Raw genomic sequence first — 144179 nt, forward strand, 5'->3', positions numbered from 1 at the left:
TAGATGATCTCTAACCCAATCTTCCAACCCCAAACCTTTGCATCATTCTATGTGACGCTTAGGGACATGGTTTTGTGCTGGACGAGGCACAAACCCCAGTGCTGGGTTTACAGTTGGGCTTGATAACCTTAAAGGCCATTTCTGACCCAATGAATCCATGATTTTAAGATTCTGCATGTGCAAGCTACTTTTATCAACTAAACTCTTCAGTGGGTGAAATCAGGGCTGTCTTACACTAAATATTTTTCATGACTTGACACCACAAGGTCTTGACACCACCCATACATACCACATTGAATGTGACATTGGGTTAGATGGCCTACCATTATTTGAATCTTCTTCTGCATTCTGTTTAAATACTTTCAGATTTGGGATTTTCTCAAGTATACCATGACTTAGAGATACTGACAGAAGGCCATTGATCCTTTGTAGCTTTTTCTTTCTATGACTCCTGGAGGAGAGCTGTCAAGATCCAGGCTGTAATGCATATTTGGATGTTTAAAAATCCTACTTGAACCTTTTTAAAAAAAAGAGACTTAATTTTATTACTTTCTGGAAGATTTCGTTGATTGCAAAATTGTTGTGCTTTGTTGACAGAGCACTGGTTGTAGTTTAAAAATATTCACCCTAATTAGTTTCCTAAATTGAATTCAGTTATAGTAACATATTCCAAAGCAGGACCACTAAATCCATATCCATGACATAAAAAAAAAAAAAAAAAGTATTTGTGGGCAAGTGCTGCTTATTACTGCAACTTGTGACAAGGATAAGCTTTACAAGAGAGGAGCAGCCTAAGGAAACTGAGGGGGAAAGAACTCTTCCATTTTTAATAGCTTTACCATGCAAATCAATGCACTTAACTTACCCTTTAATACAGATAATGTGGTACCTAAATTCAGCACTGTAGCTGAAGACATGTAATCCTTCAGTTGCACCTCCATTAGAAGAAGATAAAACTTGTGAAACGTTGCATTTTAATTTGCTATGAGATTTGCACTGCTGGGAAGTCATGGCTCAAATTTGCAGTTGTGGATTCTTTGAATAAATGCTAGATAAAGGTAAATCTTAGGAATATTTCAGGAAATTTCAGGAATAGTCCTTAAAAATTATTCTGAGTTTACATTTCTCAAAAGAAGACTGTGAAAATGAGATCTAAGTGTAACTTCCCTTGTCTTCTTTCCTGTTGACACAATTATTTACTCACAACATGTGAATAACTGCTAGCAACTAAACTGCTCTGCGAATTTGATTGGTATTTGCTGCAGTACAGCTGAGTTTCTACTACTGTGTTCCTTTGCTAAACTCACCCATGTGCTGGCATTATTAGAGCTGGGCACAGAAACCATTTCCCTCACACTGCTTCTTGCTGTGCTTGCTCTCAGTGGCTGGCTGGCTCCAACTCCATCTTAAATATCCCCCTAGAATTTTTTTTTTTTTTTTTTTTTTTTTTTTACTTAGGAGACATTGACATAAATAGGAACGTGGAACTCCAGAAACTATGAAGTAATTTCATTTCCATGCAAACAGGCTCAACACAGGACATTTTTCCAACAGCAAATAGAATTCTGTCAGACTGATTGCTTGGGTGCCCAGATTGTATTTAATTTCCAGTCTTCACCATCACATAGGTTTATTGCAATGTCCATAGGAATAAACAGCAGAACTGGAGGTCCAGAAGGCAATTTTTCCTGTTCAAAGGGGACTCAAAGCACCTTTAATTCCTGCATGGAGGAAAAACCCTAAACCTTAAAGAGGATGAGATCCACACTGGAAGAGGCAGAAGCCAAATCCTGTAATGTTCTGTCTGTTCTGGTTAGTAAGATACTTTCTTGGTTAGATAAGTAAATGCTTTACTTGACAGACACCCTGAGGTGATATGGTTCATGCCAGAGGTTGATTTGTCTCCTGCGTATTTCAGCATGATGCATTGATGAGAGAAAGTGCTCCTTGGCAAACCAGAAGACAGCATCTGACATAGAGGCTGATTCTCTGTTCAGAAGAAGAGGGAAGTCTCATTTGCTAATTTTCTCATTACAAAAATTAGGCTAAATTCTCATTTAGCAATTTATTATAAGAGTTCATCAGAAAGCCTGTCTACTAGCTTGGAAAGTTATGCTCCATCCAATTTGACTTTCCACAATTGTCACTGAAGGTGAAGTCTGTTTTCTGGAATGTTCCTATAAGAAAAAATATTTCTTAATTGAAGAATGAAGCTTCCAGGACTAGGGGAACAGCTGGAGCTCATTGATTTTTAACTTATGACAAACACCCCTCGTTATGGTTTGCAGTATGAAGTCAGCTTTCGTTACTTCCTGAGGAGAGAAAATGTTATGTTTGCCTTCCTGGTTGGGCTGCAACAGTTTATTCATTTTCTAGGAATGCTACTTCTCTTTTTTTTTCCAAACCACTCAGGCAAAAATTTGGGAACATCCAAGGTTATTTTAAAGTAATTTGCACTCTGTATTTCATTATACTGTCTCCCTGAATTGCTCAGATTTCCAAGAGCATCCAAATGACACTGTCATGGAAGCATGTGTCCATTCTGTCAACCCATAAGCACAACAGTGCTCACATACCCACACATACATAGCACTTGTGGCTTTGTGGTTGTAAAGTCAGTGTGCTAATCTGAAGCAGGTTGTTTTGGCCTCTGCTTCTTTTCTGTAAAAACCCAGCACTACATCATGACATGGATGTGCTCTGGAGCACAGAGTTAGCACAAGGCACAGCTCTGCTGGCAAACCAAGTCTGCTGCCTGGAAAAGAATCCGAAATGGATGACTGGGATTTCCATTTTCTACCAAGGTGCTTAGATGCCATTAGAGTGATGAGAATAAAAACTTTTAAAAAAGAATTAAACCCAGTGAACCTGCAGGCACTTTGATTATCTGCCATGGCATAACGTTACTGTGGCTGGTTTCAGTGGTTTATTATTAATGCCAGAGGAAGCACTGTCAGGTGTAGAGCTGGGCAATCTGTTAAACCTTTTGCTGAACAAATAAATGGAAAGCTTAATGAAAAATAGTTTGCTTCAGAGCCCTTTTGAGAGGGATTGATTTGGCATGGGCCGGATTTTTTTTAACCAATACAATGCAAAACTTCATTATGCCCTATCTAGGCACAAAACCAGAGATTGTTTTACTAAGTTTTCCTTGGATTTTAGGCATTAGTTTCACACTATCCATCCCTTCTCCTCTTTCCTTCCCTGCCTCTCCCAACAAATGGTTTGAAGAGCAATCTCAGTCTTAATTCAACTGAACAAACCAAACATTTCAAGTAAATGCTGCCCTGTAAATAATCCAATTCTTCCCCCTTGTGGCATTTCTAGCAAGAATCACAATTTGAAATGTTTATGGTAAATATTTTGCAAAGCTGACAAGCACAAGTGCTTGTGTTACATTTGTAGCTACAGGCAGGGAGAGAGACGAGGACAGCAGAGGTCTGAGGCAGAATTTGAAGATGACTTGTGTCACTTTTGACATGAGTTCAGGGCACAGCAGTGCTGCACCTCCAGGTATGGTGGTGCCTGGCTACACCAGCTGCTTGGCAGTGATGGGCAGTGTCTAGCTCTGCTGAGTGGCTATTCTGATTCCAAGGGACTCGTGCTCTGCCAGTGACACCATTTAACTCCATGCTGCCCCAGAGATGGCTGGAGTCAGCCAAAGCAGCATGTCCCTGCAGAGAAGAGTCACTCCTCAGCACTGCCTGATAAACAACCTGCTCTTCTTACCCTCGACACTCATTTAAACAGAACCCACCGAGGACTTTTGCCATTTGATATGCTCTCAAAGCAGTGAAGGTTTGGCTCCCCACAGGAGATCATGAACTCCTGTGACTTGGAGCAGCAATGGCAGAGGATGATGCTTTCAATGTGCCATTGCAGAGCAGAGAGCAGGTTTCAGGATATAATACTATGTGAATTTCAGGATATAATACTATGTCATTCATTTTATGAAGTTATCAAAATATAACTTGGGGAAGGGTTTTGCTCATCACTGCTTTTCCTCTAGGGACTTGAACAATAAATCTGTATAGCAAATAGGTCTGCTTCTCTACATTTATCCTCATTGTTTAATGCCATGTCCCTGCCCCAATGTCTTGCTTTTGAGCAAGATTTGAGCGTTTTTTTTAGGTTTGTAATGAAAAAGAAAACAGACCTGTTGGAAAGAAAGGAGAGGAATTGCCCTTGGTTCATGTCACAGAAATTCCTGTTTGAAGCTCTGATCCTTCAGTTCCAGCACATCTTTGAGCCTTGTGATCCACTGTAAACCTCTGTTGTAGACTTCATTGTATCAGTGTGTAGCTGTCAGAGCAACTGACAGGTGTTACAAATGGGGCATCGAGTAATTTAACAGCAGGAAAGTACTCCTGCCATTAAAGTCTTTGCAGCACCTTTAACTAAGGCAGAGCTGAATAGCATCTGCACATTTTTCTTTCACTTCATACTGCAGACAAAGGTAAGGGGCACACATTTTGGCTACAATTTTTCCTTCTTAGAAAATCAGAGCCTAAGTCTACTTTTGATATGAAAAAAACCCCAAAAACAAAACAACAAACCATAAAGAAGACAAACAACAAACAAAAAACACAAAGCAAAACAACAAAAAAAAAACCCCACTTTTCAGTCTGTTTCAAAAGCCTGACCTGGAGAGTCCCTACAAATCTGTGCTGCAGCAAACAAGCATTTTATTTTTCATTCTGAGTCTTAAAATAGCAACAACCTCCTATTTAAGTTCCCTGGTAACTGTATGGAAGAGAGTAGAGTATTCCCTGGCATAGATCTGCAGAGGAATAACTGAATTTCATGATGAGCAATTTCAAAATATCATCTGTTTTCACCACTGCAGGATATTTTTTCCTTAATTCTCTCAAGAATCCCTGCCCATAATCAAGTCTTCTTACACTATCCTTCCATGGATAGTGATAAAAACACAGGTTTCCATGTCTTTGACTACCGTGTTGATCAGATGCATGTTGGTTTCCTGTTTTGCTGCACCACAGATACACAGTGTCCATAAGCCTAAAATGCATTTTGTAGCTGCTATGTGTTGGTGGAAGCCTCAGGTCATTGACTGAATACAGCTGAGGACACAGAGGAACTGGTCCCAACATTGCAGCTTGAAAAATCTCAGTTTAAAATGACAGACATATGGGTTCTACACAAAAATGTTAGAAAACTGGCATTTTTTGTCACCTTCTGTGGTCAAATCACTTAGGTATAATGAGGAGGTGGATCACAAAGGGAAAAGCCAAGGCTGGGATGAGGTAGTGCAGTTCAGGGTGGTGGAAGCAGCTGCTCATTTTGCAAATCCCTCACAAAAATTAACTTTTTCAGGGTTATACAGCACCAGTTTCCCTGATCAAAGTAGGCCACCTTGTCTACATATTACCTTGGAAAAGCAGTTCATGGCCAGCAAGCAGCTGATTCCTTCCCACAACTGGACTGGGAAATAGTCTCCTGTGAGACAGCTGAAAACCTATTTCATGGAACATGTGTTGGCATATCATGTCTCCAGTAAGATGGAGACATATCTGCATCCATCTGATGTCTGTGTCCATGCCTTTTCATAATTATGGTGATGTAGCTTCTGTTGCTGTCTGTGACGGTGTGAGTGGCGGCAGGCCAGCTGCGGGGGTGATACTGGATTATTGGATTACAGAGATACAGCTGGCAGGTGCTGCTCTGGCAGCTACAGCTGTACATAGGCTTTGTAGGGCAGTCACAGTTTGCAGTTTGGGACACCATTGACTGAAGTTTAGGATAGAGGATCACACATTCCTTGCTCACAGTGATATGCTTTCCAGTGCTTGGTTTTATCCTTCTGTAGCACAGCGTACTCAAGAAGGCACTTGGTACCAGACACCGACTTATAAACTCTGAGCCCAGGACAGAGCCTCATCTGACCACCTGACAAAACAAAGCTTGCATTTCACCCACTTATCCCCACAATGAGTGTAGTTATTTAACAACTTGATTGGAAGATGTTTGAATCAAATGTACATGAAGAAATAAAAACCCCACTGGTTCTCTTGGCATTTATTCCCATGGTTAATTCCCCACTCCACCCCAGTACTTTAAAAAATGATGTCTATTTTCTCACCTAAAAACACGAAGGATTTTTCACATGATATTAACTGGTTCATATTAGTTCACAGTATGACTTTTTCTCTGCAGGCACAAAGGAAGCTGGTACCTCCTCCTGGCACAGGCATGAGGATGACAGAACTGAGCCAAGGCATAGGTGATGCACAAGCCTCAGCCTGGCTTCTGTGTGACTTCCCTGGTGCAGGCACCTGCTGCATGGGCTGCCTGCCTCGCCTGCTCAGTACCATCTGTCCCTAGGGACCTGTCTGTCAGTGCAACTGCTCCGGCACCTCTGCTGCAGAAAGGCCACCCCCTACAGACAGGTGAAGGCAGCACTAAACGAGGAACTGGGGTCTCTTCCTATCAAGAAGCTGCAACTCCAAAAGTCTCCACTCTGAGGAAGTTTCAGGTACAAGTTTCAGGTACAAGTTTCATGCTATTTACTTCTTGAAGTAAAGCCTGTCCTGGGGAATACCAGGTCAAACTAAAATGCATATTGAACAATGTGTTGTCTTTCCTGAAGCTGCATCACAAACATCAACACAGTGCCAGCTAGGATATTCCTTCATCCTGCTGTAAAAATTTGGTTTCCCCATTTGTCTGACCCTACAGGGAACTTTTATGACTTATTATTGTAGAAATACTGTATTTCTGCTTGGTTTTGCTGAAGTATCACTCAGCCACTTTGGGAGTGCATATAACTACTAATAATGAACAACAGTATTGTTTAATCTGAAAAAAATGCTCCTCCATTATTTCTTTGAAAGCAAAACCCATGATTGCCCCAGATCCAGATCATGATAGTCCCAGATAACAGCAGGAGTATCAGAGCTTGCAGCCTCTGTTTCTGGCCCTCACGAGCCGTGGGTAGTCATGCTGGAAGCTCACACCCAGTCTGCCATGCTCTGCCATGCTGCAGTGGCTCTTGCTTGGAAAGAAAGGGCAATTTCACCTCTGTTCTGGAGCACATGTAGTCTGAATCACACAGAACGTGTTCCTGTGAATCACACTGTTCCTATGACTCTCAAGGTCCTGGGAACAAAAACAGACCCTCATTGCATTTTCCTCTAGAAAATCAGTGCAGAACCTGAATGTGAGGCTAAAGGATGTGCCTGAACAGTAATTCTGTGTCTACTCTCAGCACCCACCCTTAACTCAAGAGAGTCTCGGGCTAAGGCAGTCCTGCTGCTAAAGCCGCCATTCTTGTTTTATGCTGAGGCAAGGCTATGTAGAGTAGGTACCTCAAAATTATCAAAATATGCCAATAATTCAATGAGCATGGGAGGTCAAACTGGGCCAATAAAATTTGTTGGAACACACCTCTCCCTCTCTCTTTATCTATCTATCTATCTATCTATCTATCTATCTATCTATCTTTTCTTGCTTTCTTGATTTCCTTCTTGCTTTCTTGCTTTCTTTCTTGTCCAGCTGGGTCACTATGAAGTGTTACACGCTAGAGAAATTAATCTTGGTTTTCTCTCCCAAGCCTCAGTAAATGGATTATGACCTCTCTCAATAGCTGTCACAGACAGGATGACACTTGGGCATTGATATATGACATAACCAGTGTCTACCTATTAGCACAAGTCCTGCAGCTGAGACCACAAAAAGCATGGCCACAGCAAGGGATCCTTTTGTTTTGTGCCAAGTGTTGACCAGACAATACCATCTTTGCGAATAGATTTGATTGTCCGGTCTTGGTGAGACCAAGGAAGCAATCTGTGTGCAACACCTCATCCATCCTCTTCCCCTCATCTTCTTTTTTGTTTCTCTCCTGACACTTCCCTTCTGCTTTCACTGTATAAACTTGCCATTGTTATTAATGCCTTGCTCCTTGTTCCTTCCTGCTTTGACTTAATAAGGCAAGAAGAGAGGAGCAGCCCCCATGAAAGAAATAAATATTATTACTACATGGGACTTAAAACTGCACTCTTCCTGGGTTGTAGGCTACCATATTGTGTTTCTGGGAGAGCCAGAAAAGGCAGCTAAAGTCCTTAAACTATCCATATCATATAAGCTATAATATCCTGGAAAGTGTGCCAAGGAGCCCTGAATATCTTGTGCAGATGAACCTGTTCCAGTGATAAATTTCTTCTCTGAGCTCATCCTGCTTGCAAGGTGACAGGGATGTGTGCAGTCTTTTGATGCAGTGCAGGCCTGAAGTGTGTAAGTGTGGTGTCAGAGGACAGCTATATTTACCACAAATGTTGCCTGTGTAGGAAAAAGTGGAGGCTTTCCCTGATGTGAACTGCTGTGAGCTACGAGTCTCCATGTATCAGACTGAGTGCATCTGGGAAGGGTTCTCAGAGCACAGTGCAAATAAAATGTCAGAAATACTTTTATATACTAGAGAATAGGGAAAGCAGGAAATTCTTTATACACAGGAAATTTTGTCAGTTAAATTTCCAAATATAACTCAAATAATTGTGTAAGACTATAAATTTTTAATTTTTAAAGTTCAATTTATTCCTTTAGCACTCTTAAAAATGTGATCAAAATTCTTCCGATCTGAAGAATCCAGATAAAGATGTATATGCGTGAACATCCCATTTTTTTTACTATGATTTTTATCCTGAAAATTATGCTGTCTGCACAACAGCCACTTTCCTTACAGTTTCTGAACCCTTTGTTTTATGTCAGCCAAGTCTGATGGGGTCTCCAGGTCTCAAAGGCATTCAGATTCCTGAGAGTTTCAGATAAATCAGCTGAGTGGACTCAAATTCTCCTTCCAGGGGAAATTTAAGCAAAATAACTATTACTCCCTCTTTCCAGCATGGGTCACCCACTGCACCAGGAACCAGCCAGCATGTATGTTGGAGTTTGCTGCATCTGCCTTGGGGTGGCCAATGGGGAATGTTGTGCTGTTGCAAAGGAGTTAGAGGAGCCACCAGACAGGCATAAATCCATAGGAAATTACATCTCCTTGCTTTTCTAGCTCACAGGAAAAAATGTCCAGACAGTACTGAGTCTCCTGGGTTTGGAGGGTGTAATGAATGTTGGTCTTACTGTAGTCCATCATCCTTTCCCTCCATACAGCCCTAAATATAATTATGATTAAAAAATTAATGGATTTTTTTGTGCTGTTTGAACTAGTATTGATTCCACTCCAAAAGCAATATGAGGCACGGTAGTGTATCAGGGACCTGAAAAGTCCCAGGTTGTTATGTGTTGGTAGGGCACAATTGGAAGAGGAATGAGCTCACATGGCAGCTAATACAGAAAAAAATTTTGGAGAATCACTTCTAGTGTTTTCTGCTACAGCATGGAAAAAGCCTTTATCTCTTCTGAGAAGCCTTTGTGAGCAGCAATGGCTCAGCCAGCAGTCAGTCCTAGTTCTGAGTCAGGGCAGTAGCTGAAGCCAGGTGCTACTGCAGGGACCCACCAGTCAGCCAGCCACCACTGTATCTTTTTGATGGAATTTTTTTTCCCCCTTCCTCTCAAAGACCTGTTCTACATGCATTTCAGGTGGTATTTCAGCCTCTCTTCTACTTTGTAAAGGATTTTTTGTTGTAGCTGTTTGACAAACAGGTGAGATGCACCAGAGAGCAATACAGGAAGAGATCAAAGTGCTGTGGCGTGGCACAAATACTTGTGAGTGCTAATGCTGCTTAAGGAGGACTATGACTTTGCTGTGACCCAGCTGGTGACAGACAGAACGCGTCTCATGCACTGTATCCAGACAAATTTCCCTGTTCACTTTTTCTCTGGTTGCCTAATCCATCCTCAATGACACTGGGAGCACAGTAGTTGTTCTGAGACTCCCAAACAGGTGCAGACAGGTTGGGTGCCAGGGCCCCAGACAGGATTTTAAATACCTAGGGCTTGAGGTGAGGTTACTACACCACGCATGCAGGACCTTTGTGCCAAGTCTGTGGGAAGATTAATTTTGCTATTTTTGTTTGCAGTATGTTTTTGGTGGGTTTTTTTTGTTTGTTTGTTTTGTTTTGGGTTTTGTTTGTTTGTTTGTATTTTCATATGAGATTATGCTTCCTACCCATCTCTTCCTGCTTGGATGAGAAACAGCAAATTGAATACTGCACAGCACATCATGAGGCCACAAATGTCTGATCACATTCAATGAACAATAATACCAATATCTAGTGTTAGAAAACACATTATGGAGAATGTCTGTCTAGTCATCCATCCATCATTCTGCAAAGGGAAAGGCAGGAGACTCCCCTTTAATACACATGCACATATACACACACAACTTGCCAGCTGCCCTTCGCACTGATTGATGCTAATGAGTGTAAAGAGAAGACCAACAGAAATCCTAAGTACCTCTGGAAATGATGACATTGTACCTCATCACCAGCTTTATAGGAATAGAAAAATAAATTTGTCTGCATTAAATAAATTATTAACTGTGATTAATTCATTTGATTCAGCAGTTAAAAGCTTGTACCTTTGTTTTCTTCTGTATTGCTGGGAAGTACGTGTTGTTGAAGCACCAGAAAGCAGAAAGAAATTCTGTGATGACTCAGGCTTTTTGTTAATATTTCAAATCTTGTTTTATTCACATGTATCTGAAAGGTGGTAAGAGACATGATAAAATCAACAAAGCATTCATTTCTTTATGCTATTTCTTGTCAGGATAGGCTGGCCATATTTTCAGATGTACTCCACAGGAGTCCCAAAAAAAAGCTCTCTGATTGTACAACCACATTATGCTCAGCCAATGCAAGCATGAGCAGCCCTACCTCAGAGACACAGTGTAAACTTACACTTATGCTGACTCCAGACTGCCGTCCCCTGGTTACCTTGGATAGTCCAGGGATTTTGCACCCCCGTTTCTTCAGCCAGCTGGCAACATACAACTATCACAATCAAGTTAAAGAAAATAAGATTTGACTGATCTGTGAAAGAAAACATAGTGTGAACAACAGGGTGACTCAAAGACATCAACATTCCAGTGTTATTTATGTTAAGCTTGGATAGTCCAGGAATTTTGCACCCCCGTTTCTTCAGCCAGCTGGCAACATACACCTATCACAATCAAGTTGAAGAAAATAAGATTTGACTGATCTGCAAAGAAAATATAGTGTGAACAATAGGGTGACTCAAAGATATCAACATTCCAGTGTTATTTATGTTAAATGTTACTCCAGGCTGTATTTATTTATTTTTTAAAACCCCAACACTTAACTGATGGGTTTGTATGCTGTTTGTCCAGCCACCTTGTGTTGACAGAGGTAAATGGGCCAGGACAGGAAATATCAGTACACAACAAAAATCTCTAGAGTTTATTTCACTTCCAAATCTCTCTGTATTTGCTTTTAGCTTTGAACTAAACCGCAAAAGCAGTAAATTTTGAAACTGTAAAAAAGAGAAATGGATTAGAACTTTAGATCTGTACAGGGTTATACTTTCAATGAGGAAAAGTGCACGGCCTGGTTAATGTTTAAAGGCTCTAAGAATAGTAGAGATTCAATTTTTTTTTCTGTGAAAACAAAGAAAATATACCAAACCAGCTTTTTACAATAGTTAAAAAGCACTGGCATGTAGATATCAATTAACTCAGCCTAATTAACTACTTCAGAGACATTATCACAGTTATCAACTGTTCTTTAATATTATTAAAATATCCAGATTTAATACCATGAAATCTCAGGTGACAGTCAGTGAGAAGTTTCTTTTTTTAATAATCTCTTTTACCATTACAATATTTTCACATGCTTTGGGCTTTTATTTAACATTGGCTACTACAGGATGAGCTCTAAGCTGGTCCATTTTCCCATATAAAGTCCAGTAGCTCTGGTGAGCCCAGAGTCACAGGATTCAGCAGGCAGCTCTCCCCAACCCAGCTGACAACGTCATTATCCATCTTTTGAAATATTTCAGCTGTGGAAGTGATACACTTATGTAACATGTACTTGAGAAAAATAAAACCATCTCTGCTTTTAAAGAGGAATGCTCTGCACCTCCTGCCACCATTTAATTCTCACAATTTCTCCTTTCTCTATAACGTGTGAACTAGAAAAATATCATGAGTGAAAAACAGTGATGACCAGGAAAGATGCAGCAGGCAGCTCTCCCCAACCCAGCTGACAACCTCATTATCCATCTTTTGAAATATTTCAGCTGTGGAAGTGATACACTTATGTAACATGTACTTGAGAAAAATAAAACCATCTCTGCTTTTAAAGAGGAAGGCTCTGCACCTCCTGCCACCATTTAATTCTCAAAATATCATGAGTGAAAAATAGTGATGACCAGGAAAGACAAAATAGAAACAAAATGGCAGATGAGAACAGGTGATAATGCTACCATAAAGAGGAACCTAAAAGTTTTTCTCATTTAACAACAATCCTCACATCATGTCACAGCATTCTCTGTTTTACCTGGAACCACTATCTCTTCATGTGAAAAGGGGCATTAGAACAATTAGAAAAGGGGCATTAGAACAATGTAATAAACAAACATCAATGTAGTGTTTCCTTGTCCAGCAGCCATAGGAGTTGGAGCTGGGAATCTGGCAGTCAGTGTGTCACCCATCCATGCCCCAGTGCCCAAAATGGCCAGATGAGAACAGGTGATAATGCTACCACAAAGAGGAACCTAAAAGTTTTTCTCATTTAACAACAATCCTCACATCATGTCACAGCATTCTCTGTTTTACCTGGAACCACTATCTCTTCATGTGAAAAGGGGCATTAGAACAATGTAATAAACAAACATCAGTGTAGCGTTTCTGTGTCCAGCAGCCATAGGAGGTGGAGCTGGGAATCTGGCAGTGAGTGTGTCACCCTCCATGCCCCAGTGCTCAAAATGGCTGCAGGACTTGTGCCCCCACCAGCTCACGGTCTCCATGCACAACATTTGCTTCTCTGGCATGGCAGATAGAGGGGATTCTTTCCAATGGCCAGACTTGCAGAGGTCAGTCCTGAATCAAGGGTTTGTCTCTGCTACAGCTGCAGAGATGTAGCTGCTGTGAGGACGAAGATGTTGCTAAGGCTGGTGCCTGCAGCAGTGTGCTCAGCCATGTGCTTGGTGGAAACGCAGCAATGCTAAAGACTGATATCTGCAGCCAGATCTCTGCACAGTTTCTCACACGTGGACCTCCTGCAGAGGTATCTAGGCACAGAAGTGCCGATGTAGACTATGATTTTATGTTACAGCTACTGATAATAACTGGAACTGCTCTTTCAAAAGCTCTAATGCACTGGGAGGCAAGAAGGAATGTGATTTGGCAGGCAGAGTGGGCCTAATTCAACCAACTGCTTATGTGTCGCTGAAATCAATGGTGCTATTTAGGGGCTTAATTGCTTTGCTGAATCCAGGCCAAAGAAACAAAAAGCAAGATGGTTAAGTTGCAAAGCTTGGATATATATCTTAAATCTTGAACACTTACATCCTTTATCAATATTATGATTCTCCCCAACAATTCAGAGTTTTTCAGAAAAGTTTCAAAGGAAACACATGCCTTACTTTTTGGCCCTGACTTAACAAACATTTTGGTGTACCATTATTCATGCAGATGGTACCATTTTCTTACGAAAAGAAAGACACAAGTGAAGCGCCACAATAGGCTGTTTTTGCAGGTCAGAGCTGTATTTAATATCTACAGCATTTAAGCATTCCTACCAAGGTTATACAACTGCTAGAGACATCTGGACCTAATACTGAAATGTTCCTATTGCAATCTGTGTGTGTGTGAATATTCTTGTGCCAAAATATTTATTTAAAACTGTCTTTAAAAGAAAGAACAATAAGTTCAAGGAGTTATAGTTTTTTTCAGTTGTTTTTCTTTCAATAACAACACACCTCAGACAAATAAAAATTAACAGTTTCAATACCAGTGTTTAAATAATGCTTTTAGTCACTGCTTAGTCAGTATCCATAAAGAATGGCTACATTTGCCCTAATTAATGCCCCATTTCCAGGAAAGGCTTTAATTAACATCTGACATTTAAGCAGCACTACAGTGCGGTGTGCAATTATCACCTGGCCTACTTTGATGTGATTCAAATGCTCTTGGAGAAAAATATGCTGTTTTTTTTTTCTCTGAAAGTTTTACAGAATGGAGTAGCAAGAGAGACCTAAGGAAATGAAGGAAAGAAAACCAGATCTTCAAAGAGATTTGAAGGGTGGAGTTTTCCAGTACAGTTAGCCCATCCCAGGGGCTGGCTGACCCCTAAAAAGAGGGGGACCCACTCATGCACCTCACAGCTTTGCCCTGGGCCATCTACTTCTAACTCACTTCCTCTCCCCAGACTGGCAAAGCCCTGAGTGCCATTAGAAGAGTCAAGACTAATAATACAACTGAGCCCATTTCATAACTCAATGCTGCTAAAACAGGATGGTCTTCCTCCTCTAGTTTCCTTCATCTTCTTTCCCCTGCTTTTTGTCCCTCAGGCTCCACCAGCAGCAAGCCAAACTGGTTCAGTTCCTTAGCTCTGGAATCAAAAGAGAAACTCGTTGCTGTGCTAAAGCAGTCTCCTGACAGTTCAATGAGCTCAGCTGGCTCACCCTTAGTTCTTACTCCCAGGACTGAGAAGGGAAAAGTGTGGGACCACCACCTCCCAGTGGAAGTGGGCTGGTATTTTGTCTTGTGAAATCAGATCTTATCTTGTGCAGCACAGTACACCACAAACCAGCATGTTTTTGTACTGTATATATTTTCTATCAGAAAATTAGTGTCTAATCAAATGACAGTGTTGGTGAAGTAAAAAGTGAGAGCATGTGGCAGGGACCTGATGGGCCTTTTGGTTAGTCTGAGGCCACTCTTCCCACAGTGAGCTGTAACCAGAGAGAGGATTTTGCAGAGCAAGAACATACTTTACCCTACCTGTTCAAATTGCTTTATATGGCATGGAAACATGGAACAGTTTAGGTTGGAAAAGACCTTCAATGCCATAGACTCATACACTAACTTAAGTAGCTATTAATGTTTAAAGTCCCAGTATTTGTGGGGTCACTGAGAGTGTGAGCAAGTACCAAGCTGTGGCAGTGCTGAACCTCTCTCCTGCTCTCTGGCCTGATGAATATTTCATTATGCTGTGTCAAGAGAAACAGCTTTTGGCATGGGGGCCAGGGGTCCTTTCCCTCAACTTCCCAATGAGACACCACAGCCTCCTGATCAAAGCACCTTCCTCAGAGAAATGAGCTGGTTTGTTTTGGCAGAAGAGGGTCTGGGTGACACTTCTCATGCTGTGCTACAGAGGCGGGTGTTTCCTTACCTCATCTTCCAGCCATGCCTTGCTGGAGCTCAGAGTCAGCTCTGCAGGAGAAGATCCTTAAACAACATGGACAGAGAACATAAAATCAACACATTGGGATAGGATGGGTATGGAGCTACCTGGGAAGAGCTGAGCCCTTTTCAGACACATCCAGTGACCAAATACTGTGTGAGAAACTGGCAGCTTTGGCGCATGAAGTGGAGGATGGGCTGACATACAAGTACTGATACGGTTGCAGTTCTGAGGTACTCATGGTGACTGCCCTGTCCCCAGCCAGCCCCTGCCTAACAAAGTCAAACCAAATGTAACTTGGCACGTGGGGCTGCATTTAGAAAGCTGCAGCAGCTCTGGGTTATTTCAGATATCTGCAGTGAGGACGGGAGAGACAGCTGGGGTGGTAGTCTTGTTAGCTAATCTGATATAAATTGTCTCTTCCCATGAATCACAGCTGTCAGGCACCAATGGGACTGGGGAGCCTCTAGGGTGCGGCTGTAACGAGAAACTGAATACCATGATTTTGGATTCAGAAATCTAGATTTTAGAAATATTTCAGAAATTTAGGAATAGAATGCATGTGTCCACCTTTTTATGTGGGTTTACTCTTTGGAGTATATGTTACACCATCCTTTAGCCTGCCACGCTTCCACACAGAGCTGATGATATTTGCCTCCTAAAAATTATGGTCAAGGGACCCTTTATGAACTGACTGTGGGTTTATGTGTTGGTTAGTATCCAATAATTCCTGAGATCTAAGCCCAGATCTGTCATCTATCTGTTCCATTGCTCTGAAAGGAGTTCATAAAAATAGCACCCGGGAGCTCTGTATCTATTGGAATTCAATATTTCAGTCTGGCAGCCTTGAAACAGAGAGTGAAGCATTGCTCTTTTAGCCACTACATTGTCGCCAGCTTCTGGGTCGGCAACAGGGAATGGGCACATTCTATATAATTCAGGTGGTGACCTGACTCTCCTCAGTCAGTACTGCTTCAGCAATGCAAGGAGAAAGTGTTATTGAAGTCAGTGGAATTATGGGCAAGAATAAGTGACTTGCAGGATTGTACTTTTTTTTTTTTTTTCTCTTTCTTTTTCTCTCTTACTGACCAGTCAAACATCCAGGGGACTAGTCACCATCCTGCTGAAAGTTACAGCCTGTCTGGTCTTTATTGTCTGTTTTCGAAGATGATCCCATCCACCTGTTCATTTTCCTACAGTCCTCGTTCTTCACTCTGAGTGCACCCTAGTCTTTTCCTTATGTCCTGTAAGATGCAAGGCAATAAAACCAAAAATGAGGCAAACTGGTTTATGGATCTACCGCTCTGGTTTGTGCTACTTCCAGCAGGCGCTGCTAGGTGGCAATATGTTACCTGGAAAACCACGAGCTTCCAGCCGCCGTCGCCTTCCTCTGCTTCCGACCGAGCTGGGACGTGCCTGGGCATCGCTCTGCTCCCAAAGAGGACAGACCCCTAGCGCAGGACCTGGTCAGAGAGCAGCTTTACTCACACAGGTCTTTACTGAGGTTTTCCAGACACAACTGCAGGGCTGAATACTACTGGAAAAAATTCTTTGTGAACCCAAGAGGAAAAATAAGAGGCAAGCCTGCTTTTTGCAGAGTGTTGTAAAAAGGAAATGTATCCTTCTATTCTATAAAGATAACACTGCCTGGGACAGGACCATATCATATTCTCGATTCTCTGAACAATACAAAGTTGAAGGGACCTGTTCAGCATGAAAAGCTTTTGTTTTCTCCACATAAATGAATAATTAGAATCCCCTACATATTCTATCACAATCTTTAATTAACTAGGCCAATTTTGGAAGATTTGTATTGACAGTTGGCTTGAAAAACAGCTTTAATAAAGATGGAGAAGATGTATTTCCAGATACATATTTCAGCCATGCTACAAATACTTAAAACGAGTCATCTTATGTCTATTTCTCAATAAGGACACAGAAAGACTGGCTCATATTTGCATAATGTTTTGAATTTGCAAAGCGCTAAGTGATCTTCATTGAAACCATTTATTTCCCTTGATCTGGCTGCTGGCGAAAGCGAGGGCAGGGCTGTGTGTGACAGTGCCATTTTATGCCAACCTCAAGTTTACACAATTACAGTTTGATGCCAGGGTAGTTTGCGGCTTGCTCAGCACTTTGGCCCAGCTGCCAGAGCTGGGCACAGGTGAGCGGCACCTGGAGCCGGAGAGGCACAGCGGCCAGGAATAGGACAGCTGGAAAGAGCTCCCACTTAGGCTGACAGGTAAAATAGATGGGGGTGAAAATGGGGAGCACAAGTCTCTCCTTGTGGCGACGTGGACAGGGAGCTAACATCTCTGCTGCCTGCTGGGCACCCCCGGGCACAGCCAGTGCAGGCCCCGCTGCTCCAGGCTGGATGTTCCCGGCAGGGATTTGTATCCTCACCTGAGCCACCTGAGGCGAGACCTTGTCCTGAGCCAGAGGAGAAACGAGGATCATTAATTACTCTGACTTGGATAGAAACACGGGGCTTGGTTTTCAGAGATGGAGGCGATCGGTGCAGAAAACAACAATAATAACGACCTGCTTATGTAGTACTTAGCAACCTTGGAGCTCACGAGTATCGTCTGCTTCAAAATTGACTAAATTCAGGCAGAGCTCTCGGTGCTTAGAGATCTCGCCTCTATGGATGCGGTAGAAGACCTCTCCTGCCAGCCCCAAGTCAGGCCCAGCTCCCGGGGGCTCAGCCGGCTTTTAATGCGCTTTGCTCGGCGCGGGCTGCCCCGACACCGCTGGGCCCGGGGCGCGGGCAGCGGCTGTGGGCCCGGCCCGGCGGCCGCGGCAGCGGTTCCCGGCGGGGCCCTTTCCCCGCAGCACCGCCCGCCTCCGCTGCTCCGCCGGCGCCGGGGCCAGGTCAGTGCCCGCCGCGGCCCTCGGGGGGAACAGCGGCCTCTGCGGGGGAACGGGGCTGCCGAGGCGGCGCGGGGCCCTGCAGCACCCGGCGGCGGGGCAGGCGCGGAGCCTCCCGCTCCCCGCGAGGCCTCGGGGCGCCCGCGGCAGAGGCGAGCTGCCCTCGTCGGTACCAGAGGGGCCAGCGGTGCTTCTGCTCAGCCCTGACAGCTCGGGTGTCGCTTCGGGAACAGCCGATCACCGCCCACTTCGGCCCTGCTCGGCACTGAGCCCAGCCCTGACGGCTGATTTAACATAAGTCATTTTGTTTAAAAAAAAAAAAAAAAAAAAAAAAAAGGCCAGAAAAGCTCCCCTAGGTCAGACCGCGTGCAACAGCGCACTGCTGGGGATTTTGGCATGGCTGCTTAGCAGCAAGAAATGTCCGCTGGGGAAGCAGCCTCCACCCCTCGGTCCCTGAGTCTTGCCATCTTCCCGGGGTGATACCGCGCAGGGGGGTTGCCTTTGCTTCCCGGGATTCCTGTGTGGAGCCAAGGAAGCCGGTGACAGGCAGTCCTGGTGTGGTGCCGCTGGTTCCCACTGCTGTTACAGGGGGGCAGGAGAATCGTGGCTGCGTGGCCGGTTCAGAGCGCGGTGTCCATACACGCTGGGTGTTGCTGTCGGCAGGATCGTTTGTGGGCGGTGGTGATAAGGAGAGAATAGTAAAGAACAGTGAATTAAGTAGAATTCAGAATACTTCTTGACTGTAAAAGTTACACTTTTCAAGGCAACCATTGGGAAAGCATCAGTATTTGTGGTTACAGCTAGAATTGAATTCATGCTTTTGTGGTTCAGGATTTGGTGACTGAAAGGCAAATGATGAGTTAGTTGTGGTTGTTTCCATTCCTGTTAAGTTGTGCATCTGCTCTTCTTAAAGGTCTCTAAAACAAACCTAGTGAGCAATGAACTTAAAAGACTTTTCTGTCACTGTTAAAAAAGCTCCTTTGGTGACGCCTGTGAAGAGAATCTCTTTGGGTCAAAGCATTAAAAAATAAAGGGCCCGAGTGCTTTTTGCAGAAGGTAACAGATTCTTGCCCTCTGCTATGAAACTCAAAATCTTTTACTCACCATGGGACCAAATTCAAATGTTTTTAGATAGTGTCATCTGTATTTAAAGAAAGGCTCCCTTTGTCAGCTGTTTTGCATCCTTAAATACCATTATTTTTCTGTGGACTTCAGTATGTTTCTTTGTGATTTATTTACTATTTTTCAAAATAATTAAAATGTGATTAAAAGAGAATGTAATTGTTTAGGGATAGAAAGACAATTCACATCTAAACTCTAGCCTGCAGGGATCATTAAAAAATACAAACCTAGACAAAGAACACATAGTTTGGAAAGGCATAGCTTGCTATGTCTAGAATGGGGCTGCTGAAAAACAATGAAAATAACAAGAAAAAAAGAAAAGAGATAAAAGCAGAAATGAAGTGTAAATGGTCAGCCAGCTTGAAAGTGAAACTATGGACAAAGGTTTGTTTTTTACTTACAGTGTTAAAAGGTTTTTCTTCTCCCAGCTAATTTTTATTTCCCATGTACATTATTTGATGCCATTTCAGTTAGTTACTTTGGACATGTTCTCACTTCTTGTTCTCTCAGCTTCTGGATGGATAAAAATTTTGTTTCTAGTGCTGACATCTAGAAAGTAGCAGGCCCAAATCTTTTGTTCTCTCAACAGTAATACAGAGGTTAGAAAATTGTCCTTTAAAATACCAGCTACTTTTAAAGCCTGTTTTTAGAGGGGTCATAAGGGTTTTAAAGCAACTTGATGAACTGCAGGGACTGTTGATCCCATCTAATTTGTCTGCAGTGCAGGTACCAGAGACAATGTACTAAAAATTTGAACAGGGCTCAGCAAGTTTGAGAGCCATGACATTTTGAGAAAGGCATGAGGAATCCATCCCCTAGTTGGGGGGGGGGGGCAGAATCTCCTCAGCTCCCCAGCTTTGTTAAGTTTCTATATTTGCAAATTATGTTTTGTCAGTAGGTTTTCTGCTGCTGATCCCTTGGCAGGCTTATGATCTGCTTGCTTTCAGCAGTGAGAAAGCCAGCTGGAGAAGTGACTGCCCTCAGCTTGCTTCATCTGGTAATTATTAGAGTGGGAGAACCTGTTGTACAAGTTGTTTAAGTTAACCTAACCCACGCATCATGGAGGGAAAGTGGAGAGATGGATAAGTGGATGAGGTAGGTGGAGGTTACACCTTGGTAACCTTAAGGTGAGGGGTGGTGACAAGCAACTGGCAGCAGAGGAATCCTGCATGTGAATCCTCCCTACTACACCTTTCTTGTGTCTGAAGGCAGGGTCTATGGCTCGACTGGGAGACCAAGCTGGCCTCCTTTTGTTTTTGAATCTCTTCTCTTTGTCCAACACCATAATTTATTTTCTTTCTTTTTTTTTTTTTATTCCCTATAATCACCCACTAGCCCACTGCCCAAGGTTACAGTCGGTTGTTGTTATTTTCACTCATTTTCAACTTACTTTTATTTTCATGCTTTGTTTTCTCTATCACTTTGTTTTTCATCTGCTTTCGTGCTATAGGGTCAGTTGTTCCAACCCTCACTACTGGGCCACCACTTGCTTTCCATTCATTTGCCGCTGCAGGAACCCATTGAAGCATCTGCCAGTCATGGTCACTGCTCTCTAGTACAGGTGAATGCCTTTGAAAGTGGCTGGTAAGCCACCCACACAGGGTTGAGTTGTGAGTCATCTCATCATCATCCTCTGTTCACATCTTCTAAGCTTTCTTTTCTGTCTTTGCACTTCTGTGCTTGTTGCTGAAATTGCAGCTGCCAAAGGTCTTCATCAAGTCAGGTTTTCTTCTTGACCAAGTGCCCTTGATGCCTTTGGTAGTCTCACAAAAGTGCCTGATTGTTTTTTTTATTGCCTTTTGAATATTTTCTCCTCCCTGAGATTTATTTTGTGGATTTTGTCTGTTGAATCCCATTATTTCTGTTATGCTTAATCTCAGTATACCTTCATCCAAACCCAGAAATTCAGTTGAATGGTTTCTTTTTCCAGTGTCTATATCTGCATATCACACCTGTCACATCCTGTCCCAGATGAAAGGGCATGCTTATTTCTCTGATGTATTGAAAACCACATGCCTGGATCTTTTTTCCCCCATTTTCTTTTTCCAGGACTTGTGTCAATAATTCAGGCACCATTTTTGAACTGGAATTTTCCTTGCTCATGTATTTTAACTTGCTGATTTAGCTTGCTGTCTTGTTTGACATACAGCTGTAAGATTCTCTGGTTTGTCTTAGCTCTTCTACCCTTTCTACTAGAAAGTTGCTACCTACAACTCTTACCTCTTACTTTAGCCAGGTATCTTAATGTTCAGTGATGATTGCAGCATTGCTGGAGGTTGGTGTTTGATACATTGTGTGTTAGGAGACATTTGGGTTGCAACAGAGTCGTGGTAATGGCAAGGGCAAATACCCTTGTTAAGACATAATAATTTCCCAAGGAATCTACTCCGGGAATATTCATATTGGTGTTATCCCTATTATTACTATGTTCTATTAACATTGTAAGGTCTGAATTTTACTTAGACAGTTGCCAGAGGCTGTCAGAAGGCCTGTGATTATCTGCATGCACAAAAATACATAGATTGGTAGTGCCTGCATGTAGATACATGTACTTTGCTTGTAGATAGATGTGCTGCTCTTGCATAATGTGTGTCAGTCCTTGGTACTGGAGTGCTGGCACTCAATGTGTTTATATTAACCCACAGCCTGCTACCCCACGGGCAAGGGTGTTACAAAATCACTTGAGTGTCAGATAGGATTTAAACTGTTGTTTTATGTAAGAGGTACAATAACTATGGAATGAACAGCTACTGATGTCCATACTGTTGGCTTCTCTCTTAGTTGTCACCAGTGATATATAAAGCTGTAGCACTTAAAACATATGAAAGATGCTAATTGACCACTGTTATTCCTATACTGTCAGGTTGGGGTTTTTTCATTGTAGGAACTGTCTATAAACTACAGAGGCTAATGGGTATAGCATGTTGCCTTTTTAAAATTAGACTAAGACTCCATTTCTGTAAGTATGTATAAATGGATGTGATTATGCTAAACTGAAAATCTGAGAACTTCAATATTAATAATATCTCTTGGCTGGTCCTACAACATCGTAAATATTACTGCAACATCTTTCTTTCACTGCTTTCATGCAAAATACAGAAATAATCAATCTCAGTCATGCAGTGGATTGTGAGCATTCCGCACTGATTGAAATTCTGGATGTTGTTTGTCAGATATCAGCAGAAATCCCTTTAGACTGAGAGAGCTCTAGCTGTTCTTATCATACTTTTCTTGAGTGGTTAGCTCAGTCAGACTGGACTATTAAAATAATCTTATTTTATTAAAAAATTGTATTGGTCACTGACCTGTACTGTAGGAGATGGTTGTAAATAAAATAATTCAAAGATTATACCTTGCATGAGTCATTAATCATGAGTCATGATCAGCAGGCAGTGGTGTCCAATTTGTTTTCTAATCCTGCACTTGCTGCTGTTCTTTATTACCATAGTGATAATATTAAAGAGCTGTTAATGCACATAACCACACAGTTGAAAATGACAGACTCTTTTTTTGTTGGAATAAAATTTCCATATCTTAAGTCTGTTTTGCTCAGTATATTTCTTGTCATGAGAAATTCAGTACTGTATAAAAGTAATGAAAAAAGTTTAAGTCTGCAAGTGGTTAAGATAGCAGAACAGCCTTTTCCCCCGGCTTTGCTTTCACGCCAGTCACTGGGGCTTCCTAGAGAATTCCAGCTAGTCTCTTTTAGTATGAGAACTGGGGACACTTTGTATTCATTAAAAACTGGGAGCTGGTTGTTGAAATTGCACGTTACAAGGAAAGGCTGCACTGTCCATGGATTTCATGTTTGTTCTCTCCTGAGCAAAAACTAGCAGCTGGATGAAAAGTTTTATTGCTTTAATATATGCTGAGGAATGACTACTGAGGTTTTAGAGAAAAGGGAAGGCTGTCTCTCTCTTGAGAGACTGTATATAAAAAGAGTCAATTAGGAGAAATGAGCTTTAGAAACCCATTTTCACTCTTTAAATAAAATTTTAAAAGCTCTGAAAGGTGGTAGCTGAAGTGTTGCCAACTATTAGAATGTGCATAGATAGAGAGTGTTTGAGTGCAGCAGCATCAGGGAATGTTTTCTATGAAGTAATGAATCTTGTATTCAATTAGATTACAAAATTTAATCAAGTTTAAAATTAGTTTTATTAGTTTACCCTTTGGAAAAGTTCATCATGACAGGTTAAGGCCTTGTTTGCCAACAGATATTAAAAAAATTATCCCTTTACGTTTTCTTGTGCAGATGATTTTATAATGCATAGATTTGAGTAGGCCTTACTAGTTTCTTGGTGTTGAGCTTGTGAGATCCTGTTGTATTGGTGGGTGCAGTTTGGCAGGACAGGTGTGAATCTAGTGGCATAGATGGCTCTTCACAGTTGCCTGGTACTGCTGCATGTACTTTCACATCCCATAGTGTGGTTGCTCTGCTAACTCCTCCCCCCTTTGAATGAGGACTGTACCTGAACCAACAGAAGCATTCTCAAGTTTAGTATAGGATGGTACAGCCAGTGACAAGATAAGTGTTCACCTGACATAGCTAATTAGGAACTAATTGGGAACAATTAGGAATTAATTGTGTGGTTTTTAATGTGCATTTACTTGATCATGTGTAAATAATAAAGGTTTTCAAAAATATTGAGTCTGTAAGATGCCCTGAACAGAGCATACAATATAGCTGTCACCAAATTCTGTCTCAGTGAATGTGTTTGTGTTCTGAGTTCACCTTAGAAAAACTTTCCAACAGCTGCTTGCCAATTTTGAAAGTATTTTGTTTCTACTAATTATGATTCAGAAACAAAGAAGGCCTTTTCCCAGTTATCAAAAAAATGAGCAGCTACCATGTCTTCTGAATGGCCAAGCCCATTAAAAAGTAGGTTGGGGCAAAGGTAGGACTACTCTATTATATTGCAAAATAACAAGAGGTTTTGTTTCCATGTTCTGTGGGGGTTCTTTTGATTCCCATTCTGATTGGTTTCTAAGATGACTTTATTTCCAGATCAGCTGTTTTCAGTTCAGGCTTTGCCCAGTTTCTTTCAAGTCACTTGTAAACTGCTTTCTCCAGTAGACCCATTTCCAGAGTAAATAAATTAAGGCAGAGATGCAGATCAAGTGATAATTACTTTCTTGTTCTTTCCTGATCTACAGTCATACACTGTAGAGGGGAAATAGCAGAGGAATAAGCCATGGTATACTGGTACACAGAAATACTTTACAAGTATTATTACCTGTACAAAAGGCAAGTGTGGCACTCAGTGCATAATACTGTTGCACAATTCTCATCCTTTGGAGCACTGCACAGATTCTGTGTCCAAATGAGATTAACTAAAAGTGCTACTGGGATGACTGGGAAAAGCACATAGCAATCAAAAGGCTAGGCAGACTAATTAGTTTTAAGATGGGGTGTGACAACTGTGTTAATGGAATTAGGTGACAAGGAACAGACTTTGATATAAGAATGATCTTCAGTTCTTAAGTTCCTCAAGTATTTCTCTGGGGAAGGTCTTGCTCTAATAGTTGCTTACAGAAAAGCAGGACATCCAGACCTTGAAAGTTGTGGGATTTGATACAATTTTTCCTCTGTTATAGGTGTGTTTGGGGGTCTTGGTATTTTTTAGAAGGAAGGGTGAGGGAGGGTTTGGAAGAGTAATACAACAGAAAAGCAGGACATCCAGACCTTGAAAGTTGTGGGATTTGATACAATTTTTCCTCTGTTATAGGTGTGTTTGGGGGTCATGGTATTTTTTTAGAAGGAAAGGTTAGGGAGGGTTTGGAAGAGTAATACAGAGTAAATTGGTCTAGTGGAAAATGTATTTTTTTCTGTAATTTTTGAGCCTCTTTTGTTTTCTGCACAGAATAACTTTTTTGGTAAATTTTACAAGGAAATATTTTAAAAGGTGCTAATACCTGGCGTAACTACTAAAATCACTCCATAATACTCCTTCTGTTAACTTTATGGAGGTAGATTCAAATGAAGAATTTGCTAATATAATTTGCACTGATTTCTGTCAACTGTTATGATTGTATCAACTTTATATTAGTTTCTGCTGTCATACTTCCCTCTTTCTCAGAGGACTGAAGTGGATTTCAAAAGGAGTGTCCTAATTTTTTTTTTCCCTCACTCCATGAATTTCCAGAAATGGCCCTTGCTTTGTGGAAGAACTTTCTTCAGATTACAATGAAAAGGATACTACAACAAAGAAGGTTGTCACTGTATAATGGTGCTCATGGCTATGAGGAAGAACTGATAAAGAAGAAACTTCAGCAGTTTTCTGGTGGATCCATCAACCTTTCCAAAGAAGACAATGGCATTGCAATACTTACTTTGAATAATCCAAAGTTAATGAATGCCTTTACAGGTATTAATTAGTTGATGGGATTGCTGGTTGGTTTTGATATTTCTCTTGTTCAGTTACCTGTTGTGATATTTTGCCTAAAGAAAGTGAAACACTGCTTTACCACACCTTAGTTAAAAGAGTTAATGTGTTTATTCTGATGTGCAGCAAATATGTCCAGTGTTTTGTATAGTAACTTTGCTGTAAATGTCATAAGACTCTAAGAAATTCTGAGTGACACAAGGATTGTCTTGCAGAAGGTGCTTCTCCCCATGTTGCTTAAGTGTTAGCACAGTTCTGCCACTGAGCTCTTTCTTGCATCTCCTCTCATTTTGTCATCACTGCTCTGGAAACATGGAAGACATTTTTGTGGGCATGAGACGATGCCATCTCCCTTTTGTAGGTGATATAGAAAGACTGAGTTTGTTGCTTGGTTCTTTACCTAAAGCCTTCCCTGTACATTAAACTTCTGTAGTTTGGTCTTTTCCACTTACCCAAACTGTCTTCCATTTGTTCTTCATTTGCCTTATGTCTTAAATATCAGTGACTGGTTAATTAAAGATCTGATGAGCTGGGTATTCTCAGCTGTTGCAGGTCACTGATCTATTTAATGTGCTTTTACACTGGAGAATACTTAGCTATCAAAACCAAGTGCCCTATTTTATTAATCTTGTATTATGACAGGGTTTTGTTCTCCAAGTTGAGTATATTTGCTGTCTCTTCTTAATTATTTAGATTATTCCAATTTATGCCACTTTCTTCATATATGAATGACACAGGTCCAGGGTGTGAATCTGCTTGAGCTGGAGCTATGCATAAGCCTTTACTGTAAGAATGATTTTATCTGCTAATATTTTGATGTGGATGCATTTGTGTCATCTTGCTAATTTCTTTGTTGCTGTTCTGTCTTCCTGCCCAGTTCTCACTGTTCCTTTGCTGTGAGCAAACATTTTGCAACATGCTAGCAAAGTGTGCCCTTTACATGCAGAATGTCAATCTAGTCTTTCCACTAGTTAGTGTTAGCTGAAAGGAAGCTAAGAGAGCAGCAGAATTGCTGTTAATGCACCCAGATGTTTCTGCATTCTTTTATTTTGCTTAAAAAACTTACCTATAAAATCATTACCTAATTTAAGAAATTGTAGCTAAAAGGTGTTAGCATAGGAATTGTCCTTCTGCATGCCTCCCTGTCAGCATACGTTCTGTTATACAATCATAATTACATGGTTGTTTCTCCATTTTCTACAGAATGGTTTCTATTCTTGACTGAAAACAAAACTGTGCAATGTACGCCCTGTAGACTGTGTGCTTTTAGCTTATTTGTTGTGGAAGTTGAAAGGGGTATGCAAAATGAGCTGTAACAGCAAAAGGAGAGAGCAGGCTGGGTTTTCCTGCTTTTTGAAGATCAGGAGTAATAAAAATCAAATTGCTTAAACCAAACTTTCATATAAACTGGCAAATATGTTCTCTGTTTTCTATATGCTTGGCAGGAGGGGCTCAGAAGTGATTGGTAGCTGTGCTGAGCAGGTGCAGCTGCCATTTAGACAACTGATAGCTGTTCTTTGCCTATACAATGTTCTGTGTAATGTTAATGGGCTAAAATCATATCATACATCTGGAGCTGAGCACCCAAAATTAGCAGACATTTTCTCTCTGGCTCAGTTAGTTGTCTGTAAAATAATCTCTTCTCTCCTTACAGGACTGCTGTGAAAATAACTTATTAGTGTATGCCAATTAGATGCTCTAGCAGCAAAGAGGAGCTACAAAAACCACTGAGGAAATTAATAGCTCTGTCTTTGTTGTGGATCCTCATTAGCATATAACAAATGAGCCGTGGGATCAGGCAGTTCTGTTTTAAAGCAGTGTGTAGAGCTCTGTAGAGAACTATACTCCATTTTGCTAGGCAATAGCTACAAAAAATTGCTCTGGGAAATCTTACTGTCAGTTCAAGAGATGCTGCTTCTTTGTGCTGTACACCTCTGCTAGAGACTTTTGTTTTCATGGGAGGGAGAGTAGAAGCAAAATCAGGCTGGTCCCTTCACTACTGCAGTAAATGGTAGGGCATCTTAATTTATACTGATCTTAATTTCATTTTTAACATTATTATTTGTAAAATGCAGTTGCTGAGAAACTACCAGGAACTTAATCCTTTGCCTTCAGTTGTGTATTAAATAATGCTCTTCAGGGGGCAGGATGGGGTGTGCTACCCCTGAATTGCCTCAGCAGAACCTGGTGGACTTCATCAGCTAAAGCCTGTAGGTACAGCTACCTCCCCATAAAATTCTGTTGGTTCTGTGTCTCAGAGCTTCTGAATAGTGGCAGATGTGAATTTATATATCCATGCATGCTCCCTCTAAAAAGCTGCAAAACATTATTAAACTGTTGAGAGAAATTCTATTTTCCAGGCATTTAATTTACACAGCAGTTTTTATCTCAAAGGAATTATGTTTATTCTAAGCTTGAGCAACTCCTGAAATCAAAAACAGAACAAAATTGTTGGCAAATTGCTAATGGGAGATATGGAGATTGTTATGCCTTTTTTCTCTTCTTAATTGGAATCTGGTAGCCACCTGTTTGAAATGGTCTCTCTGGAAATAAATCTAATAATGTCAGTTTAAGCCTGGTAGAGCCAATTTCAGCAACCCAACCTGTCACTGAACTAAACTTGAATGTAGTTTAAAAGAGAAGAAAGCTAGCCTGTAGGAATTAGAAAATAATGATGATAGTTGTTATCTTCTAGAATTTACTTGAAAACGTTTATTCTCAGATTATAGTTAAAATACAAGCAAATTATTTATTATTAATTCTGTAAAGAGGATGAACTTAGTGGTATCAAATACTGAAAGACCAAGATTGGCAGAAGGAGGATTTGTTTTAGTGGTGTGCCTTCTTCATTACATCAAACATCAGGAACCATATCTGTTGGTAAAATATTAGTTCGGTGTTGTCTGGAATGGAAAAGAGCCTCTCACAGGAAGGTAGAACAGGCTCTGGCCAGTGTCTCTTGTCCCCTACTATAGCAGGTAACAGGCTCATATGGATCCTGCATTTTTTCAGTTAACTCCATTGTTTTTTTTTTCTTGGAATACTCTGTGGAAAGACTTTTCAATACCTCACTGCTTTGCCTATTTAAAGAACCACAAACAGTAGTTCTGCTGTATTTGACTCTAGCAAAGCTTGGATGCCAGCCCAAATACCTTTCTGTTAAGAACATTTAAGAAAGAACATATGCAATGAGAGAAATCCACAGGGTTAATGCATACCTGTTTGAAAAGCAGCATTTGCAGAAAAGTTCTTGAGAGTGCCGTCATGCTGGAAAAACATTTCAAGTGAAGACCGACAAAAATCTCATCTAGGCCTGGTTCTGCTCAGTATTTTCATTCTTGGCTTGGATGATGAAACAGAAAGTGAGCTGCTGAAATGGTCAGATGACCCCATATTAGGAGAGCTTGCAAGATTATGTTTTGGAGAAGAGGAGAGGCATTCAGTGATCTTGATTAGTTGCTGCAAAGAACTGAAGATCAACAGGGTGAAATTCAGTGAAAACAAATGTAATGTGCCACATACAAAAAGGATGACCAAATTATAAATACAGAAAGGAAAGCAACTGGCAAAACTGCTGGGATTTTTTAGAGGATCATAGTACGGACTTGACAGTGGGTAAAAAAAAAACCAACTCAATGCTGTTCTCAATATAATATGTAATGTCCACTTAATTATTGGCTACCTCAGAAACATTGTCAAACTCTGTTATTTCAGTGGCTGAGACCAAGCCTAAGGGATGAATACTTAACTGAGTGTTCACCCTTGATGTGGGACTGGGAAGCTTATTTCATAATGAACTGTAAGAAAAAAACATAAGAAAGAAAACATAAATATCCTATGGACTAGCTGCTAATGGGACATTTCAGAAGAGGATGAGTCCTGTGCATGTAGGCATAGAGTTAAAAAAGCAACACTGTTGGCAGAGGAGAGTGCCCAGAAATGTACTTAATCGAAAGTACATTTCTGTCTGAAGAATGTAGGCATGTCCAACTAAATTCTTATGAAAGAAGGGTAAAGCTGAGAGTGTCATCAGCCTGTATGTACTCTGCTTTCTGAAATTAATTTCTGTAAATGTTTTCTCTTAAGTATATAACTGGACAGAGTCATAGGCATTCAGAGAGGAAGAGCTTTAAATTAATGTATGTATATTTCATTGCTGTTGAAGATGCTGCTGTCTAGGATGAGCTCTAGAAACAGGAGTTTGTAGAGTTCCATGTCAGGAGGGGTACTTAAGCAAATATGATGTTTATGATGTTTTATAATTAATTGGTTGTTTAAACAAGAAATAAAAAGCTAGTACTGTATGATGATATGCTTTATAAAGAGAGTCTTTTTAGAAAGGAACCTTTATTAACATTGACTGGTTGTGCCTTGAGCCCACCCTGGACATGATTCCTTTCTGTTTTCTGCCAATTGTTTGGGCAGGAAGGAATGTTAATAACTTCAAAATTACTAGTTGAACAGATCTTGATGGATACATACAAATTAATTTGTCCTGAATGTATGCAACTGCACGCAGAAATAAATCAGGCAGAGGGTTTTTGTTTGTCGGTTTTGTTTGGATTTGTTTTGGGGCTTTCTTGAGTGTAACGCAAATATCCGTCATACAGAGTATCTTTTGGAATTTTGGGAACTTCATCCTTGGAGAGCAAATGTATGTCAGTGATTGTGTGCAGAATTTAAGATGATACTTCCTGTTGTGATTTTAAGCCCATCTCTTATTAACTGTAACTTGGCTTTGCTGGTGGAACATGTAACAAAAAAACATGATGGGGATAATAATTTCCTGTTAAAAATTTTGTTTCTCGCCTCTTGTGACAGGCACTATGATGATAGAACTCCAGGAGAGGGTAACTGAACTGGAAAACTGGAAGGATGGCAAAGGTCTTATAATCCATGGTGCAGGAAACACTTTTTGCTCAGGATCTGATTTGAATGTTGTCAAAGAAATATCCAATTCCCAGGCAAGTATTAATACACGTTAATGTTTTGGAGAAAAATTAACATGTTGAGATTCTTTTTAGACAGAAGTGTTGCACTGCACTTCTGCAATTTTACATACAGGTCATAGAATAGAGCTTTAACGGTAAAAAAAAAATGCTGTCAGCCCCTTCAAGCTGTGATTTAAGTGTTATTGTAAGTGATTCATAACTCTAAATTCCTACACTAGATGTTCTTTTTAGCCTTTTTTTTAAAAGTGTCATTTCAGTTTCTCCCAGCAGTATATGGCGAATTTGCACGTCAGATGAAATGTGCTTCTGTAGTTTGACCTTTAGAAACAGATAAAAGTAATAATTTCTCATATTCTAAAATATTAAAAAAAAATAAGTACAATGGCTGCTATTACAGGAAGGTTTCTATTTTATCAAAACTGTGCTTGGACCTGCATGAAATGGAGGAACAGATGCAATTCTTGTGCTGTACTTGAGTCATGTGAGTCTTGTGTGTATCTATGAAGTTGAAGAGGCTGGGGTTTCATGGCAATCTTTTGCTCATGCCACCCATTGGACAACTTTCACATATTCTACAGTTCTTTCTGTACATTAATATGTGGACTTGGCAATGTGTGAAATAGGGCTTTGCCAGCTGCCAGGGAAGAGAGTCTTGCTGTGCTGCTCTTAGAAATGGTTTACAGTTGTGGTAAGTACCAATCCTCATGCTTCTTTGTGGCCACTGCAAGTTTCAGGATTTAACCACGTAAATTAAACATTTAATTGGCCCTTCCTGTGTGAATATCAACACAAAAACTCATTAATCTGATATTTGTCTTTAGTGATGATTTTTTTTTTCCTGTTGATAAAACTAAAGATAATAAACCCCGCAATGTCTTAGATTTTATTTCTGGCCTTGTAAAGTAAAAAGGACAGTTTTCGAAGGGTATAGGACACTTTGTTATCTTATGGGAAGAAAGATGCTTAATACAGAAATGTCATGTTTTATAGTATAAATGGATTTGGGGGAGGTTTTCATCTGGATATTTTATAAGAACTTGTAATTAAAAAAATATAGATGTAGATGAGATTTTTTTTCTAAATTGATTTTTTTTTTTAAATTTTGATCTGCAATTCTTAACTTCTTTGAACATTATACCAACAGAAAAGTAGCTGAAGCCAAGCAAGGTCAGTTCTTTTCTTATCTGCAGTCTAGGCTTTCCTTCGGAGTTCTGCATTCAGTAAATCTCAGTGATTCTGTTTCCATACATTTTGTATTCTCTCTGTATGCTTATACAAATTACTTGGAGCCACTGCAGTGGCAGAGAGGGCTCTTGGTTCGATAACAGATATACTGGACAGAATTAAATGTATACGTGTTACAAATTTGTTGAGAATGCTTTGCACATAATCTAGATCTCTCAACTGAAATTAAAGCCTAAGAGTCACCAGAAATGCTCCAAAAATAGTTAAGCATAGTTGCTTTTCTATTTCAAGTTACTTATCTTTTACTGAGAGTTTCTGTATAATAGCTCCTAAAGCATGTTTGGTGGGATTTAATAGTCTTTACTAGAATATGAAATAGCATTTGCTGTTCTTCAGTCTTACAGAGCTCTTTTCTCTAACTTGATGCAGATGAGAGTGTTTTGTCTGGTTTCAGGTTCAGTTTTCTGTCCACAGGCATCTTCAAGACAAAAAAAAAAAAGGGTGAATAGCTTCATGCCTGTACTGGTATGTCTTTCAGAGTGTCACAGAATATTCTGAGTTGGAGGGGACACACAGGGATGATTGAGTCCAACTTTTAAGTGAACGGATTGAACCCACAACCTATTAGTACCATGCTCAAGCAACTCAGATGTCCTTTATATATTTTTTTCAAGGCTTCTTTAGCCCATAGCTTTTAGTAATTACAGAAAACACTTTTATTTTATCCTAGTGGTTGGTTGAGGGAGGACTGTGTTTTTCATTATTTTCGGTACAGTTTGCTTTTCCCTGTGGTGCAGAATAATGGCCCAGAATGCTGAAGGATTTTCGTGCCCCCTAGTGGCTCTTTGTCCTCCTCTTCCACCTGATTCTTTTCCTCTTTCTTTGTCCACCTTCTCCCATCTTCAATTGTTCCTAACTCTGAAGCAAACCTAGATCCCCCACCTCCTTTTCTTTTCTAACTGCTAACATTACATAAGCAAATTGCAGAAGGTAAATGAATAGTGGAATTTAAATAAAAAATATTTTCCTTGTGTCTTTATAAGGCTTTGTAAGCTGTTCCCAGAGCAAGAACCTCATTCTGGAGTGAGACTTGAAAAGTTGCCTAGCTGAAAAGCAAGATCAGCTTTTAAAGCAGCAGTTCAGAGGAAGAAGTAGAAAGGAGAATTTTGCTTTCCTTTGTCCCTGTCTAGAAGCCCTAGGACAGAGGTTCCCAAACATAAGCTGTGGAGGGAGGACTTTGGAGCAGTTGGAGATAATATGTAAATTATGTTCTATCTGCAGTGCAAATGGATTCAAAGCTCTTGCAGCAATAAGAGCCAGCGTTACAGTTTTCTACTTTATGAAGGTGACTTTCTTCTTCCCTGCATCTCCTAGGCCCACACCAAGCTATTAATCCTTTTCTTCCATATGTAGTAAATGCATTTTACTGCGTTTTAGCTCCCTTTCTGCTAGTTAGATATCTTCTTATTTCAAGGACGGTATTAGAGCTACAAATATAATTATTCTACTAGACTGCAGCGAACACCTCTTAGTCAGAGAATTTTATCTGAATAATAGCTTTATTTTTCTTGTCAGGAAGGTTTGAAGGGTTTATTTGCCAGCACTCAAGCAATTGCCTTTTTTTTTTTCCTTGGGTTTTTGGGGTTTTTTTAAGGAATGTGTTCTCTGGAAGCATTTTTTTTCCATAGAATACACAGTAATCTCTCTACCACCTGAGAAAAAATTATTTTTGTCTGCTCAGACATAAATGCATTTTTCAAGTTTGTCTGTTCTGGAATTAATATTTAATCACCATTTTGGATTTTGTCATGATTGAGAAGACCAGTTTGAATGCAAGGATTGTGCTGTGATGAAGTGAAAAACTGTGTTCTCTGAAGAGCTTTTGTACAGCTTCATCCTGACAGTTGTAATATGGGAATTGTGCAAGTCTGTGTCTGAGAACTGGTACCCTGTATGTTTGTGTGGGCTTTGAACTTAGCTACTAAGGCAGCTATCACAAAGGGTTTGAATGTTCTTTGTTTTGGAATGGAAATATTGCTAATGTTCTTAGGGGGTGTAGGAGATGGCTACAGTGATAATTAAAAGCCTTTTTTATAAATCAACAGGTGCTAAAATTTTTGAGGAGCCCTTTAGTGTAGTAAAAATAAATACACTGGTTCATGTGTAGCAATTGTCATGGCACTGACATCTGCCAGAGATCTGCACCTAAACATCATAATGCTGGTTGGCTTTGGGCAGAGTAACTCTTGGGAATACACGACTAAATGGACAATAAATCACCTGCAATTGGCCTACTGTTATTTCAAGGTTCTATTCCAAAGATGTACTGAAGACTTACTGCGTATATTTTCTTACCCTGAGGTATGAGTCAGAGGCTTTTAATTCAGGCATATTCTCTAATTTGCAGCTTCTGTAAAACTGTGTTTTAGAAATCAGTAAATTCTGGTTCAGAGATGTTTGGTTTGGTTTTTTTGGATTTTTTTTCTTTATTATTTGAAAGATGTACTGAAATTTTTACCTACTGGTTTTTTTTTTATTATTTCTGCGGTGTCCGAGCATAATTTTTTCTTTTATCTGGGATAAATAATACATGTTATTCAGAACAATTCAGTATGTATATGAACATGGTGGTTCTGGATCATTTAGCCCAGGTATTTGTCAACTTCCTGATTAATTCTAGATGTTTTTTTTTTTTTTTTTTTTTTATTTCTGCGGTGTCCAAGCATAATTTATTCTTTTATCTGGGATAAATAATACATGTTGTTCAATTCAGTATGTATATGAACATGGTGGTTCTGGATCATTTAGCCCAGGTATTTGTCAACTTCCTGATTAATTCTAGATGTCTGAGAAAGAGGATAACAACAGGGAAGGCAGATAGATAATGATTTTGTTTCAAAATATTTTCTTAGCTCCCAGCAACTTGTGACTCAGACTTCTAGAGCTAGAGGTGTTGCGTTCTGTGTAATAACCTATTGTTGCTGTTCCTGTTGTGAGTTTATGTAGTTGTTCTTGAATTCATGTAGAGGGTGTAAAGCCCTGCTGCCAAGTGTTCCACATTTTAAGTGTGCATTATAGGGAAGAAATATTTGTTTTGAATGCATTTTATTTGGAGCCCTTTATTTCTTGTACTAGATTAAAAGTAAGTGCTTGTATCTTTTTCACTGTTGATTGCAAGGAGATGTAAAACACAAAGGATGAGAGACATAAGAAGAATCTTCTTTCTGGTTTGGTTGTTCATTTGGTTCAGTGTTTTGTGGTTTGGTGTTTTTAGTTTTCTTTATCTGTAATGCTTTTGGCCCAAACAATAAAATATTAAATTGGTAAATTTTATCTTGTCTAAAACTTGATGGATTTGGGACATAAAAAGTATGTAGCACACTGTGGCTTTGTACAGAATTTAAAAACTCAGATTTATGTGTGTTCAACTTGAAGTGAGAAGAGGAAGTTAAGAGGAAACACTAAAATTTAACGGAATAGAAATTCAGTATTGCAATTACTTGAACAGTGGCTTAATTTTAACTGAAATTTATATAAGTTGGTTGAGTTTTTATTTTTTTTTAACCTGATTTATACTAGGTTTTCTATTTGTGCATTTGGATTAGAACTTGGCCAACATGAACCAGAGACAAAACCCAGCTGAAGTAAATATAAGGAATGCCTACTCCTATTTACTTTGTCTATGTGTTTAATTGCTTCACATTAAGATCACATAACATTTTTTAATTTCCTATTCATTGTAGGATGGGATGAATATGTGCATGTTTATGCAAAACACCTTAACCAGACTTATGAGGTAATATATTTTATTTACCCATTTATGAAGTAATTATAAGTATCAGAATGTATTTTGGCTAACTCTTTAACGAGATAAAATATGTCTTTTTATGTAAGTAATTTTGAATCCCAGACCTTGTATTCACATATGTTAATCAGGTAGGTATTTATGGATTTAAATTAGACCTTAACATTTTGCAACTATTACACTTTCCAGAGATTGGGATAGGAAAAAAAAAAACCCTAGAATTATATATGTAGAGCTAGGAGATATCCAGAATTAAGGAAATCTAGGCCTTCAGATTTTCTGAAACTCAACCTCTCTAACTCACTGGAAATTGGTAGCTCTTAAATAACAAGCACCAACAGGTTATGCAGCCTACATAGGTAACAGTTATTTGACATATTTATTTAATCTTCCCACTTCACAAGAGGAGTGTGTCAGTTCTACCATCTGGTAATTCTGAAAAAAAAACACCCTTTCCTTTAGACTTAGCTTCCCTTACGAAGTCACGTTTCTATTAAATCCATTTGTGGTAGAGTCTGTGTTTTTCTGCTTAGAGCTCTTTGAAGATGAATATTCTTTGTTTTCAAAAATTCTTTGTTTTCAAATAATCTGTATGAGAAAATATTATGAATTAACATTTTTTCTGTAAAATTACCCAGGAGATTGGAAACCCACATTAGTAGTACTGTAAGGAATCCTCAGGATTGGAAGCCATTTGCATAAGCTTGTCTCCTTATAATCAAAATTGATGGGGCAAAGCTAAGAGGAGGAAGATGTGTGAAGATTAAGTCCCCACCTCAGGTGTGTAGACTTAGTGTATCTAAGCCATGGTTCAGGGGCAGCACTGAGCTGCTGTCTGGGGACATCTGTTGTAGATGGGATTAGTCTCCCTCAGAGCTGAGACCGACCGTGATCCTGAGAGAGGTGCCTCAAATGGATTAGAGTGTGGATGTAGCTATCTTGGACCCACATCTTCTGCTTTCTCATAAAGCACAGGAAAAATGAGATTGCCTTCTTCCAGTGCGTTCTCTTGTGCCATGTATTGTATGAACAGTGCTGCAGCTTGTAAGTGAACTTGGGCTGTAAGAAAGTGTTGGTGCTTCTGTTAAAGGAGAACTAAAACCAGAGATGTGGTTATGATTAGGATGCTGACTTCTGAATGTGGTTTGCAAACTGCTCAAAGAGCTAAATGTCTCTTCACAGTAAAAGATGAAACAGCTGTATTAGTGTGCAAATTCTGTGACTAGCCAGCTGCCTTCATTTCTTAAGGAACTTGCCTTATCCTAAGTCACTACTCATTAGTATTCATTTCGCATCAGCAGTGGGGAAACATACTTTTCCTTCCCTCTGTCCTTTGAATTACCTTGAACATGATTAAATACCTTGAACATGATTAAATACAACACCAACAAAGGTAACAGATTGCTGCTTTCCTCAAAAGGTTTTGTCTGCAAAAAAAGTTTTGTTGATGACTGAGATAGTAGCACTCTGTTTGAAGAAGCTGCTGAAGCTGTCATGGTAAATCTCATTAATTTTAGATAACCCAGCCCTTCAGCTCTTTGTGTCTCTTTCTGCTGCTTTCTGTGGTGCAGTGGCTTAGAGTAGAATCTTGTGTTGCTATCCTGTCACTCCTCAGAGGTAGTCTTTTTAGATATATTCTATAGCAGGTATTTTTCATTGCGTGTTTTTCAGTACATAATCTTTATTTTGACTCCATTTAAAATATCTGTGTTACTGCTTCATTCTGAGATTCTGTATCAATTATGCAATAGTAATTTTGACATAAGTGGAATTGGTGTTGTGCCACAAAGATGTAGTTATTTGATTAAATTGGAACAGTATATTTTTCACAACTTTTACTGTATAAATGCTTTGGTTGAATTGTTTTGTAATTTCTGAAAGGCTAAAAGCATGAATTTTGCTTACTAGGGTCTCTTCTGCAGGTTGCCTTTGATCAGTGTTGCACTAGTTCAAGGAAAGGCTTTTGGAGGAGGAGCAGAACTTACCACAGCATGTGATTTCAGGTAAGGCTAAGAAGTGTGTAGCTGTTATGTTGGGTCAGTGATTTAATGGTTGTCCAGCTGAAATGTGAGAAGCGTGAAGTACCGCTTCTACCAGGAGTCACGTTCCTGGGTTCCAAGGCAATGGGTTCCAATCTCATTTGCAATGAGATTTTGTCATCAGATGTCACAGGAAAAGAAAAGTTGTGCTATCTGCAAAGTTATGTGATTTGGATCACTGGGTGAAATAAGAGCAGTAAGGAATTTTAGCAACTGACTTGGTTGGACACACCAAGTGGGTTCAACTCACCCCTGAGTGAGAAGTAGGAGGGTTGCAAAATTGTGTATCTCTCTGTGTCTTTTTTTTGAATGTCATAAGTAAAAATAAATAAATAAACCTCTTCACTACTCTTGTATTTCTTGTTCTGGGTTTATTGTTTGTAACATAATATTGTGCTGTGCAGCTGTTGAAACAAGAATTTGAGGTACAGAGGAAAACAAATGAGGTTTCATCCCTGTTTTTTTTACATGCAGGTGCAGGGATTTGCTAGCACAAACAACTGGCAAAAAAGAGGACTTTAATTAAATAGGCAGAACAGGAATGGGAAGACACTAAAGTAATAAAATGTCACTTTATATAAACCATTGCTAATGTGTAAACAGCCTACAGATGTAGCAGGATAAGCACAGTGGGCAGCATCTCTGAAAATAAGGAGCCTTTAGTAAGTCTTTCATCTAAGAAAAGGAAATGTGCTCTTGAAGAAGGCCTTAGTGCCTCAGGTCGGAAAGGAATTTCCTTGAACAAGCTGAAAGAAGATACACTCAAAAGTAAAGTAAGCTAGACTATTACAGTGCTGTTCCAGGTGTCAGGACCAGGCTTTGGATAGAGGAGATGGTATCTGCATTGTCTGAGCCACTTGGAAGCAATCTTCCTTTGCTTTGAAAGTAGATGTGGCTGGATCTTTCGTCATATCTGCTCAGCACACAGTGAGCTGAAGCCCCAGCTGTGATGTGAGTCCAGGCTGTGTTACAAATAGCAGAGAGGCTCTGTGTTTGACAGCTGCAGTGCTGGCAGGGGAATGCACCTGGGAGACTCAGCAGACCTTTCTGTATCTGTGAGCCTGTCGACAGAAAGTGTTTCTTGTTATCTCTAAATAGGCGTTTAGGGAATGGGAATATAATGAAATGGAAATCTTTTGGCTTTCTAAAATATGTAGTCTCTACTTACGCTCCAGCTATGCTGTTTTGACATGCTGTGTAATTATAGGCATTATCAAGTAGCTCTTATTTGCATGAATTGAGCAGCTGCAATTCCTCTCATGCAGTGCCATAATTTTCATAATAACTACAGCTGTTGATCCATCTTCTATTACTTTCTACACACCCATCCAGTGCAACTAAATAACAGCCATTCAGGAGCAGCAAATGGGACTTAATTAATAACAGCAACAAGACAGAGAAACATGCTCTGTGCTGTTATTGCTCTTGAATTTGAGCATTTTTATACTGGTGGACAAAATTCCAGGGGTTTTTTGAGGACTGTAAGTAGATACTAGTGGAATAGGTATTCTGTCCTCAGTCACTAGATGACAAAAGATGAACATGAGACAGAAATCAGAGATTTGTTTTCTTCTTTGAATAATCTGAACATTTTCTTTTTTAAAAACAAAATGAGTTTGTTGTGGTTGCTTTTAATTCTAGATTTTCAAACACAGTTCTGTTTTTCACAGTCTGTTTAAACTACCAAACTGCTTGGTTTTTGCCTGAAATGTTTTCTTATCTCTGCCACTTTGTACCATATTAGCTATAGTGATATAGTTTGAGCAACTCACTTGAACCAAAATGCTCTGAAATGTGGTCTGGCAGCATGATGCACATCTCTACTAAAGTAGAGGTGTGGACAAGTCCAATTTTAAAATAGCTGAGGTGGTTTAAGATATTACTGATACATTGTTCCTGTAGCAGTTCTTGTGGCTAATTGTCTCACTGTGTTTTAAGCTGGCTCATTTTTAATTGGATTGAGGGAGATGGTATGAACTTCGGCACGTTTATTGCTGGAATAAGGACAATGATAAAAAGTGAAAGCATCTTAGCTTAGTCCACATTTAATCTGGAGGATGAGATCTTCTCAAAACATCTTCTTCAGTCTTAGCTGTTTTATGTGTTGTTGCAGTATGGCTTCTCCAGAAAAGCAGTATCCTTATAAAGATCATAAAATGTTACTGGGAAAAAAAAAATCAGGCCAGTCTAGACAAGGGCAAGGTAATTAATTTCCTTTCAGACTTTCTTCTGATATGAAAATTGGAAAGATAAAGCTTCTGACACTAGAATTATTTGTCTCAATTATTACTGCAAAACTGAGTAATGTAAAAGGGTGCAAGTATGAAACTTGCTCAGACAGCTGAGCATTTTAATGTTTTCAAGAAATACTGACTTTTCTCAATGTGCCGCAGTTGAGCACATGAAGGTGGCTCGTGTTTTCTGCTGCCAAATGTTAATGTATTTTACAGCTCTGCATGACACCGCAGCCATTTCAGTGAGGTGCAGAAGTGAATGTGATGTTGGATTTAGTTAGTGATGGAATTTTACAAACAATTGAGGTGCCTGCTTTGGTTTCCTTTATGCAGAAACTTGAAGTGTGTCTTGTCCTTACACAGTATGTGAAGGTAAGGAGAGCAGATCTGGCAGGATTGGTTGAGGACTTCAGACAGGAAAACAGGAATGTAAGCTGACAAATACGGGGAAGAGACAGTTGGTGATGAATCCATTTGTGCAATTAGCACATCACAATAATCTCTGAGTGTGGTTGCTGAAATTTGCTACCAGATAATAGCCAGAATAACTAACTTTGAATTCTGAGCTATCTTGTCTTCTATTTCATGTTAGCGCTTTTGAGAAATTTTGCTGGGGCAATGTCCATGTAGGTATTTTACACACATCTATGTCTTCAAAAATTTGGTCCTAGATTGCCTGGCAAATGGACCTCCATTGTATCTGAGTGCTTCTGAGACACAGTCGCTTTCCCCCACCTCCTTTTTCCTCTCTAAAGCTGCTGCAGTCCAAGCAGAGGTGTGCCTGTGTCCCTGCCATGTCAATCAAATTTAAAAGTTGGTTTCTTGAGGCAAAGGACGAGAGTGCAGAGATGGAAAACTGCCCATTTCTCATACCATTGATCTCAGAATGGGCTCGTAGGTAGAGACAGCAGTAATTTCCTTTTCTTCTTTAGAAAATAAATTAATGAACTATAATTTCTTCAGCTGTAGTTGATGTTGCACAGTTAAATTGCAAAGGGCCAGTTTCATTACTGTTATAAGTGCTGAGCTAACTAATAGCTTATGCTAATAATACTGCATTTATCAAATTGGCCTTCTTTCATTTTAGTGGTGTGTTTTCTGTATTTCTGTGAAATATGTAGTCATGCTTACAGTATTACATTTTAAGGTGTTAAATGTGTTCCATGAAACATTTAGTAAGAGATACAATGAAATTAAATGTTACAGATAGCTTTTGGTGTGTGTGTTCCTGTGATAATTTATGTTTATTTGATTCTACAAGTTGTGTGTTAAATGCAACATATAGGAGGAAGTCAAAGGAGCAGAAGATAGTCTAGTCTCTGCATAGTTGTAGCTACACTATGACCAGCTTTTCAGTTTTTCACCTTTCAAAAAGGAGAAGTGGAAGAAGCCATAAAGACTTCAGTATCTGCAGTAAACTTTTTGAAAAATAGGTTTCAGAACATCAGAGCACAGCACATGAGCTTCTTTGGAAATCTTTTACTCTGTACAAGGATTTGGGCTTTTAATTTTATCAGGAGGAACATTTAGATGCACAGGATGCCACTGTTTGAAACAAGGGTGCCTCAGGACATAGTAACATTTTTCATTGGGTAGAGCCTGATATGAATGTAGCAATATGAGGTTCACATATTTATGAGTTCTTGCAGAGTCCAGGCTTACAAAGCACTTTCCATTATGTGACTGTAACATTGCTACACATCATCAGAGAAGAATCAGTAGCCAAATTTGAGAGTGGGTTTTCTGTAGAAACTTAAAAGATAATGGACTAAAATGTGTATGTTTCAAAAACTGATAGCTGGATAGCCATGGAGCCAGCCAGGAGTTGTTGGTAGTAACACACTGTGAGAAAGAATAGGGTGGGTGGAGAAGGGGTCCCTATGGACGTAGAGCAGCACTTTTCTGGGACAGATATCCTTGTTCTGGCGCAACAGAATGAGCACAACACAGTACAGGGCAAGTGCAGCAATGAGGTTGAGAAGTGGACGTGCACTGTAGATTAAGACCATCGAAGACCCTTCAAGCCTCCAACCTATATCCAGAAAGATCTAGAAGAAAGAACTGTGCATGATAACTAATTTGCATAGAAAGTGAGAAGCTTACCTCCAGAACAGGGTAAAGATATCTATAAAAAGGTATCCCCACAAAGCCAAGGCGTGTGTGCACCCCTGCACCCTGGATACTCCAGCTGGATCAATGCTGGGGCCAGAACAGGTGATCTCTCTAATTTTCTTTCTTCCTTCCTCTCTCATACACTTTAATTCATCTCTCTCTCTCTTCCCTTTCACCCTTCCCCTTATCCAAAACCCACTGCTGTATGCTTATGCTGGGAGGTCAGGGACTAGAATAACAATGTCCTTGCCAACTGTGTAAATTATTAATAAAAGTCTACAAGATTTTGCAGGTCCTCTGACTTTTGGCATTCCTTTCAATCATGAGCGTCTACAAATCTTGGGTTCTCCCTTCTCCTTAAGGGTGGGACACCACATTCTCACAGCTTCAAGTGCTTGCTGTGTGGCATAGGTCACTTTTTAAAACTAGATAGAATTTTGGTTTCATATATATATATATATATGTGTGTGTGTGTCTGTGTGTGTGTATTTAAAATCTCTTGCAAATCAGTTGACAGTTTTAGAATTCCAATGCAGCCCTACATCACTTCACATTTTTAGAGCCCTGGGGGTTTGTTACTACAAGTTTCTGGTTATTATTTTGAAAGTCTCACATTGCCTGTCTTTAAGACGGCTGTTCTTATTTTTGACATGGTACATTTGACATCTGGTTAAGTAAGCACTGCTAGAAATGCGCTCAAGAGCTTGTGTTATTTGCCTTGTATTTATGGGCTAGTATTGAGCATCTTTTAACAGTTTTCATTTGTGAATGAATTTTGGGTGCTTCCATTCTTTCAGGCAGAGGATTTTTGGATGTAGTCTACAGTTCAAATTTATCACTGTTTGATTTTAGTAAAAATTTAAATAACATCAACAAAGCATGAATTTGCATTGATGCTTTCTTTCTGAAATTGTCGTTTTGCAGGGATTTACTTCATTTTAGGTTTTTTCATTTGTTTTGGGTTTTTTGCCTTTGGGAGGCCAAACCATCTTATCCTGAATAGGTATCAGCATGTGTCATTGTTTTTTACCACTCAAACCATGCAATCTTGCATCCTTTCTGTTGAACAGTCCTGTCTGCAGCTGATAAAATGTGCTGCATGATAATAATAAACAGAGATAGTCCAGATAATGGAAAACTTAGATAAGACAGATTTTAGAGAATACAGGTCTAAACCCATTTTGATACTTGCTGATACAATGAGCTGTTAATCCACCATAGAGAAGTATTTAAGTTTCAAATAAAATTTGAGGAAAAGAGTACAAATGCACTGGAATTGTCCATTCTGCTTGCATCTGGGAAGTTACTAATTCCCAGTTTAGATAAACTGGCATTGGAGGTGTTTGAGTTTGATGCATCCTTTCTGATCTTCACTACTGTTCTATTTATTATTTATTTATTATCAGATAGCTCCACAAATTGGATAATACAAAGTGTGAGAAGCATTTATGTATTCTAGTCTTTTGTTTTTGAGGTGAGGTTATACTGAGCTGTGGCTTCATGAGCACAGAGTGCCTGAACAGCTTCCTTGGATATGGAAGGAGGGTGTCCCTGTTGCCTATTCTCAGCTCACTTCTTACCTCTGGTTTGCAGGCATCAGTGAAGATGCCTGTGTGAGTTGATTATCTCATTGAAAAGCAACAGAAAGCCTGGGTTTTTTCCCGTTTTTACAGTTAACTAGAGTGACTTGTAAGGTCATATAGTATTGGCTGGAGCCAGTGTAAAGGAGAAGCTAAGTCTAGGAGATGGCAAGAAGTGTAGGGAGTGAGAATACAATCTACTCCTTTTGGCTCTAGGGAGATGTTAAATACCCTCAGTTTCCCTTGAAGCCACAGCTTTCAACTGCCTAACTTTGCACGTGATCAGCTTCCAGAGAATGTCTTCCTGAGTCCCCGTTAGCTCTTTTATATTTCAGCCCTATCGATAATGTGCTATTGAAGGACTACAGAAAGAACTCTTCCTCTCTGTATCACTCCAAGTGGCAGTATAGTTAACATTGTAGATCTCTGAAGGATAATCATCCACATCAGGGTTACTGTTCATTAAAATGACCAATGTTCCCAAAATAACTCAGTTTCCCTGGGTGTAAGTAGGCGTTGTGTGGATCTCAACCTACTTTCACCATAAACATTGCCTTCAAAATTGCAATTTCCAATCTTCCTCTTTAGCCTCTGGTTTTATTTTTTTTCTCTGATCCAAAGCAGCCCAAGGTCTTAGTGAAGATTTGGAGCCCTGCAGGCTGGACCTCTGTATTCCTCTTCCTTCCAGATCTATGCAAAATTGTGTGAAACAATCTGTTTGAACTTTTTGACTTGGTGGCTTCAGCTCCCTACGTTTGGGATTCTGTAGTCAGTAAGAAATTAATAACTAGGCTGTGACTCGGCAGTCTCAGTAAGAATAAATCAAATAGTAAATTCTTATGTTAAATAGATTCCTATTGTGCTGAAAGTTGTGTGCATAAGAACTTCTGCTGTATCCATGGTCTGTTACTAGGTCTTATATTCCAGTCCTGTTTTGTGTGCTGATGATTCATATTCATAAACAAAAAGCAAATATATAGACTGAAGAAACCCCAATAATTTAAGTTGGCATGGATTTGTATATGTGTGAAAAAGACAATGATTGTAAATAAAAAGATAGCAGCAGAAATTATACTTTTGGCGATGATTGGTCACACTCTTAAGCATATTTATGGGATCTGTTACAGTTTGCTGAAAATGTGCCTGCTTCTAGTCCAGGTAGTCTGAACATGACATGAGTGATCTGAAGTTGGTTCAAGATCCCCCATCAGTATAATTAATACTTTATATTGTAAAGAAGAGGAGCAGCAAGTCACTGCTTCAGTGTAGAATTTTAATGTTAAATTATCTATCTCATTTATGCCTTTTTGAGTTATATCATTGTGCTTTTCCCCTCCCAAAAAAATCTCAGAAGACATGTATCATATCTGGAAAACTTAGGTCACAGTCACTGTGATAATTTAAAAAAACCCAAACCACTACTGTCAGTATTTTTTTGTTTGAAATTAACATGGTATCCTGACAAAGTGGCAACATTCCATTGTAATTGAATCACCAGTGATTTCAACTAAGTATGTGATCTCTCTTTGCTTTAGTCAGAAATTGTGTAGGAAGTGCAAATGCAGCATTGGTAGCACTGCGTGCAGAGACAGCTGAATTTCAAAGCGTGTCTTGTTACCCTGTGTCTTGTGAAGGGTTGCTAGTGTGATGTTACGTTGTATTTTAAGTTCTTTAGTGCTGTGAGTTGCAGAAACCTGATACATCAAATCCATCATAAAGTATTAGAACAGCTTGAATATTGCATCTCTCATTACTGATGTGAAGAAATGCTGTTCCTTTCCAGTCAGCTGAATTCAGGCAACTGAGGTTTTTGACATTTTAGATGCCAAGCTCAGCCACTGTTGGGAAGCCCCTCCTCCCCTTTGTGTATCAGCAGTAGAGATGAGCAGAAAATGTGATTTAAATGTTCCTGCCTTGAGAGACTCTTGAATTTGGTCTGAGAGAATTTTGTTCTGCATTCCATGGTTTTGTTAAACATACATGATGAAAATAAAGATGTGGGAAGCCAAAGTTATAAACCTGGTTTGCATATGCTGCATGAAAGTGTGCACATAATTTAAAAAAGCTATATTTTCTCTTTGAGAACAAGCCTCACTGTACTTTAAAAAAAAAAATTATTTCTAGAGGAATACTGTCATTTAAATTTGACTAAAATTTATAATCAAACACCTCTGCCTCCAGGTGGTCTTTTTCATTGGAGAATCTGTAAAATATCACTGGAGCTTTCCTGACAGAAATTTTTGCTTTAGTCTAAGAGGCATATCTGTTGTTGAAAATGTTTGCTTGAACAGAATCCGAATAGCTCTAGTTTCTTTTTTAGGAAGGAAAGACTCATGTAACATTTCAGATTGCCAGCATGAGTAATTTTTCTATGAGCATTATTTTGGCATTCACTCACTTGTGTACAGAGACTTTGGCAGTGTCTAAAGAATAGCTAAAACCTGCTTCATGGGTAAAGCCTAAGTGCTATGACAAGATGAAAACTGCTCTGAAAATAATTGTGTGGTAGCTGAGGTGCCTGGGACCCACTGACACCAGGGTAATTCAAATATAGTCATAACTGGGAATTAGAAGAAGAGAGTGTTAATAATATATTGGTCATTAGCAGGGGAGGAGAAATAGGGCAGTAGCCCATAGATTGCTGTTGTACATCTGCAGGTAGTAAGGAGGATCCAGGCACTGCATCTTGAACGATGGAACATCAGTCCAACTTTATGGCTCTGGGTGATTCATGTAGTTTTTAGAGTTTATACTGCACACTTCAGGGGAATAAAGCTCCCCAGTGTAACTCTCTGCTTTATTTTCTTGGTTCTATGTGGTCTTAAATTGTGATCTGAGTCCTGTGTGTGTTCAATAATCCTTTGTAAAACCATGCTACTACTCACTGGTGTGCCCACAGGGGGTGTTAAACAGGTCCAAGGCAGCACCTGTGGACAGGGCAGTCTTTATTGCTGTCTGTGTAATGGTAAAAAGTTTGTCTCTCCTGCCTAAGAAATACCTTTTAATTTACTATTTCTGCTGTTTTCTGAAACTACTCAGCTCACTTGGATGCTTAGGCACAAGATGGAATGAGGGATTGATGTTTGGCTCACACAGCTTTTATGTCACATTGCAGATTGAGAAGGGGCCAGCCAATGTGTGTGTGCAGACCCAGGGCCTGGCTGCATGAGCCCTCTGGCCAGCCCTATCTCCACCAAGTCCTCCTGCATGGTGCTGCCCACCCCCAGCACCATGGTGGGGATGGAACCTCTGGGCATTTCATGGGAGCCTAAAGAAGTGTCATCCTGGAAAATGGGGCAGATTCACCTTGTGCTTTGGCCAAATAATTTTCTTTCCTGTCAGTTTATTGAAAAATGACTGGGAAGGGGAAAACAAAATAAAAAGGCTCATCTTACTTCTTTTAATACTGCTGCTCGAGTTTAATCAGTCATGCTTTTTTTGGGCCCTTATTTCTTGCCTTGTGATCTGCCATCTAATTCAATTTTTCATTCCTGCTGCAGAAAATGTCTTTCTGCAATTTCCAATACCCAGCTTCATTTATCCCTTTTAGAAAAAATGTAGCTTTTCATAGCATGCTTTTTTCTCTCTGGCTTCTATGAAGCCATGGGTGAGAAAGTGTCAAGCCTGAGGTAATAAATTCGATTTAAACCTCCTAATCAAGGTCTGCTGTGTGAGTCTCCATCTGTACCTGACTCCTGGGAGATCTGGTCCAGAATGAGATTGAAAGTCAGTGTGGATGGCAGCTGGTGTGACAGCAGACATCACCTGTGGAAGATTTGGGGGGGGGCCTTACCTGCCTTGTCTTGATTGAGCCTGTGCTACTCACTTTGCAGGGTATTAGCAGCAGTCTATTGTTCTCTTTCTATTTCTTTTTATTATGCCTTGCTAAAACTAACAATCTTTCTGTCCCTTTTTTAACCCCCCCTCCTTAGATCAGGGAAGTGTTTAAGAAATAGACCCTATTTTACTTCTCTGGTTGTTCTTACACAATCATGTCTAGACCAGTTTTAATCTGGGTCTTGCCAGGGCACTTTCTTAGAGGGTCTTCTCTGCTGTCTTACTGAGCTCCTTCATGCTGCTGATAGGCCTCTTCTTGATTTTTCTCAGTGCAGACTTTGCTACTGATGTGATGCTCTTTTATGGGGGACATGCAGTTCTCTGTGTCTTCCTATTATAATTTAATTCTGGTTATCCAAGGGATCTTTTTCTAGTAACAGTGTTATTTTTGTGCTTCTTCCCTGGAATGGCTTCCTTTAGAATTGCTAATCTTGCAGCCTTTTAGAGTTGACTTTGTTGATCTTGGAGGCTTCTCTTACATTGAATATCCCAGTATTTGGGCAATAGGTGGTGGTTATCCACACTTTAAGTTCCTGTTTATTCATAGAGACGACATTCCTGCTAAAATGGCTCATGTCCATTTAGCAACTTCTGCACTGATGTCCCAGTGTTCCAACTCTTCCTATAACCCTTGTTGTTGCTACATACTCCATTTTTTAGATTCAGGACGCCACTTTTCAGAATTTTAGCATCAACCAAATGTTCTGGGCTCGTAGATAAAAGTGTGACTTTGTCATTCGTTCTTCTTCATTTCATTTGACTCTGGGTGATGTGAGAAAGCATGATAGAGTCACATTAAAAATTGCTATTTTAAGGCCTCCTTTGAAGAATGCTATTCTCATTGTTTAGGTCCCCTTACTCCCCTCTGGGAAGTGCCCTCAGGTTTCCCAGACAACTCTGAAGAATGTTAACTCTTATTTAAAAAAATACTTCTGTAATTAGGAGTGTATTTACTTGATCTCATTTTTACCCTGATCCTTAGAGTTCCATAAAAGGCATTGGAAAATCTGACTGGAGGATGACAAAAGTAGGGGGTAAAGGCAATATGTGCTGGGGAGACGTGAGATTTTCTGGGCTACTTTATGTGAAGTTTGATTCTTAGCTTTTGTGGTGAGTGGGGGGAAATGGATGCACTGAGTGTTACAAAATAATTCAGTAACTATAAATAAAAGTCCATATAGTCTCTGTAAAGCAATGTGAGAAAAGGAAGCTTTTGTGTTAGTGAAATTTCTTAGGATGGCATCCAGCCTACTCCTTTGACACTGCGATTTAGAGTGTGCCTAGAACACTCTGTGCTTGGGAGGCTTGATAGGATTTTGGTTTTTTGTTTTGCTTCTTGGGGATCATTTTAATTTATTTAAACCTCATATACAGAAAGTATACTGTTTTGTGATTTTAATTGGTGGAGTGTTTTTAAATCACCAAAAGGATTTGAGAGGGGTGGCTTTCTGATTGGCTTGTTAATATAGTAGCTGGACCTACTTCTTTCCATTACTTTCTTGTAGAAAAGGTTATGGATTAAAGCTGATAAACAGGAAAGATTATTAGTGTGCACAGTCTTTTATCCTTTTGAAACTTGGAATTACAGAGCATCTTTTAGCAACTGTATCTAAGATAAGCACAAGGCATGCAGTTCTCCCACACTGTCTTTAAGCTATTTTGTCTTCATTTTTGTGTTCTTTAGTAGTTACCATTTAGTCATCTGTAAGTGAACATCTGTGACTAAAGGATTTTCAGAAAGAGCAAATATTTGGGGGGGTTTGCTTTTATGATGCCATAGTGGTCTGCAGAGACCATCACCACAAGCATGTAGCACAAATCCTTACTTTCATTGGTTTTACAGTATTTTCACTTTGGAAGTCTCACTTTGTGCTGTTGTGGATCTGGAGTAGCAACTGCTGCAATATCTAATTGCCTTATTATTTCTCTGCATAGGGCAGGAACATGAGAAGCCCTCAGTGAGAAAGAAGATATGGGAGAGACAGAGGGAATTAATACTAGCAGGCTGTGTTGGGAAAGCATGTAACTGTTATGGCTTGCCAATATTCACTGCATTGCTCCAGTTCAAAAATCCGTTAAATAGAATTAGCAAGGAGTTATTGATTAAATGTTTAATCTGTGTCTTTATGGTTCTTTAAAGCCTATCTAATTAATCAAGTGAGATTGAAAGATAAGTGAAATTATTACTAACTCTTCTCAGGATTAATCCACTTGTTAGCATTTTCAAAGAACTAGGGTGGGGTTATTTGGTTGTAGAGGGTGTAGGAAGATGACTTTCAGAAAAATCTGTAGCCATTTTGTGTAGATAATCCCCTTACAGAGTAGCTAGGTAATTATTTGATGGTGTAGTGATAAAGAGGCTGCTGAGATATTCCATTGGATAGGCAGAGAGGGATCATTTAGTCCCAGCTTGCTTTTTGGAGGAGGCTGTCTTATTCTTAAGGGTCTAATTCTAAAAACATCTGTCATGAAAATTGAAGTAAGGACTGGAAGCTGCTAATCAGCAAGCTTGCTGACTGGCTAAATTATTTTAGTGTCGTACTGCATATTTCTTCTGCAGAATATTCTTCCCACAGTACCTTGCTGCGTCAAAATTTATTTTTACTGCAAAAATGACTGGTTCATACATTTGTTGGTTTAAGATGAGTTTCTGTAATAACTATGGAAGGCTTGTGTATTGGAATATTGAACAAGGCTTACAGAAGACAAGATGTCACTACCAAAACACAATGTTGTCATGTAATTAACTTTTTGGTGTTTAGGTTTCCAGGTCAGGTCTCTGCAGGCACAGACTGCAGCCTTACCTTTAGTCATTTCAGGCTTTCTGTGGTTTTGTGAAAATATCAAGGCAGTAGTTCATATTCAGATTGTGTTTTCAAGGCTGTACTCAGGAATTACTTTGGTTGTTAAACATTCTGGAGAAGGTAGGGATTAGTTTTGCAGCAATTGCCAAGGATCATTCATATACAATGCCTGAAGAATTTGTATCTTATTGCTAAGCAAGTTCTGTAGTTTCTTACACTTGCTGTAATATCTGTCTTTCTGTGGTGGGGAGAACAGGTAGAAGACATATTAAGTGGGAACGTTCATGATATCTGGTATATCTTTCTGACTCTGAGATTTGGAATACAGATACCAGAGATGGATTGAGGTACAAGTTAAACCTTGCAAATCCAAATGCCATGCTAAAGAAAACTGGGAGAAGGCAGTGAGCTTGGAGGATTCCAGACCCCTTGGTATGGGCTACATGAACTATTTAAAGTAATGTGAAATTCTACAGTGCTTGACTGGTTATCTTTGTGATTATCTTTGCCCAAACCTCAGGCTGACAGCATTTGCAGTCCCAATTAATTGCTCCTTATGGTCCAGCTTTCAGAGCTGCCACTTGCCTGTGGCATGATCCCTTAGTATCCCTGCCTAAGCCAAGGAACTGAAGCTACAGAATTATCTAGGTGCATTTGCAGCAAAGGTGGTGCTTATGTCTTACAGAATTGCTTTCACATCCAACTATCCACTTCTGCTTTATCCAAATGTTTATTGCATTTCAGCCATTCACTTTAAAGCTGCTTTTTTTTTCCTATTTAAGAAGCTTAAAATGCAGCCTAGAGAAGATTACTTGATTTATGTGGTGCACTGAACCAACCTGAAACAAAGGACTTCTGTTTAATCCAAAATCAAGGCTTTTGCTGTACAGATAAAAGAACAGGTAGTTTATTTCTTTCTCTGATGCTACAAATTCAACAATCACAACTCTCTCTTGCTTTGTTTTAATATATTGTAGCAGTTTAATTGAATAAAAACATACCATCACTGCATATGTTCAGCAGCACTTTGTATGTAAGAGCAGCACTTTATTTTTGCTGGATTTTGTATGCCTCAGCAAGAGAAGTGAGATCAGATTCCTGATAGTACCTGTGTAACTGCTGCCTGAGTCCCATTCAATTGCTTCAGGAACCCACCATCAATACTGGGATCTGCTGTGTCTGTGGCCTGGTATACTGAGGACAATGGAGTGAGATTATGAGGTGCAGTTTGCTTGTGAAGTGGTGGGACAGAGATTGTATTTTTAGTGTTGAGAAGGTGCAACTGGAAAATAGGGAAGAAGTGGACAATGGACTGGCTTTCTTGCTCACTTAAGGTCCAGCATGCATGTGAGAATTTCTGCTGTTGTGAATTGTCCTGGTAGCACCCACCAAGAAGAGTTACAAAATCCTAAACCAGTTACACATGAGATTTTGTCCACTTGCCAGCAAGATCATTAAATTTTCATGTCCGCATGGCAAAGGAAGTTCAATTTGCATGATAAACACCATCTGCAGATAATGTCATAACTGACCTCTCAACAAACTCTTGAACTTGCACTCCCCAGCAGTGTGTATTTTAAAAAGCTCTTTTGGCCATGTGTCAGCATAACACTGCTGCTATTTAATTTAAAAAGAGTTAATTAAGTTGATGCCATATTGATGAGTGTATTAGAAAGAGATAAATGTTGGACAGAGAGTATGGCAGCATTGTACAACAACTTTGTTCTTCTCTGGTTAAAACAAGTGTTTGACTTTTGATAACCTTCCTTCTGTTTATCCTGCTAGTTTCCTTTTTTTTCTTTAGTAGTTCTGTTTTCCTGTCCCTGCAATAGTTGCATGTGTGGTTTGGGTGGTATTTCGGGTTTGTATGGCCAGGTTTTAGTAGCAGGGGGGCTACAGGGGTAGCTGTAGGTAATAACTTCTGTGAGAAGCTGCCAGAAGCTTCCTCCGTTTTGGGTAGAGCTAATGCCAGCTGGCTCCAAGATGGACATGCTGCTGGCCAAGGCTGAGCCAATCAGGAATGATAGTAATGATAGAATGATAGTAATGACAGCATGTTTGAAAAGGAGAGAAATGTTACTGTGCAGCTGTAATGGTGGCCAGAGAGGAGCAGGGTGAGAACATGTCAGAGGAACTGCCCTGCAGACACTAAGGTCAGTGGAGAAGAGGAGGAGGAGGAGTGAAGGAGAGGCTTCAGGTGCCAGAGCTGAGATTCCCTGCAGACCATGGTGGGGCAGCTGTGCCCCTGTGGCCCATGGAGGACCATGGGGTTGTGAAGCTCTACCTGCAGCCCCTGGAGAAGACCCACACCAGAGAAGGTGGGTCCCTAAGAGAGGGCTGTGAACCTGTGGGAGGCCCGTGCTGGAGCAGGAATCTGCAGGGACCTGTGGAGAGAGGAGCCCATGCTGGAGCAGGCTTTCTGGTAGGACTTGTGGACCAACACTGGAACAGGCTGCCCTTGAAGAACTGCACTCTGTGGAAGAGTGAATCACACTGGAGAAGTTTGCAGAGAACTGTGTGTGAGGGGCCCCACCCTGGAGCAGAGGAAGGACTCTTCTCCCTGAGCAGTGGCAGAAACAACACGTAATGAACTGACCATAACCCCCACGTCCCACCTCCTTGTGCCAAAGTGGGTGTGTGGCTGACTATAGATACTGCTTTTTATCTGCCTGAGTGTCCTGCATCTATATTTTGCAAAATATGTAGTTCTAGTTGAAGATTTATTATTATTTCTGTAACTTTTGCTCTACAGCATGCTAAAATCATGGATGTCTTTTAGTTGTAGGCCTTTGACTCCTGTTTTTGGAGAAGTTTCGACTTTGTGTTGGTTCAATCACCTAGGCATTACTGAAATTTATGGAAGAATGTAGCAGATTTGGTGAGGGAACTTACTGTGACCCAAAGACATAAGCTCTGTTTATTATTTATATTAATATTGGTGGTTTGAGAACAGGATGCCAAAATATTTGTGGGGAGATAAAAGTCATCTCCTGCACAGCCATAGCTGGGGACCAGGTGCTGCAGCACTGCGTGATGCTGGCTGCCTCCCTCCATGGAGTGCCAGTTCATGCCAGCTAAAAGGGGAGGATCGGAAGTCAGGAGCTGTGTCCTTGTGTGACACTGGGAGTCAAGCAGGGAACAGGAGCAAAATTCAGGTTGCTGACAACACATAATGTTTTAGGTGTCTTTTTTCCCCGATAGTGGCTTTCAAGAGCATAGTTGTAGGAGCTTTTAAAAAGCATAAAATAGAGGGTGGTATCTGTCCCTCCCTAGTAAACTTGATTAGTACCTTTGCCTTGTCAAAATGGTGAATATAACTCAAACCTTGAAGTCCAGGAAATTATGACCAGCACAGATTTTGATATAGTCTTAGTTATGCCAAAGAACGTATTATACCCATTGGAACAGCTTAATAACATTGGTATTTATAATAAACAGGTATGAAATATTGAGGAAGTATATTTTTGTTTGCATTTTCAGGTTTTATTATATATGCTCTGGCTTCAAGTAGCTGGGAAATACTTTAGCAAAGGAAAGCATAGCTGTTAGCTCACAGCAAGTACTGCCTTTGGGAAGCAAGTGTACCTTTATAAGGGTGGGATTTATTAGGCTGCGGTGTTAATGACAAGGAAGGTTTCTTCTCATGTGCATTGCCAGTGATGTGATGAAATGCAATGTGACAGTCAGTGGTTTGTGGGTGCGATGAGATGACACAGAATGGAGGAATCCTCAGATCAAAGGGGGAGGATTTGTAACGTTTAGTGCAGCTGAGCACATTTTAAAATATACAGCAGTAACTTCTGCTGCAGCTCGTTTGCTTCAGATGACTAACACAAAATTGGATGTGGCCCATGGTGACTGTGCTTTCTTCCTAGGGGGGTTGTAGTGTTTGTAACATGGAAATAAAAGGTTCTCAAAGAAGGTTTCAGCTGCACTTTGGGGCTTATATTACCTTAACCTCTTATTTCCAATTTAAACTGTGAGGATTTTGCTACCCTTCACGTTTCTGAGGGATGCTACCCTGCTTACTGTAACGTCTTCTGTCACTTTGTACGTTAATTACATTGAATAAATATTTTTTCAGTACTGTCATGCAACAGATTTTCTTTATTAGGGTGGGGAAGGCATATGTGTAGGAGTCTAGCAATGTGATCCTCCCCTGTGTTACAGGGGACCCAGATTTTAATATCTTCAACATGAAAGACAAAAACAGGCATACTGTTGAAATCAGGGTTAATTTTGTATTCATCTACTACTCTGTCTCAGGCAGGACCAGTACTAGTTGAATAAGGTATAAACAGCTTAGCAATAGTGCTTTGGTCTTTCCAGCTTTTTCCTGTCTGCCTCTTTATGTTAAGTAATGCTTGGTGTGCTTTTCTTACATAAATTCTTTTAATGGGAGATCAGATTTGTCGTGTCTCAGAAGGTACACTCAATTCCTTTCATACAATAAAAGGGGAGATATGTATGCAAGGCTGCAGCTGGTGGTGTTCAGAGGCTGATGCCAGGCTGGCTTGGCAGCTGCTTCTGCCTCTTCAGACATGAGCTCAGGTCTCCATTCCTTCCTGGGGCATGGGGACAGCAAGTGAGTGATAAATCTAACAGAGAGTATGATAGGTGGTTTCTGTAAGCAATGGTGTGACTTCAGGAGAGGATTCATAGTTGAAAAGTCTGGAAAACCAAGGATACCTGTCATAAACCTGAAGGCAGTCCAATACTGCAGTTACACCTTCCACTGACTACCACTTATCTCAGTACTTTCTGTGGAGCTTGTTCAAAGGAGCCTTATGGGAAGAGGTGAATCCCAGTGAGCTTCTGGAAGCTGCAGTCTCAGATTCTCTGTTGGGTTAAGCTGTCAGTGGTTTACTTTACTATCATTGCGTTTGGTTCCGTTTTCTCTGAGGGGGGTGAAGACTCTGCAGGGAAACAGAGCCCTTCCCACATAGTAAACATTGCCTGAAACAATCTCAAATTCAATATACAAGTGCAACTTGGCCTCCTCTGACCTGTGGTGGCTGTCCTGTGAGAATGCCTACAGATTGTCTAGCATCAGATGCTCAGCTGCCAATGACCCTTTCTTTTCTAGTGCCCCACATCGCTCGTCACAGCTAGAATTAAACCCTTAATAATGTTTTTATTACTGCTTTTCCAGTGAGACACTGGGTTGAGTAAATTGCAGAGTAAGCTGAGCCAGTAAAGGAGTTCTGGAATACTTGCAGAATCATTCTTTTGAGAGAAGAGACCTGAGCTCCCTGGGATTTGCTGGGTCTGGAAGCACTTGATAATGTTAGCTTAAAGCCTTTCCTCCCCTGCAATACTCTGCTTTCTTCCTTTTGTCACACAACCTTCCCCTGTTATCTCTACAAAAAGGCTTTCATGCAATCTGGCCCGTCAGCTGTTGCCTTTGTGCATTGTGCTGGATCTGGGATAAAGCGTAAGCTCTTCAATTCTGATGCTGTACAGTGTGGCATGAATGCTGATGGTGCTCTGGTTGAGAATAAGGCAACCAAGCAAATGTACAATTGACAATAACTAAGCAGATGTGAGAACAGCGAGTTCCTAGAAATAGTTGCATTTTTAAAGGTTTTCCTTTTCTTTCCCCTTTCAAAGCTGCTCACCTCAGTATTTTCACTATCGAAAACTGCATGGTTAGGAAACAGACTTGTGTGTAGACCTCAGTATTACAAGATTTGTCTTCAAAAAGCCAATTAGTGCTTGAAGTAGAAGCTAATCTACTTCACAAATGTAATTCCCATCCTTTGCCTTACAATCAGCAGCAAGCAACCACACTGCTGAACATCACTTTGAGAAAGAGCAAGCACTGGTCTGTTTCTGTACATCTTTTCTATGTGTTTCTATTTCTAGAGGTTTTTTCCACTAACCTAATGTGTGTCACTGTGACCACTGTGTGAAGACAAAACAATCTGCTGCAGCAGAGCTCCTCCAGGGAGATAGCTTAATGAGCCCTAGGATGAGTTCTTAAGTAAAGGAGGTGAGAAGCTTTAGAAAAGAAGCATAGAAAAGAAAGATGTGATATCTTTGGGAAGAGGAATATTACTTACCTGGTAGAGGGGAGCAATTCTATTACACATTACAGGCATAAATAGAAAGCAGTTCTGTTGTGCATTGTGAGCTATAAATTGAGCATCCATCCCGATTTCCCTTTCGGTAATGAGCAATTAGAAATCAAACTCACATGGATCTCTAAAATACAGAACCAAAAAGCCCCACCCATGCTGTCATCACCACGGTGCTGACAGAACCTCCCCAGTTCAGATCAGTATTAAGACCACATCCATTCTCTTGAGAAATATTTTGTGTTTTAGTTTGCTTGGGTTTTGCCCAATACCTGCTTGGTTTATGAACGAATTAGCAAGGCAGTGTCACACTGTGAATAAATGTAACATGTCCTCTGTCTGCAGCTTTGTTTTCAACTCTTTTTAGAACGAGATGTACCAGTATGGGCACTAAGAATCTTTACTTGTAGCAATATACATATCTAATTTTGAGAAGGGGCAAAAGCTGCAGCTATGGCACCATGTGAGGTAAAAATTAAGATACTCCAGCTCCGGCTGCAATGAGCACTCTGTCAAGTTGTATCCACCTTTGGAAGCAGAGGGGAGGAGAAAATAGAAAATTAAGGTCCTGAATAGAGCTGAAAACAAAAGTCAATGCATGGATTGACCTCTGTGTGTTCTTCATTGACAGGTTGATGACGCCTGGCAGTGAAATTCGCTTTGTCCACAAGCACATGGGCCTGGTGCCAGGCTGGGGAGGAGGTGCCCGGCTGGTGCGGATGGTGGGCAGCGGGGCAGCCCTGCGGCTGCTGGGCGGGGCTGAGCGGCTGGACCCCGAGAGAGCGCGGAGCCTGGGGCTCTCCGAGGACACGCTGCCGGCCTCGGATGGAGCCACAGCGCTGCGAGAGGCCCGCGCCTGGCTGAGCCAGTACACTGAGGGCCCGGCCACTGTCATTCGGGCTGTGAAAAAGGTGGTGACAGCAGGAAGAGAGCTCCCGCTGGAAGCTGCCCTAAGGACAGAGAAGGACATTTTTGGAACTGTATGGGGTGGGCCTGCCAATTTGCAGGCATTGGCTAGAAGACCAAAACATAAGTGATGGTTTATGCATAAGAAATGGGCTTAACTTTTTTGCAAACAAAGCTTTCAGTAAAGCAGCCGTTAAGCTGAATCATTTAAGGACTTGTCCATTTAAAATGGAATTAACATTCCTGCCATTTAGGTCAGGCAGGCATATTTGGTGTGCAACCACAGAGAAATCCCAGGCAGATTCTCTACTGTCCTAATCACCCACTGAATCGAGATTAGTGAAATTACTATGTAAAGGTAAATACTGTGCTGAAAATAGAACTATAATTCATTTGGAATGAGGCTGAAGATTATTTGGTCGTTGTTTTTTTTGGTTTTTTGTTGTTTGTTTTTTTTTTAACTAGTATGGAAATTAATTGCTTGAAAAATCTGAGATTTATTCATTTGCAGAACAGGTGCATCTAAAGCTGCAAAATATGAGTTCCCCAACATGAGACCAGTGTCTTTAAGCAGCTTGGAAAAGATGATTACTAGTGGGAGGATAGCTTTTATTTTTTTATTCTAGTTAGTTCTTTGTGCAATTGCTGAGGAAGTATCCTTCAATTTTAATGGTGCTTTTACAAGAAAAGCTTTGAGTTACTGGGAAGCTTCTAGCACTCATTCACTATCACTGATTCAGGCTTTTAAATGTATTTTGGTATCTTCTCACTGCTCAAGGAATCAACTACCCACACATGCATCTGCCCATCCCCATATCCTGTACCTGTGCAAAGCTGCTGGCCTGGTTCTTTACACAGAATCTGGCTGAAATCTTAGAAGGCTGTGATGTATCATGCCCTGAAAAAGTTTGTCCTTAGGTGACTGGATGATGTGAGTACTTCAGTGTTCTGGTAAAGATGTGAGTGGATATGTCTCTGTCTTTCATCAATGCATTTTTACTGGTAGGGTATATTTGGGCTGACTAGAAGGTTTGGAACTCAGTCTCCCCTTCATGCCAGTAATTGGATAACTCAGTGGGGAAAGTTTTCCCTTTAGAAATTAGAAAACTGACACAGAGTGCCTGCTTTAAAAATAAACATCTGTGAGAGCAAGACCATAAAGACATATCTGTGACTGAGAGTTTCCTGTACCGTTGGTTAGGATGCACTTGTCTCTAAATCCAGCAGGGACTGAGATCTGAGCCAAGGACCTAAGTACTCTGTGGGAGCACGTAAAGAAGGAAGCTCTGGGCTCTGTGCCACTGACATACCTTCTTGCTCTGACCAGGTATAACTAGCTCAAGATCATCAAACAAGCTCCCTTAAGAAAACAAGGCAGTATCTTTGATGGAAATCCATGTTACAATTTCCTAGTATGGCAGGAGTCCTGAGTTTTAGACAGTGACGTAACTACATATGTTTGAGGACTTGGGGACAAATCAGTGTTGGGAATTAGGCTTGGATTGCCTGTTATGATTATGCAGGTTTTGAGCAGATTCTGTGATCTGCTGGGGATGTTTTACTGTGTGGTTTTCACAGCAATGAATATAGGCTGAAGCAAGAGAAATGCTGAGGAAAGGGATGTGTTTTGAGTTGGCATCTCAGGGAAGATAAGGAACTTACCTCCACCCTGTTGATCCTGCACATTTGCTTCAATATCTGAAGCACTAATGGAGGAAGCTTTCAAATCTCTCTTCCCCAAAAATAAAGTTTAGTTTTTCCTTTTAGGTTAGAGAAGAAATAGGAATGAGAACATAGGGAAGAGAGTAGTGTTTTGGTTTGTGCCTTTCTCCCCTGGCTCCTTTTTATCCAGTAGCCCAGTAGTTATAGTTACTCCTGTGTAGCTGGATTATTTCCCATGCCCTAAAGAACTTCAAAACTGTTACTTCAGAAGAGCGAATGCTTTAATATAATCAGGCAGCTCTTGACTGTTTAATCGTGAAGCTGTTCTGCTTTTCATGAAGTTTCTCAAGATTAATAGGGACTTGAGGCTTTAGACTGCAGCATTACTGAACCTTCAAGGCACACTCCAGTCCATACTCATCCAGTTTTTTGAAGCAATAGCACATAATGTTGTTGTGAGTCAAAAAAAATATGTTTTAAAGGGCAACTGATTATGTCTTTGCTTTTAGCAAGAATGTATGTGCCATTACTAATACTGTTACTGTTTTTTAAATTGATGTGAAAATTACTTAGAATCTGAGTAAGATCCTTGAATATTTTTTTCTTTGGTGTATTAGGCTCCTAAGTGTATTCTGTGTACTGGGTTATAGAAATTTGAGAGGGAAGAAATTGTAGGACAAAGGCAGAATCTGGTTTCTTTCACATTTTGAACCAGATCTGTGCTGGCAGTTAGTGAATGGTAAGTACACCTCTGGGGATCTCCTTCCATTTTGATTTATAGACAATGAGCTTAATTCTCATTTCAGCAAATGTATTTCCCCAGCCACCCTTTCTGATTTGTATCAAAGGCCAGTGTTTGCTTCTAAGAAAACAGGACAAATAATTAACTATTACACACCAAGACACATTCAGAACAGTTTCAGAGAGGGTTATGGAACCCATTTTGCTGGTATCATAAATATACCAAGCATAGGTACAGGACATTCTGAAGATCATGACAGGTTGTGATCAAGGATATTGTGAGCAGTCTTATACCATATTCTCTGGTTTATTTTCTTCTAAAAGTAAGTAGAGCCCTTCATACAAATACCAGCCCAGCTAAATTATCATGAGTGCTAAGATGAAAGTTCCAGACTGAGATGAAATGGAATCCCATTTTACCCATTTGAAAGCTAAATGCTTTATTTCACAGAATACTTTCTTATCATCTTAAAGTGACAAATATCTTTAACCAGCAGTTGATAAATGTTTGTATTTTCTTTACAATTATTAAAGATGTCAAGCTTCATCTCAGGGGTTTTTTTTCCTTCTGAAATGGTTTAAAAACAAACAAGTACTAAATGCACAAAATAATTAGAAACATCAAAATTTATTGTCCCAGTCTCCTAATTAAATAGCATGCCAGCTTTTGTATTTCCTAGGAGCTAGCTTGCCAGCTCCCTCCTCAGCATTTTACATTGTGAAATGTCTGTCTTGTTTTTCTTCTGTGTAGACAATCCAGGGGTTTAATGGGAGTTTGGATTCTGTACCAAGCCTGTAAAGGTTGGATATTGGAGATCACTTTTAGCAATACAAATACTTCTATCTTATTTGCTGCTGATAGAAATATATTTACCAGATAGTCAATCTAGATAAGCAAGGTGTTCATGCAGAATGCTTGGGTCCCTATCTGATTTGTATTTTTTTTAGCCATGAAATAGGATTCCTGTATCTGTGGTTATCTGTTCTGGAAATGATGAGATGCTGTAGATTTCATAGTATTTAAATTTCCTTTCTCATTTTCCCTTCTGCTCCACTGCACATCTATCTGGCTACACTGCACAAGTTGAAAATCACTTAGTGCATGGAATTACAGTCAACCACATAATGCAGTGTGGCTGTGGCTTTGCTAAAATGGACAGAGAACACATTTCCTACTGAAAGTAATGGTTTAAATATAAGATGGGAATTATCAGTTACTACTTTTCCCTAGCTTGATCTGGGGAGTGCAGTTGCTACTCTTGACAGCTGGTTATTAAGGTCTCACCAGCCTTACTTTAACTAATTTTAGTGTTTCACAGCTGCAGTCAGCCAACAGGAGCCAAAAGCAGAATCATGGGTGTGGGGCTGAACTCCCTACTTGGGTTAAAAACCCCAAAGATAATCACTGATAGAATTATTTGTAGACTGTTTGGGCTGTAAATCCTAAAATTAAGTATATAGTGGGTCATGTTCCTCTATTTTCTTTCTTGCTTTTTTCAACCCATACTCATGAAATGCGTGCACATAGCTGATGTGTTCTTAGTGAAGGCTTTTGCAGTACAAAGTCATGCTTTGATTAGAGCCACTGTGTACTAACTCAAATCAGAGAAATAAGACATCTAGCAACTAACAGAGATAAAAGCATTCCGTCCAGTTTCCTTCCTGAAGTCCATGTAATTGGCGTATTTCCTTATGGGACTGGAAGATGATAGTGAAAATCTGTGATCATGAGCATTTATTCCTAACTGAGAATGGAGGAAATCTTCCTTATTCCATCCTAGTCTCACCTGCACTTTCTTGATCCACTGATCTCACCCTGTAGGCAGATCTCTCTGTAGGCAGCAGAGAAGGGGCATAACTTTGTCCAATATCAGACACATTTCATTACAGTAAGAAGAACATTATAGATGTTTAAATCTACCATTTTTAAAAGTCAGCCTTTTTAATTCCCTTCAACTGGTTGTTTCCTTAAAGCAACTTTTGTCTTAAGATCAGAAGCACCTATGTATCATCTACTGTCCCTTTCTATTCTGAGATACATATACTAAGAATTGGAGTTTAATTAGCTTTATTTTAAAAGAAAGTCCAAAGTCAACTAATGCTGTTTCTCAGTCTCAAAAAAATGCTAAAGAACTGCCAGAGAGATAAAAGACAAGCTCTGTTTCTCAAGATACAGCTTTTAACATTCAGAAGTCTGTTGAAATGCAGCTCCCACACTGCTAATCCAAGCACGAAACTACCATTTCTGTGCTGCCACCACAATTTTGCTATGAACAGAGGAACAGCACTACAGTCCATAACATCCATGTCCTTTGTTATAGGGTCAGCTTTGATAACTTACCCTCTTTTATCAATATTTCTGCTGTTAAAATACGGCTGTGTGTTACTTCTGCCTACCATCAACAGTGAAGTGAGTTAATCAGCTCTTCAGATGTCTGTGTTAAGCTTGCAACTTATGATTAAAAGACAATACTCCTACAGCATTGTGTTTGAGCGACAGCCAGTCAGGGACGCAGGAATATCAGGATGGCACTCAGAACTAGTCCTCCCTTCTGGTAAACATAGGAAGCTGTTTTATGATCATTTTCTTTCAACTTCCTTCAGTGAAGTTCAATTAAACTGGAAACATATCTGAGATTGTTACTGATAAAATGTAGTTTTATTAAATTATAAATTCTGTAACAAAAACAAGACAGATCAAGAAAGATCTCAATAAACAAAACTACAAGGACTAGATGGCAAAGCCAGTGAAAAAGCCATGGAGAGTGTAAAGGTAAGGATTTGCAACACAAGTTAACAGCATTTTTACATTTCCATTGAAAGAAGGTAAATGATTGCTCTTGTCTAGTAAAAACACATTTTAACTCCAAACTCACATCTATTTTCTCACATTAAATTAAGCATCCTGCTCACACCCAACACCTTGCCTGATTCCACATAGCTTTAGTGTTCTTTTCAAACATCAATCCATGCAGAAAGTAGTAAGACACTTAATGCAACAGTCAGATAATGAAGACAATTCAAGTTGTACAGTAGATATACATTGGCCAAAAAGGGATAGAGTATCTTCAAGGGGAAAATGCTACAAAATAAACACAAGACATTTTCAAGAAAACTGGGCATTGCTAAAGAGCTTTCAAACCATTAACAGGACAACCCAGTTTCCTAGAGTTAAAGAGTCATGTTAAGAGACTTAAGTTAAAACAGGCCAAAACTGTTTTCTCCCCTTCACCCCACCCTCCCACCAAACACACTGCTAGGTTTGAGTGCAATGCCAATGTGGACAGAAAATTTACAGAAAATTACAACTGAGTATTTTTTTTGCATGGCTCTAGATTTAAACTTCAGTGACTGTGCACTGTCCATCTGGCCTTCTAGATCTTACACTTGTGTTTGCCACCCCACCCCCTGCCCCTGGTCTATCTGCTCCTGCCTGGCTTGCACCAGCACTCAAGTGTCTCTGCTGACCAGAGGACGGGTGTTGCTGAAGGTGGGCAGACACATCCTCGCTGTCGCTGCTGGCATCCGATTCGGTCTCCTCAACAGAGGTGTCGGGGCCTGGCACCCTACCAGAAGATGACGATTCGTGGTCTTCTTCTCCCTCTCCCCTGTGACTCCTTTCAGCCATACTGTCTCCATTTATTTGCAAGTGGGCAAAAGAGTTCTCTAGAGAATTGCTTGCATCAGGTGATGGCGTTGAAGGGCTCACAAGCTGACCATCTAGTGCTGGGAGGGGCCTCACAGAAATGGATGCTAGAGGCTGCACAGCTGCAGCCCCTGGAGTCAGTGTGCTGTCCGCACCGTCAGCGGAGCTCTCTCGTGCCAGGTTGACAGTGTTGGTGTCACAGTCCAGCCTCAGCCCGGCCACTCCCTTCTTTGGTATATCTATTATGTCCCGTTTTATTTTTCTGCGACGTCCATGCTCATTTCTCCTATACTGAACCATATTTTCAAGGTCTGCCACGTATAAAAAACCAGCAATTAGCATTTCAGTGCTCTTTTTACCCTTGGAAAAGGCATCTTCCAGCTCTCTGCTGGTACGTTCATCATACTGCCACCAGCCATTTCTACCTTCGTAGTACCAAGCATATTCTCCATTGCCTCTGCTTGCTGCTTTGAGTTCTTCTGGTGACAGTAAGGTTGGCTTGTCAAGAAAATCCTCAGGGATCTCCTGCCGGCAGAGGGCACATCGTTTCCCAAGCCAAGAAGCGCCCTTAACACATAGATAGCAGAAAACATGTTTACAGGGCAGACTTACTGGATGGACACACGTTTGCAGACAGATAGCACATTCAGGAACTTGCAGGGAAGGTGCTGCATTGGTACATGACTCATTTGTTTTCCTATTTGTGGGAAGCATGTTGATTGAATGATCTATTTCACCACAGCCAGCCATCCTGCAGAGGATCAAAGAAATTTAAATCAGTTTATTATGTCAACTTAAACTAGCACCTCACATCACATTTCACCTCAACATCCACACAGTGAGATGTCTATTGTTTCCTGAGGTGATGGACAACATTGAGTACTGGGAAGATTTCTTTTGCTGATCATCAACCTTTTATCTATTTAATTTGCAGCATGTTAGCAATACCAAGTCAGAAAAAAAACTTTGGAATTTCCTCTGTTCATTCCCTAATGAAGTAGAGTTGATTAATGAACCTCCAGTCGCCTTTTATCTATTTAATTTGCAGCATGTTAGCAATACCAAGTCAGAAAAAAACCTTTAGAATTTCCTCTGTTCATTCCCTGAAGTAGAGTTGATTAATGAACCTTCAGCGAACCAGTTGCTTTGATACCTCCCCAGGAAATTTAAAGAAATTATGGTTCTTTCCTCAAGAGATGACATAGCTGCAAATTGAACTTAAACTTTCTTCAGACTACAGGTGATCATCTGTTTGATTAAGGGACTTCCTGAACAGTAGCTTGGACTAAGTTTACACAATAGAAAATATGCCTGACAGCAGCAGCCAGCTGAAGAGTTCCCTACTAGGTTTCTTAATTCCCATGCACCATGATGGTACACTACCCTCAAACTGAGCTCAGAACAACCACAGGGCTGCAGAAAGAACTGATTTGAAAACTGAGGTGGCCTTTTCAGAAGATACCTTGGACTCCTTTTTCTTAAACATCAAGTGAACTCCCTGATATATGCGAGTGCCTCTTGAAAGGAATCACTACAGACCAGCAGAAGCAGCAGTGTATTGCAGAACACAACACACAACTCTGACTTGCCTGGTTTGTGAACTCATTGCCTTTAATAACAGATATAAGATATGGCCAGAAAAAGTAAAGATGATTTTGTAACTGTAAGAGAATGGGGAATGCAAATCTGCATCACTGTGGCATCACGTAGGATTTAAGCTGTTGAAAAATTCTAGCCTAAATATGCAAATGCCTTCTCAACTACATTTTGCCAGGCAATCTTTCACAGTCTGTTTCATGGTAATTTTTCTTTTATTTATTAACAATCAAAACCAAATACCAGATACCAAATGAGGGAGGAGAATGGGCTTTGGGGAATGGGGCCTAAAAAGGTGACTTTTTATTTAAAAACCCCAAGAACTGACAAGACTGCTATTCAACAAAACAGCCTTTCAGTGAAAGTGGTCTTTGTTGTACAGGCAGCTAGGAATAGTTAATGCAAAATTACCACAAGCATGTGGGCCAAAAGGGACCTTTAGAATCACCTAGTCCAGTCTCCTGCTCCACATGGCACCAACACCAATACTAGATTAGACCAGCTGTGGCTTTGACTAGCTGAGTTTTTTTGAGATCTGCAAGGACGGAAATACCACAGGCTCCCTGGACAGCCTGTTCTAATGTTATACACATTTCTAACAAAATGTGTTACCTCAAGAGAAAATGCCTACTATTACTGTAAAATCTTCCACTGTTTTAAAATTCTTACAAACATATGCTGGGATTAAACAAAAAACCTATGCTTCACTATCTATATTTATCTTTACAATAATATATCATGTCCTATTTACTTAAAACATTTTTCTGTATGCTGTCTGTTCCCTTCTATCACTAAAATTTCCTCTTCAAAGACCAATGCCTCTTTAATCCTTTTTTTATCAAATAATTCTTTTAAAAGCTCTACAGCTCAAATACTTTTTCCTGAAGTAGCACAAAATTGTATCCATCTATATTTCAGTTTCATATCTGAATTTCTTTTTCTGAGATTAATGACCAATCTGCATAACAGTTCTTAAATCAGCATGTCAGATACACGCACAGCATTACCTACCAGCTGGCAACTGTCCTTTTACTGCACAGCACACATCTGTGAGATCCATTCTAACAATGTTGTGAACAAATTGTTTTTTGGAAGCCTCACACTTCTAAGGATGCATTTTGCAACAGATTTTTATAGCAAATGTTGGGGCTTATACCAAGAAACTTATTAGAAAAAGGGGAGAAGAAAGTCTGTTGAGATTTCAGAATACCACAAACACAACCCAACCATCATTTCACAACAGAAGAGCTGAAAGAGAAATCTATTTATTGATTAATTTGTGCTAACCATGGCTAAAGGAAAGGATCTTGATTTTCAAGTGCTCCCACAATGAGACAGTACAATGCAAAAAAGCACAGCAGCAGAGATTTTTACTTCCATGCTACAGTTTTACAAAAGGATGCTTCTCCCTGAATATCCTTTATAAAATTATCATTTTCAGAGTGAAAGAAAAGAGTAAAACAACCTGTAGGTAAGTAACTTCTATACAAGTCACCAATCATAATTAAGATTTTGGAGGAGATTAAAATGCTATGCGGGGATCAAAAAGGCAATGCACTTTGATAAACCAAATTGTCATACCATGAGCTAAACTAAAGAGAGTTTACCCTGAGATAAACCAAAAGAAGAATTAAAAGTTCTCACCTGTTCACTGAAAGCAAAAAATGCTAACATTTGAACTGTGCTCAATAGGTCACCCATTAATTTGAGGGATCTTTGGTTCCTCTACTAGATCAAGATAATAATGCAGTACATGAAAAGGATTAAATGTTTGGGTATTTTTTTTTAATTCCTATTTGATTTTTAATGACTCTAAGGAAAATTTTATGTATAAAATGAATAGAGATGGAGGAGCAAACCCTTATCTCTGCTATGCAGGAACATAAAACTCTGATACGATAAGCACAACTGCAGTTGCATGTGCTCAGAATTCAGGACAATTATGCACTTGGAGATTTATATCAACTACACGGATTCTGTCTCACGGTTGTTTTTTTTAAAAAGCATCATGCTAATTAATATTCCTTTTTTAATTTACCTTTTTAATAGCAAATCTAGGTCATGGGGTTTGTTTATAAGCTGGTTAGGAGGAGGTACACATGGGTTTTTACTGAAGAGGTAATCCTTAGAACGCAGGACAAACATCTTGGACTGCTATTCTGCTATGTTATGGCTGTGGAAGCACTTCCACTGCAACTTCATGGTAAGAAGAATTAAACAAAATTGATTACACGGTATTTTTCCTGAAATTAAAAGTAATATTTTATAACAAGGTTCAATCAAACAATGCTGTTTTTATCAGAACTGTTATCAAATAGGAAAGCTCTATTTTTGGGGGCATAGGGTTCCCTTTAAAACACTCCTGGCATCATGAAAAATCATATTCTTGACTACTGACTACTTGACTAAGAATTAACTAAACTCAAAGGAATAATTCTAAAAATAATTTTATACTCAATTCAGGTAAAAATAAGGGACCAAAAAGAACCTGAACGCTGCATTTTAACAAATACAGTCTAAAACCAATTGAGACAGTATGGAATTAGTCTGAAATCTTGAGAGATCCCACCTCTTGTGGTTTTTACTGGTAATCTTAAATAATACAGTTAATTTCTAAGCTATGGGGCCTTCATCAAGACATGAAGTATGGAAGAGGTGATGTGTAACAACTACATGAAAAGAACCCAGGCCTTCTTGGACTCTAATGGAAGAAAATGTGAATTCCCACAAAACCACTTCAAATTCCAGGTCAAATTATAACTGCAACTAAGTAGTCCATCAAGGAACTGACATGTTTAAGTTCATTAACAAAACAACAGCTTACTTTTTCTTAGTAATTTCTACTGAAGCATGCCAAAGACTGAAATGTCCTCTCTTCAGATGTCTCCAGCTAGGATGGCAGGTCCTCCTTCCCAAGGCTGGCTCATTCCTGACTTGTCCTGGTCAGTGGTACACTACAACGTTTCAGCTTCTCTGTGAATTAACAGAAAGCAAATAATACCACCATTACAATGTTGTCCAGAGGTACGAGTAAGCAAAATGCCATGGTTCTGTTACAGAAAGGAAATTACTATGCTTTTATTTACTTGATGCATGTTATTTTCAATAAAACTATCACCAGACTTCTGTTTCATTTTTTGTAACCATCAATTTTGATCCAGTTTTTATTTTGATGTCTGGCCTAAAAAAATAATCATTTTTAAAGCATTATAAAAGGAAATTATTTTTTACTATAGTAAGTTAATTGTTCATTTCCATATAGTGACCTCACAAAAGGAGTAAAAGACCAATGTTGGGAGCATGTTATGTTTATGCAAATTTCACCTCTAATAAATGATCCCTTATATTTAGGAAATTTGGAAAGTCACAATGGCTTCCTGAAGCTTTTTATAAAACTTTTTGTATGATACCATCCCAAAGGACCATCTAGCCATGTGTGTTGTCCTGACACAGAGCAGTATCAGATGCTTAAGGAAAAAGCAGTGCACACAAACAGCTGATTTCCCTCAGGTCTTCTCCATATTTCAATCAGAAATTTGCCTCTTCATATTCCAAGGCTCAAAGCCCTGAATCCTCATCCTCTTTTACAGATATCATTGTATCCATTTAATGAATGAACCTCAGAACAATTCAGCACTTTCTTCTTTATAAACCCACATTTGTATGTCCTCATACCAGCTTATAAACAAACAAGAACAAAAATTAATTACGACCTTCCTCTATTTCTTTAAAATGTCCTGATGGGCTCCAAGGTTCAACAATAGAAAGAGTTCATATGGTCTCTAAAAAAAAGAGGACAAGGATGCAACTCAGCCTGCACACCTCAGATGTAATATACCCTCTTCAGGCTAGCAGATGATGTCAGTCGCAATATATCTGGTGAATGCCACCAACCAGAATCTGAGCCAAGTCCCTTCACACAAACGTAATAATCACTAAGTACCACTAAGTGCCTAAAAAATACCTTGAAAGTTCCTACAGAAGGGAAGTAGGAATCTGCAAACTCAAAAAAGGGAAGGGAGACCATCGCTCTTGCATTCTCACAGCCTAATCCTGAAGGTCTTGACCTAAGAGAACCACCTTCAGTGAATCCTCTGTAAAAAGACAGATGAGCCACAGAATCACCTCTTCCTTTTGGTCTGTAGCTTTCTGGATGATTCTCAAACATCTTCAACTACCATTTCCAGTTGCTGCAAAACATTACGTATAGGAATGATTTGAAGCAGATCTGAGAATGTCACCCCTTTGATTTCAATTTGTTCAAGGAAAGAATCATTTCAGTGTAAATACAGTGCAGACCAGACATGTAAGAGTCCAGTAAAGTCAAGGAGTGATAAGTCCCTGAAACAACATGGAGTATTACAGTGTTCTGTGCTATAGCCCTTCACCAAATGATCCAATATTTATCATTAATAATATCAGCGTGTTCAGATGACTTCAGTGCATGAAGCATTACTCAAATATGTTATTTTCTTTGTAGCTGAGCTCCATGTAACATTTTGTACAGCTATTTTTAGAATGAGCTCCAAAAGAAAAATGCAAAAATTAACGAGCCTATCCACACCTTTTCTCCCCTCATAGTTCTAGCAGATTTCCTTTCTTCACACATGAATCTGAGACCAAGAGCAGCAATCACGTCAGAACTGTGGCTCTACTAATCCACTGAGACAAGATACTATGTTTTCTATGATCAAAGACACAGCTGCAACAAGCTTGATGCTCTGGGTGTGGTAGTCAGTCCTTCATCTTGGGAGCTGGCTTTCTGTTACTTCAATAGGTATCACCTGAAGCCTTTTATCTGCTCCCTCTCATAATGCACTACTAGAGGCAGCACATCATAAAACCAAATGCTATGTGGAGATGGCAGAAAAAGGCTGGGTCAGTTTTTGGAGATTTCTTAGTAAATAAAAATGCCTACACATATTCAAGCTATGCAATTATACCTAGAAGAATCCAAGGAAGGCATAATTACAGGATTGTGATAAGGCAACTTTCCAACAGCGGCAAAGGTCTTGAAAAGAACTAGTTCACACACTGACATCAAGTAACCTCTACAGTTCATGACATTGCTACTTATTTAATATACCAGTCTTGAAAATTCTGCTAAATGGACTGACAAACACTTGTGGTTACACACACCCCCTTTCTTGGATGAAAGCTCCTCCTTTGAAGTCACCTGGGTAAAGGCTGTGTTCTATACTTAGCAATTAATTTTCTCCTTTTCCTGTACTACGAGGAGTTATGTTATCTGCAGCAACCTGCAGGTATCCCTTCCTAAACGCCTGCATCTTATCACATAATGGTTTTGAAACTTGAGAGATGCAACAGACAGAAGGACAATGTCATTGATCAGGACCATCTCCATCCAAAGTCAGGCTCAGCCAGCATGGAACTGTTCTCTTTGTCCCCTTGGAAATCTCTCTTACTGGAATAAGTCATGCCCATTTCTTATGTGCTTTAAGAATTTGAAGTGGTGGACTTCTCACCAGACCTATCTCCCAAAATGACTTCAGCTCCTCCTTAAGAACAATGTTAAGCTTTTACTAGGTCAAGATAGAATGAAACCCTTTCTAGTCAGTTCAACCAACTGTGCTCATTAAATTATGATACTCAGTAAATTATCAGGCCCAGAACAGTTTTTCCACCCTTATTCCTTTGGGGAAAAAAACCAGCAACAATTACAAACACCACATCACCCCCCACCCCAACCAACCCACTGAAACCAAAATCAGAATCATACATATTTAAGAAGCCAGCTCCTATATATTGATCATGAGTTACCTATAGTCTTAAGTTTCCTCTATAAATAAAATCTTAGCTTTTTAAAAACACACAAGTGCAACACTGGTGAATTCAACAAACATTAGCCTAAGACTATTATATGAGTCCTACTTCAAATAACAGAAATCTAGGAATACTGCAGCTCCATACAGATTATTTTAAAATAGCTATCACAAATTAATCATTTTCCCCCGCTTGAAAACTCAGCAGAGTTACAGTATTCTTTCACAAGAGTAAATGCTCTTCTGTGATTAAATACTTGGATTTTTTTCCATCAAGCTCCCTAATTTTTAACTCAATTGGTGGGTAGGAGGGAAAATGATCCCCTGCATTCTGCCCTTCCCCACAAGTAACCATGACCCAGACAGGGCAGGAAGAAAGAAGGCAGCTGTTTTATTTAATGAGAAAAATCACTCTCCTGTCTGATGGTCTGCTAGTGTCAATACACGACCAGCTCAAAGTACTGAGTCTCATCAGAGATGTTTAAAACTGTCCCTGGACTGGACAGCACAACAGATAAATAACCTCATTCCTGTGCTTGCCTACTTTTTTCTATCTATTTCTTAAACTTAGAATATTCTCAGGAATTGCTGATTGTGACGAGCTGCCTGTCATTCCTTATCGTTGGTTACTGCATATTAGTAAACCCCCAACATTTATATGTGTGCTTGGAATTGAATCATAGAACAACAGTCAAGTGCAGAACAGTCAGCCATTTCAGTATTAAAATGATACATGTATTGAAAATAAGGTTGCTAAAATGTTACAACTGGAGCACTCATCTTGAATTTTCAGCATATATCCTATTTCAATCTATTTAACACAGAAAAATGTTAATTTCTCACTCAAAAGCAAAGGTGTGCAAAAAATGGCAAAAAAATGAAGCAGAAACTGGTTCATCTTAAGTTGCCAATGCTTCAGAAACTTATATAAGTACAGGGACATCTCTTCATATGTGTATATATATATATATAGAGAGAGAGAGACTTGATTAATATGCACAGAAGGGAGGAAAAAAATCAATTTCAATATGAGGACTTTTCCAGCGGCTCACTATTCAATAGGCTATAAAAATACTGCAGTTCCAGCTCTTTAAATAAATGACAACTCAATTACATCTAAATTGATGCAATATATTTTGAAGGAAACAAGAACAAACTTTTTTTCACTGACTACAGATTTTGTATTATAGCAATTTAAACAACTTGCACTTCATCAGACTTGAAAAGAAAATACAGTATTAAACACACAAGACTATAAAGCAAGTTCTTGCAAAAACGTTCAATATTTAATATCTATTCAAAATTACCAAATGAAGATTCAGATTTCAGCATGTCTTCAATACTATTTCACGCTGTAATTTTTGGTACCACATTTCTAGAGATGCTTCAGAATCTATTTTTGAGTAGCCCACCGTTCAGAGGCAGCAGCTAACAAATAAGAAGGTTTGGATTTTTAGTATTAGAAACCTGACAGAGGCAAAACGTTTAAAGCTCTGCTCCTTACTCCTGCTGGTAATTGTTAATATATTACTGCATATTACACACCAGTAACAAAACTACAGCGTTTCTCAGGCGTACCACTGAAAAGCTGTACTAAGATTAAAACCCCCCACAGTTTCAGTTTGACTATTTTACCATTCCGATCGCCTTATTACAAAACCCTCGCATTTAGTTCATGCATTTCAGTGGCGGCAAGGCGTACCGCGCCAAAAGCAGGACCCGCTTTCACATTTCACGTCCCCTTTCAACATCCCGAAGGGACGCAAAGCAAACACTTGAGCCGAGGCAGTCAAGCACAAAGAAACAAAAGCCCTTGCATTAGGAACACTCGGTTACTTCTGTCCGGGCGCTGCCGTGACCGCCCGGCAGTGACGGGCGCAGCGGGGGCACGGCAGGGGCGCAGCCACACGGGAGAGCGCTGCCCATGCCCTGGAATGGGAGCGCTGCGCCCGCCCTGGGGATGCCGCCACGGCTAATGCTCCCGACCTATTTTACTGCCCAGCACAACGAAACCCCCGACTCACAGAACCAACACGGCTGGAGAAGACCTCCGGCCATCGAGCCCAGCCTAAGCCGGGCCCGGTCAGACACTCTGCGCGCACCTCGCTCCGCACCGGCGTCGGGGCGCCGCCTCCTGCAGGGACGCGGCTCCGCGGAAGGGGGCCCGGCCCGGCAGCAGGGACCGGGAGGCTCTGCCGGCGGTCCCGGCTCTCATTCCCAGCCTGTCGGCGCGGGGCCTTGGGAAGGGCTCCCGACAGGGCTCAGCCGCCGCGGCCCCGACACCCGGCACGTGACCCCGCGGGCGGGGCGGCGGCGGGCGACACCCCCACCCGCCCCCCGCCACAACAATACCGGGCAGGGCTCTGCCCGCCGGGCGGCCGCCCCTCGCTCGGCTAGTAGTTGCTCTCACTCCCATTCCACTCTTCAACTGAAGATGTTGTTGTGCAGACTTTTTCCCCTTCCTAAATCTCTTATCCCACAGGCACTACCCCTGCCACTGATAGGCTGAGCCTTGGCCAGCAGTGGGTCCATCTTGGAGCTGTCTGGCATTGGCTCTGTCAGACACAGGAGATCCTTCTGGGAGCTTCTCACTGTAGCCCCCTCTCCAAGGCCCTGCCACTACCAAAACTTTGCCACACAAACCAAATACACCAGAGAAAGATCTAGAAGTGGTGGGAACCTCAGTGTGTGTATCCTGGAGCTTTCTGACCAGAAAAAGTAGGCAGGCACATTTCCTTGGGATTCATTGTTCAAGGCCCTGGTGGCAGTGCTGGGGGAGATGAACTTGCACAGCTCTGTCATGCTTGATTAATGTGAAGGCAGGCTGCAGTTGCCCTTGTTCACACCAATGAGGCCAGACAGTGGATTCAGCAGGAGGTACAAACAGTTGCTGGCCTTTTCAGGGGCATGTTCTGCAGCTCAGGGAAACTGCAGCTCATTTTTTGCCTGAAAATTTAGGTGGCTTGATAGTCAAGCATGTGCCTCATGCTTCTGTGCATTGCCCAGCCATGATGCTTGGGTTGCTGCAGACATTTGGCTGCTTTGGCTGTCACCCATAGGTAGAGATGGACCTCAGCAAGACCCAGACGTAACTGCAGGAGGTCAGACCATCCCAAAACTGAGCTGCCCATGTAGATGGGTGCAGGGAAGAGATCTGTGCCACCTGCTGTTGTCAGTTGAGAAGCCTGCTGTATTAATATTTTAATAAAGCAGAATGGGAAACAATAATCCACACATCATTTAGGCTGGAATGGTATTTAGATGGGGAGAAGGACTGTGTGTCCAGGTACTCATTGCACCTAAATGGAAAACTAAACACATCAAGGTGCAAACTGTCTACCTAAGCTTGTTAAAACTAAAGCTACTGTTTGGCTGCTGTTTTTGATTTTTAAACCTGTGGAAATCACAAGCATCAAAAAACATAAGAAATAAACATACTAATACTAAACATACTAATTCTCTAAAAATACTAAATTCTAAGTGTAATCAGGAATAGCAAAATAAATGTTGCAGTTGAGACAGCCACAATACAGAGTACCACCCCACAATTTGGGAAGGCTTTAACATTCACCCATACAGGGCAACACCACACCAAATCAGACAACTTCAGGTATCTGCCCACACACCATACCACCTCAGAAGGCTGCAACTGTCTGCCCTCCTTGTCCTTTAGCCCAGCCTTTTATACCCCTCATTGCTCATGCAGTGCACCTGAGTGCTTTCTGTTCCCTTTGGTGACTGGTCAGTGCACCTCACCACTCCATTACCTTCAATGCTGCTCACCTGCTTTTCACAGCCCATTGGGGATGAGGCTCGGCTGCAGCCCCACTCCCAATTAGCACAAACTGTGTACCTACAAAGAAATGCATTTTGTTAAATCACTTACTATCTTCTAGAAGCTCAAAAAAGCCTACCCAAAATTCCCACTGGTTTTAATAAATGTGACATGTTTGCATCCAAGGACAAGCATTTACATGGTAACCTATGTTCTATTTAGATAGTTCTGTGTGAGGCTGAGTCAAAGAATAGAGGTTAGGGAAAAGGAAAGGTCTCTTACTGGCAGCATGTGCTCAGCAACAATAGGCTTAATCCTTTACTGAACCAGACATTGATCCTGTGGATGCTATTGAGGCCAAATTCCTGTCAGTTTCTGTTAGAATATGACCTAAAAAAAGAAAGCAGGCTTGTACTCTTAAGGGATCTAAAGAGTTTCAGGCAAAGCTACTCTGACTGCATGCAGCTTTGTAAGAAAGGCAACACCTTGGGAAGACTGTACTTAGTAAAAAAGAGGTCTGTGGCTGTGTATGGATAGGCTTGTGAGTTTCACTGCAGCTGTAGATGAACTGAGAAAACGTGCTTGTGAATGAAAGGTTTTATTTTACACTCCATTAGTTATGGAGCAAGGATGGCAATCAAAGGAATATCAGACAGTGCCAAAGTTAGTAACCTGCATTGCACCTTCCTAGACTAAAGGAATAAACAACATGGAAAGGTATCTAGTTGAATAGATTGTAATAAGGGGATCAGCTCTAGTAATACATCTTCTAAAATGTTCCCTACATGGTTATCAATCCATGTTACCAGCTCCTATTTCAGTCAGAACAGGTACTATTTAAACATCTTTTTTTTGTGTTTCTGTTTTTGGCAGGGACACAACCTATTCTTTCCACTGATTGCTTTCTTTATGCCTATTACTTTGTACCTGTCTGTTACAATTGAAGCCTCCTCAATTGTACCTTTTCTGCATCTACTTGCTTCACATTTCTGTTGTCTGCTATATTTCTCCTTGTGTATTTTTATTGTGGTCTGCAATGTCATCACTGTGAAATTTATGTCTTTTGCTCACCACTAAATTATTAATACAGTGGTTTGAAAAGCAAAGATTTGCCAGACTAATTATTAAAAAACACCACTTTCTCTTCTAAGTCTCTACTGTCCCACCATCAATATTTTGCTGTGATGGTGGAGAACTATTAATCCATATGTGAAACATTTTTTTTCTGCTTCTTCAAATCTCTATGATACTATGTAAATCTTTGCAGATGTGTCAATGTCTTATATTCCTCAAGAGCTCAATCCTTGCTACAGATGAGATGGGAGAAAAGCAGTTTCCTTTTGCTGTGATTTTGAGTCAGTTTATATCAAGGCAGTTTGGCAAGTTGGTGTAGAGAACATCAAAACTGCTGCAAGTTAACAGTATCAGCAGAGGAGTGGATGATGTGTGGTATCGTGCCAATTCCACACTCCTGCACCTTCAGCAAACCCTCTGTAAAGTCCAGAGAAGGTGTAAAGTTGGCAGTGCACTGCACTTGTCTTTTCCTTGCAAGGGGCCACAGAGGGGCTGAGAATCAAGTTACAATGTCTGAAGACAAATCTTGATTTTGCTTGAGTGGTACATTCCTTTATGAACCCCCTGTTGCTTATCACTCCCTGCATTCCTTTTCCTCTAAGCTGTCTTAAAGCAGGAGATTCCCATGTTGAAGTGCCATTTTCATTGAAGTAGTAAATGTCATATTGTCATCAAAGACTAAGATAAACAATTTTTCCAGGATTATTTGTTTTTACAAATGATATTTATAGTTTTTCACAGTCCAAGACACAAGCTTGGGCTACAAGTTTTAAGATGGTGTCAGTGAGACAAAATTACATTCACTTGAACTCTTGACATGCAATTGCAGTTGTGCCAATGATGTATGAAATGTAAGTTGATTGATGGAAATCCAAAGCCCCTTTGGGTTTGCAAGTGTTTTTTCATTTTGACTCTCTAGAAACTGCTGAGGTTTATGCCTGTTTCAGCAATCTGCATTTACAGTCCTGCTGCACTGTAGCTAAACTGATTTACAGTTGCTATTTGTAGATTCAGGACAAAATGTCAGTTAAAGGCCGCATTGGTGTATGGAAATGCAACTACTGTACCTCATGGAATATCTGTATTTTGCTTACATAATCTAGATATGTAGTAACTTCTGCCAAAAATGCTGTTATTTAACAGTTTTGGAAGGATTGTGCTGGTTAGTCATGAGAACAATCCCATTTTGCTTTAAAAACAGGAAGCTGAATGATGCTGAGGAGGAGGAGTGGGAGAAGAGGAGCTCAGGGCGAGTTCTTTTTGTCAGTTCTCTCAATCTGTTACTTTTGCTGTATCTGTACCCGTTCTGTCTGTGAACTCCCAGGGAGAGATCCTGATTCTTTTGTTTTCATTTAGTGGCATTAAAAAATTCCACACAGCATACAAAACAAATTTATTTTATTGCCCCAGTTGGCAGGCAAGGTAACATTTTCTTCTGCCAATAAGTAAACATTGACTTTTTCCATTATCCCAGCTGTCAAAATCATATCACAGTATATGTTGCTGTGGAATTGAAGTCATCCATATGGTGATGCAGACAAGCAGAAAAATCCCACCACAAAACAGTTATTGCATTACAATACAGTGTGTTTAAATATTGTAGTTTTCCAGGCAGTGAGTTTGCAGGATTAAAGCCTTCTTTTCCCATAAGCAAACCTTGTGCCTTAGTCTCATCATCACTTGAATCCCTTTCTCTTTGGCTTCTTCCCTATCAAGCAGGGGAGCAACTAAACTCATTAAAAATAAAAGTATTTTGGGATCTTCAAAATCATGATGTTTACAAAGTTCACAAGATTAGATTTTGGTTGTTTTGGTTTAGTTTGGGGTTTGGTTTTTTTTTGTTGTTTTGTTTTGTTTTGTTTTGTTTTGTTTTGTTTTAAATTTGCCCCCATGTTTTACATCTGTAGGACTTAACAGTAACTTATATATAACTGCACATAAAATATCCATCTGTAGCTATAAGGCAGGCTTTATTTTAACTTTATTGAAGCTGAAATTCTTGCAGAATCATACATCTTCCGGAATGAAATCCTGAAAACTAGCTGGAGTCACAAGATTCTTGATATATGGAAAAACAGTTAATCACAAGGAAGAGGTAGTGCACTCATACTATATTTTATTTTAGTGAAAGGAAAGCAAACTATAAAATAATGGTGTCATCTTCATCTTTAATTTTTTAAAAGTGAATGAGCAATTGCAATTTCTTTTTGTATCACTAGATGGTATATGGTAACTGTGAGGAAGTTCAGCTCTTTTAAAAAAATGGATATAGTATCGGTACTGCTGTCTCTCCTGATCCAGATGTTGCACTGACCAGACTCCTTACTTTCAGAAGGAATGCCTGCAAAGCTGTTCCTGATACTAAAACTGTTCGTTGTTGTACCAAACCCCTGGCCCTGTTGTAGGCAATGGCAAAACTTACTTTCTGGGAAACTGCACAGTACTTAGGCGTCAAACTCAGAATTACATTTTTGAAAAGCGGAACTCTATATTAAAATGCTTGAAGACACCCACACTTTATTGGAAAGTTAGCAAAGTCTTCAAACATTATGGATCAGACCCTCTGAGCTGTCTGCTGGTGAGTGCTCAGTAGGTGTAAAAGTCCATATGGAGACAGAACCAATGGAAGTTTCGGTTTGTAATTTTAGTTATAACAATATGAGCTACCATATAATTTCCATGCAAGGACCTACTTTTACACTAGAGGGCATATTTTTATTTTCTCAGGTAATATTTTTGAATGCTACATTATCACAATCAAAACAGCATCTCCTATAGTAATTATATATATATTAAAAATATGCTAGTATAAAATGTTTCCTAGAATTTTATAAAAGAACCAAGAACATTTTATACTGTTCCACTTGGATTAACAGTTCAGCAGCTTAAATGAAGCTATTTCCTTGTAGTTGCTGTAGTAGTCCATGACATTGTACTTTGAAAATTATCAGTTCAAAGTTAAAACTTTCCTGGATGACTGTGTCCTCTGGGCTTTAGTTGTGTGAAAAGGGTGTCATAAGTAAAATTTGTAGACACAATTCCACAGTTAAATCTTATTTCTCCTGTTCCATAGGACCCAATAATTTCTTAGTGCTTTTTAGAAAAAAAGGTGTCCAGTTTTCAGAAGAAAAATGTGTCCAGCTCCTGTGCTGTTTGGTGGCTTGTGCTTTTTGCATTCCCTTGGTCTCTCATATGCTTAGACTCTGTGGCTTTCTGCATGAGAAACCCATTATGGTGGGCAGTGTCATCTGAAGCTTTCATAACCATTTCTCACAGTGTCACCAGATTCCCTAGCATCAGGAAATGCTGTGGAGAAGGACTCAGAATGCAGGTCTCTGTTCTTCGCAGCCTGACCCTGCTGGGCCCTTGCTCTCCTTGGTCTTCTCCACAGTGTGTGGCAGGTTCCTCAGGAGGGAAGGGAGTGAGGAACGGAGCTGTGGTGTGTGGTGTTCATTCCCCAGCACTGAACCAAAGCAGAAAATGAGGAGAGAGTGTCTTTCTATGGCTTCACCAGACTTTTCTCCAGAAAGAACAAGAAGAAGATGGAGTTGTTACGGTAAAATCTTGGAAGGAAAGTAATTTAAATCAGTGCTTAAATAATTATTCTAATTGCAATGTTGATGATTGTCACATCTAGAAGCCATACAGAGTAAGACAGTAGTGTTTCTTCCATCTGTAATATTACCTTTGCATTATTACCTTAATGCATAGGTAATATGGAAGAAACACTATCACTTGCTTTTGCATCTGTCTAATAAAGTGTTCTGAGACATTATGGTAGCATTGCACGGAAATTTCTTAGTGGCATGAAACTTTGAGATGATAGGAGTTCATTGAGGATTTGATGCATGCATTAATCAGTAATGCTGTACTGCCTGTTATATCTTAGAGTTCAATTAAAAATTCAGTAAGGGAAAATAGCATCCATAAGCTGATAAAGGGATGTTCAGCATAGCTTGCAAAATAAATAATACAGTCAAAATTTAATACTTCTGATAACCCACATAGCCCCCAGGCCAGTACATTACACACCTTACATTTTGCAAGTAGTTTCATTAGGTCCATCAGGATAGACTACCCACGTGAATATCAGTGTGTGTTTAACTGCCTGCTGCCTGCAACCCCCTTGGGTTAGCCCATGGTGCCTATGGAAAGTTTTATGCCTTCTCCTATGGAAAGGAATGGTTTGAAAACATGACAGTGTAATTAACCCCTCTGTAGATCTTCTCTGAGCGGCTGAGAGTGACAAATTTACATCCTGGTTTAATTTGCTGCCAGACTGGTTTAGAAATGGCATGAGCAGGCTGCCCTGATAGCACCATTTATCAGAAAGAGGTGCTCCAAGAGAAGATAAATGACTTGTAATCTCAAAAGAGAAGGGGTGCATTTTCTGCAGCCTAGAGTGCAAAGCCCTTTCCTTCTGTATGCTTAATCCCTTAACTTCAACCATTTCCTGCTCATTCAGTTGGCTCTAATAGTCCTAGCTTTTCTGATTGAGTTCATATCAGTTCTGTGGATTTCATAGGATGACAAAAATTAGCTGCAGCAATACTATATTCTCTCTCTGAACCCAAGTGAAGAGAGCAAGTAAAGGAAAATGGAAGGCATGAAAGAAAAGTTCACAAAATTATCATAGTACTTTTGGGATCCCAAATTTGCCAGATCTGTGATCATTTTAACTATCTATGAAATGAACTATAATACTGATCTGTTTCACTGGGATCTTATCAGGATTCATTAGACACAGTCCTTTGAAGATGGAAACTACAAAGTGGTAGTATTCTGCTGACCCCAAAATCCTCTCCAGGTTCTTAAGTGTCAGTAGGCAACTCTCTGGCTAAAGCAGCTGTTTTCAATCTGCAGTTGTGTATTATTTATTGTGCATACAATAAATTATTGTATCTATTATGTATGTTTGCATTTATATCTGCTTGGGTTTTCTTTGATGCATTTTTTCTTCTCTTTAGTTTGGTTGATAGGATCTTAAGATGAAATTAATTTCTTCAGCTCGTGGTGAAGCTTCCCTGGGGATGACTCACTTGAGCCTTTGTGTGCACCGGTGCATAATTACTGATCTCACTGGAATTTTGAAAAGTGCTGTTCCAGGGCTTCTTGTTGTGTGAATTAGGTCTCTTGGTACATCTGTAATGTTAGCTTGGAGTTTGTTTGTGGTTTAGGTATGTTTTATAATCATGAAAAGCTTCTGATGTATTAATGCATCATTAATTTTCAAGAGTATGTATTCTGTTAAAGGCTAAGGTAAGTAGAGCAGGCATTTTTTTATTTCATTTGAAGTCTTCACATGACCTGCATTTCTAGACGTGTTCTAATTATGGAGGGCATTGAGAAGTAATGGAGAGAAAAGCAATGGAGTAAGATGTTCTTGCTTCTTCGCTTCCAGCAGTGCTGATAAAAGCTCATGAGGGCTTCATATTAGAAACAGATGAGGAGTCTCAGTTCCATCACTCTGGTTTTGGGTAGGATGCTACTTTGGGCTCAATTCTGGCCATTTTTCTTGCTGAGTAGCACTTAACTCTAGAATTATTTTCACTGATTTCAGTTAAGTCGTTCAGTTGTATGATTATCACTTCTTTCACTGCTGTTCTCTCTTCACGGAGTTTGTGTTAGGCTTTTTAAAATTCAGGTAAAGGAAATGGCTACACCATTTCCAGTAACTTTGCAATGAGCTCTGAAAAATCTCACTTTTGCATTTCTCAATTTTGTGGCACCACTGAGCACCACTGCCTTTAGCTGTGTATTGCCTAATGTCAAAGGAACTCACAGCCAGCAGAGCTCAGTGCCATTCTGTGGAGTTAGCAAAGTTTTAGCTACTCACATCAGCAATGATTAATGTGTAGCTTTTAAAGTACACAAGTATGTGATCAGCAAGATGAGTAGTTTGTATCTTCCAATTGTATAAATTCCTGGATTTATATGAGGGCTGAATTTATGGCATCTATTTACCTGGGGCCTCTAGGCTGCTCCCGTTACTCATTTTTACCAGGATGCTTGAACTATCTTATTCCACTGATCCTGGATTAAATTCACTGCTGTTGTAACAGGATGTAACTAACTCCTTGAGTTCCAGTGACGTGACACTGGTTTACACCATGCACAGACTCACTTGTATGATTTCATCCAGGATTCCAACACAGCTGGATAGTGAAACAAAGTTGAAGCATAATGTAATGGCTTAAAGAGTGAGCAGTAAGGCTAGAAAAGGTGACCAGGTAATGAATGAATGAATGAATGAATGAATGAATGAATGACTGAATGAATGAATTTAATTAATTAATTAACGAACGAACTAATGAACGAACTTAATTGTGATTCATATTAAAGACTCTGCAAGGCTATAGATTTTAAAGATGAGGCCATACATTTTACAGGAGGCATAATGCTTGGTTTGAGTGGAGATAAATAATTCTGTACTTCCATTTGAGTTTCAATGGCGTGAAAGGGATCTCTGTGTTTTTAATGAAGGTGTGCAGTTGTATCCATCTTCACATATGCAGTTGATGATACATTGTGCTTTGTGTTGTGTGGCAAATTTCTGTGATGCTTAGGCCCAGCAAAGCAGATATTCTGTGTAGGTTCGGGTTAATTAGTGCTGGTGGTTTTGGTTCAGCTTGATGTGATATCAACTAATTATGTTGATGGAGCGATTATTTGCACCATCTAGCTTACTACACCTCATTACTCTCACCTCATCTTCTAGTTTGCTGTAAAATAACAGCAGGAGGGATAAATTACAGAACTCTACAGGAGAAGCAGAAGGCTTTCCCAGATCTGCAGAGGAATATTCAGGACTCAGGGTATCTGGATGGGTGTGGTGAACAGTTTGCAATTGCTGGGTATATACAGAAGCTATATAATTCTGCTGAAAATATTAGCAGTGGTATGATTACTCATTCTATAGTACTAGTCTCTGATTTTATCAGGCTTCATTCTTCAGTGAGGCGCATAGTATCTATCATTGTTTGTCTTCCGTTAGCTGAAGAGCTGCTGAATCTTCTTCAGGAGCCCAGATTCTGTGGCATTGTTTTTTCATTATCTCCAACAATGGGATAGAAAGCTCTTGTAACTAAAATAAGACTGGGAGAAAACTTACAGCTTTACACAGAACAAGAACTTATAAAGGAACATTCTTTGACTGATCACCCAGCTAAAATGCAGTAGCAGTCAAGACCTCTCAGGAAAAAAATGAAAGCCCATATTGGAGAGGCGCCTGGGGTGATAGTAGACTGAAAAGGGCAAAGAACGAAGGACTCGTATTTTAAACACATTTAAAATTGTTAACTTTGTTTAGAATAGACAAATGGTCCAGTTATGACAGCTTAAGAGCTGATGCCCTTAGTTGAGTGCCCATAACTGTATTGTATAAACTTTTCATCCAAAAGGAGCAGGTCAAATCTGGATCACACTGGGAGATTCAATATGAGTATTAAATACACTTCAGCCTCTCTTAAGTGTCTATAGCTGTGCCACCCATTTAAATTTGTGGAAAGGTAGCTAGGCTTCAGGTGTCTATGTGCATGTGTCTTGGGCCTCGTGAGATGCTGTAGAGTTTCTGAGAAACCCACTGGGGGCTGGTACAACTAACACAGTGCCTTTGGGACACCCAGGTGTGCAGTGGTATCTGAACTCCAAGCAGGCTATCCCAGGGCATCTTGGAAATCCATGAGCTGTTCAAGAAGCTGCACTGAGCTCCTGGGCCGTACAGTCAGAAGAGCCACTGGATCAACTCAGTTTGCCCCAAAGTGACTTAAAAGGCAGGTGACAGCCATGCTTCATTTCAGATATGACACAAGCTTTACAGGAGACGTGCCCTTTTTGATGTTGTGTTTGGAAGTCAGCACAAGCTTGACAGGGAATGTAAAATGGCCCTGGGCACCTACCTTTGCACAGCTGCATTACCCTTCAGCCTCCACTACTCTGTTCACCAATTTAACGTTGACAAAACCAGAATTTTAGACATCTTATCTGTGCAGATACCTCCATGGAAACAGTGAAAATTGGGCATGGTAATCTCAGTGTGAACCTTGTCCTTTACCTCAGCCCTGAAACAGAGAGGTGAGAGAGGCTGATTTGGCCAATGATTTATGCTCCAGCAGGTCACTGACTTCTTCACCAGAAGCTGCTCTTTCTTGCTGGGAATTGCTCTTGCCTGTACCCAAGCATCCATATGTTGATAGAAGCCAGAGGTTTTAAGGGCAGCTGTGAGCAAAAGAGAGGCTGTTGCACTGGTCAGAGCTGCAAAGGCTTTCATGTCCTGATGGCAGATGATGAAGAATTGGATCCCAAGAGCTTGCACTTGTGTTCTTTTTAAAATATGAGACATACATAGAAATTCCCATGACAGCAAAGAGACAATGTATTCAAGGGGTGCCAACGTTTTCATCTTTCCATTGCCCATCTGTGAGTAGCAAGATGGAATAATGCCATAATAGAATAATTACCATCATATTCTTTAACAATGGGAGTCTCACTGATGGCTGAGCATGTTTATGTCATTTCTCATGATGCAGTGAAAGGCAGTATCGTTGTCTGTCAGTATCCATAACTTTACAGGTAATTGCAGTTATGTATGAGCCATGCTCTTGGTTGATTAAATTTGTTTACCCAATAATTGAAGGGTTATTGTTGTATAATTGTAATTGTAGTACACTGTTATTTCTGAACAATGGAAAAGTAAAGGCTAAAGGGTATCCAGTGGAACAAAATACCTCCTGCATGCAAATAAATTGTCCAGTTGCTGTTATAAACAAGAGGCATTATGTTCTGCCAGACTTGCAACAAAGAAATCATTATATGTCTGGCCTGTGTGTTGAAGAACAATGATCTCTATTTCCAAAATTAAAACCATAATTAACCTATTATTATGAGTCCACAAGACAAGAATGAAGAAAATGATAGTGTTAGGCCCCTCTGAGTCTCACATCCCCAATTAGCAACCCCTGAATCAGTGGTTCAGATTTTTCCCACATGAAGATTGCTTCATGCCTGACTCTCTGTTGGTTATGGAGGCATCATCCCCATGGTCTGAGTCACTGAAATGCTTCTCTCATTACCTACCTGCTATGCAGGACATTGCCAAGAAAGGCAAAGTCTCATATGGATGCACCTCAAATACCTTAGCAACTTTGGCCCTGTTAGTTACTGGAAACCAGAAAATTATATAGGAGGCCTCTCACTGGTAAACAGTTGTCATAGAAATTTTTTTTAGCTAATAAAAATAAGCTGAAATCCCTTCTTATGCCCTTTTTCAGGCCTGCATTTCACTTTCCTTTGGGTATTGCTGGGAGTCTTGGTCTTGATCATTCAGGCATAATAGAATTGTGGAAAATAGAGTAAAAAAAGTACAAAGGTAGCATTTCAAGATTTCTACCAAAACAAACTCTCTAAATTACAGCTGAGAATTTACTGACGTCTGTGTACATAAGTATTTGTTCACATCCTTATTACAGTCAGATGTTAAGACCAAGATTTGGTTTCCTATGTGTTGTTAATGTGTCATTGAATTTAAAATGAAGATATTGTCTCAGGTCATCTGGACACAGTGGCAAATAGTAAAAGTCAGTAAAAAGTCTCTGGGTAGATCTTCAGTATCACCTAAGCTTCTGTGGAAAATGAGTGAGAGCATTGCAGCTGAAGAGTTTGCTACATTATTTAAACTGGCTGACAGTGCAAAAGCAACTTCAAATTTTGAAATACAAAATTGCAGTGAGTCAGAAAAGAAAGAGAACAATTTTAATGTGACTCACCCACTCATATCCTATCTCCAGGTTTAAGGCTGCAACCAGCTGTGCAGTCTGGAATACCCTGCAAGTGTAGGGTCAAAACTAAGGCCAGATGACCAGGTCTTTTCTTTTTGTAATGAAAACTTTGAGGAAAAAAACATGATCCAGAGCTAGAAATCAAGAAGGTCCAGGTAATATAGGTTTTACTGACTTAATATTATGGCCAGATTTCCTATCCCATCTGTTGTTCATGCAGCTTCATTCTTCCTCTACACTTCTGTTCTACTGCCTCCTTTAGTGCCTTTGGAGGGACTCCTTAAGCCACTGCTTTCCTCAAATGAATCCTTCCTTGTGCTCACATCACTTCATCTGCCACATCACTTTCTGCCCTGCACACCCATGTTTTACTGGTGAGCAGATGTAGCTCTGCTCAGCCACTGAGGCCGGTGTCAGAGATCTCAAAACAGGTTTTCTTTTAGTAGATGTTGCTTTGCTTCCTGGCCATGTGATCCTAGCTGCCTTAGCGTGCATGGTCTGAATTGGAGCAGTCATACAGTAGGAATGCTGCTCTGCTTGGATATCTGCTCCAAACTGGGACACTCAGCTGAGAGTCCATCTGTCTACTAGTCCAGTGAAATGTCACTGTCCTGGATCCAGGTATTTGGAGTACAGGACTCTCCCTGTCCCCTTGCATGTGTTCTCCTTGCAGATCACAGCATATGCATGAAATAAATCACTTGCTTGGACAAGTGACATAGACATTGATGCACACACCTGGAGATTCAGTCCAAGAATTCACTCTTTGATTCTGACTGCATTAGATAGCTCTTTGCTCTGCTTTCTGATGAAAGCTGTATTGGATCCTTGTTTTCAGAATACACCTGGAGTGGGAGGACTATTTCAATATCGGGAAGTTTGCACATGCTGACTGGTAGCTCAGGATCTGTCTGTTGAGCACCTGCTTTGCACACACTTAATTTTTTTTTTCTCCCCAAATTAGGGTGAAACTGGCCATCAAGGTGGAAATTTGCTAGGCCAGCTCACTACCAGTTTTCCAGCATGGTAGCACGTTTTTTTCCTCTAAGAAAGATGATAGCATTTATGTTTTGCATTTTTCTTCCAAATTAGGAGGCTCCAGTGTTTCTTTGAATCTCTGGGAAACAAGGAGAGTAAATTTTATTTGGAAAAGAGTAGGAAAGGTGTTATTCTTTTCTAAAATAATGAATGAGGGAGCTAGGAATGCAAACACGCACATCCTGAGAAAGGGTAAAATTAGGTACTGGCTACAGATGGGATGGAAGAGATATGTTAATTTTAGTGCTGGGAGTCTTGTGTTTTGTTTTCTCTTTTGCTAAATGCTCTCAGTGAGTTATATTGTTTAGTATATCCAGAAAGGGAGAAATTTGTACAGATAAAGAATTATTTATTTCTGTTTCCTTCAGCTGATTCCCATTTGTGGCCATATCCCTTTCATCCTTGCCAGTGCTGCTGTATGGCTATTATTTCCTTAATATGTAAGTAGGTGTGGGAACATTTTCTTTTTTAAGCTTTGATCATTTTCAATGCTTTTGCCTGAACAATTTCTAGTTATACCACTTCCTTCTTCAACTGTGGTAACTTAAGCTGAACATTGTAGTTCAGCTAATACTTCTGGCAATACTGAGTAGAACAGAAGAATTGTTTAATATATATTTCAAGCTATATTTCTGCATGTGTGTGCCAGTATGATGTTTGCTTTCTTTGTGATATGACACTATTTACATTCAGCTGTGAATTACCACTGCTGCCTAGGGGGCCTTTTCTTCTTACTCTCTGAATTTGTGTGCTCCTACCTTCATGTGGTGCTCTGTATTCTTCTCTTTGACTTTCATCTTGCTGCTTTACAGAAGCCCACAGGAACTTTCTCAGCCTTTGGCCACAGCCTTCTGAGATATTTGTTCTTGTGCTTAGTTGAGGAAAGAGACTGTGGGAGCTTCAGACCACCTTCAGCAGAGCTTGTGCAAGGGAACTCATGTTTATATAGACAGCTTTATCCAGAATTGTAGGTCACTGTTACTGCTTGCACAAATCGTGCAAAGACACCTTGACTACAGAGCTGTGTCACTGTATTAAAAAATCAAGGTAAAAGCTGTTTAAAACAATACACAGTGCTGTCAATGCATGCTTTAAGTAATCCTCTGAGTGCTTTGCATCGCCTGTTGCCTTATAGCAAGCACAGAATGTCCACTTTTCAAATTAATACAGAAATTCCTTTTGATACTGTCAATTGTTCTTCAAAACGTGGCAGTTATTGCTCTCCCACAGGGGGAGATGGCTGAACCATGAGGAGGATGCTTCTGCAGCTCTCCCTTATAGCAATAAATAATACAATGCATGGACCTGCTACTGTGATTTTTTATGAAGTAACATTTCAGTAAAACTGGTTATAAAACATGCTAAGTATGATTTATAGGCCTGAAATGATGACTATCCAGCATTCCTGAGTGATGGATTATTTATTCTTGTAGTGAGAAGACAAAGCTTTCTATATTGAAAAATAGCTGATACCTCTTTAATTACAGCCTAGGTACAATGTGCACATTGTGCTTCTTAACCACCCACTGACAGACACTAAAGTGCAGTGGACCTGCATTTCCTAATGTAAGAAATTGCTCCTAGGATCCTGCAGGACCCATGAGAAAATTGCAAAGAATTCTTACTTATCCCTGAGCAAGTCTCTCTCAGCTGAATAAAACTTCTAAGTCTTTCTAAAACCTTCATTCTTAAGAACTTATATTGAGATGGCCCCCTAACGGTGCACCAGAATTTCAGCTTAAGGTGCCCAGCTGACTTTCAAATTGTTACTTTTAATTACCATTCTTTTCTTTCCCCTGGGATTAATTTTGAAAATGTAAGTCTCTGGGTGCATAGGCTTAAGAAATTTTCTTGTGTTGGCATTTCTCTCTTGTATAAAAAAGGAAAACAAACCAAAACAAGAATTTGATATCTCAAGCAAGATTTCTACTGCCATGAGAATACTTGGTTTTCTTTTTATTTTCCTCTAAGCAGCAAGTACAATATGTCTAGACTTCAGTAATGCATTTGGCACAGCAAATGTAAGGTTGTAGGAAACAGGCTGTGAAAAGAAACCACAGATGAGGGATGCTAATTACATCGTTTGATGCACTACTGGAGCTCAGATAATGCCAGCAAGGTAAAAGGATTCATAAGGAGTAGAATATGTGCTCTTGTTCAAGATTATCTGGGAAGTTATCACCAAAAGGTACTCCAAAGAGGATTTGTCAGGATGGAGAGTAGCAGGTGGCTCAGCCCTCACTATTCATTAACTATAATGTAAACAACTTAATTAACATTCAAGAAGACTGTTCATTTGTTACAAATCCCATTAGGAAGTGAGCTGAGCATCCGTAGTGAGGAGAATAATGCAGTAATAGCACTGTATATTCCAAAGGTTAGAAATGGGCCAAAGCTGTAGCCCATGAGGTCAGGATCTACCCTTGGGATTCATCTCAAAGATGACTACAAGAGACTAAAATGTGTGAATGGTCTCCCACAGGCTTTCAAGGTGTTTTAAAGTATAATTTTGGCTCATGTAATATCCCCCCTCTTTTAGAGGTGTCTGATCCAAAGTGCAGTCTCCACCAGTCCTTCCATCCTTACTCCAGTCACACACACAGGCGCATGAGACATCCAAACCATGCAGTCTTGTTCTCAGCAGAACTGGGTTAGTTATCCTACATGAGGCACATCTATGGAACAGAAGGCAGGGGCTGGTGGATAGTAGAAAAATGTTTTAGAAAGAAGTAACTAGCATCTGGAAAAAATAGAAGCTCCTCACTTTGACCACTCTGTGAATGGTCAAAGTCACTCTTTAATGAAAGTAACACAGTAGAAGAAAGTAATATCTCAGGTATTATTACTGGACAGAGTGACAGCAGGACATAAACCTCTGACATGGGAAACATTATCACCAAACATGACAGAATTGTGCTTTTCAGCCACTGTTCAAAAAGTCTCCTGGTTTAAAAACATGCTGATTATTTGGTCTCTGGCTTGCAAAACCAGATGCTTTTTTATCAGCTAGTTTAGGAGTAACAGGGGGTGAAGGGCTGATGAAAGGATGACCATGAGTTTATTATTTTGGATATTACTTTTCCAGTAACTAGCAGGAATACGTGGTTATCCATCAGTGTCTTGTGGATATAGTTTACTCATTTTTTGTTCCCTCCTGCTGTCTGAAACTGTCAGAGAACAGAATTATTAAAGTAGCTATAGGACAGATTCTGTTGTAATTTACTCACTGGAGGTTTATTTTATGAACAAAGCATCACTGTGAAAAATAACCTCCCTTACCCTTTGGAATTGTGCTTTTGCTGTGAGATGTTTTTCAGTTTCTACCATTGTTCAACTTTGACAGCAGACTAAACCAATACATCATTTCTTATGAAAAAGGAACACAGCCCTGAGCAGATTATGCTGATTTCCATAAGAAATACTATTTTCCACATTTTCCCTTCTCATGGCAGAATCCTTTATGAACTGCTATGTATTTTAACAGTACGTGGATGATATAGTAATGATTGAATCATTTGTAAAACCAGGTATTTTGTGCTATAGCCTAAAGTAGGAAGGAACTGCCCTCCTGTTTTTCAGTCACAAAAATTACTTCAAAATCGCAAAAGCAGTTCCTTAATATCACGGTCTGGGAAAACACTGGAGTTTTACTAGAGCAAGGTTCCTGTACTTCTTCCCCCTGGACAATGTCTGTGTGAACATCTGTAGAACTTTAATAACCTGTTTAGACACAGGAGTACAGGAGTAGACTATAAATGAGTAGAGATTACTTAATGCATAGATTAAATAATGGCGACAACATGTTTTTCAGCTTCTTGCTTATCTGCAGTCAGCCAGCACTCTATTCCCTTCTGTGCATTAATTTGTCTCATCTCTGGTTTCCTTCTAAATGCACATCAAGAACCAAATTAATTGAATCCCATTGGTTTCATTTTGGGATCATTTATCATAGTGCTTTATTCCCTTTATACAAGAAAATGTGGTTGCTGTTACTAGTTTAATTGTGTTCACATCATCCTTTCAAAGATGGCAGACCAACTTTTTTCTCTCCTCTCCTTGCTATATGGCCTCATATTTTTGTGGCACCTGCAGAATTTGTTCTGCTTCCTCAGAAGTGACTACAGAAGTTGTGCTGCCAATTTTATCCAAGAGAGGTTGCCTACCTTACCTTTCTTTCCCATGGCTGAGATTCCAGGTGAGTCTGCTAGTAAGACTGTTTGTTTTCACTTTATTTTATATGGACATTGTTAGCACTCTGAAACACTGTATAGAACATTACCAACAAGAATTTGCACATGAAAACACAGAAATTTCTGTGTCAAACCAATCAATGGGTATTCTTACTTTTTAAATGCAATTAACATTCCAGATCTGAAAGGGCAGGCCTAACCCACTAAGAGTATCACAGTGAAGTTGGGAGAGGAAGAGGCAATTATTAAAATGGTGAACAAACATGCTGACTTCACTTTTCTTTAAATTATGCCAAATTATTGCAAAATACTGGGAAAAATCCAACCCCCCATTAACAAAAGGCATGAGAAAATTATTTGTGGATGTGTAACCACAGAGTGTGCTTGCTTGTAAGAGTGAAAGGTCTTTAATGTGTTAAAGTTTTGTGCTAAATAACAGCAGCGGAGTAGCAGACTTGAGCCTGCAAATGTGACCAAGCCCTTGCTGATGGACTTAGGAAAGACTGAAGCTGCAGCTGATGCTTGCAGAATGTCACTTTGAAGAGTAGCTCCCATGATGAGCTGTTATGTCATCCTGTGCAGAGGTTTTTGTTTGAATTTGTGCAACTTCATGTGAACCATGTGAACTAAACCCAGTGCTGTCTCTGCAAATAACAATGCATAACAAGTAAGTACAAGTGTCATGGTAAATTCATGCTGCATCAGAAAGTTCAGCCTTCAATAAGTTTCAGAGCCTAAAACCACAGAAACAAGAAATAATTATAGTGACTCATGAGGGCTACAGAGGGATTCTTCCAAATTAATAACAATATTCATGTGCTGCTTCATGTGCTTGTCAGCACATCAACCACAAGTACTCAGAGGCTGTTGGTAGAGGCACAAGACCTTCATTGTGGGGGATGAGGGTGATGATGATGGTCCCATTTTGCTGATGGGTTCTTCTGCTGCCACTTTGCTACAGGGTACAGCAAAACCTGTCATTTATTTAGTGCATTGGTCAGCCTGACAACTTTGCTGTGGTGGCTCAGAATAAAGCTTCTGAGACAAATTCAGTGAAGGGTTCAGCAGTTCAGCACTTAAACTCTTTAACATTGGATTCCTTTATTCGGATCTTCGGGTGAGAGAACAAGATACAGCTTGGTCAGACAGGTCTGAAGCCTGGGACATAACAGTTGCTTGATTGTCTCTGTTACTGATAACAATTTCAATTCCTTGAGCAGCTTAACTATCAGAAATAGCACTCGATGTGTGTTTATCTACTGGCCTTAACTGATATTTGGTATTTTATTTCAGATATTTCTTTAATAATTAGCACACTATGAATTTGACTTCTAATTAATGTCCATTAAATTTAGGTTCCATTTTAAGAGAAGCTGTTCATAATTCTCTGGGAATCACTTCAAATAGCCTCTTAAGATTTTGAGGTATTTTTTAACTGGGAAGCAATTGTCAGGGAAGATGTTTTGCACAGATCGAGTCACAGCCACTCCGATTACCTAATCAAATCTTCTCCAGTAAGGTCCTATGATTCTCACTAGCTCTTATTAGCATGTAAGGTCACTGACTCCTCATTTTACACATTTATTACTGGATGGACAAAAGGTGTTATTGCAATACACTTGGGCTACAAAGGTCCATATTCTCCTTCAGTTTCTTGGGAGTGCCAATTGAGTAGTTCACCTACCAGCAGGGTGATCTACATTCTGTGCAAGGACTTGGGAAAATTTTAGTTGCCCAAGTGACTTGGATATACTTCTTAGTGCTTCACCATGGCTATAGGCAATATTATCGAACATTTTTCTGTGTGGAAGGAAGCAATATGACAGCAACTTCCTTGCTCATTTCCAGGAAAGAGGTAGCATGTTTTTTCAGGTAGTAATACTATAAATTATTACTGCCATAGGCCAAATTCTGTTTACATTTTTATTACTTGCTGAAAGGTAACAGCATTCCAAGTTCTGCTCTTGGTAAAACAGACTTGTCACTGCCTCTTGTGTAAGCAGGGGATTTGTAATAAAGGTTTTTGTGACAGTGTATAACAGAGCTCACATTTGTATCCTAAATTACTTTCTTTTCCCTCAGTCTGTAATTCTTGAACTACTGCTTTTCCAGTCTCCTGTTTATCTTTGCCAGATAAATGGCATTCCTTTGACTCCTCTAAGTGTTGTAGTAGAGAATAACTGAGATCAGGGACATTCTGAGTATAGCATCTAGTTTTGCTTTTTCCTTTAAAAAAAAAAAAATTCCTCTCTGAACACTCTTGTTCATTTTTATAGATTTTGTTTGTGCTTCTATCAAAAGCAATTCTTCCATACCAAACCCCCTTGCCATTTAACGCCTATATTTAATCAAGGCAGGGAAAAAACAATCCTACTGGCTAGTTTTAAGAGTTGCAGACAAATCTTCCCTGAGTGCAACTATTCTTGTGGTCCAGCTGCTGACCTAGTTTGCTAGATCCAAGTAGGGATGCTTCATCTGGCCAAATTGGAGGAAGTAAATTGAACAGTAAATTCTTTCCAAGCAGCTGAACATCCCTGTTTGCCCACCAGCACTGCAGACAGATGAATGACTGCAGCTGTAGTAGAGGATTTGAAGCACTGGGTTCCCTTTTCTGTTGTAATACCAATGCCTCTCAGCCCAGAATTGCTACTTGCACCTCCTCTGGTGCCAGGAGTCTAGCAGCATGAGGATTTCTCCTTTCCTCTGTCTACATCAGCATCACCCAGAGCCTCAGTGGTGCACACAGGTTCTGCACCTTCCACTACTCTAAGACCAGCTCCTCCTCAGCTGCTGCTGCCAACAAGGTGGTGGAGGGATTTGACTGCTGCTGTTTGAATCAGTAGTGGGAGACTGAGACCAGACCACTCCAGAGGAGGTTATAAACAAGTTATGCAGTGGAGCTGGGAGCTCACAAATAGTCACTCCTGCTCCAGCCTCCCACTGCTAGGTGCCCCTCACAGGCATTCAGCACACCCTGCTTTGCTCTCTCACCCATTCAGACTCCATTGTGTGTGAGGTGTGTTACATGTGTATCATGCTCATCTCTGTAAAATTCAGCCTTTTGGTCTTCTCAACTGCAAAAATATAGTCAATCCATAAAATCTGGGACTGGTTACAGAAAGTTTTAATTAATTCTCATGAATGTAGGAGGCAAACTGTGGAAGCCTTAAAAACACTGTGTGGTTAGACTACTGCATCTACAAGTATGATTAGAGACAAAGCTCTTACAAAGCAAACTGCAGGAGACCATCCTACATTGCTGTGTAGGTGATTGGTATACGAGTTGGAAAGTCACTGGCACCTGTCACTCAGGTGTTCTTAGCCTGAGATACAGGCTTCAGCATTGAACAGGTCTTTTTTAAAGTCAAACTCACTGTGAGAAACAGAAATAGTGACAGGAATGGGAACTGACTCCTGCCACCTGTTCTAGTCCATGCTCCGCAGTGGGTGGGCTGCTACCCCTGTGACAGCTGTCATTGGGCAAAACATGGCAACAGAGCACAAATCGTGAGGTATGTTGGTTCCTCGACATGTTTCTGGAAAGGGTAAGTCCATTTCTGAGCAGCAACTCAGTGTGTAGCACTACCTGTGTTTCACTGGTGGGCTGCTCTAGCCTCTAACATACCACAGGATTTGGTTTGTCCTCTGAGCAGTGGAGATTTTCACCTCTGCTGTGTCAGAGAGAAGAACCAGAATAGGAATTTAAGTGAAATTGGACACAAGTTTGTAATTTTTATACATTTGTAAATTTCTTTTTGTGGATACGATTTTGCTAGATGCACAGTGTGGGTGTAAGTTGTGTCCTCTTCTGTCTGTGAAGCTATGAAATTATTCCCTTCCCCAGCAGAAAAAGTGACACCATCACTGTGAAAAACACATACTTACATGATCTATTTTTCTGGTTTTTATTAACTCAACGTTGTCTCCTACAAATACGATTTGTCATTCACCAGAAGATTTGAAATGTAGACTTAAGTTACACATAGGTATAAAAAGCATAAAACAGCACACGGTACCACTGTTTAGACCAGAAAACATTGTGTTGTCCACAGATAAGAGCGTTATTTGAGCTCAGCTCAGTTTCCTTCTGCCTCAGGGATTCAGTCCTCAAAGCTGCAGATGCTTCTGCTTCGTATTCCTCGGCAGCTGAAGCCCTGCTGGCTTTCTCCTGATGTTTCTCACCCATGTCTGGAGCACAGACCGGGAAAACACAGGGCAATCCCATCCTGCTCCACCAGAGATTGTAAAACCTTGGGCTTCTACTGGCTCTTCAGAAATGTTTTCCTCCTTCTCTTAATTATGTACAATATATGAAGGGATACGATTTTCATCTTTGATTTAGACATATCTCTTGCCTCATACTTAAACAATAACTTGAAAAATATTTTACAAAGAAAAAGAACATTGTTCATCTGAAAGTCATTCATTATTATATTGCTATATTTTATACCCTATTATTATTATATACAAAATTTCTTAATTGCCTTTTACAGATGCATGGAAGCATATAATATAACAGTTTTAAAGGATCCCATCTTTAGATTCTTTTTTCCTTGGCTCATGTCAATCTCTTTAATAAACTATGGTTGCTTGGAGAATATAGGAAGTATTTGGAATGTTGTTTAAAGTTTAATAATAACTGGTAGCATTGTCCATTTGCGGCCTGAATGGTTGGAACACCTGTCAGGGCGATCTGGTAGAGATAGCAGCATCATAAGACTTAAACAATCATGGAGGGCCATTAATGTGCAGTGTCAACGGGTGCCAGGTCCTGTTCTTTGTTTGGGGCTTTCCTTTTCTTCGGCTGCGTTTTGTTGTTGTTTTCCCTCTGTTCTCGGTTTTGTCTTCGGGCTGCTCGCCCTTTGCTTTCCTGTCTTGTCTCCTTGCTTTCATCTTTGTTGGATTTTTTCCTTTTCTCCTCCCTATTTTTTTTTCCTGAAAAGAAATGATGGCATGTTAGAAGATTTGCTCAGACTATTGAAATTTCTCAGTCCCTCACTTTGCCATAACCTGTGAAACCAGCCCTGGTTTAGTACCTCCCATTAGGAGCTGGACACTAATATTTGGAAATGTCCAATCACCACACCCACATCCCAGGGGATTCTTGGTATTGCAACATGAATCCCATGGCGAAGTGTCTGCTCCAGCACAGGTGTGTGATGGTCTTCAGGCTAAAATGTGTCTCAAATAAAACTCTACACTTTTTTTTTTCTTTTGTCACAAAATTAGGTATTCAACTACTTTATTGCTTTAAATAAGGTAAGATGTAGAAGAATTTGTTTCTGCTACAGACCTCTCCAATAAAGCATCCTGTCCCCTTAGCAACATTAAAACTTTGTATATTGGCTGTGGAGATTATATAATAGAGTGCATTTATGCTTGCATGTGAGGAAGAAATTATTTATGCTGGGTGTGGTGCAGCCCTGGAGCAGGCTGCCCTCAGAAGCTGTGGATACCTCATCACTGGAATTATTCAAGATCAGGCTGGATGGGGTTCGGAGCAACCTGATCTAGTGAAAGATGCCACTGCCCATGGCAGAGGTGTTCTTCAAAGATCCCTTCCAACCAAAGCATTTCTGTGATTCTACGATTCTGTTTCTTAGCTTTACAAACCAGTGCAGGAATGATATTGGCTTGAACTTGTAAGTACACATGAGCCTAAAACAGATTAGATTTTTTGTCTGTGTGGAACTACTGAGCTGTGCAGCTGAAATTCACCTGCAGTTAGATGAATCCCAATGATATCTTCAAAGGCAACCTCTCTGGAGACTTTCCTGATGGAATGTCATACTGACCCCTATGCCTGCTTACATGGAGAAATTTCTGGACAAGTATTGAAAAACATCTGGCTAAACTCTCTTTTATGATATCTCAATAATGATACTAATGAAAGTAATCTATCCTTCTTTGTTACAGAGACAATACTTTTGTTTTTAAATTTTAACAGAGATAATCCAGGCTTTCGTACACTGGTAGGGAGAGTTACACAAACCTGGCAGTAGCTCTTGCTGTTGAGGGTGCTAAATTTTTATCAATTTTGCCCATTCCTGCCTCAAAACCAAAACCAGTGGTTTTTGATGCCTCACTGAACTCTGTGGGAGTATGTCACAATGAGAGAGTAGCTCCAGGGGAAGTGGCTTTGTTTTGAGAACAGATAACCGTCCAAGGAGGTTCAGGGTGCAGCTCAGATAAAGGAAGAGAGATTCAGAGGAGGTGAAGAGAGTGCAGAAAGCAAGGAGCAAGATCAAGGTGTAAGAATATGCTCTATCTTCTTCTTCTTGTGTAGCTCTATGGGAATATTTTACAGCTTCTCCATTCTTTACCACCACTGCTGGGACTGGAGAGCAAGGGGAGGTTTAGATACACACGTTAAGTCGAACAGTGGCCAATATCTGCTTTTATCATTTGTTGTTTCTGAAACAGTAAAACTTTTAAATGACATCTTAAATTTCAGGGAACCAGTTAGAGATTACCTGAGTATACACCCACATACCTGCAGAATCCCTCTCTGAATTTGTAAATGCCATCTAAGATGCCCAGAGGTGAGCAGGGGAGACCTGCAGAAGTGGTGTGGGAGGCTCAGAAAGAGCTACTACCACTGGGAGAACTGGGAGCTCTCCATGCAGAAGTAAGGCTGCATCTTACCCAGCTGCAATGCTGTCTCTTACTAATGGGTAAATGACAGTATGGGATTTCATTCCAGTGGTTTGTAAATACTATTGGCCCAAGATGAAATGTTATTTGAATGGAAACTGTCCAGACATCCAGTGTTTGACATTACTCACTTGGTGATTAGCCAAAATCATTCAGCTGTGACTTCCCAGCCACAGTTCTTTAAGTGTGTTGGAATGACATGTAATGGTTTCCCATTCAGTCATGGACCAGGATATATGTATTTATATGTGTGTGGATATACTAAGAATAAGATATCTTTGTCTAGCTAGAGACTTATCTAGGCACAGCTTTACTGTTTCTGTTTTAATCAAACTGGTATCTTTACAAATGACAAGGAAAACTGATCTCTGGAAAATACTTAAAACTGAATCGTAATTTTCTTCTACTCTGTGCAGTTTTGTAGATGGTTTAATGTTACCACCTCCACTCTGCTGCCATTTGTGAAAAGATCTGACCTCTAGATCTATAATGTTATAGTAAAGCAATATAGCATAGAAGGGTCATCTTTGCTGGCTCTTTAGTTCTTTTCACTACTACTTTTAAAAATGAAAATTTTTGTGTGACAGTGTAATGTTACTCCTAGTCGGTCTGTGTTTCAGTTTAGACCCAAGAGAAGATTCTACCAGCAGTTCTCTGCTAGCACTGGGATATATTTTTGTGTACATCACCCTCCCTGCTCATATCCTTCCTCTCTTCTTCCCAGAGATTTGTTCCTGAATATTTTCCTTCTTTATTCTGCTTGCTGAAATTCACTTCGTAATGGCAGCAGATTGAACTGGGTACCAGGTATCATGGAAATTCACTGAAAATGTGGGCATTTGGCTCTCTGTGAAATGAAAAGTGCAAAAATTACATGGGCCATTATGTTTACAAGTTCATCTCTGAATAAGAGTTGGCCTTTCAGTGCTTAAAGAAAGCTTATAAAAAAAGATGAAGGATGGTTCTTTATATGAACAGAGAGTGACAGGACAGGAGGGAGAGATTTTGAACTAAAAGAGAAGAGATTTAGGTTAGATGTTAGGAGGAAATTCTTTATTGTGAGGGTGGTGAGACACTGAAACAAGTTGTCCAGAGAAGCTGTGGATGCCCCATCCCTGGAAGTGTTCCTGGCCAGTTTGGATGGGGTTTGGAGCAACCTGGTCTTATGGAAGGTGTTCCTGCCCACGGCAGGGGTGCTGGAACTAGATGACGTTTAAGGCCCCTTCCAACCCAAACCATTCCACATTTCTACGACCTACTTTGCCTTTGAAGAAGATGACACGGCAAGGCCATTATTACATCTGGAACTCAGCGAAGAAATAAACGATGCAACAACATGACCCGGAGGAACACATTCTCCCGGAATTTCTACTGAATTTACGAAGAATGTCCCTGCCAGACCCTTCTCCCGGGCGGAAGCCTGTAACACTCTGGGCACATTTGTGCGTGTGTCTCTCTCCCTCTCGCTGCGCGTCCCCGCTCCCCGCGCTGTGCTGCAGTGCCCGCGCTCCCCGCGCGGGGGCGCCGCCGCTCCGCAGCCGCGGGGTCCCGTCCCGTCCCCTCGGAATTCCCGCCGTGCCCTTCCTGCCGCTGCACCGGCTGCCTTGGCTTTGTTTCGCCTGCGGCTGAACTTTCCCCACGAGTCACGGGATTCTTTCTGTGATGCACTAACGTTATTAACGTTTATTTCTTCTTATAGATTCAATACAACCGTTCAGAATTTAAAAAAAAATATATAGGCTAAGTATTTTTAGACAGGAGATTAAATATTTTCCAATAGAGTGTTTTGCTTATGAAGATAATATATGTAATATCAGAGAAGTATTAATGAGAACCTAATTCTATATTATATTTATCTATATTATTTATATATAAAAATTATCTATATTATTTATCTATTAAAATTTATCTATATTGTTTATATATTATTTATATCTCTATATTTATTATTTATATTTTTATTTTTATTTTTATTTTAATATATAATTATATATTATGTGATATATATTACAGCTATTGTATTATGAATGTATAGTGCTATGAATATACATTACAATAAAGTAATTAATGGGTGTTAAAATAGCTTTTATGTTGGAACTAAAGCTTTGTACAGACAACTGTACTGGAAGAATTGATCTGCAGGCACTGTGAGTTTTCTGGTACACAGGAGAGACCTTGTTGCTTCTAATAATAACAAATTCCTGTATTGATGAAAATCTAGTGACTTGCTATAATTTTGAGAAGTACAGTAGTTCAAATTAAATGCAGGCATGAAATTAGTTTGGATAACAATATAATTACATGTCTAATCAGATTCAAGGTGCTGAGTTCTTGTTAATATATTTTATAGCCCCGGGTCAAAGAAATTCCTGAGTCTGTATTTACGCAATCCATGTCTGAATACATCCATTTAAACAAGCCAGGGTATTTCAGAGAAGCCTGTGCATTATCTCCTCAGATGTGGTGTTTCTACTAGATCTGTAGCTGTATTTTATGGATTAGTGGGAGGATGCGTTGGCCATGACTTGGGAGGCCTTGGTGCTCGAAAGCACTGTATGACAGACAGTTGCTTAACAAATCATGGCTGACATGGATCAACTACCATAGCTGACAGATTTCTTATGCTTTAAGCATTGTCACTTAGTCCCACTATTATATTCATCTGAAATTATTACAGGAGACTTGGGTGCTGAAATCCCAAAGCACCATAGGAAGACATAAAATCTGATTGTGCAAACTGCTTCACTTTGATGGGGGGGAAGTATTACAGGGTAGGCTTCATGGAAATCCCAGAGGGATGAGAATCTGGCATCAGACCTTTGTGATGATTGTATTTCTTTCATCACTCCCATGAAGACATTTACCATGGGAAAGCAAAAGGAGCAAGAGGGTCATGGAACTGCTGCTGTTGGGATTGCAGGCACTGATGTAACAGGCCCCTCTTTGGAAGGGTCCCACTGCTTCTGCTCTGACTGTCACCACGGACCACAAATCCTCCCCACTACACTGTAATAAGCTGAAGAGCTGCAATAAAAGACCACAAGCCACTGCTGTAACATGCCACAGTGTTCTTTCACACCCCTCACAGCCTTGTCTGACCTCTCGGCCCTTTCCTAGCTACTGGAGCACTGTCAGCACTGGTGCTGCAGTGCCAATGCCCCAATCCCTCTGTACTCCATGAGGCACCTAAAGGTTAAGTTCCACTACACTGTGTTGCTCTCCTTCCCACCTGTCCACACCCTTCTCAGAGGCATTTTTAGTCCTCTTAGACTAAATGTCTGTCATGCTTTCCTCATCATGTGGCCTGGACAACATCAGCATGACGCAAAGAAACCATGCTGAGCAAAGAAACCAGAAAGAGAAGCATGCCCCAGGCTCTGAACTCTCTTAGTCTAGCTCTGTCAACAATACAGTCATGCCATATTATGCAAATGAGCTGATCATTCTCATTTTCAAGAAAAGTGACACATTTTTTTTCTGGAACATAGCCTGTAGAATGTACTCACACTACTTGCCAAGATAACATCCCTCCAAACCCCTGGCTCCCAGTGATGCAATGGACTTTCTCCTTTCGTTCCCAAGCCACAAGTGGCTGATTCATCTGGTATGTCTTTTTGAAGTTTAAACAGCATAAGTGCATAACTTTTTTTTTTTTTACTTTTATTTTTTTCCTTTAATTATTGTGGCCCTATTTTATAATCACTAGATTTCCAGGTAGCCAGAGTGTGAGGGTCAACAACTTCAGATCAATCTAGATGCTACATGACTTGGTGTAGTTGCTGGCCTGCCTTACTGCTGAAGATGTTCCAAATGCTGAAGAGAATATAGGTAAAAAATTTAATAGAGCTAAGATCCAAAGACATTCAAGGAGCAAGTAACTTGGCCAAACCTATGTTCTCCTGCTGCTGAGATGCATGATGGTAGCCTGCCTGGTTTCCATACCAGTCCATACCTGGTTTCCATACCAGACGGATACAGATTTAAGGCACATGACATATCCGTAGTACTATGTAGTGATCTTAGATAATCCAAGATACCTGGACAAGCTCAAAAAGTGGGCCCTTGGGAATCTCATGAGGTTTAACAAGACCAAGTTCAAGGTGCTGCACCTGTCTTGGGACAACTCGCAGTGCCAGCACAAGCTGGGCAGTGAACAGACGGAGATTAGCCCGAGAAGGACTTGGGAATGCTGATGGATGAGGCTGGACATAACCCAGCAATGTGCTCCTGCAGCTCAGAAAGCCACTGGTATCCTGGATTGCATCCAAAGCAACGTTGCCAGCAGGGCAAGGGGATGGAATTCTGCCCCTCCTCTCTTGTAAGACCCTGCCTGGAGCACTGCATCCCGCTCTGGGGTCCCAGGCGCAGGAAGGACACTGACTTTTTAGAGCAAGTCCAGAGGACGGACACCAGGATGATTAGAGGGATGAAGCCCCTCTCCTATGAGGAAAGACTGAGAGAATTGGGATTGTTCAGCCTGGAAAAGAGACATCTTTTGTGTGACCTAATTGTGGCCTTATAGTACCTAAAGGGAGCCTACAAGAAAAATGGAAAGGGGCTTTTGACAAAGGCAGGTAGTGACAGAACAAGGAAGAATGTCTTTAAAATGAAAGACAATAGGTTTGCATTAGATCTGAGGAAGAAATTCTAGAACTGGTTGCCCAGAGAAGCTGTAGCTGGCCCATTCCTGGAAATGTTCAAGATGAGGTTGGGTAGAGCTTCAAAAAACTTGGTCTAGTGGAAAGTGGTCCAGTACAAAGTGTTCCTGCCCATGGCAGGGGATTGAAATTAGATTATCTTTAAGACCCATTCTAATCCAAACCATCCTGTGATACTATGGTGATGCTATACCTCAAAAGCTATTGATATTTATGGTTGAGCAAATGTATTATGGGACTTGGTGACTAACTTTTTCTTACGTGTCCTATCTCCTCTTAAGAGTGGAAATACTTCTCTAGATGTCAACTTTAGATGTCTTTGTATGAGGATCCTTAAGGTTTTCTTGCCTCTGAAAATAGGATCTGGACTACAAGATTGCATTCACGTGAAAAATGTTCTTATTTACATTGTGAGTGCTAGCTTGGCCTTGCAAGAACAGTGCTGAAAGAGGCACATTAGCAGGAATGAGAATGTTGTTTCCAAATACAGAAATAGCTGGGGCCTGCACCACAGCTGTTGGCATAAAGCAGGCAGAGAGGGATGGGAGGAGGCTGACCAGATTAGTTACGCCAAGACAGGAGATATCGAGTTTTTCACTGCTGTAGGAGATAAGGAGAAATTTGTATCCTGTTAGGTGTATGGGAAGTCAGGAGATATAATTTCTTCTGTGGATGGTTGGGAAATGACACTTCTACACTCATGAGCTCATAAGCAAGGTTTATGGAAAGTCCCTGACTTGTGATGACCTCTTGCAATAGAAACTGGTTGGATGTGCCTTTCCTGTGCCATAGAAAAGATAGTGCCAGTGCCTGAAAATAGAATATCCTCCAGTCAAAGAAGCAGCCAGAGAAGGAGGATTCCTATAATGAGTTCTGTTTGCTGTTTGTGGAGACATTTACTGCTGCCTCTTCAAACAAGTTCTTGTGGGGATTTATTCCCTTCATGCTTGTCTGTTGGGACTAAGGGAATTTGCTAGCAGCCTTGTTTTAATTAGGATTAACATGCTAACAACACCAATTTTGTAATTACATAACAGTTTTCATCTTATAAGAACCCGCAGCTTATAAAGTCTGAACGCAGCTTCCAAAGACAGGAAAGTAATGGCAATTTAGCAGACCAGAAAATCACTCCCCATTTCTTAGCACAGGAAATTCCCTAGACCATGCTGGTATTTAGGAGACTGCCATTTTCTTCTTTTGAGACTTTTAATGGTGACTTCTGAATGGGATTGGGTTTTTACAGCTCTCCTAAAGGAGGGAAAAAGGTCCATGAGTGTCCAAATCCACTTGATGGATTTTAAGACTAGGAGAATCAGGAACCAGTACAAATATTGGGAATAATAGTGGTTGGTACCAAAAGCCAATCCCCAACCCTGTTGTTAGAGCATCGGGATATTGAGAAAAATCTCTAATAGCCTGTTTTCCTTTTAGTCACCAACAATCCAATCCTGCTAGCTTGGATTGAGGTAATAAATACAGTCCTTTTTAGAGACTTATTTCAGCTGGTGCAGTCTTTTGAACAAACCAGAAATAAAAATGTGATGCTGCATTATGTCAGAGCTTCATGTTTAGTCTGCCGCTCTAGAAATAATCAAGAAAAGTTATACATGATAAGAGACAGATGCTGGTGCCTCAGCAGACATTTAGACATTTAAACTCTTTCTAGTACAATAGTAAAATGGAGAAAACCCCCTAAGAAACCTGTTTTCAAGTTTCTCAAATTTGTTCTCAGTGTGCTCTGAAGGGAGGGATGGGTGAGAAAAGATGTTTTCCTTGGCTTTACTTAAACTGATTGCCTCAATGGAACCTGGTAATTCAGATGATACTTATATGACCCCAATATCTGGGTGCATCCCAAGGAATGCCTTTTTCCTTTATCGACCATGGCTCAGAGCTGAGCTGTACTGGTGATTGGGTGCAGATCCTGGAGGCATTTTGCAAGTGCTGACTCTAACACTTGAATCAGGCCAGCAGTTCCTGCCCTGGTACTATACACCAGGACCAGGTGCCTGGGCATCTTCCACCATTTCATTTGCTGGTATAGGTGCACCTATACCCTCCCCCTGGAATCCCCTCCTTACATTTTCTTAGGTTTTCTGATATGCCAGGAAGGTAAAGGAAGATGAGGAGTCAACAGGATGCCCCTCTGGCCCCTCTCGGCATGGTTCACTTGTCCCTTCCACTCTGAGCATCGTTTGTTTGCATTTCTGCCTGGGGTGACACCTGTGCTGACAGGTAGATAGGAGCCCCTGTGCACCCCAGGCCAGCTGAACAGCTGGATCAGCCTGTCAGCAGCAGGTAACATACAGGGAGACAGCAGCTCCTGATGGATCCTCTCAGCAAAACCATCAGCACAGAAACAGGCTGTTTTTGCCAAAATTCACCGGAGGCCCGATTCTGAGCTCTTGTTGTACTTGCTCAAACACACAGAGGTCACCAAGGTTGGTGTTTGGTGTAATTGAAGGGAGAATTTGCTTTCAAGGATACTTTTCAAGTCAAGGTGTTGAAAATTGACTGTCTGTTTCTGTTTTGTGTCTCCAGTGTGTGTGTAGTATTTCAGCCGGCCAAAGCATTGATCCTCCCCTGTCTAAGTAATGCCAGTATTTCCAAATACATTTTCACATTGATTAAAGTGACAGGTCAGGCTTCTAAATTTCATATGTATCAGAGACTCCAGAAGTTCCCTCTCTAAAAGAGTGACATGAGATTTAACTTTGGCCATCTCCATGTGTTTCTGAAGGATTTTTCTTACCTATTGAGAGAATACCTGGCCGTTTATTGGATAAGCTTAAGGAAAAGGACATTGGGATCACCAATACTCATAGGCTGCCTCTGAAAAAGGCTCAGGGAATTTATATGCTAGAAGGATTCAGAATTTAGCCCAATGAAGCCTAGGAATCTTGGACCAAGTTGCCAAAGGAATCTCAGGTTTTCAGGCTGTTGAATCTTTGTCAGCCTGGCAGATGGGCTGCCAGAGGCCAGCACAATGGACAAGCTGGAAGGATACTGGGCAGAAGCCTCACACAAATGCAAGGTTGTTTCAAAAACTGCCTACTTTTGACTGGGACTTCATTGAAATCAGCAAGTTTCTGGGAAATGTGATGACTGGTAAATCTGGTATTTTCCATTTCTTTGGAAAATCAACACCTATAAAATATTTTTTAAAAGTATTTCTGAGTCAGGTTTATGGTGGATGTGCACAAAAGGAACTTAAATGCAAATATTTTAGCATTGCTCATAATTCTTCAATTTAACTTGAATCACAGATAGGAGTTGTCCATGTGAATTTTATCCAGGCTGTCTTTCCTTCTTTTATTTTTCTTTTCTTCCCCAAGAATGTGATAAGTTTATTCTTTTCAAATTCCTCTGAGGATGAACTTTGCATTTAGAGCTTTTTGTAGTAACACAGCTTTGCACACTGAAGTGAGCAGCCAGCTTTATGAGTAGCTGGAAGTGGAATGTGAAGAATGATTTTGCCATGTGACAGTGCATCACTGGAGCCCACTTCATTTAGGATACTTCACAAACTGACTGCCGTGCTCTTGAGATGGATGCAGGCAAGCTCGTGTGGCCCAAAGGCTGGAGGAGATACAGCCCCCACTGAGATGAGAATGCAGCCTCTCATGAGAGAGCACCCCCAAGTGCTAAGAAAGGTCTGGAACCCCTGATCCACCTCCACCAAGTGATCTGCTCCATGTCATGTCTCACACAGATCCTGCCAGCAGTGCACAATGGCCATTCTGCACAACTTGCATGTTTTATGTTTTGGCTTGGCAGGTTCCTTAAGAGTGTTACAGCAGTACTGGTAAAATGGAAACACCCCTACGTGTTTCTGTGGTGTGTGTGCAGCCTGTACAGCAGGGCTGGTTACAGGACCTGAACTGCTGGAATGCGAGAAAGATCCTAAGGAACCTGACGGAAAAGTTCAGTGAGTGATATTTTCAGTACAATGATATATTGCACAAAGTCAGGATCCTCTCTGGCCTCTCTGGGAAAAATTGGGACTGTGGGGATCAGCAGCCTCTCTCTCCAGCTGCCTCCTGCCTCCAGGTGAAGAAGCCCACTGTACAGTAGTCACGAAATATGTTCATGCTTCTTTTTCAAACTGAGTAACTAATCATTTTCCTTCCTGCTCCAAGAACCTTTTCTTCAGCCAAAAAAATTCAGCAATTTCTGCTTCAGAAATTGCTCACTATTTCTACAGATTTAAGCACCACCTGCTTTTGTTAGCAACTCCTTTGGCACTCTTTCATAAGACCTGAGACCAATCCTGTAGCCACTAAAGGCTAGGGTCTGGAATGGCATACTCAGAAACAGTTTACAGACAGTGTAAAAACCTCAGGAGCAAGAAAACACCAAATAATTGGTGCACACATACTGTAGCAAGATGCTATAAGGAGCAGGATGCTTTGTCCAAGGGATTCAGAACAAGTAGACTCTTACTTCAATCTCAACCAGAGACTCTAAGAAGTTACTTGAAATTGTTGTTGTACTTTTGAAAATGTTACCCAATATGTCTCTATGTCCAGGACATTAATTTATGTGCAGTAAAAGAGTTTATTTCAGATCAAAACTAGAGATTCCATCAGCCTAAAGTATTCACAAGAGACAAGATGCTTCCATCTCCATGGTACATCTTCCATTGTGTCACATTTAGACTTGAAAGATTTATGCATCATAGCTTTAGTTTAAGACCATTATGGAAAAAAAAATCCAGTAACAAAAAAATATACTGTGTCTGTCACTGCAATCTTTTTTCTCAGTGACAAAGACTTTTTTTCTTTATAATACTGTATTTAAATTACTTTCTCAGGTTCCACAAGTGTAAAACAGAGGTTAGAGTTCCTTAATTTTGGTGCTTTAGACTCTATGGATAAAAACCACTACTGCTGCAAATCAGAGCTGCCAAAGTATGCAGAGTGTTCTCCTTATTTCAGTTAATGTTTTGAAGGACCAAATGTCATCCTTCAAATAGAGGGCTCAGGATTCTTTTTTAAAGAATTATTGTTTCCATGCTCATGCTTAAAGGTAGCAAGGGCTGGATCACCCACTGGAATTCCCCACCACCACCCCACATCCATACAAGAAATAAAGTCAGTTCCTCTGGATTTAAACTAAATACTTCTAGTTTAGCAATGCACGTTTCTGCTTAGGCAATAAACATCTGTCATCTGCCATTCATTAATATTAATTATAAATGGTCACTAGCTCATGGGATCCAAGTCCACCAGCTGAGATTTTTCCAACTCTGACCTTGTGAGGGTTTGTATAAAAAGTGCTCAGAAGGGCTCTTCGACGCTCGAAGCCAGCAATAAGTGCAATTTGCAGAGTGTAGCATTTAGATTGTGCACTTAGAAAAAGGGCAGTCACAAGGGGTGATGGGGAGTGGGGGAGGGAGGGGAGGAGGGAATACAGAGCCTGAAATGGAGCTCCTTTAAATGCTTAAGAGTTTTAGTCCTTTCTGCAGGCTAATGACAGGGAGAGGCATTGTCCATAATGAAACCAGCCCATCCATTAAACATTACTGTAAATGAAAGGTTGCATGAATTAAAGGTTGTTCATCTCATGTTTCAGGAATGTAGCTGTGTTTCATGTCTGAAGCCTGTTTTCCTTTTAAATGGAGTTCTTCAGATGACAAATGAGAGAGAATTTCAGAAAGCAAATGGGCAGAAGTAAATACACGCTCAAGAACAAAGCAGAGACATAACTGTAGCTGTAAATCTTTACACTGAGGCTACTGTTTGCTATAGATATTGGGGAGGATTAGATTAGAATTGAGAAATTTCATTACTGGGTCATTTTGCTTGTAAAACAAAACAACAATAGAAAATCCCCACAGTTAATTGTCAAATTCTGACCTTAATGTTAGCTGTATACATTTCTCTCATGCAACACCAGTTATTTTTTTTTGCTACCATTTTGAATTTCAAGGAACTAAAAATAGAACATTTAGAAAATGCTTTTTCAGAATCTTGAATGGCCATCACATTTTTAAATGAAGAATGTTGGGTTTTTTTCTTCCAATAATTTTTTGTCACTGCAAAATTGCTTCAACAAAAATTACTGAAAAATAATATTTGTTTGCATCTGTCCTTAGTTTTTTTCAGGCCTAAACATACAACAATATGTCTGTCATATCTGCATCTGCTATTAAAATAGACACATTTTCAGTGGCAGAAAGTTGCTATCATATCTCTTGTAAATTAGCAAGAAAATCCAGCCCTCTACTCTTCCTGTCACAATTGTTCAAAGCTGGTGAATGCAAAGAGAAACATGAACAGATATCTCTGCAATGCAAATTACTAAACTAGACAAAAATAATGAAAAGTTGATTTCAGTTCTTTGACCCAGGCCCAAATAAAAGTCTGAGCTTGGTAAATGACAGCAGGAGACCTTATACTGGTGTCAGTGGACAGAGATACTTGGATTTGTGCTCTGTAAATAGGCAGTACACTGTCTTTTTGTGGGAGTTTTCCACAAAGCAACAGGCAAGAAAAACTTTTGTGGAAATTTTGTTGTCATTTTATAAATGCTTATCAAATAATTATCTAGTCCCTTACTAGTCTATGAATCTGAGCTACTATACTTAGGTTGGCTCTGATGATTGTTTGTCTAACCTCCCTAAAAATCTTCCATAGAGATTCCCACAACCTCTCTCCCAATCTTTAGGATCTCTGAAAATAACACTGGATGTTATCATCTCATTGGGAATGTTCTGAAGCTTCCTTGGTCCTTTATAACACAAGGTTATGGCAGCAAGTGCTTAACTTCATAACTTAACTTCATACTCTTTTCAAAACTTAACTTCATACCCTTTCCAAAGTTATGAAGGTGAAAGGGAGCTGGGAGGTGGCAGCCGAAGCAGACCAAAGGCTGCATCAGGTGTCAGAGCTGGCTGGGACAGTGAGCTGAGAAGAGACAATGAGACTGGAGATGCAGAGATCTGGGTGGGGAAAAACAAACAGAGCTGCCTGGGTGGGGAAGACAAGGCAAATATCCAGAGAGATGAGGAGAAGCAGCAGCCAAAAAAGTGCTTCTTTGTTTTCACTTTGTTACAAAGGAATGCTGAAAATCCCTGCTTTATGGTTAGACCCACAGTACTCTGAAGTCAATGGGATTTCAGTGGGTCTTGGATCAGGCCCTTTAAAATGAGGGCAGCTGTAACACAGTAATGAATGAGTGCCATGCTGCCCATGACTGCAGTGTTATAACAGCATTGCTATACATGGAAGTGTTCCATAGCCCAGGATTTAGCTGATTAAACAGTGCTGGATGTGTCGCCATTAGGCTTGAAACATCCACAGCCTGATTTACTCTGTAGCTCACATACCCCAAATGTTTTGCATTCTTGGACTAAATTTGATAGATGCCCTATCAAACTTCTCTCTTGCATTTGTTCCTCTTTCCAGGACACTCAGGTCAAAACAGCGAAGGGTTTAGGTCTCCAGGTGGTGAGAGCCAGGTAGGCCCTGCTCCCAGCAGCCACATCCTTTCACATTTACTTTGTAGCAATATTGTCCAAAAGTGAGAAAACAGCTTGATGTGGGGTATGCTGAAGCGTCAACAGAAAGGAGTTGTGATGGTATCCCACTGAGGCACACATCCTGGAAGAGCCTCATTTCCTCTTCCAGCAGTGACAAACATGTCCCTTCCTCAGAAAGAGCTCCTTACATCACTAGGAGTTAGGGGAAGGATTTGGAAGCATTAACTGTGAGCTGTGATAGAAAGCCAGCGTGGGTATGCGAGGATGTTCCGGCAGAGGACGGAAGGGATGAGGCGTGGGAGAGAATGGCACGCTGCTCTTTTGCACATTGTGTCTGCCATGCAGCGCTGAGAGGGGAGAGTGGTCACAGTTTCCCGTGTGCCTCTCCCTGAAATGAAGGGATGTCCTGAAGGTGAAGGTGCCATGAATAAGTTGTGCCACAGTTGTTCCCAGGTGTGCCAGGGAGTAAGATCAGAGACTAGGCAGACTCCTGCATGTCTCTATAACATAACTGGGAGTTTGTTTAAGGACTCTGTTCGACCTGCCCCCCTCCCCAGTCATATCTGCTCTGGAGGGAATAGCCCCAGCTGGTTTGGTGGCAAGCCAGAAGGTGGATCTGGACTTTGTGGGCAAGGAGCAGACCTCTGCTTTCTTTTCTTTTGTGGAATAGATACAGATGCGGGTTTCACTTTCTGAAGCTGGGCTTTCAATACCAAACATTTGTATTCAAGAGGGAAGAGTTTAGGCAGGTGCTAGAAATTTAGTGCTGAATGAATACCTGATGGATACTTTGCAAGGGGGAGGAGGAAGGGTTCTTGAGGGGCTTGTATACCCTTCAGATTTTCCTACAAAGCTTGGGCATCTAAAATATAGTCAGCTAGCCAATTCTGGAGCAGAGGGAGGCACCAAAAGGGAAGATCAGAAGAGAAAAAGAGCTGATTTCTATCCCTTATTTGGTTTAGTGATCTGAGGAGGACAGCTCTCACATTGTTCACATTTTAATAAAAGAATGCAATCAGCTTTTTTCTGATTCACTTCCCTTACAAGAACAATTGACCACATACTTCTGTCTCAGCTTTGACACTATTCCTGTTAATGTGAGGTTGATGCTTTTTATCAACAGCATGCCCAGCACATTTTTTATAGCATGCTCCAGAGGAGCTCAGGGCATCTGAGTCGCCTCCTCACTGCTCCCAGGCTCCCCAGGACAGGGAGGAGGCAGAAGATGGCAAGAGAGGAGCTAGTAGCAGGAAAGGAGAGCATCTTCCAAGGAGCACAGAGACAGTGTCAGCCCAGCACCCTGCAGGGCTTAACCTAATTTTGATATCTGAGGGCACAACCATTTTCATCTGACTGTTCATCAAGATGCATATTATTCAGAGATCACAACCTTGGCATGGTGCACGTGCACAGGGGGTGTGCATTCATGTGCAGTACCATATATACAGAGGCACACAGCATGGATATACTACCTGCTTGTGTGGCTCATGTGTGTCTGTCAGAACTGAGGTTTGATGAGAAGTTAATGTTCACAGTAGCACAAACAAAATAGCTTGTCGTGAAATTAAACATTACTGGTAAATAGTTCAGTTTTACTGTCTCTGTTTACAGGTCGTAACTTAGTAAAATTTTCAAAACTGCCTATGATCAAGTCTTGAAAATGCTACAAGGTTAAAATAGTTTTTTCCAGCCTTTTCAGCCCTTGATTTCTAGTCAGTATATCCTCTACTATTAGCTATTTTGGATTCACAAATCATTTGGACTCATTTTGGCCTTATTTTTCCCTCTGAAGCCTGTTCACCCAGATCTCTTCTCTAGGTTGTGCTCATATTTGCTGGCCAGAGGCAGTAGCAGCTGGGTGCTGGCCGTGTTCTGCCTGGTTTGGGGTATCCCCAGGATGCCATTTCCCTTCGTGTTGCAGCTAGTGGATTCCCAGTCTCAGCAGCCCTACTATTGGAGGCTGGAAATGTGTTAAAGTTAAAGAGTCAAAACCCTTGCAAGGAAAGGAAATGAGAAGCCCTCTTGGCAGCAACAAATGGAAAATAAACAACCAAACTCTTCACAAGACAGATTCCTCAATTATAGTAACTCAGGCTCGCAAAGGCCAGAGTTAGGGCCCATTGGCATATGCAATATGTAAACACAGGGATGCAGTAATTAGCTTCATGCTCATTTTGAGGTTTCAGAAGTCCTGTGACCTGCCATGGAGTAAGGTCATTAACCATAACCACACTAGTGACCCTCACACAGGACACCCCGTCTCTCACAGTTACACGAGTGAACTGTGTGCTGGGACGTCTCCCTGGCTCACATGTTCCAGCCCTCTTGTTTTAAATGCCACTGAGCTATATATGAGTGAGAGGATGTGACTTGTGGAATGGACTGTGATAGGAATATCTTGATTTCCCACATAGCCATGCTTAGGACTTAAATGTGATTAAGTAAAAGTAGTCAATACCAGAAATATCTAGAATTGTAGTCAATTTTTTTTCTTTTAATCAGAAAAATATTTGCTTAAAAATAATAATCTGAGGAATTACTGAAGTGGTATCAGCCTCCATTGCCTTGGGAAGAGACTTTTATCTTTGGAGTATGGAGTGTATAGGGATAGACTATTCATTTGAATAAGCAGATGTACAGCCGTTACTACACGTTTATCAACACAACAAAATGTTGCTCTGACCTGATTTTGCCAAGACTAGGTAAAATTAGTATTGGACATGAGTATTTTTCAAATCCAATTTTTGTTTTACTGTGGTTCCCCTGAAATGCACTCATCCTGCTTGGAGTCCCTCCTCACACCACACCCAATTGAAGACTTCTTCAGACATTATCTGATTAATATGTTTGGAAACATTATGTGGACATATAAGAGGTGGAAGAACTAGCACAAAGAAACAACAGAAATGAGCTGAGTCTCAGTTATCTAAGCTATTTAATGGAACCTGCAGTTTAATATTCACACATATGTCATACAGCAGAGAAGTTATTATTTTAATTTATTTACCCAAAATTTATGCACTTCCTCCTTAAAATTCCTTAGCAACAAATCTTGTTCCCTTAGTTCCCTTCTGTTCACTAGTCTGCATCTAGAATTCAGCTCCTCACCTCAAAGGCATTTCTCTCTCTCTTATTCCTGCTGCAAACTTAAAAAGAATCACAGCATAATGTCTCTAGTTCTGTAGAGCTTAAAGAATTAGCTGACAAGCTACCTCACCTCCAGGGGGTTGTAGTCTTTTGAATTTTGACTAAAATTATCCCTCTTCCTCTCATAACAGTGTCTTTATTTCAGACTGTACAAGGTAACAACAGCTACATTCCACAGTGATAAAGAAACATGCTATTCTACATTCACCCTCCCATGTCTTCATGTCTAATGCTTGAAATTTTGCCTGTCAGGAATGGGAACTTTCTTTGGTTTGTACTGGAACAGAATGGGACACAGTTAAGTTAATATGGCTTCTGTCCTCTGAACATTTTTGCACCACCAGCATGCAAAAATTCAATATAAGAATGAGAAACAATTGAAATGTATTTATTTGCTTACAATAATGCAGCTGTGTAACCAATGTAATCTATCTATTGGCTTGCATAATACCCAGATTTCTAAGGGGTCTTCCTTGTTCATAACTAATACTAATTTTGGTGAGTTCATTTATTATCTTCAAACTGATCAAAACATATTCTCTGAAAGTATGTGAAATCGTCTGATCAATGTGGGGGTTTAGTTGGGACTCAACAGAAAGTCATATGGTGAGTATTCTCTTCTTGGCAGAATTAGTCATGAAAACATGCAATTCTTTCCCCACAAATACTTTTGTATGCAGAATATCGTAATTTCAGAATATTTGTCTTTCATCCAATAAAGTCACTCTCATACATTTGCAGACAGTGGTCCAAAGGGACTTGTGTTAGGCCGGAGCACATTTATTAAGGCAAAGAAATAATATTGATGGATAATTTGCTGTGGTTGAGGAGCTCTGAAAGTTTTGCTTTTCCAGCACATTATTTGCCATTAACAGACATGCCTACAGGAAACATGTGTCTCAGTTTTTATCTGTCAATGAAGGGTAGGAGCCAAGAACGTGTTACATGTGGGAAGGTAAAAGTTACAGTACCCTGCACTGGGTGAACAAAACAAAAAGTGTGAGCGAAAGAAAGGAAGAGGAAAAAACTGGAACTTAATATCATATAGTCATGCAGACTAAAAAGAACACAACATCATGGGATCAAAAGACGAGAATGATGAAATAAATTACAGTGAGGTTTGGATGGGACTGAACTACAAAAGGAGCCTATATGTGAAATGCATGGGAATTACCATGTCCGATCACACTGGGATCAACTAATTTAGTGCTAAAATAAGTAAAAAGAACCTTTTAGTCTAATTGAGCTATTTGAATCCTCATTATCCCATTTGTTTGCATCCATTCTGAAAATATTATCATCTTCTCACAGTAAAACATCATTGCATAGCCAGTGAAGGAGAAATAAATGGTTGCAATACATCTCATCATCACCATCATCTTCAATGACACAGCAGCAGATGGAAACAAAGAAAAAAAGCCCTCTTCATCTGCTTTATCTCATTTTGCGTAGCTGTTCCGGAGACATGTCCTTGCTGCTGAGCGATAGCAGCGCCTCCACTGAGCAACATCCTGTCGCTGACCTCAACGTCTCGAGCAAAGTCATTGAGGCATCTGTGACGAGCACACCCCGTCATCATGTGGTCTTTGACCTAAATCCCTCAGCCACAGACATCTATCCAACATGGAAACAGCCAAGAGTGACCGAGCTGACCCTCTCTTCATAGTCATGGAGAAAAGATTAGCAGCACTGCTGGTCACTGCCGGGTCTGCTGCAACACTTCAAAAGCCAATGCCATGGAAGTTCAACTCTGAAGCAATGCCTGAGTGGCCACAGGGAGTTGTACAATACAAAAGAGCCTTTTCAATATTTCTCAACAGTAAATACAAACTTATCGACTTTCCCTTTCCTTTCAAGTTTTTCTGTTGTCACCTCCTTCTGCACTCACTGACAGGGCACAGCTAGCCTTAAGAACAGAGCCTGGCTTGCTTTCTTGGGCAATTATTCTATTGTTCAAAGGGGAATAGAAATGTCTTTTTCTGTAATAAGGGACAGTAGCAGTAGGGAAGATATGTTGCCTGGAGATTAAGTTGGAAAGCTTTGTTTTCCCCATTTCAGTAGGAATAAAGGGACAACTTATGGCTTAATTCTTACCTTCCTAGCCTGTCACCATAATTCAACCCTTGAAGCTCTTTTATCCTGATGCTTCATGTATGATATTCCTCAGTTTTATTACAAATTATCTTTCTTTAAAAAAGAAAAAAAAATCATCTTCCTGAAGCTATGAATGTGAGTGGAAAAGACTTCTGTGAATACTGAGAATGTAAATGTCAGAACAAACAAAAAAAAAGATGGTCTTAGACACAGGCATACAAATCCCAAGGGCACAGACAGAGTGGGAACACAGGTTCCTCATTTGAAGGAATTATCTACTGAGCACAAAACAGGCTAGAATATAGAGTGTGACTTGCTGAAAAGAGGGAAAAAAGCCCACCTTTATGCATATTGCAGAAAAGAAAGAAAGAAAAAGATTCATGATTGTGAACAAATTCTTGTGGTGCACAGTATTTTTCAAGTATGGTTTGGCTCAAATCCCATAAAATAAGAATGGATAGCAAAATACGTGAGTAGTTTCTTCTAAAGTTCTTATTACACAGGAACAGCAGGCATTTCTCAAACAGAAATGTCTTGTCCAATCTGAAGTGTTTGCCAAATTGCTATAAGCAAACACATAATATCATCACCTAAAAAAAAAAAAAACAGTTTCATAGTCCAAAATTACAGTTCAATTCTATATTTTCATCTCTGTCAAGATTAGACTTTGGTAGGGGATAAAAAAAATGGACTCTTTCTCCAGTTACAGTGAACTAATGAGGGGCTGTTTCAAGTTGTGCCACTGTGTAGAAACAGAAGCAAGGGCATTTTGAAAGTTGAAATCTCTAGGATTTCTAAAGGGAATCAATAAATGGGTTGTTTTGACTGTGACCTTGACACGGGTACAGCTCTCTACCTCTTCAGGACACTGCCTGACACAAGGAGGAGAAGGTGACATCTATGCCCTGTAGATCAGTAAATCTACCCAGTTCTTGATTGAGAAGGAATCACCTGTAGCCATCCGGTCCATAAGACCCTCCTTCCAACTATAGAATCACAGAATCTATATCGGAAGGGACTCTCAAAGATCATCAAGTCCAACACCTGACCTTGCAGAAGACACCCCAACAGTCACACCATGTGCTTGAGAACATTGTCCAAATGCTTCTTGAGTTCTGTCCAGCTTGGTGGTGTGACCACTGCGCTGGGGATCCTGTCCCAGTGCCCAGTCACTCTCTGGTGAAGAACCTTTTCCTGATATCCAATCTAAACCTCTCCTGATATAACTTCAGGGCATTCCCTTTGGTCCTGTCACTTGTCAGCACAAAGAAGAGATCAGTGTCTTCCCCTGCTCTTCCCTTCACGAGGAAGTTGTAGACAGCAAGGGGATCTCCCCTCAATCTCCTCCTCTCCAGGCAGAACAGATCAAGTGACCTCAGCTGCTCCCCATATGGCTTCCCCTCAAGGCCCTTCAACATCTTTGTGGCCCTCATTTGGACTCTCTCTAATAACATTATTGCCCTTCTCATGAGGTACATCCCCAGGGAATGAGCTAACCTTCAAAAGGGTTACAAGATCCAAGCCCCTTGAGCGTTTCCCTAAGTCATCTGCAGCAACCCTGGTCATCATTTTACAGTGGAACAGGGTTGCTTGGTGCCAGTAGCTACTGCTGCCTCACAGATGTTCACATGGAGGGGCTGCTGCTCCACTTCTTCCACTCACCCTCAGAAGGGGTGGGAGGAAAGAGAGAAATAAATGAGATGTGGAAATTGGAGGGACAGAGAAAATGGGAAGAATGGAGAAAAGGAAATAGTCCATAGTTCCTCCTGTGTCAACCAGAGTAACTTCACTGAGAACAGATCAAGTAACTTCCCCTATGCAAGAGGGGAGAAAAATCAAACAACAGTATCTACTGAGTAGAATTTGTGTAAATTATTATTTCATAGACTTTTTAAGCATCTCCTTGTCTTAATACACCATGCCATTCCCTCACTGCCATGCTGGGGAGTAAGTCCCACAAGCTGCCTTTCATGGAGGGACAGTTCTGCTGGCAGTCTTGCTTCTTGGGTGAAAACAAGTGGAGTTTCCCTTGCCTGCCATGCAACACTGTGATCTTTCTCCCATGCTGAGACTCGATGACCCAGATGCAGATGGAAGGATCAGGTTGTGTTGTTCAGCCAGAGATAGTAAAAAGAGTTCAGGCTGGGAGAGAGGCCACAGAACTGCATTTACAAGAGTTAAAATCTTGTAGGGAAGAATGAAATGGGAATTGGTTTGGAGAAATCCCTCTGTTGAAGCACGAAACTTGGCTGCCTGATACCCAACAGACAACGCCCACCCTGACATGTTTTATGATGGATCTGTTTGTTCTGAGCACTGCAATGCAACTTTTCATCTTGGCAACTCTTTCAGTAGACAGAATTGGGAGACAAAGTGCCTTCCCTTCCAGCCCACCCTGTCTTCTCTAGATCACACAAAGCACATTTTTTGAGCAGTGTTAGGATTTTATTTACTGCAGGCAAAGGCACAATTCTCTCCAGCCCAAAAACCACTACATCAATGGCAGCTTTGGTGAAGCCTGAAATTGAGGCCTAAGAATTCAGGTGTGACTTATTAAAAAAACACAATATCAATCTCATATTATGATGATGATAACTTGGTACCTTTTCCTTCCTTCTGACATCTCTTTCTTTGTACAATACATTTTCTGCTCTCGGTTGTAGCTGGGCAAGGATTTCCCCTTGCTGACGGATGCTGTATGATCTCTTTGACCCTTACTTCATTTCCTCTTTTGAAACCACAAGTCTTTCCTTTCTTCATGCAAGGGCTCCATGGACTCCACTCACTAGTTTCACAGTGCACTGCAATAAACATAGAACAAACTTAGCCTGACCAATATATTTTTGTATACAGAATACATATGGTACATTATTTTCATTCTGCATCAGCCAAAAGGAGGAAAAACTAATGGAATTAATCAGTAGTGAGTTGCAGCAATAAATTGACAGAAATTGGACTGTTAAGGATATACAGCACAAAACAATATCAAATAATTATGGCAGTTACTATTTTCTACTCGCTGTTTTGTACTTTCCTGAAACAAGGCACTAACAGCACAATTAGTCTTAATATAATCAGTTACTGGGGTTTGTTCTGACTTTGCTTTGGTTTGATGGAGATGTAAATCCCATTAGCTTCAGTAGAATAAACTTTGGTCATGTCTGTCTGAAAGGTGAGTACAGCCATTGGATCAAGATGCTGTAGCTTGTCTCAAAGGTGGAAATTTGGAAATTGATAGTTATAAAGGACCAACTGATATCAAAAGATGTTACATCGGAAGTCAAGTGTCTTTGGCCATCTAAAGACCCATCATCTGTAGCATACACAAGCTAGAAACAGGCAAAGCAGAGGAGAATTTGGGTCACTGTGAGGCTTCAAGCTTTTCAGGATGGTGCAGGTTACCCATTCTAAACCAGAGTGATGTGAATGTGCATCCTGTACTGTTTGGAAGTCAGAAGGTGTGTCATTTCATGCTTATCCAAAGAGTGTGATCAAAAAATGGGAATAAACTTGGAAGGCTAACAGTATGCTTTTCATAGTCCTTCTCTTATGCCATCTCACTATCTTTCTCTTGAAAAAAGATAGCAAATATATATATTTACTTTAAGTCCAACTGCATGCTTAAGATTATAAGTCACCACTGAAGAAGAAAAGACTTCCGCTTCCTCTATAAGGAGGAATTAGCAAGTTAACATTTTTCTAGATCCAGAATTTACTTCTAAATTTTCTGAAACCTAGAAATATAACAGACTTTGGGCAATCTCTGAACCTTCCTCCAGTGGACTGTCATACGGGTCACTTTTTTCATGTTACACTGGAGCTCTTCTGCTAAAATGATTTGCTTTCACGTGCACAAAAATATTCTGGTTTTACTCCATAGCTTTAAATGGCTTTTCCTCTCTGAGACTGACTCATTGTTAAAGTAGCTGAGTCTGAGCAGTTGGAAACAGCCATCAAGAAACAAAAATGATCCCTTAAATTTCTTTCAAAGATGAAAGTCTTTGCTTGAAAATAAAACCATAAAAGCCTACACTGTCACCTGAACAAATGTATATTTGAGAAGGAAAAGAGCAAACTACTGCACATTATTTTTATTCCTGCGTTACTTCCCCTCCAAAACACTCGATGCCACAGAGAGCTATATGCATGATACTGTGGAGAAGATTTCCATCACTTGGGCCAGACAGTGTCTAAGAACTCCCTGGTTGCTGGTGGCTGAAGAGGTTACGGCTTGCAATGCAGTTCACAGCCCTCAGCCACCACAATTCACAGTGCACGTGCTAAAATAAGCTGAACCCTGCCACAGCTTCAGTGTGCCCGTGGTGGGGCATGCTAACTGCAGCTGTTCACAGGCAAACATATCACTTGTTCTTCTTTCATTTGGAGGGATGGCAGAGGGATGGAGCAGACAGTTAGGTGTGGTGGTGTCCACAAAATTGCCCTTGTGTGAATAATTGGAGCTTTTGAGTCAGAGGCTCAAGATACAAAAGCAAGTCTCTTCTCCACAGCCAGTGAGTCACAATGACATCAATCTCACTCCTTCAGTGTCAGTGACACCCTATTTGTAATTTGTAACCTCATTTTCTGAAGTCAGGTGATTATTGCACCGTTTTGGAGATTGGAGGTTTTTTGGGGGGATGTTTCCTTAATATATTAGTTTTTAGCCTTCACCTTTGAAAAGGTAAGCTTCAAAATGCTGTTGCATACATGCTTTGAAGGCTCAGGCAGTACAAGGGAGCTAAAGCAAAGCCATTAGTATTTTAATCTTTTTTAAACTACATGTGAGATCTGACTTAGGGTTTTTGAAACTTTGATGTTAGTGGTTATGCACAACACAGTAAGCAAGTAAGAAATGTGTGTCTTGCTACCTCAGGGCAGACCAAACAGGCTGTCCTTCCTCTGGCAGAATTGCCCTTAGCATCAAGGCTCTTTCTGTGGGACACAACCAGGTTTGTGCCTCTTGTAAAGTGGCAACTTGGGAAATACCTTGAGTGTTTTGTGCTGGGGAATACATCTTGTTATGAAGAACATTTTAATTTCCCTGGTGTTGTAACTGATCATGACATTCCTTAGATCCCACACCCCCTCTGAGAAAACGAGGCAGGACATGGGGAGCAGCAGACTCACCGATGCTGGTGCACTCCATCGTGTGGTTGTTGGCTTCCAGCCCATCAGGGCACTTTTCAAGGCACTTTCCACTGTATAAGTAAAACCCACTTTTACACTTTGTGCAGAAGTTTCTGGTGAAGCAGGTATCACAGTCAGCTTTACATTCTGAAACGCAAACAGTAAACAACAGCGTTGTTGCCCTTTGCCATGAACTGCCATGGGCTCTCTCACATATACCAAATCACACAATTCTATCAATGTCAGACAATCCTCAAAGGAAGCAAATTATGTTAGGTCTTCTTCCTGGCCAGTACACATTGTGAGGCCAGCTACAAGTGACCCTGGCATGGGTGAGAATTTAGAAAGGATGGCCTGATGCTGAACAGCCTCACACTGCTAATTTCCTTGGAGACCTATGCAAATGGCACTCAGAGCAGAGCCCATGAGAATAACACTGTGCTGCTTCTGCCCTACCCTGGCACTACATAGGTACTAATGAACCCCATGGGACACAAGTTCTGGGTCAGCTCCACACTCCTATCTCCTGTCTCCAGGAGATAAAAAATAGTAATCCAGGAGAAAAAAAAAAAAGCGCCAGAATTTAGAATCTACTTAGGAGTGGTTTTGATCAACATATCTTTCTTTTTCTTTAAATGGTTCCCTGATGTTCAAGCAGATGTTCTGTAGTATTTAATGTATTCTCTATATGACTGCCCAAATTGGCATTGCTGCTACATTTCCCAGTTCTCAGAAATTTTTAAGAGAAATGCATAAAATCTTATGTATGACACAGCTCATGTTTGATATGCAAGGCCACACACTGCTAAAAAGTGAGCAAATACTTTGCAGTGTCAAATTACTCTGTAAGACTTTACTCTGGGGTCCATTCATTAAATAACTTTTATTACCAGGTAAAAACTGGGAGAGTTTCTTGGCCATTGCTCTTATGTTTTTATATCACCTGTGGGATTAAAAACAATGAATTCAACAACAAAAAGAGGAGTGGGGAGGACATTGTGATCTTTCCCAGTTCATTTATGGTTCAAAAATCCATAGTGGGGTCAAAATGTTGCCTGAGCAGTAAAGAATAGAGTTGGCTTCTCTGTCCTTCAGCCTGGAGACAACACAAACCAGTAAATTCCCCCAAATCAGGCTGAAGCCTGCTCAGCTTCTACAGGCATTCAGAGGACTACAGTGAGCATGAGACAAGCTATAAAGAGATCAGGGCAAACCACATCTCCAAAGCATGCCACCTGCCACCTTATTTCCTTGTCACAGGGGAGTGTGAGGAATTAAGGGCAGTGGGTTAAACAGTTCCAGCCACCAAGATTCAGCATTCCTCAGTCCCCTCTCTCTCTTCAGAGCTGCTGGTGTTCTTTTGCTTCTGGAGGGCAGTGCCTGGTGCCCACCAGTGCTTCTCCTTCACATGGGGTTGTAGAGGAGGAGGAGGCCATCACCTGGGTTCTAGGCAGGTCATTCATGCGGGGCCAGGATCCCTGAGCTTTAGGCCATTTTGTGGTCTTTAAATTCTTGCTTGGGTTAATATTTACTGCACTACTACAAAGAACTGAGCAAATAAGGACAGAGCCTGTCAGTCTCCTTCTCTGTTGGCCTGACTCCTAAGGAGACAGAGGATTCAAGAGAGAACAAACAAATCCACGTGCTTCCCCTTTCCCCAGCACTTACTTGCACACTTATTAATGTCAGGATACCGTGTCCCATAGTATCCGCTTGGACACGAGGAAAGACATACTCCAATCTGTTTCATGCCAATCCTCTCCAGAACAAAAAAGAGCCTGGGCTTACATGACAGGCATCCGTTGTAGTCAGAGCATGTAGCACACCCTCCTTGGCAACCCTGGCTCACGTTAGGATGCACTGAGAAGAAAAGAATTTAAAAAAAAACCAAAAAACAAACTGTGAGAAAAAAAATACATTAAACAACACCATGAAATAATGGTTCCTCTGCACTTGGAATGGTGGACCATCCATCTCTCTGACAGCTCTTTAAGATTGCTTCATTTTTTCTTGTGTTTCTTATGACCTGACTTGTCATTCAGAAATTATTTCATCTGCATAACAATAAGAAGATCAGCTGACATCTCATCATGCAGAAATAGTTGCAGAAATAGCCAACAGTAAATGATCTTTGAAATAGATGGTATGGAACAGCAGCATTCTAGAGAACATTTTTTGTTTTCCTTGTTTTCAAGGGCTTTTCTGCCTTGTGTGCACTTGTTTTGGCAGATAAATTCATGTTCACTTATTTTTTCTTTTCCTAGTTGGATGATTAAAAATCGATCTAGTGTATGTTTTCCTTTGTTGACTAAATGCCATTTTATTTGAGTTCTGCTGTGCAGGAATATGCCCTTGTAAGATCTGATGATACTTTGCCTTAAAAAAAAAAAAAGCACAGGAGAGCCATCCTTCTCACCCTCCTTCTTTCCCTGGAATGTTCTCTCTGGCATGTTTTTAATCTCTAACAATTACAACCTGATGTTTAGACTTAACTGTGGCATTTACCCTGCTCCAGTCTCAGCATGTAGCATAGGTAGGATTATATTTGCCTTTCAATTGAATTGTTCTAATTCTTCAGACAAGGAAAGTGAAATTTATTACACACACTGCCTAACTTCTTTAGGAGCTTGGGGATAGCAGGAAAGAGGATGCTGTAGCAGACTATCTTTTCAGTAGCAGACATTAATCTGCTGTGTGATATAATGAAGTGTATTACTTCTCAGTGGTAAAGAATAAAGTTTGGCATCCTCCTGTATTTTGGAAGTTGTTACCTACTTTTAATTCTTTCTTGCTTGCTTTTTAAAATAAATTGAAACTAAAAAATAATAGAGCATCAAGTAACTCCAAACCCTGTGTCCACTCTTTTTTTGGCCTTGTCTTGCATGAAAAAATGGTCTTTTTTTTTTTAAGAGCAAGCTTTAATGTCTCAGCCTAACACATCTGGTTGTATTTCCTATATAGAAGAAATACAGTCCTCATTTGTAACTTGTATTTCTAAATACTATTGGCTTCCTGTTCTGCCTTATCCTCAGGCCAGTGATAATTTTATAAATATGAACATGCATGGTGTGATTGCCTATTTTAGTGCTTTGATTTTATTTTGATCTGCAGACACTGCTAAATAGCTTGCACACACAATTAACTTGTTTTTTTCAACTCCTTTCTGTGGAGCCCTTGGAGACAGCCCAGGAGTCCATAGGAATCCATGGCTTACATGTTGAGAGGCACCACTGCTGCTGCTCAGGGCAGGGTTGCCTGGCAGGGAAGTTCAGGAACACCTCTGTACTTTGTTCACTTACACTCTCAGCAGAAAAGATGTGTCCCATGAATGGAAAAATCATTTGGCTGGGCTCTGAGGTTTCAATGACAAGTCCTGCGATCTGAAGAACCTCAAAGGGAATTCAAGCTCACTCTTCCTCTTTCATTAATAAAATGAGGAATGAGAGTTAATTCTCTCAGTAGGGCTGCACATACATGAGATGCACAACAGTAGTACATACATGAGATGTACAAACTTTGGCCTTGCTGTGGACAAGCAATTTCAGTAAGAATACAAAAACTCAATTCTCTGTGTGCACTGAGACAAGCATTTTGTAGCATAACTTAGAGGAAATGTGTTGACAATGAGGACATGACACCACTATGAGAATAAATGACATTCAGCAGCGAGAAGTTGCAACCTAAATTCAATTATCATACTTGCTTTCACTAGACTCTCAAAATATTGAGTACTTAATAAATATAACACTTCTTTTTTTCCCTGAAAATATTCCAAAGGCACAGAGCTTATTGATTTAGAAATTAAGAGCCTGGAAATTTCTTTCTTTCTAAAGTTAAGTAAATGAAAACATCCTTATCTCTCTCTCCTCTGTCTTGTGGTCCTTGTATGAAACAGCTTTAAAAGGCAGACACAGTAATCTGATCTAAGAAGCTGACATTATTTAAAAACTATCTGTGACTTTCCTTCATTAAGTCTGACAGTTGGATGAAAAAGCAGCTGAAGTACAAAATATTTGTCATCAAAGCTGCTGTATAAAATATGGATGATCACTTTTGACGGGAAACATATTATGTGTGAGCACCTGTGACACATCATTATGAATAGATTCTCTTCACAGAGAAAACATTATGTGCAACTGCTCTGAGGTCAAGATGTGTGTGTGAGCTGAGACAGGCAATACTTTACTATTGAAATATGATAATTCTCTATAGCTAAGATCCATTACATGGCAAATTTCTGTCTCCCCTTTAACTCCAGAAGTACTAAGTATAAAATAAAATGTGCTCCTCGCCATTTTCTTAATTTCTGCCTCTTTTCATGCATTCCAGATACATCTCATACCAATAACACAGCAAAAAAGGAAAGCATAGTTCCAAATGGAGAATGTTGTTGTTACTGCTATGGAGCAAGGAATAGGATAAAATATGCAAGTCAAGCTTCACTGATTTCATGTCCTGTTATAACTAAATGTGTGAAGCAAAATAAGCTCCAGTTTTTGGAAATTCTTAAAGAAAAATATCACTGAAAAGTCAGAATTAACATTTTACATGAAGCACAGGTTTTTTCTTTTAAAAACTGTTAAAGAGATGCACCTTTTTGATTGTCTCTTACTGCATTTGGCATTTCTTTGAGTCTTGCATCTATGTAATAAAATAGTTTCTCATTTGTCTTGCAATAAGGGCAGAACCTTATTCTGGCCTAGGCAAGAATCAAAGCAGGGAGGGACAAGCTGCATGCTCCAGAAACTGGCATTCTTTGAAAGCACTGGGCTTTGTCATTGAACCTGGAAAAAAAAAAAGTGGAGCAAAAATATTTGTGCCTAGAGAATGCGATAATGTGTTTGAAATTAGGCATCTCCAAGTTCCAGTTGAGGATCTCACTCTTGTTACCTCTCAGCCTCCTCCCTCTCTGGTTCAGATCCAGATGCTTGCCATATCCTTGCAATGTATGGGCCAGCCCTTCCCCTGCTGCAAAGGCTGGGTGGGATTGAAGGGATTCCAGCATCCATTCAATCTTCTGGGTACAGAACTGGCCCCTACTCTTCCTCTCTCATTGAATCAAATTGTTAGCACCTGCAGATCTCAAGTGCTTCAGCAACTACAACCATAAACCCAAGGAAGCAACCAGAAGTTTTACCTCCTTTTTCCCCTGTATCAGACACAAAACTCAGAGTTTAAGTGGTGTGCCACAGGAAGCTGGAAACCTAAACCCCACCTAGAGAAATCCAGTCACGGTACACCAGGTATAAGCATTGCTTCAAATTTCTATACTAAGATAAACAGTAGAAATGTGTAAGTAATGTATATCCACATTAAGAAACACTTTGAAGTGAAAAAGCAGGTGATAAAGCACTAGGAGAGCACAGACCACTCCTGTTAGCCACAAATTATAGATGTGGTAAGAGGGATGAAGAGAGATTCAGTGCCTTGGCAGAGGGTCGGGCACTGTGGCCTTGTGGGTTAGACAGTGGCTGCAGAACCAGGAGGTATGGAGTGTAGCATAGCAAATATGTCCAAGACATGCTCTTGCTAAATACTCTTGCTTGAAACCACTTGGTCTTTGGTGCAGCCTGCTCCATTACAAAGACCAAAAAAAATAAAATATAAAAAATTCTCAACAACTTTCAGAACTGAGTCAATGGGGATTAAATATTCTATGCATGACCCTACTAACCATTGAGTGCTCCACCCTCTTGTATCCAAACACTTTTTGAGCAGAGTGAAATCATAGACTCTCAGGAATGGAAAATGCAGCATAGCAGTGGGCAAAGCAAATGATGGGAGCACAGAGACCCACAGACTATTTCTTTCTCAGCTCTTACACAAACATCAGCCAGAAGTGATACCAGCTACTCATTTGCAGACTTATGACTGGCTATAGATCCAAAATCTATCCCTTCTTTTTTCTTTTTGTAAAACCTATATAGTGGAGATTAGAGAAGACCCTAAATGGATGTTGAGCTATTCTCCTGTCTCCTTCTCCTGCCTGACTTTAAGCTCTTTTTTTCCCAGAGGCCTCTTTTTGTGCAAGCCATTTGTCCAGATATTAGTTTTAAGTCTCATTAGTAAGTGAAATATCAGAATATTTTCCAAAGCCCTACTCTGGAAACAATGTGTTATAGTCTCTGTTAAAAATAGAAAGTTAAGGATAAGGAGCTGAGTTTGAATCTGAACTGTCATGGGCAAGAAGCTAGATTTTGACCATGTGTGGCAAATGAATTCTAAACCTTTGTGATTATATTTTACTCCACGTATAGATTAAAACTTAGGGGATCAAAAAACCATGGAAATAAGAAAACGCAGGAGAAATCCCGCTAGGCATATGTTCTGACACCCAGGGGAAAGCACAGGGTAGAATAATATTCCTTGCCCATTTGCCACAGCTGAGGTGCCCTGTCTCATCACCACTCCAACAACAAGATATCCCTTCAGAGGTTTACTCTTGAAATGGATGTGCTAGGCAAATGGAATCCATCCCTGCTGCTGCTCCTGGTTTCTCAGGCTTGCGTGTTCTCACAGGAAATATTTTCACAGCAGAGCTGCTCTGGAATTCGGCCTTCCCAGCTGGGCTGCCCCTTGCCGGGAGAGCCAGACCCCACCTCAGCTTTTACCACCAGACAGCACCCACACGGACATTAGCCCTTGTGGTGGTGGGGACTTGGGGTGAGAAATCCCATGGGTTCTTGTGTCATTCAATTGCTCTGTGGCCTCACTCACGTTCCTTTCTCTTTCCCTTGCCCAGTGAGGAGCAGCTGCCTGTGGTGGTGGTCTGAAAACAATACTTCATGTAAAGCAGAGCCACTCTCAATCATGCAGACCGTCCTTTAGGCAAGCGCAAACAGCATTTGGCAGTCAGCTCTTCTAATGAGAAAGTCATTAAGGAATTCAGTTTGCAAACCACAACGTATTTCCTCAGACTCTTTCTTGGACAGTGTTTCTTTGTGTGGAAAAGCACTAGAGGTGGGACACACAATGGTGGGGAGAAAACTTGAACTTTTGTGCAGGCAACAGGCAGTGCAGAGCAGGGACAAAGCCCAGGAGTGGTAAAACAGCTCTGGGAGAGCCACTATGCATGGGCTTGATAAATTTTTGTTATCAGTGCTAAATAGATTGCCAGCCTGGGCCAAGGTGAAACCTCAGCTCAGTCTTGCAGGCTAAGCTCTGCTTGATAACTAGGCCTGAAATCACCTGCAGGGAGGCAAGGGACTGGATGTGCTGTGATAGAGGAGCAGCAGGGGAAGATAAACCTGTGCACAGCAATTCCTACACTGGATTGGCAATAAGTTTTCTGGGATGCAGCTGAATTGGTGGTGATAGCTGAGGAATGTGGACTCTCTGTTCTGCCTCCTCTGGATCTACAGGAATCTGAGGCACCCGCAAAAGAGGCAAAAGGGAAAAATCAGTCTAAAATGCAACTGTTAAAGGCTTAATGTCTTCTGCTTCTCTTTGTGATTTGATCTTCACAAATATTTTAGGACTTCTCTCTGAGAGGGTGGTAACTCCTTCAGAGATTTGCCTGACTTCTATTTTACTTGAGTATCGCTGCCTTCTCATACAAAACATGTAGCAGAGAGGATTCCCAAGTGTCTTCCTATGTTTTGAAGGGAAAAGATCTCATTCAAAGCAAAAAAAAAATTTCCACAAACATCTGCCTGGCTTGACAGTATTTTTCTCTTCAAGAGGCACTTCACATCTGAGGGAAAAGAAACCAACCTATTTTACTCACCAGATGTCAAGAGTACTAAAAAGCAACATAAATGTGAGTGTGGGACTGTTGCACAGTCTCAGGGAGTATCCGTAACTGTTTTATAGTGGTGACTATGAGCAAGGAGGCCCTTGGCCCAAATGGCCAAGACCTCACTGGGGATTGCCTCATCATTATTAAACACATGTCTGGCAGAGTGATCCTGAAAATTAAGTATACTGGCAGCCAGAATGCATTTCCCCTGAATTCGGTTAGAAAGAGCATCAACAGGCTGAAAAATCTCACCAGGGGTGCAGAGTTTTATGCAGTCTCCTAGCATCTTTAGCACAACAGAAATCAGCCACAACAACCACAAATGGCTCCTTGTCATTCCAGAGAGTTTTGTAAATAAACTGAAAAATTCTTTTCATGGAGAGAGAAAGGAAATTGACTTTTTTTTTAATCACATACTATGGAGCACCACCAACATTCAAAGATCCAGGAAGTTTAACCAATATAGGAACCAAAGAGGATCCCTGAGAAAATTGCCTTAAACAACCAGGTAGTGGTGATGATGGTGAAGGCAATACTTTCTCACATCAAGTTCTAAATCCTGTAAGCAACTACAGATACTACTTTTAGAGTCAGCTGTACTTGTTTCCAAATACCCAGTCTTCAAGACTATACATTATGACTTTTTCTAAAATGTAAACTCAATTGCATCATCTCTATCTTATTGTCCAGCTAAAAAAAAAAAAAAAGCTTTTGTAGAAGGGTATGTGATCTATTAAAAGTAGTAACCTAATAATTCTATAACCAGCTGTGTTATGACAGTTGTCAGATTCAGCTACTTGCAAATAAAGCATCTGTGCTCAGATAAGTAAAGGAGATGTGACTTTTGGAAAGAGATTATATTTGATGCACGTATAGACAGTATTTTAATAATCTAGTCCTGCAAGTTGCTGTCATGAAGATCCCCAGCTGATTTTATACTGTTCATATGGACACAGAGCTCTAAAAACAAAGTTGCCAACACCACTGTGACTCCCTTGACTCTCCAATCTCTCCCCTACAAGAGATGCATGCTTCTACTAAGTAAAGAAGTAAAAATGTATAGTGTACAGGCTCATTATTTGAAATGTGTGGTCTTTCTGCTGGATGGTAACTTTCCATCTCCCATTTTTGTGTTTCTAACAAAGGTTGTGAATGCTTGGGCTATCCTGGTGGCAGCAGAGCCTGTACCCCCCACATCCCTCCTGTTTTGTTCTCTTAACATACTGGAGATTTTGATTGTTGCATATTATGCAGATGCTCATGTATTTCCAATCTGTATAAGGATCACTCCGCTCATACTGTCAACATTACACAACTACAGTAGCATTTGCAAGTTTCTCATTTCCCACAGGGTCTTTTGAGACCAGAGTTTTTCTCTCAAAGTTTTGTTTCAGAAACCACAGAAAGAACAGCAGGATGTAACAGATTTTACTTTCCATGCCGGGGACTAGGGAGAAGGGTTTAGACAGCAAAAGCCTGTAATCCCATGTCGGAACTATGATTTTCTACTACCATGTTTACAGCATTAAAAAATTAATAAGCCAGACAGCAAGCCAGCCCACTGCCTTGGCGGTGCTCAGATGTGCCTTTGGTCAATTACTTAATATCCTCTCGATTTAATGTATTTTCCTAAGTGGAACTGATCAAAAGTTTTTACTGAATGAAATTATTTCTTTCTGTGTAATGATTAAATTCATACCATACTGAAGCTAACTGGAGGCCCCAAATAGTTTCTTGCAGTGGAACTGTTCTAGACTGATGCCTGCAAACATTGAAATGGAACATGTCTCTTTAAATTCAAGAATCACATCAAGATTTTAAGTCATAGGATAGGTATTAAGGAGTATCGCAATGCAAGAAAATCCCTAAAAATTGTGTTCTACAACTTGTAACAAGGAAAAACTCTGATCTCACATTTTCATGAAGGAAGAAGGCTAACTTCTCCAGGCTGATTGGACCATCCATCTGCCAGTGACACAAAATACTGTTCAGAATTCCAAATTGAAATTAATGATTAAAATAGTGCTGTGTAGTGACATTCAGCAAATGATGATCCAACTGTTTTCACCTTTCACTCATGTCACTGGGACTCATGCTTGTCTAAAAGAGAAAGAAGTCAAAAGTATCTGACTGCAAAACATGAACAGTGTGATGTGAAATCAGATTAAACTCTGGTGGAAAATAGACAAGAGTCATCATGACCAGTCAGCTTGGACTCATTGACAAAAGTCCTGGGGCCCTAAAGTCGGTGATAAAACTCCTGTGAAGAAAACAGGGTGAGGATAATTTGTGAATCAGCATTAGCATAGTCCATGGTTTGGAGCATAGTTATCTGACTTTTAGAGGGCAGTGTGATCGGATGGCCTGTTTAGATTGGGATTAAGTAATAGGATGAGTGAGATTTAAGTAGGCATTTGAATCCTAAGAAACTGACTCAGTTCAACAGCTCTGTGTGCCTGGATTTTCTAGTGAAGTAACTATGAATGGCACGTAGTTAGGGCTTGCTTTATCACCCCTTCTGCGTGCTGCCCTCCTTTGAAGTCTGAGCCTTTCCCTCCCAACCAGCTTCATTGCCGCACACACCGACCCACATGAAAGAAAGCTGGCGCTCACACCGAGCATCATTCACTTCCCCAAAACCATAATGCATCTGACATCACTGCAGTGACACACAGCAGGCAGTTTGCTGTTGAGCTACAGCTGTGCTGCAAAGTGTTTCAGCTGAATTATTGGGGTGCTGGTGACGAAATCAAGGCTATTGTCTGTTTTGTGCTAAACAGAGAAACAGTTCATTTTCTTTGTGGTGGTACGCCACCAATTCCCCGAGGACTTGCACACCAGTCAGGTCAGTTGACTGGAAGAAAAAATGAATTAAAATTAATTAAAACTTCTGTTTGGTTTTTGGGTTTTTTTTTCAATTGATATACCATCTGTAATAGTATGTCTGTTATCCCAAATCCAATTAACACCAACACATCAAACTTTGCCAAAATATTTGACAAAATATTTCTATTTTTGAAGAGCATCATATCCTCATGGAATTTTATTCCATTAAGAATTGTCTAAATGGCATTAATTTAAAATAGCAATAGCAACATTTTAAAGGTGATAAAGAATTATAAGATACTGAATTTCAATTTAAAAGCAAAAAGAAATTCTACAGTAAAAAAAATAAACTGAGGCCACCTATTGACAATATTAGGTAAAGAAAAACAAAACCTCATAGCCCAATAATTATATATAAAATCAAGAATTAAATATCTAGGAAACTTTGGGTTAGTGTTATAAGTCTTATTAAACATTTTATAGTAAGAGCTGAAAAGTCAATGGTTTTGAAGCCATTTTAATGTTTCTGTACAATGGCAAAAAATATGAAAAAAAGTCTGATTTGTCTTTAAAATTTGTCTGTAGCCTAAATGGAAAAAAACCCTCACATTTGGAAAGACTAATGGGCAAACTAGGAACTATAAATTTTAAGAATGACTTTTTTACTTGTCTAATATATTGTGTAATATCACTGATGCACATCAAAATTGACATCTGACACTTTCTATGCACAATTGAAGATGTGGTCATAAAAACATACTTTTGTTGAAGTATTTCGTTGGTAACAATGGTAGGAATCACATCATTTAAGCCGGCTCAGAGCAGCATCCTGAGGGTGCATGTTTAACCTTGCTCTGCACATTCAAGTACAAATTTGTAAGACACATCTTCCTGACCAAGCTCTTATACAAGAAAATTATCCATTTACTATTTCGTGGCCTAAGAGAGACGTTTTTTCAGGTGCCAGATGCCTTAACCAACTTGTAAAATATCCTTAGCACTTTGCAGCATGCTCTGTTGAAGAACATTTTTTTAATAACTCCAGTAATGAAGAAGAAAGGACTGTTCTGTTCTGTTCTGTCACGCTGTAACTTAATTAAGCTGATGCAGAATGATAGAAATAGAACCCATTATTGCAAATAGAACTGCCTAATGTAAGTTATGCCAACAATTAGTTAGGCTTCAGTGAAAACCCAACATCCCTTAGATATTAGAAAAACATGAAATCACAGCAGTTATTTTAAAAGTATCCGATATGATGAATATTTGGCAGCTCAGCTGGTGGCTAGTGGCTTGCCACCACGTTGGGCTGCCATGAGACAGGGCTCGGATGTGAGATGACCGCAACAACACCACTCAAAATTCTGGGCTGCTGCAGAAAAATTGTGCTAAAAAATGTCACAAGCAGATGCCAAAATGGAAAAAGTGAAAGGCAAGACTGAACTGTGCCCTAGAATGAAAGTATCCTTCTTGACTGGCTTCTTGACCTCCTGGAGTTGCATGAAGAAAGTCAAGCTGTTTGTCTCACAGAGGTAGCAAACTGCTCCCCCAAGTACCCAAAAAGCATATGCTCCTGCTGACAGCAATCAAAATCATCCATGAAAGGATACAGGCCTGAGGCAGAATGATGGGCCCAGCTATCAGCTTGTAATCTGTAGATCACTAGAGCTCTGCATAATGTTAGCAATCAGAAAAAAATAATATGATGGTGTCAGTTCTGCACCCCCAAAGCAAAAATATACACAGTCCAGCACACATGAAAAAGAACCCATGTGGGAAAAGGTAAAAGGTGTAGGTTAACTTTCAGCATCTAGTTGATTTGTCTTTTGCTAACAAAACCACTGAGTTATGTGCCTTTGAAGAAAGTTAGGGGCTCTTGTGTTTGAAGGCTGATGAAGTTGTCTGGTTAAGGTCCCTTTCTAGCATTGTAAAGTACTAGAATCTACATTTTCAAATCTAGGCCCTCCGGTGAGACAATTAATCTGCTTCATTCCTGGGTACAAACACTCATTTTCAGAATGACTGCAGAAGATGGAGGGGGTCAGAGGTCTGAAATTGAAGCTATTTACTCAGGAGTCCAATCAAAAAATTGCTATTTCACTTCTAGAGCCAAACTTAAAAATTTTGGCTTTATCATCTTTGAGCTTCAATTTTTTTTATCTGCAAAGGAGAAACAATACTTATCTCTTAGGATTGTGAGGTGTTTAATTCATGGATATTTACAATATGTCCTCAGCTTTGGCTGAAATTTCTGGCTTCTTTGCATGAGCAAGCCTTCATGAGAGAGTCTGTTTCTGGCACCACATTAAACCTTGCTTTATAGAGGGTTCTCTCATATACATCAGATTGTTATGGGCACAACTATTGAGTCATGGGTGCAAGTGTGGTAACAATTTATTGTAGTTATTCACACAACGTTTCCATGCACAGATTTCAAAGGCGGACTGAGACAAGTTGAGAAGCCAGTTCTTTTAACTTTCTGATTTCTGCTCTGTGACTGAAGAGATTAGATTATTGGAAAACATGCTATTAGCACTGGCTTGCAGCCAAAGGGTCTGCTATGGATTCTGCAAGGGGTGCTGTGCTCACTGTAAATTAAGGAAAAGAGCTGGGTAAGTTACTCCAGCGAGGAATGTTCCCTTTGGGAATTGTCCACAGCAAACGAGAGCTGTGGTTGGTGAGCAAAGAGAAACAGGGAGAAGAAAAATAACAAAAAAGGTCAGAAATTTCAGGGAAATAAAAGGCTCTTTTTCTCCTCTACACTAAGCACTAAGTTAACAAGCTTTAATGTTCCTTGATCCCTTTTATGCTACTTTCTGCCTACCCAGACCAAATTGGGAAAAAACACCATTCAATTACCATGTAAGCCCATGATTAAATTCCTCCTCATTCCAAAAAGCACATCAGCATATGGTTACCTACACGCATATGTTACAGACCCCTTGACTTCAATTAGACTTGAATACCTGATTAAAATTAAGGACTCATTCTTGAATGGCGGCTCTTGTGCTTGGAGCAGACACTTATCTTCCTGAAGTAGGCAAAAGCCTAACTCCTAACATACTAACTTTGAAAATAACGCCTTGAACTTCTCAGTCATTAACTAACTCAAAGTTAAACATTTCCATTTTTTAGCTTTTTACCCAATAGTTTTGGGTAATTTTGTATTGGCAAAAAAAAAAAATCAATATTTTCAACATAATAACCATGTTTTCATGGTGTCTCGGAGAGTAAAACCATTATTCTTTTCTCCTTATTTTTAGAAGATTTGAAAAAAATTCTCTTCCCTAATACTGAAGAGAAAAGCATAGCTGTGTGAATTCAAAAGACTTATGTAAGGCTTCTAGCACTACTTTATTAACTTTTTTAATTAATGTTCATGCATTTTAAATCATTGCCATTATATTTAGGAGTAAGATTCCTACAGTGCTGGGAGTCAACAGCTCTGTACCTTTGTGTGTCAGCAAGAGACTCATCAAAGATAATAATTTCAGTGCTTTTTAAATATAAAAGTGTTTGACTTTTAGATTACTAAGTAGTTTTATAAGGGGCTACTAAGCTATATCCTGACAGGAAGGCAAAGAGATTGCTTTGATTTCTGTAAGACTCAAACCAGTGTCCTATAAAAGGAGAGACTCAAAGCCTGTTCATTAATCTCTAAAGTATCTTTTTCAGCTTAAATCTGCTGTTTGCCTTATAATACTTTCCATACCAACATGATATGTAACACTCCATATGGAAAAAAGCCAGTACCACAAAGGTGTTCTCACAGAAAATTAGAAAGAGGTGTTCAAAGGCAAGCTAAATAAAATGGAGGCCAAATGATCAGGGAAAACATTTACAAAGTTTATCACATACATGGGGAAAAGAGAAGTATAATTAATGCAAACTATCATGATTCCAACCATCCTTAAAACCCCCGAGAAAATGATATAATCACACAGCAACAGCATCAGTAAGACTCCAAATATACGAGCAGTTCTGTAGGGCTTTTCACCCTGTAGTCCTCAAAGCACTTTACAGCAATCAAATGAGATGCAGCTCCATGATGTAAGTAAATGCTTTAGGGGCCATGTTCCCTTTAACAACACATGTTTGGAGAAGGATGGGAAATGCAATGCCTGCCTGTTGGCTGCTATAACCACTCTGAACTGAGACATTTGGGGAACTCCTCGGGCTGAAGCTGTGATTCTTGCCAGCAAATCCAGATTGGTTGCTATGGGTCTTACTCTGCTTTGTGTTGCAAGAGGAGGCACAGCCATCCCAAAGCCCATGCCAAAGCAATAGTTCAGTACCAGGGATTAAGAAGGGACAGTGCATCTCCTCACTGCTACTTTTCCACCTAGGAAGATCTCTAAGCTTTGACGGGTCTTGCTGCTTCATAGTGCTGGAGAGCTGCTGGTGGCAGGCAGGGCATGGCAATGAGGGAAATTGGGATGTCCAATTCTTCACTTCCAGCAGGAACACGGTTTCTTGGTCACAACATAGGGAGAGCGCTGTGTTAGACCCTACCCCAATTCTCCCATAACAATTTTGTAGGCAAAGAACAGGTACATGAAGATTTATCACCAAAAGTCTTTCACTGGCATAGAACAGGGCTGAGCACAGACATGCTGAGGCCTCGGTCAAGTCTGCTCTTACAGATAAAAAAAGCATAGTAAAATCTGCAACTGGCTTAGAGGACTGTTTTCTCCAAAACCAGCCTTGTCTGAGCACACTTCACAACAGTTCTTTGTCTAGCCAGTTAAAAAAAAAAGGCAGTCTGTAACAAGACATTGTCCCTAAAATACCTATGCTATAATGATATCTACCACTGGAAGTAAAGATATAACCCATCAATGGTTGGAAACAGGCATCAGCGAGACTGCATTAATTAAGATAAAATTTAGAAAGCCTTGGTAGATAAAATTACTGCAGCAGTCTCAGGGAGGCAGTATAATCTCAGTCACATGTAAGTTTCAAATCAGAGGTGAGATATCTGTTAAAAAGCATGCTGTAGCTTAGCCATAAATTATTGTGCCTGGGAAAGGAACTATTGAGTGGATCCAACAGTTTATGCTGAGCACCTTGCTGAGCACATATGCCCTTGCTGCTGTGCCCCTCCCTAGGGCTGCATGCTGGCAAGATAGCCTTTTGTTAGCATTTTGCATTATGATGGTATCAGCAATATCACAGTTTTCTTACTCACAGTGGGTTGTGTTATACTTATCAATCTAATTCTAACATTTTTTTAAAGATAACAAAATAATACCAGATAAAAGCAAATAAAAGTACCATATTTCTAATATAAGGTGATGATCCAATATTTTCTTTGCGATTTGAGAACTAGTTGTTTCACAGGAGATTTCAGAAATTAAATAAACTTTAATTTCCTTATAATAAACTCCACATTGACGCCTTATGAAGAAAATTGGAATTTTATGTCTAGTAAGGTTTCTATGTAGCATATCTGCTGAATGAGGCATCAGTGTAAGCAAACAGATTGTAGGAGTAGGATTGTTGATGTTACCATTATATATTTGTGCAGGATGGAGAGTGGGAGAATATCAAGAAAGTATCCTTTTGATTTCACATAATTTTCTCTTGTTGTGTCTTAGCCACTTGTCTAATCTACTAGGTTAATAATGCTCCTGTTTCTTGAAGAGACCACTACAGCTTTTCTAGAGCATGAGTATCTTTTCTACTTGGCCTTCTGAAACTCTTATAATATGCACACACAGAGGTACAGAAGAAGATAAATTGCCTTACATGCTACTTTCTTCCCTGCTGTGACACAGAAGCCACCAGCTCTGTAAGACACCATGATCAGAGATGGAAGTACCCACCAAGTTAGCACATTCCTGCTCAGTAGCTCATGCCCAACCCTCCAAGCTGTCCAGGTTGCTTTTATTTATTTCTCCAGCTAAGTCACTTATAGAAAATCTAAAGTCACTTATAGAAAATTGTGACTAATTTTGAAAGGCTGGATATGACTATGAAACTGAGTTGAAAGAATGAACACAGATTGGTGTCTAGGATAACCCAGACACATTATCCAGACATTTTATTTAAGGTAAGTGGATAAGAAATGGGAAGGAGACTGGTAGCTTTGAAAACTAGACATGATGCTAAGAGGTCCACCTTACATGCATTATTTGTGCATACCAGACATTTCCACCCTGGGAAAGCATCATAGGAGGTCTGGATAAACTCCAGGCCTTTTTCTTGCAGGACTTAACCTGTTCAAGGTGGACCTGGAGTCAAATGTTGTATCCAATTTTTACCCCTTCTATATTGGAACTAGCAGGTTCTACTCACTGACCACTGACAATAAATAATTAAAATTTTAAAAATCTCTATCACCAACCTCTGTTATGATAGAAAAGTCTGCTATGGTGTGCCCAGGCATAGACATATACCTGCTGCTCATCGTGTTCTTAAAACATCATTTACTTTTTTAAGCAAACAAATAGGCTAACATGTAGATGTGTTTATACATCTTCATTCATCTCAGTTGGTTGAAAAAGCAGCATTTTTTATTCTCAAAATTATGTCCACTGGAAAGAAACTTCTGTTAGAATAACTTAAGTATTTCATTGATGCTAGCCACTGCAGTCTTTAGCTAGCTCTTTTAGAACACCAGTGGCTGATCGCAACATTTCATAATAAGATCCAGAACAGTGTGAGTGTTCATCCTTTCTCAGCCCCTAATATCCTACTGCACAGGGAATGTTTAAGATGCTGTATAAACAGGATAATTTTGGAATACAATAAGAGTTTAAAAAAATCCACCAGACCAGTGATTGTCTTTTCCCCTGTAATACATGAGAATTCTTGATATACTTTGAGGTGGAAAGGGACTTGGTGGTTTGGGGTTTTTTTGATTTTGTTTTTTTTGGGTGGGTTTTTTTTTGGGTTTCTTTTTTTGGGGGGTGAGGTTTTGTTTTTGGGGCAGACCAGAGAAAAGCAAAATTTGTTTTTTTTTGGGTGGGTTTTTTGGGGTTTTTTTTTTTGGGTTTCTTTTTTGGGGGGGTGAGGTTGTGATTTTGGGGCAGACCAGAGAAAAGCAAAGATGTCAACATCTTAACAGAGACTCTGAGTGCTCTTGTGGTTTATACGGATCATTTAAAATACATTGGTCAGGGTAACACACTCTGCCCATTGCTGTCTGGAAGATTTGCAAGCATGGTACACACTCGACAGAATGCTGTCTCTGTGCTGATATTTGTAATGATAACACACTGACGCTCAAATTACACTGTGTTCTGGTTGCTGCTTTCTGTCTTGCCCTTTCTCACAAGCAGCCTAGAGGTAGGACTTTCATATGCATTTGTTAAGAGTCTATAGCTGCAAACATTAATAAGAGCTATCACTTAGGAGCAGTTACTTACACTTTGTTTAATCTCTAATGGATTCTTCTAAATATTTACAGTAGAACAGTTGTCAGACCAAATGCTGGACATTACTGGCAACTTCCCAGCAGCCAAAAAGGAAAAATAGGGAAGAGAAAGAGAAGAGAACCTACTTTTGCATTCTTTTGTGGGGCTTCAGTGAGACAGGTTCTGCATTGAGTAGCCTGGTGGCACCGAGCAAAATGGTCCAGAGGATTGTGCAAACCCCAGCATCAAGTTGTGGTTCAGTCATGTAAAACTGCCTCTATTTTTGTTTATCTTGGGGAAAATTACTGTTTGACTGTTTGCTTTGCAGACACTGAAGTAAATAAACTGTGTGAAAGGCCAGTGGCTGCTACAAGAGGTGGAAGAGTTCCAAATTGTTTGGGGGTGTCAGTATAGCACCTGCTGTTCTCTTGGACAATCTCTTGGCTGGTAGATCTGGAGCCTGCAATATTTCTCTGTTGTTGTGACTCCCTGACACAGGCTGATATAGACGTTAAAATAAATAAAGTTAATATTATGAGGCTGAAAGAAAGCCCTTTGTGGGCCTCATCTCCTTAGGCTCTGAAGTTACCTTGGCTCTGGTGAGAGCAGGGTGTGAAGCAGGTGTGGAGAAGTAACAAGAGGATGAGCAGCAGTAGGAGTTTGTGGCTACTGGGAAGGACCTCTGTGCCAGTAGCTGCTGGCTAGCAGATCACCCACCAGGTTGTCCAGCTGTGTCTAACAAGTGGGGTCTTGGGCAGGCAGGAGGAGGGGACGGTGGCTGCATCGCTGCTTTACAGCTGGCAGAAGTGCTGGTACATGGGAGGGGGCCCTGAGACACCAGGCACTTGTGTGTCTCGCTATCCCCCACTGTGTCACAGCAGGTCTGTACTTACACAAAAAGGCACCAAGGATTGTTGTCTTTCTTTGGAAAAGTTTCCATTGATTTGAAAGTAAGAGCCTTGCATGAATAAGAATCTATGAATTTACCCAGATATATAAGTTTTCTGTAGCATTTGCTATTGTAAAGTCCTGTGTTAATTTTGAGACGTGTGTGTGTCTGTGTGTGTGTATGAATGCATGTATGAGAGGGAGAGAACTCTCACTGCCTACAACTGTTCTGCCAAGATAAACTTTGGAGCATTTTATAAATTAACTCTGCTCTGTGTGTTTATTTTTCTTTTGGAGATTCTAAAAAGAGACTGTTCAACCCATCTTATTAGGGGCAGCACATTTTTTTAAAGAGAAAAATAAGTTCCGACTCTGCACTGGAAAGTATTTGCTATTTTCAGCAAAAAGTATTCTTTCCTTCTGACCTGGCATATTAGATAAGATTTATATTTCTGACCTGACATTAGGTAGTTAAGATTTATTCTTCTATATTAACTTTAGTGAGCTTGCAAGCTATTCATTTACAGCATAGGGAATATATTTATGGCAGAAGCAAAGAAAGTTCACTACAAAGTAGTAAAATATGTTATTAGGAGTGTCCTGTAGACTGATGAAAATTGTGAGTACCCTTGCAGCTGGCTCCCTTCTGACTCTTTTTTCCTTCTTTGTTATTTCAACTTTAAAACTTGAATTTGAAGTCAGTTTCAATGGCAAATAACTTAAAAAGAGTCCAGATGATTCTAATATATCCACATATATGTACATACACTTATGCTTTGATTGAGAGGTGTGGGGAAGGGGATAACAAGTGACTTGAATTCTCTCCGTGTTCTGCTGGCAATGACCCAGGCATAAGTAACATTGGACCTCACTCTCCTGCCAATATAAATCAGGAGGAACTCCACTGGGGTATAAAGCTGGTGTGTGAGTGAGCGCTGAATCAGATCTGGAGCTTTTCTCTATCCAAAGGTGTGGACCCAGGCAATCTGTTAATGTCCAATTGACTTAAAGAGGGGAACCGCAGACTATGATGGAAACCTGGAAGTACTTCAAGACTCTATAGGCAGGTTGGAAAGGTTGGAAAGTTAGAGGCCTCCTATTGAAATCAGTGGCAAAACCTCCCATTAACTTCAATAGGAAAAGAATCAGGCCCTAGAAATGTCTGGAAGCCAGAGAATTGCATGGCTCAAGAAAAAGGTAATAGGAGCTGATGACTTGCACCAATAAATCACCAATGCAAACCTGGCCATGCTTGGTTTAGGCTCAAAATTGCTTTCATCTGATGTTTGTATGAAACTTTTTCATTGTAAAACCCTAAAGAAGAACTGGCAGCTGAGAGAGCTGTCTGAGCACGAGGCTGACGGCTGGACAGGGTGTGGTACCTCCTCTGCCCCTGCGTCATCGGACGGAGTCCATCTTAAAGAGAAGCAAGAAACACTGGCCTGCCTCTCAAGACAGCAATGCTCACACTCTGCTGTGAACCAGAGGATTTCTAATCCAGAAACTTTCAGACTAACTCTGTAAATCCACTTAGACTGAACATTTTGGGGGAAGGGGATTATGGCTCCACAGCAAGCCAAGAGGAGGAGTAGATGTTTCCATTTGTGGACATTATTTAACTCCTGTCACTAGAGAGAATAGAGATGTGCAGAGCTTTGAGGAATTTAATGTGTTGGAGAAAGGTCTTGGCATAGGGAAAGTTGGGACCATCTGGCATTACAAGAGCTGGGAATTGCTTAAAAAGCATAGTGAGCAGAGCTGCACATTGCAGTTCAGCTGAGGAACTCTGCTGCCCATCCTGTCTGCAACAATGCAGCTGAGGAGGAGGATTCTACTTCTGAACAAACTCCTATTTGTGAGTTGTACTGAGTCGAGGCAAACTGCCCTGCCACATGTCTTGACCATCCCTGATAGAGTGGTGGGGAAAAGCACAATGTTGTGGACGGGGCTTTCCTCCCTGCTCAGTATTTTTGCAAACAGTGCATTTTTTCTGCTGGTCCCCGAAGGGTAAAGCAGTAGACAAACTGGATGGATAGTTTGGTATCTGTGCTTGGTCAAACAGCCATGGACATGTTTGATGTCAGCTGACACATTCAGAGTAGTTCACCACTTTACAAAAGTGGTGAACTATTCCTATTCTTGCATTTGATAGACCTTAGGGCTACATTCTCTGTTACTCTATGCAAACCTTCCCATCCTTCCTTATATTTACCATAGTCTCCAAGGAATCACATCTTTCTGTATGTGCAGAGATTTATGGCTTGTTTTTACAATTTGTCTCTGTAAATCAAAGAAGTTGTTCGCTGCTTCTTCTCTCTCACCAAGAAAACCCACTGCTATCATCAAGTCATCACACCACAGCTTAAGGGCATCCTTTATCTTTCCACCATTTCTCCCCAAAACCCTGTCTCAGCAATGCAAGTTGCAATAATTTCAATAATTTATAATTGAAAGGGAAAACTATGTCGAGGCAGAAACTTGCTTGTAGATATAAACAAGGGAGTGAGGATGAGAGAACACTAAAAACATGTTTCTTTGGAGTGACACTAAGGAAGAATCGAAGTTTCTAAGACTATAAGAAAATAAATATTTTTAAAATTGATTTGACAAAAGTCACATTATTGTACATCCTGTATGTTGGATGTATGACTTCATGTGAATTCTGGTGTGTCTGTTCTGGTTCAATGCATTCACCTGCTAGTTCTCATTTCCAGTAGGCTTGGGCTGGGTTCATGTGTTGAATGGATTATGACAAGGACATGGATCATACATGTGTTAAATCTGGCAGGCCAATGGAGCTGGTCTAGACTTATTACTCCCTCTGCTACTTGCCACTTCAGAAAATGCAACATTTTGTGTCCATTCCTGTGCTCACTTGCTTAGCTAATGTTCTCATTTTGTGAATTACATCAGGCACTACTTTGAGAGATAGTGCTCAGGTTTAATATCTGAAGGAACAGAGGGAAGGTAAAGGAGGGAAATGCTCAGGAGTACACAGTGCTGGGCAGGGTGAATAAGTACAACATCAAGAAAGCCATAAAATATTTCTCCTACACTTTTAATTGGCAAATTTCATCAGTTCTCTGACAAAAGACAGTGGAATACCCTCATGTCCTGTAACAGCAACTCACAAAGTGAATTACAGACTGCATTTCTGCTCATTTTCTTGGTGATTGGCAACAAAAGCCTCCCACTTATCATGTTTTTTTAGTATCCTGTATAAACATTTAGGCTGGATTCAGTGCACATGCAAATTTTATGCTGGCAGGGCTCTGTGAGATACTTGCTTCCTGACATGAGTTGTAACTAGAAGCAGAATCAGTCCCTTAACCTTTGTGACATGTTTATTCTGCCTAAACCATCTCCCATTAAAAACAATGCAGAGGCTCCAATTGAAAACCTTGGGTTAGTATGGCATGTGCCTTATGATTGTGACATTTCTGTTTGCTGATAAAAGAGAGGAATATTGTCTTGCCTTGCATGTGCACAGATGCAGTTACAGAAGTGTACCCATATGCATGGCCAGCCCCAGGGAACACCAGCAGCAGTGCAGCTGCATTGTCACAGTGGCAAGGAAAGACCCTTTTCACTGGAACTGCCAATTTTCCCTGCCCAGAGCATAATCTCTGGAGCATCATCTTTCTTCCAAGTGGCTAAGTAAAATTCCCAACCTAGTGATACAGGTCTTTTGAAAAGCAAGAAAGGTTTCATAATCAAAAAGGGAAGGATCCATATAACTTTCTGATACAGTTTTAAACATGACGAGCTCATCAGAAAAAAAAAAAAAGAGGGTCCCCTACCAAGCTTCCCGGACAATTTTTCCGTTGTTTTTTTAATTTAGCATTTGGTTTAACCCACACAAATTACTTTGTTTTCCATGACCAAACAGATAAGAACAGTGGGAGAAGAGTTGGAGTTTTCAGACAAACCAAAGGACTTCATGTGGAGTCAAAAACTTCTACCTGAGGTTATCAGCATGAATTTCTCCTATATTTTAAGACAATCTCAAAGTGAAAATACTTTAATTCTTGCTTGTGTTGATATGAACTTTTGTGTATGTATGGGAATGCATATATGCAGATATAGATATTAATGTGTAGAGGAGAAGGGAGAGATGACAATGCATAAGGATGAGTTTTTCCAGTTCTAGGACAACAGCTGTGGGGTCAGGGCGTTCCAGGGTAATAACTATATAAGCCAGAGAATGTTTCTGTATGAGTTAAAGAAGACAAGATGGAAGATTCTGCTTCTGAATAAACTCTCTTATAAGCAGTACTGCAATTTCTGTGACTGATCTCTTTTGAACAAAATGTGTCCAAGGTCTCTGCATACTTCCACATGAAAAACACAGGCCCTTTTTCCTGTTCCCAGAAGTAACCACAGCCAATCATGGAACCAGACTAGAAGGCTCAACTAGCACGTTTCACAGATGAATAATTTACTTTTCAAGAAATTATGCAAGGCTTGAAAAAGGATTAGAGATTGACTTTCATAATGCTTGGTGGTCTTTTAGAGGTAGCTATGGTTAGAATCCTCCTCTCTCACATAATCAAGAAATTACGAAAATGCAAGAGAAGGCTACTCTTTTGATTAATCTATTTTATCCAGACTCAGGTGTGATTTATCCTGAGGGAGAAATGAACTTCGATGCTCACTGGGTAGCTGGAAATTATGTGATTTCAGAAAGAGGTGAATAGCGGCCTGTCCTCATCTTGAACTGGCACAGTTCACAGTTTCCTTTGTGGCCAGCCAGATCCTCCCCCACTCAGTGCTTCTAACCTCCATAAGGCTTGGGAAGACCTGTGTTTAGCAGAGTATCCAGGTACAATACAAATGAAAGCCTGTGTGAAATTTCCTCCATAATTTTCAAGTTCACAGAGTGACTGAGACCACACAACCATAATATATGTCACTGCTTGTTAGATATCCTGAACTCAGAGATAGTAATGTGGCAGCTTACTTTTTCTATGTTTAAAGGAAGCCAGGGCTTTAAAGCAGGATTAGTATCTTAGTTAATTACTCAGATGAAAGAACCCAGTCATGGAAGAGAATAAGCATTTTCAAATCATATTGATTTTGTAGGTTTGTAGCAAAAATAAATTATGCCAATGGACATAAAATGCAATATTTTTGTCCACAACCTGCCTAGAGGAACTAGTTTTTTATGTTTAACTGTTCTTCAAAATGACTTTGGTCTATTCTTCAGAAATAATGTATGAGCTAAGCAGCAATAAGGATGCCCTTTTGCTGACATTCTCTTGCAAGCTGAATCCTACTGACAGATTTTTACACGTCTGAAACTTCTCCTCAACTGGCGGTTTAAAAAGCACATTTAAATAGTTTCATTCCTAAAGTCATGGTCTTCATCTTAAAAATACTTGTCTAGGACATAGCACAAGTTATAAATTCTACACTCTCATACAGAATTCTACTTTCCCTTTTAATACGCCCTCAACTCTGAAACTTGTCAATTGCCCAACTCTTCATAAAACATAAACACAAGAGACAAATGTGTGATTTCATTTTGGACTGCAAAACAAAAACTGTTGTGGGGTTTGGTTTTTTCTTTTGCAAAACACAAAATCGTGTCATTTTGTGAAGGCCTTCATGATCTTGCTATTAAACATCTGTGGCCAGCATGCCCAGCACAAGAAGGTCTCATTTCAGCTGATTATTTTTAGTTCTGTGTTATACTAAAACTTTCTGGAATCTTCATCCATCCCCATGTGTTTGCGAAATACTTGCA

At 40.3% G+C, this 144179-nt stretch overlaps 3 protein-coding genes across 10 annotated transcripts in view; 1 reads left to right on the plus strand and 2 right to left on the minus strand.

The window, feature by feature from the left end:
- The first annotated feature begins 17404 nt into the window (after window positions 1-17404).
- On the plus strand, window positions 17405-59425 carry ECHDC1 (ethylmalonyl-CoA decarboxylase 1). 6 transcript variants are annotated; one of them, XM_039707040.1, is made up of 6 exons: window positions 17405-17517; window positions 25409-25630; window positions 30470-30612; window positions 35529-35581; window positions 37513-37593; window positions 56905-59425. In XM_039707040.1, exons 2-6 carry the CDS (start codon window positions 25411-25413, stop codon window positions 57308-57310), a joined length of 903 nt encoding a protein of 300 aa, XP_039562974.1. In that variant the 5' UTR covers window positions 17405-17517; window positions 25409-25410; the 3' UTR covers window positions 57311-59425. The 6 variants fall into 6 exon arrangements, with proteins under 6 accessions (XP_039562974.1, XP_039562973.1, XP_039562972.1 ...); XM_039707039.1 differs by lacking the exon at window positions 17405-17517 and adding an exon at window positions 18080-18146; XM_039707038.1 differs by lacking the exon at window positions 17405-17517 and adding an exon at window positions 18167-18426.
- A 2789-nt stretch (window positions 59426-62214) lies between these two features.
- RNF146 (ring finger protein 146) lies at window positions 62215-72979 on the minus strand. 3 transcript variants are annotated; one of them, XM_039707046.1, is made up of 4 exons: window positions 72632-72979; window positions 71915-72035; window positions 67649-67797; window positions 62215-63979 (listed from the first exon to the last, which is right to left on the minus strand). In XM_039707046.1, the coding sequence occupies exon 4, from the start codon at window positions 63976-63978 to the stop codon at window positions 62920-62922; it is 1059 nt and encodes a 352-aa protein (XP_039562980.1). In that variant the 5' UTR covers window position 63979; window positions 67649-67797; window positions 71915-72035; window positions 72632-72979; the 3' UTR covers window positions 62215-62919. The 3 variants fall into 3 exon arrangements, with proteins under 3 accessions (XP_039562980.1, XP_039562978.1, XP_039562979.1); XM_039707044.1 differs by lacking the exon at window positions 71915-72035 and having other exon boundaries at window positions 72710-72979; XM_039707045.1 differs by lacking the exon at window positions 71915-72035.
- Window positions 72980-94349: 21370 nt separating this feature from the next.
- The window catches only part of RSPO3 (R-spondin 3), a 58484-nt gene continuing 8654 nt past the window's right edge, over window positions 94350-144179 (minus strand). Inside the window, exons 2-5 of the mRNA XM_039707229.1 lie at window positions 121292-121483; window positions 119624-119770; window positions 117100-117297; window positions 94350-95395 (exon numbers count right to left, since the gene is read on the minus strand). Coding sequence (XP_039563163.1) covers window positions 95202-95395; window positions 117100-117297; window positions 119624-119770; window positions 121292-121483 — 731 coding nt within the window. The 3' untranslated portion in view covers window positions 94350-95201. The remainder of the gene's footprint in view (window positions 95396-117099; window positions 117298-119623; window positions 119771-121291; window positions 121484-144179) is intronic.

Source organism: Passer montanus, unplaced genomic scaffold (assembly GCF_014805655.1).
Source record: "Passer montanus isolate IOZ18808 unplaced genomic scaffold, ASM1480565v1 scaffold2, whole genome shotgun sequence".
NCBI classification, from domain to species: Eukaryota; Metazoa; Chordata; class Aves; order Passeriformes; family Passeridae; genus Passer; species Passer montanus.

Coding starts and splice junctions, on each gene's coding strand:
- ECHDC1 (XM_039707040.1), top strand. CDS start 25,411: ATGGCCCTTGCTTTGTGGAAGAACTTTCTTCAGATTACAATGAAAAGG. Junction 25,631..30,469: donor GTTAATGAATGCCTTTACAG/GTATTAATTAGT, acceptor CTCTTGTGACAG/GCACTATGATGATAGAACTC. Junction 37,594..56,904: donor ACCACAGCATGTGATTTCAG/GTAAGGCTAAGA, acceptor CTTCATTGACAG/GTTGATGACGCCTGGCAGTG.
- RNF146 (XM_039707044.1), bottom strand. CDS start 63,978: ATGGCTGGCTGTGGTGAAATAGATCATTCAATCAACATGCTTCCCACA.